Source organism: Corvus cornix, chromosome Z (genome assembly GCF_000738735.6).
Source record: "Corvus cornix cornix isolate S_Up_H32 chromosome Z, ASM73873v5, whole genome shotgun sequence".
Classification (NCBI taxonomy): Eukaryota; Metazoa; Chordata; class Aves; order Passeriformes; family Corvidae; genus Corvus; species Corvus cornix.
Window position 1 is genome coordinate 68,326,712 of NC_046357.1, and position 144,179 is coordinate 68,470,890.

At 37.1% G+C, this 144,179-nt stretch overlaps 1 protein-coding gene across 2 annotated transcripts; it reads right to left on the reverse strand.

Annotated features, from left to right (window-relative positions):
* Positions 1-4,410: 4,410 nt before the first annotated feature.
* Positions 4,411-116,459, reverse strand: MAN2A1 (mannosidase alpha class 2A member 1). Of its 2 annotated transcripts, none has more exons than XM_039566682.1 (22): positions 115,793-116,459; positions 103,762-104,022; positions 93,526-93,670; positions 83,854-84,025; positions 82,033-82,160; positions 80,374-80,547; positions 79,098-79,284; positions 73,723-73,900; positions 69,472-69,674; positions 64,839-65,024; positions 63,366-63,480; positions 60,492-60,559; positions 43,734-43,899; positions 41,681-41,911; positions 41,463-41,585; positions 34,574-34,688; positions 30,848-30,981; positions 29,640-29,781; positions 26,605-26,738; positions 12,399-12,593; positions 7,752-7,862; positions 4,411-7,398 (listed from the first exon to the last, which is right to left on the reverse strand). In XM_039566682.1, exons 1-22 carry the CDS (start codon positions 115,925-115,927, stop codon positions 7,246-7,248), a joined length of 3,456 nt encoding a protein of 1,151 aa, XP_039422616.1. In that variant the 5' UTR covers positions 115,928-116,459; the 3' UTR covers positions 4,411-7,245. The 2 variants fall into 2 exon arrangements, with proteins under 2 accessions (XP_039422616.1, XP_039422617.1); XM_039566683.1 differs by lacking the exon at positions 115,793-116,459 and adding an exon at positions 115,410-115,468.
* Between the last annotated feature and the right edge of the window lie 27,720 nt (positions 116,460-144,179).

Sequence of the window (144,179 nt, forward strand, 5' to 3'; positions counted from 1 at the left end):
AAATTGTCTTCTAGGGCTGTCTGCTTTCTCACTTCTGTTTCTGTCCATGGAGATTTCTTTGTTTATTGCCTGGCTATAAAAATTAATTTAAAAAAATATTCACATTTCTTCTCATTTGATCATACTGACAACCTTGTGTTTTCACAGGTCAACTAAAACTGTATTGATTCTTATTCAGACTGCAACACATACCAAGACAACATCTTTCAGCGAACAAGAAGGAGCCTTCAAACCTGGTTTGAAGCATCATTTAAGACAAGAGAAATCACTTTTTACTATCATAGCTCTGTCATTACCACAAAAATGTTTTCTCTTTGCTCTCTGGATTAGTTTCCATTTACCAGTACCTACTTTTAAAGCCAAATGTAGAACACAAAATTAAACCAAACACTGATGCCAAGTTACTGTGCATCAATGCCAATTGTTAAAAATTCTTTTAATCTCAGTTTTTGACTTGATCCATATGTAAGGCAGCATTAAATTAGTGATTGCTCTCACTTTTAGAGGAACTGTAAACTCGCACCCTGACCACCCACAGTTCCACACCTCCCATCACAACACAGCCAGCACCCTTTCAACCCTGTTCCTCAGTGACCTGCATATCCAAAATAGAGCCTGTCACCACGGTCACAAGGCTTTGGGCACATAATGCTTTAGGCAGTACCACTGTGAAAACACTGTGACTAGAAAGCCCAATTAAACTTGTATTTTTATCACAGTTTGCAATAGAAAATGGAACCGGAATTCTATAGGCATCATGTTGCCAAATTTTAAAAATCATGACAGAGATGACATGGCATTCTCAGAGTCTAGATATGTGTTGGGGGTGGTGAGATGTGGGCTTGCTTGGTGTTTTTAATTTTTTAATTGAAACATGGGAAAATTACAAGGACTGCTGTAAGATTCCACACAGATTTTGATAAAGCCCTGTGGAAAGAGATCTCAGTGCGTCTTCTTTTCTTTAGCTACTGATGTTTACTTAGGTGGTGCTTAGGCCTCTACCAAAATCTCGCTAGGTCAGTGAAACACAGACATTTTATTTCTTGGATTTAGAAGAATGCTCTTGAATCCTATCTTGGAAAAGCTGTTTTGTTCTCCCCAGTTAAATGTATATCATCATCAATGAATGCTTTTCTGCATCAAGGACAGAATACTTTTCCTTCTTGACTAGCACTTAACTTGATTCATTGTTTCATATATTATATATTAAAACCAAAATATCCCATTATCTGGGTAAGAGTTATCAAAAACACTTAGAAAATTTACAGAGATCCATTTCTGATCCACATCTGCAGGAGCTTTAATAGCTACAACTTTCCAAACTATAGGTTTCCATTTTCAGCTACACCTCATGTGTTCTCTCTCAAAAGCTACTAAGAGTTGCTAATCATGTTTTGCATAGACTGTATCTTTAAAAATGAACTTCCACAAACTCAAATTGTAAGGTACCTTCCCTATCAGCCATTACACATTGATTAGCTATATTAAAACCCAATGCAATGTAATTATTATCATCTTGGCTTATCTTTCAAACTCCCAATATTTGATGAATGAAAATTCACAACTCATTTTGTGTATTTGAATACCAGTTAGGCTAATAGGTTGTGGATCCTTCCTTGTGTCAAATCCATTTGAGTAAGTTTGCCTTAGAGTTACGTTTGAGCTTTCACAGATTCTTTCCCATGTCTACTAGCCAAGTCAGCAGATTTCACTTACTAAGATACAAGAAAAAGCAATGGAACTGATTTGGTCACGGTAAAAACAAACAATCCCTTTTGGCATGCAAACCTGAATCCTTTATCTGGTTGAAGGACTTTTACTAACATGCTCTATTAAGAATGTTTGTAACTGCTGCATTCAATCTTTTGACACCATCACTGTCAATCTGAATTGCTTCCATTAAACTCATACTGTTTATTTTAGCTTGTAAAATAAATACTGTTTTAAATAATTCAAAACAAAAGAGAACACAGATAATACTTCTTTTCACTGTCACATGTATTAAAGTGTTTTGTGAAAAAAGGTCATCTTGTGTTTGCAAAGCCGTGTCTTTACACTACTACAAGTGATTCAGACAGCATGGCTCATTTAAGATCTATTTTGTCTTCATTAGGCATTTTAAACTGCAAGACAGGCAATTATTAATTCTGAACATATGCAGGACTTCTGGAAGGTAGGTTACAGGTGAACTTGTGGATGACCAAAAGGTCCTGAAATGAAAAGTATGTTATATCATGAAACTGAGGAAGAGAAAAAGGGATAACAGCACTGAAGCCTGTTCAAGTGGATTTTCAGAAACAAAGATGTGTATTTCTGAGGAGGCAGGCCAGTGATGTGAGGCAGTTTTGGCAAGCAAGTAAGGCATGTGCATCATTTGCATGAACATTGATGTAGACTTAAAATATGTAATTCTTGAACATTCATCACATGTCATGCTCCGGCTGACCCTGCAGGTAGCCCAGCTCCAGCTCTGTTAGTGTGCAATGGGCAGAGCTGGAGGGCTGTGTGGATGCTGGAGCCTACAAATGCCCACACATTTAGCTGCCATGCCAAGAATGGAGAAAGGACAAAGGGAGTAAGTTAAGACAGAAATAAAAATAGACCAGCTATCTAGGGAGACCATGAGACTTTGGAGATCATGATTTGAAAGGAACAAAGGCATGTGCTTTCCTGTATGGTGGATGCATCTGGTGCATAGGAAGTGGCAATGGTGGAGGTAAAACTGAGACTGAAGTCTCCAGTTTACTAATACCCATAACATGAATGATTTTTGTAGACTGTCAAAGGGCATCATATTAACAGGCACTGCATATCAGGAAGAATGTGTTATATGGAAAACCCGAAGCTCTGAAATGTGTAATCAAAAATGTCCTTGCCTTTACAGTCCAAACAGCACGTGTTTATATAAATGATGGATATTTTTAAAAATTTAATTATTTTCTTACTACTCTTAGTGCTATTAAATCACTTGCCTAACGGAAGGGGAGTAATGGAAATCATGCATTCCTGATACTTCACACAAATTCTGTCATACAAGGATTAGGTGATGCAATATGGACTTGAAATATCTATTAGTTCATAAAATATGTATATTGGAAGACTGACAGGTCCACAATTTAATATTTTAATTAACAGACAAATTGGAGACAGACAAACTTTGTGTCAGTAACAGCACTGTCTGAAAAATCCCAATAATTCTCCATTGACCTGAGCTTATTCTAGACAATATATTATTTTTATATGTTCCCTCTTTTAGAAGACAAAATTAATACCTTTGGCTGATTTTTGAAATTCATTATATTATGACAGAGTAGTTATCCTAAAATAAAAAGGGAAAATTACTGAATCTGTGTTTAATATTTTATCACATATATATATATATATATAACTCACTGCAAGTCAAATAACCCTCTAAATCTGAGCAACAGTGTTGCAATCAGTAAAGATGTAGGGAGAGATACAGCATGTTTTTTTTAAAACACAATGGACAGGCATACATCAAATACAGTAAGTATAATTTCATATAGCAAAAGAATACATTACTGTTTACTGGAATTAGTGGAATATGTTTTGTCCATGTGGCCATGCTGATATTAATTGATACCAAAATAGGATGACCTTAAAATGATGAAGGGCTACTGTAAATTGGACCCAGAGCCATTGTCACCTGTTAGATGGTATACACTTTCATCTTTTATCTTGAAACATCAGCTTCAAAATTGTGGGGATTTACTCTGTGTATATGTTTGCTTTTATATTTATAGTTAAGACTCCCCAGACAAACATCAAATAGCCTCAGGCACTGACTGAAATTTATACTTTATTGTCTTTGCAAGTCATTATGCTCAAGCTCCACCAACACTTTGGGAAGCAAACCTGCCAAACATCTATGCCTGTTCAACATGCCCTAAGCAATTACAGAACATTGTATTAGCATTATATATTTTTTTAAAAAGCATTCAGTCTAATTACAGTTGAACTGTTATTCTGACTTGCTATATTCTAATGGTGTGTTTGTTAATTTACAATAACAGCTTCCATTTTATTGCTCCCAAATGCTTCAAAGATAAACATTAATTCAAGTAAAAAAAAAACTCTAGAATTTTAAACCTTCTAATATTTTCTACAAAGTCAGTGCAAGAGTTCCTTTGCAAAAGAGCTGCCCATTTCCTTCCCACACTGTGCAATCTTACATGTTTACATCTCTGAAGTTAGTATCTATCCTCTTTTGTTTGGCAGCTGTGAAATAGCTTGCACCTTTGATCGGGAGTTCATCTCACTACAGATAACTGTTATTCCCAACAGATACTGACGTATGAACTTTTCAAAGAAGTAATCTTTTTTGTTTCTCTCATTTAAATTTTTTTTTAAAAATTTGTTACAGCCAAGGCATTAATGACACTGACCATATCTCACAATAACATTACCTTTTATTAGAGATCTTATTTTACATATCCCCATAAGATATAAAACCTTCCAAGAGAAAATATCAAAAACCTTCAGCTGAAATCAGTTTGTTTCAGACAATATGAGGAAGTAAACCAAAGAAAATTAAGATTAAGGAATGTAAAAAACCCCCAAACCATAAAATCAGAACAGGTACAATTCTGGTTTGGAAAGTAATTACAAGGTTTTAAACTATTTCTTACACAACATTGTCTTTAAAATCATACTGGCAAGGTAAAGATGCTGATTTCTCTTAACCAATAGCTACAAACCCAGCAGCTATAAAAACAGAAAAACCCCAAAATAATACAATTGAATCAGATGGCCAATTCACAGAAATACTGCATAAGAATTCATTGAGACTTGTGGAAAAAAAAACAAACCAAAAATCCAACAAAGGCCCAAATCAATGAAAACACAACCTCATTGACAGCCACATTCTGAACCAATTCAAGCAAATTTTTTTTTGAGACTTTGACGGGAGTTTTGACTTAGTTAAGGATTTCAGGAAAGGATCTTGAATTGAAAGCTGTCATCACACAAACAAAAAGAAGCAAAATAAAGGAACAAGGATTACATCTGCTGGTTAAGGAAAATTCAGGCATCATGATTGTACAGCTGATGATAAAAGTAAAGAACAAATGCTATATGAATAATCTTTCAAAGCAATTCCAAGAGGCAAAATACTTTAAAACTTTATTGCATCAGAATTTTCCTTTTCTGCCTAACAAAACTGAAACAGTATTTTGAATGTTTTGTTGCACAGAACACATAGAAGTCTCTTAAACATTTTAATTCTGAAGAAGCAACAAAATAAATGGTATGAGAAATTTCTGCTGGCAAGCCTACTAAGCTTTGAGTTCCAACAAAAACCGGTATTTTCAAATACTCTTTCTAAGAAAAGTTACAGTACATGTTTATTGCATGAAAACATCCATTAATTGGATCTATCTGATTCTTCCATTTGTGGTTAGTGGTTCCTATATTCTTGATGTAACTTGCACCAGATCCTACTAAGTATTCCCATTATTACAAAACACACAGTAGATTGAATTAAGTAAGAAAATCTACACAGTCTCAACTGAGATCCAACCTGTGACAATGCATGAAATGTAAGTATGACTTCCATTGTCTTTTTAGATAGCCTGTAGCTACATGAAATAATTTCATAGACTTCAATATTTGATATAATTGTTGAACAACAATGATGAAATTAAATACAGAAGGCAATATTAGAGCTAGCACATCTTTTTACCAGTTATGATGACTTTTCATGCATTAGTATTGAGGATAAGCAACAAGGTATGGAAAAGGAAAGCATAAGCAAGACATAGAAGAACAAGCTATGAAAATAAATGAAGACTATAAAATGGGCTCATATGCAAGTGAATGTTTATATATATTAACTGTAAACAGCAGCTCTACTTAGGGAAATACTCACACTTGGATGGCTTAAGTACTAAATATGAACTAATATGGGAAAAAGCAAAATCTCCATTCTTCAGTAACATGAACACTGGCAATATGAGGTTCCAAGTTTGAAAAACGTTGTTTAAAATATAGGCACATGATTCTGAATTAACAGGTCACCACATTCTGTGACATGCAAGCACGTTTTGATGGGTTTGCAAACTATGTCTTGCTTACTATCAACTCTCTGCATCAAGTTGCAATTTTCTTGAAAGCAGCTGAATTTAGCTTCTACAGTTATTCTTTTTTTGTCGGTGTTTCACGTCATGACATCATATTAATACATTCAAATAGTCAAAATGTTCAGAATAAGATAGCACAAACTTGGTGCAGGAGTACATAGATCAGTGTGGCCAGCATTGTCAAACAGGAGATACACAGCTTAAGTATTATATAAACAACCTTTTCCCCAAAAACATTAACATAGACACCAAAATTGTCACAAGACATATCAAAAAATAAGGCACATTTATTTTGATATGGTAATCTTGAAATAGAAAACTCATTTCAGAGAACACTGGTATCTAAATGAGTTTTATAAAAAATCTTGTACTCATGATAATTATGGACATTTCTCATCATGGTAATGTAATAATTGCACATATCCCAGTGTGTCAAGTAACAAAATGGGAGTTTTAACAAACATTTCCATTGCAAAATTACTTTGTAGGTTCACGTTTTCCTATTTACATAACTCAGGTGAATGGTAGAAGTATTAAAATCTACCATCACTTATCACAAGTACTGCAGGCTTTCATTTTACCACAATTAATAATCCCCTTTGTGTTGAATAAATTGAAATTAATTGTGGAATAAATTGAGATTATTGTCATTTATATAAATGATTGCAAATATTTGGACATTAGCTACCACACAGGAACATTTTATTCCATTTTATTTCCAAGCTGCATCAGGACTTCCTACACTGAGTTATTTGTACATAAATTCATCAAGAATCAGGAAAAGAAGGCTGTTTAAAATCTAATCCCCTATTTATGAAAATTAAAACACCAAAAACATCATTAATTAGCATTTAACCTGAGATTTAATCTATTGAGAGGTTAACATCCATAGAAATTTCTTCACTTGTTGCATTAACTGATAATGAGGTTGCTTTTTTTTGGGGAAATAAAAAAACCTGAACAAAAAAAAAGTTGCTTGTAACATGGCTTTCCATTGTGTTGATAAAAAAAAAAAATTATAGGATGCATCTTTTTCTCACAGTATCCAGAAGCTTGAATAACATTGATGTGCTTCTTATTGCACGTGAAACTCAGAGGAGATACAATTGCAGATTCTTCTTCTCTATTTGAGTAGTAAAGACAGATTTCATCTCAGCCGAATCCGGAACGTATTTATCTCCATAGAACTCATATTTATTTCACTTATATTTCTGGCATCTGGAGGTGAATGCATCAAAGATAAAGATGTGGGTGTAAGACTTTCCACTCTGAATTTGCTAAAGAGTTTGTGCACCTTTATCTGGAGGGGAAAAAAAAAAGCAAAAAAAACCACCTACATTTAGAAAAAGTAGTATATAACTTAAAATTGTACAGCTCCTTGCAGGTACCAGCATAGAAATTCTCATGCCAAAGATTTTGAATATTTTTAAGTATCATAGATCAAATACTGTGCACTAATTTAGATCTTTTTAAACAGTATTCATTTGCTACATTTCAGTGTAATTCAATCAGTATATTTAAAATGACTAGAAATGTTTGGATTTGAACTCTTCTTGTTTCTAAACAAAACAGTATTTACTCTTCTGCCTAAAGAAAATCCCAAACCTATTTTAAAAATTTTATCACAAAATTCCTACAGCTTAATAACCATACCTTTCCCTGAGTAGTGGAACAGAGCAGACCCATGTCTCTGTTTGAAAATCTACAATCAAATCCCTTTCTGTGAAGTACCAGAGCAGCTTCATCAGATGGCTTGGTATCTACCTACAAACAAACAATATAAAAGATTGCTCACAGAGTATCAGGAAGGAAGACATTTTAGGACACCAAAAAAATTATCATCATACAGGTATGGAGACATTTACACCTTAAAAAATGTTCAGCCTAGATTGAACTGTCAATGGTTTTTTTAAACACTTTATAAAGCTAAACAGAGAAAGAACTAAATGGCAAAGAGTTGGAACATATAATGTACTACAGAATATATATGTAAATTGTTGAGTTTAAAGCTCAACAGATGCACACGTACAGGTTTGGGACTGAAAAGTAGCTACCATAGTTGTATTAACTGGTTTCCCACAAAAATTAGATGGCAAAACAGAAAGCAAACTAGAAACCATATGTTTACTACAATACTCAATTTTACATATTAAATGGGATTATGCTGAACAAACTTTCATGTTGGGAAACTGCCCTGTATCTCAGCTTAAGGCATACAGAAAACTGTACACTGAAATACCCATATGAAATAAATGTTATGTTTATCTCTAAGACATTCAGTGCTTAATAGATATTAAAGATATTCAGAACCTTAACAGATATTAAGATTAAGCTGCTCCTCATCAGATTTGTGCTCCAGATCCTTCTCCAGCTCCACTGCCCTCCCCTGTGTCAATGTCTTTCTTGTGGCTGCACCCCTACACTCACCGTAGTAACTTATTTACTATGATGCATTACTTTATTTGTTTATTTATTGTTGTTTTACATTCTTCAGCTCTTAATCTTATTATATATATAATAAGAGCATAAAAAAGATGGCTCTCTCCAAAGCCATGCCCGTTCTTCAGGCTATTTTTCTCTTTCTTATTTCTGGTTTACTTGTTCTTATACTGGTGCTTTTTCACAAAAGCGTCTGCCATGAGTTAGTTTCATTTCTGGTACTTTAGAATGTATCTGCTGCTTGAAGAAACCAATACCAACAAGCACTAGCACTCTGTGATGCATTAGCTCCTGAAGGTGTACCAACGAGGTCTTAATCTAACAGACTTTCCACCTAAATTTCTCTTCGTAAAGGAGATCATGGATCAGCTTGTACCAGCTTCTTTGAAACCCAGCATGACAAAGATTCAAAGTACAAAAAATTTATAGTATAAAGTACTCACCCATATAATAAAAAAATTATAAATTTTGTTGGTTTAAGTTCCTCATTTAAAACAGTAAAATTTTACTCAATAGTATCTGGAGTTGAAATGAGATACTTTTTAGTAAAACATTGAATGTTAGAAACTTTGCATAGTTTACAAATCATGAATAAAACTCAGCCTGAAAAGATTCTCTGAACACTAGCTTATAACCACCTAAAATCAACTTTTTGATTAATAAATAGTGCCTACATTCAGCAAAGGAAAACAAGTTTCCAGTATTTACTAGCATTGAGGACTAAAGAAGTTCTTATCCTGTTCACTGGAACAGCAGTACTACTTTCTACATGAATTAAGTTGATAACTGTGATGTGACAGAATTATTTTCCCTCTCCTACTATGAAACACCTGACTTGGTTTTCATTGTCACTGATGTGACAGTGTTGCACTTAAAAGTAGATATTTTTATGCACACAAAATAATACTGTCTGCCTAAACATCAGATTAGTGAAACATTAAAATTCATACTGAAAAAGTCTGACTTCCTATGGGGTAAATTAATGTTAAAAATGACAAGCCAGTAATGGGTATCAACACTTCCTCTAATTCACTTAAATTATCTTTTAGTAATCTGCATAAAAAATGCATGTATGCATTTCAAATGATGGCATGAATATTTCATCTCCCAATATTTTAGAATTAAATATTATCTTAATTAAGATTCAAAAGATTTAAAACAAAAAGGTAACAAACAATTAATGACGCCCTGAGTAAAAGTGTTTTGTTAAGTATAAATATGTAGGATCTAGTACTCCACCTTCCACCATGCACATAGCAACCCTGTGTGAAAAATAAAGCTGTTCCAACCCATTATCAAAGCAGGTGAAAGACAGATTAAGTTGTCACAGCCTCCACATCTACTTTAATTTACCTGTTCTTACATCATCTCTAGGTAGATGAGATTAAATACATTCGAGGCTAATGAATGTCTGACCAAGGATGAACTTAATTTTCATCAAATACACCTTCTAAACATGACCATGCTAACTGCACAAAAACCTGTAATGAACTCCTCAATTTTCAACAAATAACAACATTCTTAACCTTGTAAAACTTCACAGCACTGTTATTCAACAAAAAAATCTCTAAACACTGTGCTATCAAATCTCTAACTAGCTTTCTAAGAAGAGCTGCCAAAGTTTGATTTGATTTTGATCGCTGAGAATTTAAATGCAGCCTCATAGGAAAAAAAATATTGCTAGGTTTTCTCATAACCAGTATCCCAGGGTAATGCTGCTAAAATTTTGATGAGAAAGAAAAATCATTTAAACTCTTTTAAAATTCAATTACTGTGAGCTAATAGACATACACTGAAAAGTTTAGGCAATATGACAAATTTATGTATTTATGCTTAGTATAAAATGACAAATCAACTGTGTTCTAGACCTTAAGTCCCAGTTTATTTAGATCAGGTAAAATATCTGTCAAACTTCTTAAAAGCTGGAGTTCTATTAAGAAAAAAATCTTCAGATGTAATCCTAAGGCATTTGACTTTTCCATCACAAGATCAGATATCTTACAACAGCAACAATATTCTTTCTGATTTCTACATTAAATCTTAACTTTTAAAAAATTTGGTACCCTCTTTTCTGAAATTGTAATGGATTATGGAAAATCAACTTCAACAGCTAAAGCAATGGAGAGGCACAACATTTCTGGAAAAAAATTCATTGTGTCAGGCCAAATTATGGCACCTGTCATTCAAATTCTTGGAAGCAAGAGAAAAGAAGCAGAAAATGAGGAGCGATTTACAGAAATATTTGCAAGGCATAGCATCATTTTTGCTGTGGGGAAGAACACTCTATCTATAATGATAGTGCTCCTATCCTATGACTGTGAAAGCTGCAAGCTTTCACCTTGAAGTGGACATATTAATGCTGCAAGTTCAAGAGCTATCAATCAGTAATCAATGAAACATACAGCTGTGGACAGGGAAGAGATCACAGTCTCAAACAGTCTTATACCAGTTGGGACAGTGGAGCCAGTAGAGTCCAGATAAAATCAGAGAATTCACTTACAAGTAGTAAGACTGAACTCAAAAAGCAGACACTAAGCAAGTCTTTCTTTTCACAGCTTTCATGCCCAGATCCTACAAACAAGGGGATGGATTTACGCCTCAAAACGGGAGAGGAAAGATGTTCATGAATGTCTGCCCCTGAACTTGGTGTGTCAAAGTAAACCTGAATGCTGAGCTGGTTGAAGCAAATGAAAATATTCACAGTGAAGTGTGAAATAATCACTTGACATGAAGGTTTATTTAGTATCAGACTCCTTCCTAACTTTTCAAAGGCACAAGACCCACAAAATCAAGACATTTTCCACTTCGAAATTCAAAATAAGGATCAGTCACAGCTGAAGGAGCTTACACAAGATTGAACTACTTATAGAGAAAGCATGAGAAAGCAAACATTGTTTAAGTTTTAAAATACAGATTAAGATTTAGAATGAAGAACAGATTAAACAGAATATAATCTGATGTTAATGCAGACAAGCTCAGCCATCATGGAGACTCTAGAGGAAAAAGGATAAATAGTTTTATCTAAGTACGACAGAATTAAAAAGGGATTTCACTGTGGTAGCAGCGCTACTGAGTAGCACTGCAATACAACATAAAGTTATCATAATCACATTTTGAAAGGAGCTGAAAAACTGAAAAGAATTTATAGAACAGTTGGCAGGAAAAGAATGCAAAACAAGTTCCAGTCCTTCAGTTCATTAAAGGGAAAATTAAATTCTGGTGGGTACATACCTTTCTTTCCTCAGAAGGAGATAAACACTGAGTACAGAAGAGCCTTTTTTCTTTGAGTTTTTTGTTGGTATTTTGTTTGCTGGTTTTTTTGGTGGTTTTTGGTGGTGGTTAGTTGTTTGGGTTTTGTTTGCTTGTATTGGTTTGGTTTGGGTTTGCCTACCAGAGAATGTTTTCATGGGAACCAATTCTTATGAGATGCTGTTGGAATAACTAAATTAGGTCTTGTAATTAAGCTTAATAATATTTTAACAATAAAATTTGGGTTTACAACTACATCCTTTATTAAAAACACACTCAGAACAAAGTCTAATGGCCTTAAATTTAATTCTTCTAGTAGAGAAAAAAGCTGAGGTATATGAATGTTTCTCTCTTAAACTTTGGGAATTCATTTGAAATGTGCCCTCTCCAGAGACAGAATCCTGCACTATACATACTAATATGTAGTAAAAAAACAAACCCTGCATTTCATGTTAGTCAGACACTGCAGAACTGACAAAAGCTCATAATCACACTGCAGTTTATTGTAGCACGTAAACCCGCCCACAAAGTACTTTACAAGAATAAAATATTTGACTATATTAATAAGCTGTATCATATGTTTCCTCACAAAAACCAGTGGTTTGACCTTACCTTTGCTTGGATTGTTCTCAGATTGACTATATGCATGTCGCAAGGCATGGATGACATCAGTGGAGCAAAAGTATTTATCAGCTCTGGGACACCTGAATCTGCATTAATCGTCATTGGAATTACAGGATGATTTAAGAAAAGAGAAGTCATATGACTAAGAAGTGACGGAAAACTGACTGGTGCCTTCTCTTCCTTCTGCAAAATACAAAAGAATCATTCCAGTTAACATACTATCATGTCTGAATTTTGAAACCCACTTTATACATGATTCCAATAATAACATCGAAAATTTTAATTTCTAGACTGCCCATTCAATTACTCTTGGAAACTTTTGACCATCCACTAATTTTCGTCTATTAATAGGTATACTTTCTGTTTTTATAAACCACTAGTACACTTTCCAAAATTATGATGATACCTAATTTTCAAAATTCCTTGTGTTTCTGTGTTAGCCTCTGATGTTTAAACAATACAGTTTGGAGAAAGAAATAAGCTACTACTTTAGCAAGTTGCTCCTATTTATTCAGTATCTCTTTATATAGGGAGAGGCAGACTCACTCTTGCAGGCCTCCTTTTTCCTATTACTTTCTGACCTGTATTTCTTTCTTCCTCCAACTTACATCTCAAATCCCTCTATTTTAAGTCTATCTCCTTTAAACTATTTGCTGGAAGAAATAGCAGCTAGCATCTTTGTCTTGGTCTGCATTGCAAAAAATTTCTTCCAGAAGTTTTATTTGGATGTCATGCCAGCAAGAACCAAAGGTATTCTATCCCAAGATTTTACAAATTTTGTACTTTCCAAAGTTTTATATTTGCAGTGTTTTCACTTGGCTGCAGAGGCTTCCTTACAAACCTGAGATGACCGAATCTTACGTATTCACAACAACTAGTTAAACCTCCAGAGAACCCAAGAAAAGAAAAGAAAACAAAAGAACTTTAAAAAGGCAATTTCTATTTTAGAATGTCCGTGAAGAGTAGAAATGGGTGAAAACTTCTTTTGCTCTTATTTTTCCCTAGCATACTTAATCAGATAAACCCCTGCTTGTTTACAGTTTAAAAGGTGGTATTTAGTGAAAACTTCGCAGAAAGTTTACTGAAAATATCACAGAATCACCAGGTTGGAAGAGACCTTCAAGATCACCGAGTCCAACCCATGCCCTAAGACCACCTCAACTAAATCATGGCACTGAGTGCCACATCCAATCTTTTTTTAAACACATCCAGGGATGGTGACGACCACCTCCCCAGGCAGACAATTCCAGAACTTTATTACTCTTCCAGTAAAAAACTTTTTCCTAACATCCAACCTAAATTTCCCTTGGTGCAGTTTAAGACCGTGTCCTTTTGTCCTGTCAGTTGTTGCCGGGGAGGAAAGACCAACCCCCACCTGACACCTTTCAGGTAGTTGTAGAGAGTGATAAGGTCACCTCTGAATCTTCTTTTCTCCAGGCTAAACAACCTCAGTCGTTCCTCACAGGGCTTGTGTTCCAAGCCCTTCACCAGCCCTGTTGCCCTCCTTTGGACGCCTTCAAGCGTCTCAACATCCCTCCTGAACTGACGGGCCCAGAACTGGACGTGGTACTCGAGGTGCGGCCTCACCAGTGCCAAGTACAGAGAAGAATGACTTCCCTGGTCTGCTGGCCACACTACTCCTGATACAGGCCAGGATGTCGTTGGCCTTGGCCACCAGGGAACACTCCTGGCTCATGTTCAGCCGGCTGTTGACCAGTACCCCCAGGTCCCTTTCTGCCTGGGCGCTGTCCAGCCACACTGTCCCCAGCCTATAGCGTTGCTGGGGGTTATTGTGGCCAAAATGCAGGACTCGGCTCTTGGACTTGTTAGACTTCATCTTACTGGACTCTGCCCATCTATCCAACCATTCCAGGTCTCTTTGCAGAGCCCTCCCACCTTCCAACAGATCGACACACGCTCCCAGCTTAGTGTCATCTGCAAATTTACTCAGAGTAGACTCAAATACCCTCATCCATGTCATAAAAAAAGATATTATACAAAACTGGCCCCAGCACAGATCCCTGATGGACATCACCAGTGACTGGCCACCAACTGGATGCAGCACTGTTCACCAGCACTCTCTGGGCGCGGCCATCCAAGCCAGTTCTTAACCCAGCAAAGAGTGCACCTGTCCAAGCCATGGGCTGCCAGCTTTTCCAGGAGTTTACTGTGGGGGACAGTGTTAAAGGCCTCGCTGAAGTCCAAACAGACAACATCCACAGTCTTTCCCGCATCCACCAGGCGGGTCACCTGGTCATAAAAGGAGATCAGGTTGGTCAAACACGACCTACCCCTCCTAAACCCGTGCTGGCTGGGTGTGATCCCCTGGCCATCCTGTAGGTGCTGTGTGATGGCACTCAAAAGAAACTTTTCCATAACCTTACCAGGTTCTGAGGTTAGACTGACTGGCCTATAATTTCCAGGATCTTCCTTCCTACCCTTCTTGCGAATGGGATTTACACTGGCCAGCTTCCAGTCATCTGGAACCTCACCAGTGAGCCAGGACTGTTGGTAAACAATGGAGAGCGGCTTCGCAAGCTCATCTGCCAGCTCCCTCATCACCCTGGGATATAGTATCTTACTGATAGATCAAATTTGCATTTTATGATAGGCTGAAAACATGGAAATAAAAAACAAATGGGAGACACTTAAAGCAAAGGGGAGGATTATTTTTCAGCTTATAATGGACAACCATAATAGTAATTTCTGTTTTGTGGTGTGTAGGCATGTATGCATATTTATTTGTACGTCTGCAGTAGCATTAAATACAGCTAACCGTGAAGAAATTGAAAATATTCCACGGCTGAATCAATGCAAGATGGTAATTTCTGGTTTATTCTTGGTGCTTTCTTTAGGAATAACTAACACTTTGCTTCTTTGGTATCTAGTAAGAATTGAGGCTTAGTATTTTTAAGTATCTACTATGACCCCCAAATAATAACAGTGGATCATTGTAGAGGATTGCTCCTCTATGTGTCTCATGGCATTTGTTTATACTGAATTCCATCTACCATTTTATTGCATCTTTAATCAGTCTCAAGTCTTCTAATTCCTCAGTTTAGCTGTGACTTTTTTTTTTTCCATTACCTTGAAAAGTTCGTATCACTGGTAGACATCATTGCCATGATTGTCTTCTTTTCTAATTACAGTATGAGCAAGCTTGTTCTATGTACAGCTTAATCTAAAAGTGTTCCATTCAAGTACCTGCATACATGCTCTATACACAAGGAAAATGTGCATATCCATGTTCTTTCAAAGAAGAATTCATTTTTTCACCCCAAAAGGAACACTGTTCACTCTTGCCATAGAAGTGCTAAAGTCAGTCAAAACATTTAATTGCCATTTATCTTCTCATCTTTCACCTTTTCTCCCCTGTAAAGTAAGTTGACTGCTTGTATCTGAGAACCTAAAATATCTCACAAATCACACATGAATCAGAAAAATAATCTATTCATGCTATTATATTGTTTAAAACAAAATACTGCAGAGAAGCACAGCCTTGAAGGACTGGCAAATGCTAGAACCAGAACTGATCCAGCTTGGCTCATTTTTGCTCCCACTGTGTCTAAATGTAGTATCACAGGCAGGAACATTGTCCTTAAGCATTATCCAGTTTGGAACTAAGATTTAGGTGGAATTTTATGGAATGACAGTCCTTTCTGGATGTTTGCCCCAACAGAAAAAGTGCAGTCACCCACTGAATCTGTATAACAGTAATAGAAATGGAGAGTACAGAAGATGTCAAAAGCTGCCAGAAGACAGCCAGAAGGGAAAAAGGGTTTTGCAAACATGGTGAAGACAATGCTTTCACTCAAGATTGAGAAGGACTCTTCAAAGGCAGATCACAATCATGGAAGGGTTGGAGTATATCTTTCCCTTAAAGTGTAGTGATCCAGAATTTAAACAGAACTCTCTGGAAAGAGAGATGAGAAGTGTTTGCACACACAAACAATGTCATGAGAAAAATAATTACTCTATGCACACCTTCACTACACTGATGGCTTTCAGCAGTACCCTGCTGATGCTGCGTCAGAAGATGTAGTCCCACAGTCTCCATCTAATTAAAGTATTGCTCTCTCCAAAGTGACATTATTTTCTCAATTTCAATGACAGCATTTATCACTCAAAGTGTGAATGGAGCTCCTCTGGCTGCCTTACAAACATTAAGTACTGGCAAGAATCTGATGAATGCCAGATGATGATGTGCTGCCTTAATGAGTTCTAATCAGAGCAAATACTGCCTTTTTAACCATCTTACAGTACATGCATATACAGTTATCCAATTGGAAACAGTGTTGAAACACAACCCTTTGAACAAGTGTGCAATAGACAAAATGGAGCCTCATTTAGGATCTTTCCTTGTCATCACAAGGTGAATAATTCTAAATTTTCAGTTTTGAGGAGACACAAACCATAATCCAGTATAATATTAGCTTACAATTTGCAACAAGTTTTAAGAATAGCCTCATCTATAAAAAGTGCCTTTCTATCAGAAATGAGCTATTTTACTGAAAATCATAAAAATAATTGAAGAGCTTGGGTTGGAAAGGGACTTAAAAGTCATATTGTTCCAACTCCTCTGCCACAGGCAGGAATGCCACCTACCAGACCAGGTTACTCAGGGTCCCATCCAACCTGGCCTTGAACACTTCCAGGGATGGGGCACCCACAACTGCTCTGGGCAACCTCTTCCAGTGCCGCCTTATCCTCTGAGTAAAGGTTTTCTTTCTAATACCCAATCTAATTGACCTTACTTTAAAACTTTCCCCCTTGTCTGAATCACAATCTGCCTGTGTAAAAAGTCACTGCCTCTAAGACTCAGAGGGTTTTCTGGTAAAAGTTTAAATTAAGTAACTAAGGTCCTTAATTAGAGGAGAAAAAATGCTAATTAGACCTTTTAGAAATAATTTAGTAATTGAACAGAAGAAAGAAATGGAAAATTCTGTAGAGAAGAAAGTAAAGCTGAAAGAGTTGATAATTGGACATCAATTTAGCAAATGGAGAACCAATGAACTTTTCAACACAGACAAGTAATCTAAAATTTCCCATCTAAAAGTAAGGAAAGGAAACTGAGGCAGTTTATCAAATCACATTATCTTGACTATTTTCTCCTTCTCAAGACTCTTCTCTGTGATGACAAAGTCACCAAAAAAATTTAGTTGTAACAGTAAACGCCCACTGGCATCCACACTACCTGATCTAGCATGCTAAAATATGGATGCTGAATCAGTGTGTAAGAACAATCAAATAAAATCTGGAAACAGGTACAATTCTGGGCCTACCAAACCAAGGGATGCAGACAAAAATAATCTGATATCAAACAATTTGGATTATTAATGGAAAGAAAAAGTTTCTCATTCTCTCTCATGTTGTGTCAAGAAACAATTTTTATCAACTTTCTCTCTGACAGGTTCAGAAAACCAATGGACAGTACTCTTCAAAGGAGAATGTTTCTGGACTGAAAAATCTAATCTGTGGAGTAAAAACACTTTTCAGAGCATCTTCATTACCAAAGCATATGGAGACAATATTTTTAAATATCTTAATCATACAGCACCTGACAGCAATCAAGAATATGAGTCAAAGAATTCCAAAGACAAATATGGAAAAAAAAAATTGTTTCTTTCTTTTCAATTCAAAGACTGACAATCCATCAACATGTTTGATGAGATGCTGCTTCTATAGGAGAAATTGATTCTGTAATACTGTGCTAGGCTGCTTATAGGTGAGAAACAAACAGCAGACAACATCACTGATGATGTGAATAACAGGTTTACAATACATGACAAAAATAAGTGACAGGTAAGGGTGGATGCCTAAGTTTAAAATGACATACATCTTTCCCCAAATGCAAACAGTTGAATCCTTAACTACAGTGGCTCGCCACTTGTGGAAGATGGAGTCTCTAAGCAGTCATAGAGTGAGAAAATTGCACAATGTTCTATACACACTTTGCCCTAAGGCTCACAGCTTAGCAGAGGAATTCAGGTTTTATTTCAGACTGACACTAGTCAAGTTCATTAAATTGACATCAAGTAGTAAATGGCTTCAACTTAGTAACAGGCTTTGCATGCAAGACTGCCTGGTTGTTATCTCACCAAGTGAAAATCAGATGCATATGCTTTAAATTCATTCAGAGTTGCACACTGTAATACAAAAAGAATAATCAAAGTCTGACAAGTTCTGAAAGTCCTCCAGATATGGATGAATCATTCCCTTTCCTCTGAGACTGATACTTGGAGCTAGATTTTTGCATGCCTGTAATAACTCCTAGTGCTTTTGAGAAGGAAAGAAGAAAGATAATGGGTCTTACACCCCTAATATAACAAATAGCAATTAACCACCAATGTAAATTGGATTAATTCTTCTGAGCTGAATAATTCCTTTTGTGTGCAAGAGTGCAAGGTTAATGTAAGCATCTGTCAAAGGAAACAGTGACCAAGACTTCAAGCAGCTTTGAAAATGGCTGGTGTTTGCAGAGGGAATTTTGTATGGAAATCAAATAAGGTGATAGGAAGATCTCTGTGCAGCAGGATTCAGAACATCTAAGACCTCAAGGTGCACAAGAATCTTCAGCAGAACAATCTTCAGGTAATCTCTGTAAAAAAACCAAGCTTAGACCAATTAGACTTTTAGGAAACCCTGGGTAAATGGCAACCAGGAACAACAGTCACAAATGTGAGTACTGAACAGGCAGATATTCTGGAATCTTAAAAAGACTGTAAACAAGGATACTGATGCCAGATTATTTTCTGCTATACCAGAGCATTTGGCTTTCCTGAAAAGCTGGTGGGCAAAAATACAGATAAATATAAAGATTAGAATTGTTTGTATATACATTTTTGTCTACACTTAAAAATTCGTCAATTATGTTACATTTTTGCACATCAATTTTTTTTTTTTTTCATTAGATTTCAAGTCCTTTAATTGAGAGCCATGACCTGGAGTGCTTAGGGTCTTTTGATAGCTATTGAAGTGACCAGCAAAAGACGACTCATAAGAGCAGAGTAAATCTGATTTCATCTCTTTATCTCAGGGAATGGAAAATTTTCTATCAATTCACTTGGGCATTGTTAAACTGGAAATGCATGTCTGCCACACTCACTGAAAGGGGTTCCTGGAGGCTGATTATAGAAGAAATGAAAATTCTGAGGCACCATAAAATATCCACAGGACTGTGTGTTGGCTCAGTGACCCTAAAAAAGGATTTTCTGTACTGATGCTTAGTTGGGACTAAAACTGCAGATGAAAAAACCTGGGACTGTCGCAGGTAACCAAATCCAGGGAAATCTGGATCCACAGGAGGAATTTTTGCCAGTCTGCTAGAGCCAAATTTGGTAGTCTCCAACAAGAGGCGACTCCTCTCATTCCAGGCTGATAGATAGGAGCCTGCTGTGGTTCTGCTCCTCCAAGACCATGCAGGAGAAAGGCAGAGCATTATTCCTTTAGGCATGCATGGAAAAACATGGCCATCCATACACGTAAGCAGTGACAGCACCTTTGCCAGAACCCACATAAAGCAGAGCACTGAGGTAAAACAAGTAGAACAGACAATCCAAACCTGATTGTGCCCTCCAGCTGACCAGGTATGGAGTTCAAGACCTTCACCTTCTTGACTCACAAGCACTCTCAACAACCACTGATACCTCAGTGTGGACTTTAAGCCCTTAGACCTTAAGTCTTAGGCCTCCTAATGGTTCACCAGCTCAGATTTCACATTCTTCCAGGAGCTGTCCTGTGACCTGTCAGCTTGCAGTTTGCTATTTACAGGCACACACAGAAAATACAGGTCTCGTCAGCAACTGGAAGACAGTTGTACTGGTCCCTCAGTCCAATAGTGTATCTCTCTCTCCAACAGCTGTCACACAGACCTCTTACTCTGCTTGTTTCCTAGTCTTACCTGAAGTTAGCTGATGGCTCACACAGATTCAGAAAAGGTTGGGTACTTGCACGGAAATCAGATTTAATAATCCAGAATGGGCTGTGGTGATCAAGCACTGGATTTCATCAGACCCTTTTATGCTCCTTTTACCCCTGCTTTTCCTACTTGTTATACTCCTCAATTGTTCTCCTTCCCCTCCTGTGCCAGTTCTGCTGAACAACCCACAGCTAGCCTCTTGTTTTTATTAAAAAAAAAAAAAATTAAAAAGTACAGAATTTTCTTACTCTAAGGAAATTTCTGCTGATCCATCTTGTTGGGTTTCACACCAGGAACAATCTAATTTTCTCCCTTTTATGGTCTCAGGAGCAGCTAGTGATCCCCTGCTCCACCTCTCACTGTTCTTTTGGTGACTGCATTTTAATAAAGTTAGTGTTCAATTAGATACCATAACAGAAATCATGTTCTATGAAGAGATCATTTGGGGAACATCTGCTCACTGGTCTATGGAATAGTGCAGATGGTAAAGAAAGTATCTAGTCACCATGATCATAAGCACATCACCACAATTACTAAGACTGATAAATAGGCAGCCATCAATATAGCTGGATGAAAGTGATCAGAAAAGCAGACAGACAGCATGACATGCTTTCCTTGGCAATAAAAGTATTTTATACTTCAATTATAGCCTTTTCTGTCAATTTTATTTCTTCTCTTCTAATTCTTCTTAGAGTGTTTATAATATTTAATAATGGCACAGGAGGAGGGACTTAATGCCTAAATAAATACCCCATGCTAGGCTTGTGGAAGTGACCTGGTGTTAGATTTTCCCAGATGTTTGGCAAGAGTTTATCCTGTTCCCAATGACAGTAGAAAACAGTGATCAGAGATTTTCCGGAGTTCAGTTTTGATGGGGAATTAGTTAAAACAAACTGATGTTAAGGACAGAAACTACACAGTGATATCTGCTAATTTCCAGGCATTGGAAGTCTGGTCCTCATGGAAAATTCTTGCTACTGGTGGAAACTTGAATGTGCAAGGAGATTATTCCAGAAAGTCATTTCATTTGAGAATACAAGAAGAAGAAGGTGGACTTGCACACTTTCTCCCTCCTTTAGGAAGGATTCTGCCCTGCAGTCAGATCTTGCAGGAAGAATTAGGCCTTCCTAGAAGTGGTGATACAGAAAGGTTTAAATTTCAGACCTCAAACTGCACCAGCAGAGATAAGCTCACAAAAGACAATAAAGAGGCCTGCCCTTGTCCTTTGGTGAATTATATAAGATAAAAGTGGAGAGATCAAGGTTGAATACTATGCATAATACTGAGGTAAAATTCTTTCTAACCAGAGTCAGTAGACAGGTACATGCAAATGAAGACAGATAAAACCAAACCAAGGAAAGTAATTCACTGCTGAGATGTACATAATTACAGAAAAAAGAACACAAGAGACATAGCTGTATGTCCAAAGGAAGACAGTCGTCTGTACTACCTACTCAAGCCATGAGTCAGCTACAAGTGGCTGCTGCTGTTACAGGATGAGAATGTTTCATAACACCAACACAGGAATGGAGCTTGCAGACAAAGCAGTCTTTACTTAAAAGCTTTCTGCGACACATCTTTGTCACTGTATCATGAAAAAAATATTTGAAGGAAATTAAGCTGTAAAGTGTCCTGACATAAAAACAATGACAGTGCTTGCCTGAAAGCAGAGAGTATTTGTAGGTAAATAAGAAATGGAAACATTTTTCTTGAGTAGCAAACATGAAGTTCCTGCATAAGAAAACCAGTATAAACTACACAGTAGTAGAAGAAAGAATGAATTAAATGTAGTGTTTTATGCAAAGCTGGGAAGAAGTAACATGTACCTGAATATCTCTTCAAATGAAATACAATAGTAGTGTTCACCCCTTACTAAATATATGTGGTAAGGCTCTAAACAAGATTTTGTGTGAAAGGAAGAGGAAGATGTCTTTTATTTTTCCTTCTGTGGCCACCATAAACCCCGAAAACCGTAACAATTTTGTACATATTTGATAAGTTCACTGTAGCAGTTACAATCAAAAATGATATTAGAGTTTCTGAGCTTGTCACATATGGGCGTGAAAAAGCTTCTAAATGGCAGTAATTAAGCCAATGTCAATTTTCTGCTTTTTTGAAACACCAAGTTAATTATGTTTGTTAAGGTGTGGTTACATGTAGCATAGCAATGCACAGTATAATATATAGCTACAGTGAGAAACATGCACATGCATTAGAAATGAACACACCAATAAGGGGCAAATGCAACACAATAATCAGACAAAAATGGCTGTATCACCAACCATAAATTTTCAGAGAAAGTGTGTACTGATAGAGATTTAGTAAGAAAAAAGTACTTGTACGTGGTGCAAGAAAGGGAGTTCGACTATCTCCCACATATTTGTGATTTTATTAACTGTATTATTTTTCCTCTAAACAACTTCTCCCAAAAGTAACAGCCATTTGAGCCATTGAATCCTGGCTCTCTCTTCAAGCCTAGGCTATAAATCCAGTTATATAAATTAACTAAGTCAAGACAAGGTATGAAATAGGAATCTGAAGAAGAAAGTGTTTGCCTGGCATGGCATCTATTCTTCAGCTACGTCGTTGATGAAAAAATATATTATTACTTCCTATAAATCCTATTTCTTTCACTCCTATATTGATATATCATGCTGGGATTCAGAATATAAAAAGGTATTAATGCTTATTTTTCCAAAACTTACAATAAATCCAAAGTAGTCTATTTTCAAAAAGAACAAAACATTTACTGTTTTGACAAGCATTAATAAACTGTGTTCAGTTTCATTCTCAGCTAAATATTCCCTTCATTTTAAAAATGACATGAATTCAGTTCTTGGTTAACAATCTGAGGAAAAAGAAGACAATATTAGAAGACGATTCAAAGAGATATTCAAGCCAAAAAATGCTTGCAAGGAGAAAATGAACATATAAGCAGAATTAGTTACATCTAGTAGAAGAAAAAGATGTATGTAGAAATTTTATCAAAAATACAGTAAAAACATCCAAGGTCTGAGGAACACAATTATCAATAAATGGGGTGAGTATAATGTAAAGTGAAACAAAATTTGCCCAGCTCTTACTACAAACACAGCTCACTTAACAAACCATACTGTAATTGTAAATAAACCTTTAGTATCCATCTTAGGGAAAAAAAAACCCAAAAACAAACAAACAGAAAATATAAACCCAACCACCTCTCCCCCAAGTCTCTTCCCTCCCCACAAATACAAAACCAAAAAAGCTTCAGCAAAACACATCAACCTGACGTCTTTTGCAGAGGCAGTATCTGAATGCATATTTTTGACTGATTAGACAAGCTAGAATTCAAGAGCCAAAACCCAGGTGGTGTTAGGATTAAGAACATATTAGAATACAGACTGAATATGCCAACAATTATTAAGAATTATTAAGAATTTCACTCTATCCATGCACTGGACATGTGAGTTTCAGACTTCAGGACATGCATGTGGTTTAACTGTCATTACAATTTACTGTTCAGGGTGCAGTTGGGGAAGGAAAAAAGTATTTCAGAGATATAAATTAAAAGAAACTGTTGGTTGATACAGTGATAACAAAAGCTCTCCACAGTAATTTCACCAGTGATGCACAATTATTTTAATTAAAGAACTGCACATCTTACACTTGACATACTTTTATGGGGAAGTTCCATGAAGAGCAGAAAGCATCCTGTTCCTCAGAATTGTTTTTAAGAAAAGATAGAATGAAATCTTTTGGAAAACACATTAGGAAAAGTCTGTAATGGCAAAGATGTCAAATGGTCAAAACTTTCTCCTCCAGTGGCTTTCATGTTTCCTGAAGTCAATAAAATAGGGCTTGACAACAAAATCAGGGTCAGAGTATGAGTCACACCGTAGCTGATTACATATATAAACTGCATATAATTTCACCATAATTTTTTCTGACATGGTTATTTTTAAGCTATTATAACAACTACCTTCTGGGTAACTGGACTAAAAAAAAATATGATTGTATGTGTAATGAAACAGAAAGAGTACTACCCTTACTTTAAAACTGAAACAGTGGCATGAATCAGAAAATATTACTAATGTTCAGGTAAATTTTGAAAAACATAATTCTAGAACATTCTGAATATATGAATGGGGAATTCCAGATACAACACCAGAGAGAAAATGTTTCCTTAAAACCCCTTGCTTGGTTCCTGGGGCTTGTGCATATTGGATCAGTTAGGACAACAAGCACCTCTTGGACTGCGCCTACTCCCCCATAGTTCTGATTCCATTTTCTTCGAAGTCCTTTCAAGAGTGTGAAAGAACCAGTTCCCCTAAAGTCCTCTGCAGCCATTTAAAACCATTATAAGCTCAGCATGAAGAGTTATGGGGAAAGGAAGGTGCTGGAACACAGGTATCCAAAACACCTCAGAAATTTTTGATTGTAGTAGGCAACTGCCCCTTCTCCTTTGAAAGATTCTCAGTAACTTGCACAGAATCTTTCAGATTTGTAGGAGAGATGATTTAAACAAAAAAAGGGAATTACACTGTTATTCTGCTGAGATGATACCTGACTGGTATCACAAACAAATTAACAAACATATGCACAGACACATGTAAATATTTCACTAACTAGGACATTCCAGAGTTGTTTAGGTTGCCTTTACTCTAAGTGAGTAATTGACTCAAAATATTACTTCAAAAGTACTTCAAAATATTTTCCAATGGAGTGTTTTGGTCTGAAGTAGCAGCTGTTCTGAAACTGAACTTGTGGCCAACCCCACTCAAGGGGGGCACTGTACTAGTTTGCAGAGCAACCTCAGTGTGTGTGGACCAGTTTCATTTTAGAAGGAAGTAACCAAGGAGCTCCCCATGAGGTATGGCACTAAACATGCTCTAACCCATCACATCTTAATTATGGTCTGAATGCATGACTAACTTTTTACGTCTGTTCTGACACAAAAATAGACTGCATTGAGCAGGGACTAGAGCGGAAGAGTTCCAGAAGTACCTTTTAGTGAGTTATTTTATGGTTCTACAGAAAACACCAAGACTGCGCACAGTGTCACTGCAAGCACAATGGCACTAACTGATTTGATCCACTGTTGTTTCAAATTATTTTCTAATGTAAACATAGATTTCCATGTCCAGCAATTCTTACTTACCAGCTCCACAGTCTAATTTAATACAACACAAATTACCCTGGGTACTAAGGAATTTTTGGGTGGCAGTACAGATCTCTCTGCGGGTTTCCTCTTGTAAAGAGGGATTAAACTGTGCAGTTCTTGTTGTTGTCACAACCAGACTGCTGCTGAACTCACGTTAGCTTGGGTAGCTGCACATCACACTGATTAATGCAGTTATTATGCAGCGTGCATTATACATGATGAGGAACTAGAAAATCATAATGACATGTACAACCTGAAAAAAAAACCCCACTGTCAATCATTAAATGCTGAAAATTAGCTTTAAGCTTGATATTATCATCCTCTCACAGTGGTTAATGATATCCATTATAAACCAGAATTAATTCCAATTTATCTGCATATTCATTAGCAGCTTGGTATACAACCTCTCATCTTTAGGTATGCAATGATTTTAAAATATACTCAGCACTGTCATCACGTCATACTGCCTCAGTACAAAGATGTACTTCTTATTTTGTCCTTCTTGAAAATGATAAGAAAAAAACAAAGAGAAAATACAAAGAACTGAAAGAAAATTGAGGTTATTCAAAAGACTAAGACACAAACCAGCAAACTGAGATATGTGCAAATAAAAAAATACCCCTACAACAAAATGGTCTCAACTTTCCTAGAATCATAATGAACTGAAAAGGTTTTTATGTCTGGCGTCTAAATATTTCCACTTGAATCTTATTTCCTAGGAAAATTATATTTATAAGAGGTTTTTTCTTTCTACCCATTCAGCTGAAATAATTTGTCAACCTTTGTTTAGACTCAGTTAACATTGTTAAGAAGCAGAACTCACACTAATTAGCAGCTTTTAAAGCTTGTTCAGTAAAAAAGTAATTAAAAAAGAAAAAAGAGACTTCCACAATGGTACACCCACTCGTATGTTGAAGTGTGAGTGAGAAAGTAGATATGGATTTACATGAGGAATAGTGAGAGATGAAGTCTTTACAATCGGATTATGCAAGCAAGAGGACAAAACTCCCTTGGAAGCTACATTTCTTTAGTTCTACAGCTCATGGAATAATTTCTTTACTGAGTTCTTTGCTGCTGCAACAGAAATAAATATTTACATCTTAATTGGCAAAAATAATCCAGACAGTGAATCCTACCACATCTGTTCCACGTCTTCTTTCCAACAGCAGTCGGAAGACATTAGCTGTAATCTTGTTATCTTGAACACCTTGTCCAAGGCCACGGTTGTCATCCTGCATAAGCCGGCGATCCATGATCACTTCCAGCTGACCTGAAAGAGCAACACAAGGATTATACTAGTAACAGGAATATGTAAGGTTCTATTAAACATAAAAAACCTGCCCTAAAATTTAACTTACTCTAAAAAATCATATTATTTCTCTTGAGTTTGGCAGAGTAAGCACTGATCAATATTGTTAGGACTGATTATGAAAAGAGTTAGTGCCACTGGACTGTGGCTGTATATAACCTGCCAAAAAATTTTCACAAGCCCTTCTGCAGAATGTCCATCAATTTTTACTTTCAGAGTCTAAATAAAAGTTTACTATGAAAAATTATTACTTTTAACTACTATTTGCAACAAGGATACTTGGAAGTCAAACATCCAAGATGAGAATCACCCCCAAGTAGCAGCAGCTGTATGGAGAGACCTTCTGTAGAGGAACTGTCTTCACCTTGTACTCCATTCTTTTGTTTCACATTTGAAGTCAGAAGGAAAAATATGTATCAACAGGAGTATATAATTACTCACAATCACTTCTTGTACAGGTAACTTCACTTGTGGGAGTAGGAAAAAACTTCGCACTGCATAAGCACTGAGCATGAAGTTCTGCGTTTATACTGAACTGCAGCATGGCCACTCAAAACAGCTCTTTAAGCATGATGTTAAATCATATATAGCCTGATGGACAATGAAGCTCACATTCTTTTCAAGGGTCTATCTCCAGAAGGAAACCAGATTGGGGCACGTAATTAAGGCTGTTATGTTTTTTGCACACTGAATCTTCAAACAAGTTTACTTGTTTCCTAAATAAAAATGGAAGACCAAAGTACTTGTATCCTGAATAAGAAATTCACAATTTAAGCTTCTAGAAAAGGCTGCTTACTAAGGCTGTCTTTCTTATACTTCAGTGTTCTACAAACACTTACCCAATTTTCTTAAATACTTGTTCTTCCCTTCCCTCAAGTACAAACATATTTTGTTTATCCAGGACAGAAATCAGCTGATAATGAGTAAGAAAAAACTGCTATTTTGAACTCAGGTACTGTTCACATAACTTTCAGATGGTGGGTTATGCCTTGAGACACACCTGTGTCTCAGACACAGGCAGATAGATACTGAGGGTTGCTTGCCTAAACTGTAAGATTTTCAAATTTTCTTCCATGATCCATCCCTCTGAGCTCCTGAAAGACCTTCAGAAAAATGTCATGAAGCATATGATATTCAGCAACCACTGAACCTTCAACTTAATTTTCTGTTCTTTTTTGAGGAATCCAGCATGCCTTCTGGACAAGGTAGACAATTTAGTAATTTAATGGAATATTACTTAATGATAACAAATCAGATTAATTAATTCTCCTTTTTTTCTTAGTGGGACGGAGTAAATATTTGACGTTGGTGTATCTTCAATGACATAATACAGTTTGCCAAAGAGTGACACAGTCAAGAAATCAATGTCATGTCAGGTAGGGGATACATCTGTTGCTCTTCTATTAAACTGGAGTAGGTGAAAAGCCTCTAATGTATTCTGACAGATTTGAAACAAGTGCTCACAGAAGGTCAGTTTCTCCCTGATGCTTAACTGCAAAATGTCCAACAGTGCTAGCCTCAACTTCCCTAATTTGATGGCAGAGAGCGGGACTGTCTGTGGATTTAGATGGTGCATTATTCTGTGACTCAGAGATTAAGATTGTTAAAGAATAAATACAGACACTATTATCAGGTAACAAAGCCTCTGCACACTAATTTAATCTCCAATACCCATTTAATGCGTGCATAACAACACTGGAGGTGTCAGGGTCATTCACAAGATCAGACCAATAGGAACTGGGTTTCCAGCAAGGGGAGGGAAGAAAAAATGTGGTTTGGGTCTTGTATCCAGTAGACTTGGAACAAAAGGCTGGTATTTTCCACTGTGGTTTTATTAAAGCATCACTGTATATGTCAGTGTTAATTCCCTGCCCTAAAGTGAATTAGGTTTGCTAATACTGCCACTAATCCAGCATGGTATTCACCTTTTGTCAGAACACAGTATTTATGACATTTTTCTTAAAACAAACTGGGAAGTAGGCGTTGGTGCAGTTTCTGATGGACTTTTCTGAGTATTCATTCCATTATTTTTTGAAATCATATACATTTAAACTGACAATATATATTACAGCAAGGAATTATACATCTTAAGTTATGAATTATATACCTTATTTTGCCCACTACCTCTAGCTTTATCTCCTCCATTCCAATAGACTGAATAACTGCCCTCTGTTTCCAGTCCTCCAGGCCATTCATCATACCCTTTTCTGCTCCAAGGAGCAAGACTGTGTCTCTTTTGGAATTCTTAATATGAATTGATTTTTCTTGTCAATATATTCAAAGTACTCCATTAAATTTGTGAGGTATGATTTTGTTTCAGAAGTATGTTCACTTGTACCCAGGGTCATATTTATCCTTTATTTCACTAACACTAATCTTCAAAAAAGCTGCTGGTGTTTTTCCTTGACAGGGAAGTTAGGCTATACTGTATATACCTTAAGACTAGTGCTGTCTACACTAAAGCAAACAAAGAGAACAAAAAACATGATCAGCATTCTTCTTAAGTCCTCTGCTACTCTGCTAAAGAATAACCCCTTTAGTTCTGCTACTTCATTCCTGAGTTCCACCAGAGTTCTTGGGTGAAAAATAGCTGGTTCTGACAATTCATTGCTCCTTCTGTCATTTTTGCAATCTTTTTCCTCTGTCTCTAGTTTGAGAGGGATCTTTCATTGAAGATGACAGGATCTCATGTGGGACCAACCTCTTCCTCCTTGCTTAGGGACATATTCTAAAACTTTTCAGAGTTGGAAAAATTTACTTCTCTCTTCAAATGCTTGTAGGTAAGTATGGAAATCTCTGAACGAACTATTTCAGAAAATCATGAAGGAGAGACTTTTATCTTATCTATCATCTTATATTTACCATTTTTCAAGCTTGCAACACCTAGAGACTGAGCTGAATGAAGTGTCAAACGAACACCAACATCTTGGATATAAGCCATGGTAGTCATAGGATAGATATTTGCTTGAAGAGGCAACTTGCTCATCGTCAGTCTGGGCTGGATCTGCATTATGAACACAAACTTCAACAAGGTACATTCTTTTTATGCAATTAAATTTCAAAGACATTTTCAGACATTTATCCCATGTGCTTTGGAAGAACAACCATCATGAAAGCATTCACTCAACTGTATTATTTAGCTTTTTGGGGAGATTTGTGGCTAAAATTACCACTTTGGAAATGGTAACTTCAATGTACTTTTACATCAAAGAATATTAAAAAAAAATGTGAAAGATTCATCAAGAGAATCTACAAAAAGGAATAATCACAGTTATAAAATGAGAGAAAAATTTTTCCCCTCTAGAGAGCAAGCAATGAATAGATTTAAGGTAGCAGAAAAGGAATTGTTGGTTTATAATGGGAACTCATTGAAGTGCTGTTGGAATTCTTGAATGCTACATGACAACTGAGTAGTAGTATTAAAACTATTTTCATGTTTAAATATTCATTGTCTCCAGCAAAATACAGTACTACACAGTAACTGGAAAACCAGTAGTCTTTTACTTAGGACTCATGGTCTCCTGTATTTGCAAAACTATTTTTAGCAAGAAAGGAAGGTAAGGAAGACCAATTTTTCTCTCTTTGTGTGAGCTGCACAGTTCAAATTAAGACAATAGTCCCACTACATTTCCTCAGATGCATTAACAATAGAAAAAGCATAACACATGCAAAATACATCACTTATTTCAAACACAGCAATAAGCAGCTCTTCACCAGATCTGGTCCTTATGTATACTTATCACTGTGTTATCCAATGGCTCTAACGAAATAAACAAAGCGGAGGGAAAGAAGGTATGCGCATATATAAGCAACCACGTGGTGACTTGCTGTATTATAATTCTTACATTAAAAAGCATATAAAGGAATATTCAACAAACTCCTTTAAAGCACACACTTACTTCTTCATCTGGTCTACATAAAATTTTATAACAGATATATTTTTAAAAAGCATTTTTCCTTTTAAATTATTAGTGCAGTTTAACGTGAGAGTTTGTTTAGTATAAGCTCTTTATATTTAGACAGTCAAAACCTGACACCCTAAGCTTTTACAATTAAAAGATGGCAATTACCTGATATCCATTAAGATCAGTATAGAATCTATTTTGACTGTTTATGTCAGATGAAATTCTCATTGCAAGTTCACGGTTATATTCTCCTCTAATGTCCACAATATTGGAAACTTCAAGAGACTGTCCTTCCAAACCTACATGAAAAAGACGCATTTAAAATCTCTAAAAGTGATTGCCACATGTATAAGAATGACTGTGCTCCCAGAACAGAGTGATCTAGTTTTTGTTTTCTGTATATCTAACCAGATATTGGAAGACAGTTCAGTTATGTGACAGATGATAGAGCAGTATTTCTAATTTGGTACAAATTGAACAGACAGTCTGAAAGAGAGCACTGAAGGGGAACAGGAGCAATACATGGCAAGAACCAATGTGGGTTCCAGTACATCAGTAGGAAACAGCATACAACTGTTAAGTGCTGTCTTTAAATAAATATGCTGGAGCAAGACCTGGTCAGTCACTTCTCCCCTTCACTCTTAAGCAGCTGTCACCATTCCCAGACAAGAATGAAGTTACCAGCGTCTTGACAGAACGGTTCAACTGAGCAGGAAACTGTGAGCAGCTGTTTTAACCAAAGGAGCAATAATCTTCCTTAAGGACAGTGAATTAAGAATTTTCACCTAATACAGTCACAAGCAGGACACAAAACTTTGTTGACAGGGAAAGGATTCGTATTTATTAAAAGAAGGATTAGGTGTCTGAAAATTTGGACAAGTTGTTCAGTGAGATTTTTTTTTTCTACAGTGCCTTGTACTGAAAATTACATACCTTTAATAATAACCTGCCCTTTTCAAACAGTTCAAGACACAATCTGGAGTGGAATCATACCATCATTCAGCATCACCACTTCTACCCTTTCTGTAGTCTAATGGGACTAATGATTGTGAAAAGAATTGCACCAAGCAGAACAGAGATACATATTTGTTTCATCTATTTTAAAATCTGAATGCCACCTGCAGAAGTACAGCAACTGTTAAAATGTTAACATTTACCAATGGCTATTAAACTTCAGTGCTAAATGGAAAACATTTGGTTCAGCTAATCACATCTATTTTCCCAAACCTAGTCTGGAAAATGTGGATTTATACGCTCCACTTTTGATGCCCCCAGTCATAGATCTTCCAAATATTTAAAGTACTTTTTCCAAATATTTAAAAGCATGAGTACATTGAAGAAGAATACAGTATTTTAGCTTAGAGTTTCATCATTTTTGTACTACATAATTTGAGATAATACAGAAATACAACTATGAAGAAAATAAAGCATATGAAGCTTCTGATAAAAAGATTCAACAAAATCATGCTAATATCAAAAACAGATGCCAATGTCAGCAGAAGTTAAAAAACACTCAATGGTGAATTACTGAACAGCGTTGTCAACCCAGAGTATCTTCTCCCCAAAATCAAGAGAATTTTAAAGCCAAAAGGGGTAAAAGCTGTTTTTTTCCCCAAAATTGCAGAAGAAGATGTAGGACTTGGAAGTACTATCCAACAGCTGGGTTAGCCACACAATCAGGCTTGCTGCCCCTTGGCAAGCAGGCAAGTTACAACAGGAGATCAGGTCCTTACTTGAAATCAAAACACATTTATACACATGCACATATTGATTTTTTTCCACATGATTTGTTACTGTATATATCTAGTATCTAGACTTCAAAATATCTTATTATAATTGACATAATGCTTTATAAATAACTTCCCTTACAAAGCCAAGGAAATAGACCTCAGCAAAACAATGATGCAAAGCTATCAAATTTTAAACTTGAGAATGAACACTTAAAGAAATTGAAATAAAAACACACCAAAAAGCAAACAGACAATATATAATCTATATTTTGCATCATTTTTCCTTGTCAAAGCTAGAAGCATGGTACAGGACTTACACGTGTACATATTACATATGTAATGGTGTAAGTATTGAAACATCATGATGAATTAAAAATTGTCAGAAAAGCCAAAGGAAAAAAGTAGACAGTACACTCACAAGAAAAGATAAAGTTAAGTGTTAGGAATTGGCAATTAAGTGATTTTCACTGACAACACATTTTCTGGTAACTGTGAAAGGGAAGTGAAATACTTCTAGTAGGCATTTAGTAGCGAATTAAACAAAAAGGAGTACTACAGAAAAATCTACTTTACAATAACAGCCTCACCCTAACAACCAAAAAACAGGCTTTTTAGGGTCTTTCCCTCCCCTTCACTACAATAAATATCCACCTATATAAGTTCCCTCCTTGCTGAGAATTTTGATTTACTGAAACTCACACAGAAATGTAACTTTCTTTCCACATTCTTGGCAACCTGGTACCTCTTGACCTCAAGGTACCTTTTTTCCTCTAAGCTGATTTTACATACTTGTCACTTAAAACCAAGAAACCATAATCTTAAATATGAGTCATGTTTCCTTAGGATCTTCAACAACAAATTACTATGCAAACTCTTGGTTTGTGTTTCTAAGGAGTGTGAGCTAATGTTTGATCCAGAATTACTTTATCAGCTGGCAACTGAACTCTGATCAGCTTTTGGCATATGTATAAACTCCAGCAACTTCGAACTTCAATGTACATGTCACAAAAATGAGGCATCCGAATCAATTTTAGTTCTTTAGTTCTAGAGTGAAATACAGTAGAAGTAAAATGAAACAAAAAACCCCCCAGAAATCAAACAGATGATGTCAATACTACTTTTGAAACCTAAAAGAAAGAATGAAAAGCACAAGGAAGACTTTGAAAGTACTTACAACTTCCCTTTTTTTTTTTTGAAGTTGTTTAGGAAAAATAATTAAATTTGATAAATAAGACTTTAAAAAATATGCAGAAAATTTGACTCCTACAGTAAAGTTTCTAATACAAAACATGTCAGTTCCTTCAGCTAAAAACATTAACCAGTCCTTCTTTATTTCAGAATTCCAGTAGACACAAATAATAAATAACTGAAAATGTATGTTGCTAAACCACAGAAAGATACACTTACGCATGTTAATTCAAGTTTCCATGGGAAAATAATTGTATAGAATTGCACCATGATTTCCTCCTTCTTTTACATTTTTCAGTGGCCAATTTTATCTAGTTTGGAAGGGTAGAAAATTTCCAAAATGACTGTTTACCAAGAATTTCCTTGGAAATCAGTAGCTGAACAGTAAAGAAACAAAAACCTGAAAGCCTTACTGAAGAAAACAAGGGAAAACTGGTATGATGTTATTTCCTAAGAAACAAAAAGTTGATGTGCGGTGCTGGTGCCTCTCAACAGACACAGCCAACTCTGTCACAAGCTCTTCCAAGCAGATAAAGGACATACAAAGGAAGGTCATAAACAACTAAAGCCTGGAGTTGTGATGTAAACTAGACTTCTCTAGTTTAAGGCCATTAATATATATTGTACATCCATCAGTCAATGTGAAACTACGAAAGAAACTATGTTTTTACCTTACCTTCAAGATATTTCTATTTTTTGTCTGATTTTCAAAATGTACCGCTATTTACAGCATCCAGATGAGTCAGTAAAGTCTGGAGAGATATCTCTAACAAATCTGTTAAGTACACCAGCTTAATAACTAGCATGATACTCAGAGAGAAATCACAGTGCACTGGAGTCAATACAACTTCAGTCTCATGACCTCTGCACTAGTGCAGACAGAACTGCATTTAAACATTCAAAAGGCAGGTAGGATCCAAACCATAGTGATGTAAAATAACTGTCGAGAGAGACAGAATTTCACAACTCTTACCCTGGACTTTATACAGCCGCATGGTATGTGTCATGTGGTGAAAAAAACAAACAACTTCTGAGAAAATCTTTCCATGAGTAACTCTTATGACAGGTGGGTCTGTAAAAATATAAGGCTACAAAAATAAAACAGAAAGTCAGAGTAAGTATTTTGGAAGTTTTGCCTAAATGTAGTGCCAATAAATCAAAGCATTTAATAAATATTAAAATAGCATTTTATTTTTTTAAACCATTCCAGATCTAAAAACCTGAAGATTAAAAAATTACTCCTAATCTGAAATTCAGCAACTTCTCTTCAGAGTCTCACATTTTCTTTAGGTAAAATTAGGTTAAGTCTCATTACATATCTCACAAGTATTTTATGAGGATTAATGGATACAAGGTCTACAGACAAGCACATGAATGCATTGATACTGCATCTGGATTGAGCCCTTTTGCAAGAAAAATTTTAACTGCTAACCAGGAATTAAATACTGTAGTGTCATAATTTGTGGCAGGTGGTTTAACTACCTCTGTCAGTGGTACATTGTATAAGGAAAGCCTCCCCTACTCTGCCTTGTGGATCAATTTCCATATCCTTTTGAAAGTAGAAGAGAAAGCTTTTTCTTCATCAGAAACAGCTACTGCCAGTAGGAGGTCTCTGGAATGCAGGGTAAGGCTGGGAATCCTTACAAAAAGCCAACAAGGACAGTGGCTTACTACTCATGGTTCCCACAGAATAGGACAAATTTTGCAAATCAAAAGTCAAACCAAAGAGATGAAGAAAATTATTTTTCCATGTAGTCACAGCATTTAGAGTCTTGGCTAGGCAAACGACAACTTTTTTTTAAAACACAGTAGATCCCAAACTAAACTATGTGCACTAGCTGGAAATAAATGGATGGCTGTAAAGGTAAAAATGAATTAAATATTGACAATGTACAAGCCAAAAATGAAAACACAACACACGCAATTACTTCAATAGGGAAACAACTGTAAATAAAGACTTCACTCAAAAAAACCCCACCACAAATGCTTGAAAAACAGGTTATTCAGAGGGATGTAGGCAAAAAGCTCTCAGAGGGTGGCTGTCTTACTTCTGTATATAGCACGGCCATAAGGACAGAGCACGGTCTTTCTTGAAGCAATGACACCAAAGATCAAATATATCTTGAGGAAGAGCAGAGATCAAACTTACAAACATACAGAAAAAAACATACTAGAGAAGAACAAGTACAGGTAAATATCCAACATTCTTTGAAATATAATTGTATGTATATTTAGAGGGAAGATTTCAAGAAGTATTGTATAATAGAAAAAACTGAAAGAGACTTTCAAGGGCTAAAAGCCTGCCTTTTCTATTCACATACTTATTCTTAGAGCTTCAAAATACTGCTTAATAAAAGCTGTGCCAGAGTTCCAAGAGGCAACTCTGCAGTTATCAACTACAGGAATTTTGTATACAGGATTTTGGAAGAAAAATCACATCTACTTACACCTTGATAAGATTGTTTGGTTTAGGGACACAGAGCTTTTTCCTACTGAAAATCTTATCCAGTTAATCAATAGAAAACCTCAAAAGAGTGTTTTAGACTTCTTGACAGTCTACAAGAAAAAACAATGGAATACTTCCATAGGGTCTCATCTTGTCAATAGGACAGACAAGTGTTATCTATTACGCAAAACCCATTTGCTAGGTGAGAAATACAGCAGAAATATGGTATTCAGGGGGCACATAAGCCCAATGAACTAATATGCTGAGATAAAAGAAATTTGAAGACCAGATCTCAAGTTAGAACCTCTTATTTCCATGAAGAACTGACAATATCCGTAACTGTAGACTGAATTCTCCCCTTCTGGCAGAAGAGATTCTTATTTGCTTTTCTATCACACATAGGTAGAGAAGACAAACTCATTTAACCTGTGACTACATGGCTTCTAAAAGTTAAAAATCCCACAGGGGAACTGGATGACCGACCAAATGGTGGAATAATCAAACCCTTCAAAATCCTCCCTGCAGGGTACAGCAACATGAAGGTACTCAAGCTAGCAAAGACAGACTGAAACAGCACCTAAAGGAACTCTCAGAAAATGAACTGAGAAACCTGAGGCCATCAGGACAAACAAATTACCTGTGAACCAGGAGAACGTTACTTGCACAGACAGCAGACTGCCAAATATATTCTGTTATCAAAGTAACACAGAGCTTACAGTCTGCGGTAGTTCATACGAGTATTTCCTGCTGGGCTCTCACTAGAGCTAGCCAGCAAAATGGAGAGATGCTGGATGAGTAACACAGGAAGGTAAAAAGCTGTGCACTTATTAGAAAAAAATTACCTGAAGTAATTTCAAAAACCAAAAATTAAAAAAAAAAAAACCAACAAAAAACAAACCAAACACTTGGAAGAACTCTTTTCCGTTGTGTTTTTTAGTACAAAATACAAGTGCGATATTGACAACAGCTATTAAAATACACAGAAAGCTGAAATGAGATGGATATATCTGCTGTCAGATTCTGGGATATTGCCATAAACATTAAGTTCACACACCTGAGCCTCCAGGCTGCACATGTAGCCAGATCAGCTCTTCTTCTGAAGATAAAGGCAATCACACAGACTGTTCTGAACGAAACAGAAATATGAGCTGATGAAAAAGGAACTTTTATTTTGAAGATATTGCCTGAAACTAATCAATTTTTTAAAAACAGTAATTGGTGATTTTGCTAGCACATGCATTGAGTTTGCAAGCCTCCAATTCAGACACAGTGCTAGGAAAGGCACAAAAGAGGAAGGCGGCTTACAAAAGCAGATGCTATAATGTAGTCTTGGAGATCAGACAAGTTCTTTCTGATAGAAAGAGTGGCAATATGATGTATACTCAAGTTCTCACGGATGACTGATATTCCCTGATTGTTGAGCAAGCAAGAAAAATGAAGTAAAAGTATGGTAGTGATAGAACAGGGAAGCCTTCTAATTGATTTAGTACTTAGAAAAGCACACTAATCCTAGAAAGTGATTTGTTGATAGTTACCAGGAGAAATACCAAGAGCTCAGAACGTATAAAAAGATAACTGCCCAGGTTTGCCACAGCAAAAATTTCAATCAACCAGGCTTTTAAGCAGGAAAACATCTTTATGCATTGAACTTGCAATTGTTCTAGTATCATTGTAAAGATCCTTGGTGAGATGCACAGGTTTGTGAAATGATCCTGGTCCTGGATCTGAACTACAAAAGTTCCAGTTTTCACATCTTTTGATGTGAAAGTCTAGGGCAATGTGGAAAGAACAAACAATGATAGAGATATTTGGAAAACTGATTTGACAAAGTCCTGGTCTCAATTCAGTATTAAGTCTGCTTTGAAAACAAGCATGGACTAAAGGACCTTCCAGCATGAAGTAATCTGTGATTATTCACACCTTGAATTGGAATAAAAATATGCTGGTCTCATATCCAATGGTTAAGCTGAAGACTCCACTTTCTAAAGAGTTAAAATAAATAGCTGCTGTAATATTTGTTCCACTCAAATCCACTGGAATGAATTCCATTGTAAAAGATCCAGCAGCCTGCTGAGGCAGTTTTTGTTGAGCCTGGAAATCAGTATTTTTCAGAAACGGGACAACAGAACTATGGATCAAAGGGTTCAGAAATCATCTTTCTGTACTCATATTCAAGAGAAATAAGACAACCTTCCTTTGGAAAAAAAGTGGGCAAGAAGGTTGGAGAGAAGCTAGCAAGGAATTTTAAGGGAGTATACTTGGAGCAAAATAATACCTCATGGATCCCTAGGGTATATTAAAATACTTAACATCAAAACAGGTGCCAAAGGATGGACATAACTGGAGATATACCTTCACCAAAATATTTACTGGCTTGTACAGAAGATGGCATGGCATATTGCAGCCTGGAGGCATGAAGAATGGGCAATAAGCTTCTTCCCTTGTAGACAAGTAAAGCACTCCTAACCATTTTAGTGTGGCCAGAAAACTTCTGGTAGTGCAGCACACTGTTGGTCTGGATGCCAAAAAAACTACGCCCAGGGGAAAGTTTTCAACCACAGATTAAATGCTCTGGATATGTCTGAGATTTAAAAAAAAGACCTCAAGACAAAGCCTACAGGAAAAGGTGTTTTTCAATAGCAGATTGCCTCTTATTTGGCAGGGTTTGAGATTAGACTGAGTTAATATCATGTATTTTAGCTCTAGCACTAGAGATCCTGCAAGAGGGGAAAAAAAAAAAATCTGTTTTCTTCCACATTCTGTTAGCATATAAGTACCTATGGGAACTAGTACATACACAGAATCACAGAACCAGCTCCCTGAGGGAGAATCAGAATTTCCTTTGGGTGTACCAAAACCCATCACTTTGATAGTGAAAAAAATTATTTGTAAAACAAAAATCAACTACTCACATTGATCCCACAAACACTAAGCATCTGATGCTTTGGAAAAAACTGCTTTGCTCTATTCCCTATTGATAACCAAGCAGGGCTAGTAAGAAGTCATCACATATTGACTTGTCTTGAATACACAAAAGAAAATACAGACATTTAACTGTTTCAAAGTTTATTGAATACTGTGGGGTTTTTTCCACAGATCTACAAAAATACGAGTTGGCCATCCTTCACAAAATCACAGGAGACAAAAACATGTTTTCTCTTCATGAACAGGACACTTTTGTTTGTATTTGTTGCAAGGCCCAAGGAAACCCTTTCCTTCCAAATTTTGGTAATGCTGTCAATCAGTTACACTGCACTGCCATTTAAAAAAGTTAAGATGCTGCCTTTTCCCTGGTACCTTGCTTTTTCCTCTGACTTTGCAGAAAATACAAAGGCATGGTAGGAGGGCTGTCCTATCTCTCTAGACCTGCAGGATGGAGGACCTGCTCTGCACCTCTGTTCTGGACTTTGCACTGTTGTAGTTTAGCCCTGTGGCCAGACAGATGATTAAACCAGACGAAGAAAAATAATTTCTGAGTATTTCAGAACTGAAAATAAAGTAACCAAAAGATTTATCAGATGACAAAATTAATCAACTAACAAGGGCAAAGAAAACATATAACTCTACTGCTACCAAAGGAAAATAGTCCAACATAAAAAGCAATTATTCTTTGCAAATTTTGCTGTAATACATAGGGTAAGGGAGGTAAGGAAAAAACCAAAACAACAAAACACCTAGCCAGAAATCAAGAAAACTGCCTGCCATTTATCCTATTGCCAGTTCACACAAGGACTTAGAAAGTTAGTCAATCCACATCAGACTAAGAACCCTGAACAGATGGCATTTCTTTTAAGACAGAAAACGTTAGTTCAAATTGCTTTAGAAACTACTATAGAATTACATTGTTATTCCCAGTGGGACAACTTAATTAGTGTTATTAAAATGCAAGCCAAATGAGCCTTATGGTGAAGCATAATATTAATGAGGCAGAATTTTCAGAAGTATCACAATTTCATTTTTATTGTATAAAACATTACAAAAATTGAACACCACCCTTTTAATCTTAACTTAAAATGTAGTTTAATTTCATTTTTCTTTTCTAAGTGTGCTTGCAGACATGTGACAGACTTTTTCTGTTTAAGCCATATCATTTTGCTACCTCAATTCATCCAGATTATTTTAATAAACCAAATAACTTAAAGGTGTAGTTAAAATTACATAACTGCTAGATTTAGTGATTATTTTTATAAGCAAAAGATGAATCAGAATATAAAATGAAATTAGTTAAAGTGTGACCACGCAGTTAATGAAAGGTAAAATTTAAAAACTGTAAGTGATATTGTTCCAGTATCCACAGATAAAAACTCAACAAAATATATGAAATGACATATAAAATGAAGAGTAAGGGAACCATGATGAACATATCTGAAATAAACAATTATGGGACTAAATATACTAAATAGTTGAAAACTGTCAACTCACAGACCTCAAAAGGTATGCTACTAGGAAAGACTGCTAAAAGAAAAGAAAACTCTTCTGTCCCTTCCAGACTGATTTACACACATAAGGGGAAAAAAAGAAAAAGAAAAGAAGAAGAAAGAAAGCCAAACACCCCTCCCTCCCGCCAAAAATTAGAATGATTACTCTTGCATATTTCCTAAAATGGTAAGCATAGAACTCATATTTGCATGCAACTTAGGTTTTCACAAGAGAAATTCAGAAGAAATATGCTGCCAACTAGCTAGCTTCATAAATGTTCATTATTTTATCTTTTGCCTTCTGAAATATCACCCTTCCGGTTCCAAAAGAGGTATGGTAGGCTCCGTATGGTAATTAAGTCACTGCAAGAATGCTGCCATTTCCCAATTTCCAATCTGAAAACTAATAGGAGTATGCTGTTGCTCTCCAGTAATTACACAGCTAAAAATACAGATAACCCTGGAGAACTAAATCAGAACAGTTCCTTGCTACTCTGTCTTTATATACACCAATTGGGACTCAGTATCTTAATTACTATAATAAACTAAATACTCTAATATCAGCTTAAAAAGTAGCTCTGAACCAGAAGCAACTCATTCACAATTAAAAAAATATATTAAAAACCAGAAAAGTGAAGAAGTAGAAATTCATCAGTATGTCCTACACATTTTCACCATAGAAAGTGAAAATGAACTTATTTAATTGATAATGAATGGTCACATCTCACTGGATTTCTTGCAAGGATCACATCTTAAGTTTTTTTTGGAATCATAAATATTCTCTAGATTTTCACATTTTCAAATTTTTACCGTGTTTTTACTCTGATGTAGGGTTAGGAAGTATGAACTTCTGCCAATCATTTCAGTAACTGATGTCATTATGTCTAGCTACACAGCTTTTATTTCAGTTTTGGGGACAACTAGCTCTTCCAATCTGTATTTGCCAAACACTTCAAGTTACTTCAAGATAAGAATCTCTTTGCAAACAGAAGGTTTACCTTGGCATCTCCATCTGGTAAGAAGAGATAAGCTCCACTTTTATCTCGGTTACTGGTAGTTCCATACCAAGCAAACTCCACCTTCATTTGATGGTTTTTACCATCTTCTTTGGTATTAATTTTCTAAAAGGACAGAGATTCATGTTAGGTTTCCATAAAGAAGCACAAAAGTTCTCAAAAAAGTAAAATATAGTGTTTTGAAATAAAATATAACATACCTCCAGTAATCCAGACATTCCAGAAAACCACAGTTTCATGTATGCATTTTCTAAGATTATATTATCCACAGAATTCTGCATCTCTTTTATCTTGAAAACTCTGTCTGGCTTCTCCTGTCTGCTATTTCTTACATATATGTTATAGTCAGCTAAAACTGCTTCTGAACTCTCATCCTCCAAAAGCTGGTAAACTCCAATCCCAAGAGGTGGTAGATGTGCCACAAAAGAGATCTGTTGGGAGCAAATAAGTAGTCATTACTAAAAATAGCAAAATATCAACTTTTTATACTGAATTTATGTTCAGAGTAACTCCCTTTGCTTGAATAATTTTAGGATGGCTGAGTGCTCCTTTAGTCCGGAAATAAATACAAAGAATTATCAAACAAAAATATCTGCATCAGTAATTTGCTTAGCATCAAGATTACCATTACATTAATGCAATAATAATTTTGAATCTTGTTAAGAATGTTAGCTGTGGTGTGCAGTTCTGATATATCTGCTTTTCATTGAAGATGCATGTGTACTGGATCAAGTGCACACAGACTCTACTTATCACTTCCGTTTGAAATTTAAATTCAAAAATGTATGAATTTAAATAACTAAGTATAAAGCAAGTGTCTCATTTTTAGTCTCTGGTTTTTTTAGGATCTATAATCTGCACAGAAGAGTAGTATGCAAGGTACATCTCCAAAGCAATTTGTTTAGAATTTGAGGTCCAGATAAGTCATTTCATTTCCTCTTCTTCAGGCAATAAGTATACTAATTATTGTGCTGATTTTGGCTGGAATAAACTTAAATTTCTTCAGAGTAGCACATATGGTGCTTGGTTTCAGTACTAACCACATTGATAACACAGGTATGTTTCAGCCACAGCTGAGCAGGGCTTATGCAGCATCAGGGCCCTTTCTGCTGCTGCACCAGGAACGAGGCCGGGGCTGCACAAGGAGCTGGGAGGGGACACAGCCAGGACAGCTGACCCCAACTGACAAAAGGGATATTCCAAAGCATGGGACATCATGCTCAGCAATAAAAACTGTGAGAAGAAAAAGGAAGAGGGCATGTTTGGGGAAATGGGGTTTGTCTTTCCAAGTCACTGTCCCATGTGATGGAGCCACACTCTGATGGGGATGACTGAGCACTTGCCCAGCCTTGGGACACAGTGAATGAATTCCTTGTTTTGCTCTTCTTGTGTGCACAGCTTCAGCTTCACCCACGAGCTTTCTCACCATTACCCATCCAACTTTTTCCTCCACCCCACTGAGTCAGTGAACAAGCAGGTGTGTGGAGTTGAGCTGCTTAACAGGGTTTACCCACAATAATTATCCCTTTGGAACACAATTGAGAGACAGTTACTGAATTCTCTTCACAGAAATATTATCCTGAATGAAGTTCCTACATCAAAAGGAATCAAAACATAAGCCTGAAAGCAATACAATTATTACTATTACAATAATACACTATTACTATATCATTAAAAATGTAACAAAATAAGTTTCTGATCATTGAGGACAATCTTCTATAATGATGTACAACTCAAAAATTCTCAGCAGTTTTGTTTCAAACAAAACCAGGAGGTGACCTTGAAGATACCTGTCCAGCTCGAGTATTTGGAAAGGAAGAAAACACCTGAATGTAAATGCTTAAGTCATTGCACTTACAAGACATTCCAGCTGGAGTGCTTGAGAACACACAGGCTTGTGTGAACTGTGACTCTGTGTACAGACTAGCACTTGAAGGAAGAAGAAGCTTGAGAAAGTTAGGGAAAAAGACACACATCTAGTACTTTCCAGTCATGCAGCTGAAACAGATCCTTTAAATGTCATAAATGATATCACAAAAGTTTATCAGTTTAAGACATATTAATGCTAAACACAAGTATGTTGATTTTTAAGGGGTTTTTGTTTTTTTTTCTTTTTTACTTAAAATGACTGAATTAACAGTACTGTCTACAGAGAATACAACATATAAAATACGCTTTCCATTTTCTTCAACTATGAAGCTACAGTATCTGTCAAAAACCATATTTTAATGCTTTTTATTTAAAGTAGGGTACCTGATAAGCTTCATGTGATACTGTAGTTGCTCCATCCCAAACAGCACTAATTTGGACAGTAACAGGTTTTCCCAAAGGAGACAATAATTTAACTCTGGCTGAATTCACATTGACTGAAACCACTGAAAATCGCTCTTGTTCTGTAGGATTATATATCAAAAGGTATCTGAAAAAAATATATTTACTAAATTATCTTTTGGCAACCAAGTTTCCTCCTTCAGGTTAATGTTACTGCACATAAATTTTACATACAGAGGATTAAAATTATGTTAGAACAACAGGAACATACCACAACAAATAGATATACAAAACATAACCAAGAAACAATGGATATTTAATATCAGTTGTTTGCAGATCTTTGTTTCTTAATGCTATTATTTCTCCAAGAAATTTTGAAAATTCCTTACAAAATATACAACTACTTCCCATCATCCCTGCTACAGAATTACTATTAACAATTGCAAGCACAGTCAAGATACTTAAGGGCATTTTAAATGTATTTTTCAGGTTGAACTATTAAATTCTCATCCAAATTTGTTTTTTTTTTTTAACATAGCTTAGAAAAAATGAATTAACAAAACTGGCTGTACATATATATATATATATATATATGAATTATATATATATATGAATTATATATGTTCACTAAAGGAGCTAGTTTCTCTCTCCTATAAGGGAAAGTACAAAATTATTTAAATTATAATTTACCAGCATTTACTACGGCAACTGTTTGCGTATCTTCTTAATAGGTAAATATGGAATAACTATTTTTTTACATAGTCTTATGCCTTTTCTTCCATTTGAAAACAGATTATGCTATTAACCAAAAGAATCAGCCCTGAGCTGAACGGACTGACTTTATTAGCCTATATATTTTTTTATTATTACAGGTTCATGTATTGTAAGGTATAGAAAAACAAAATTATACTAGAACATCTCTGGCTCGTGCATCTGTGGGACAATCATTATACTTCATGTCTTTTCATTGACAAGCTAAAAGAATGCAGTATTTACAACTGTTCTCTGAAGTCTCCCTCTGTTCGTGTCATCCTTTTAAAAAGTCTTTTACAACAAAAATTGTTCTTGCCAAAATTTCTGATATCTTCTTAACTATATACAGCAGAACCAATACTCTATCTCCAACCTCCTTAACCCTCCCCACTGTAAAACAGTTTACTTCCTCATGGGATCTGATTTTTCATCAGTTTCCATGAGATCCATTTCTTATCAAATCACTCCTTCCGCATTTTTGCTAAGTAGGTTCTCCTCGTTCTCTGCCCTGTGTCTTCTATGCAGATTCTTCAGGGGTTTGTCCATGGTTTTATTTATTTTGCTTTCACATCTTAAACCTCAAATTCAATTATCCCTTTCACAGATCAAACCATTTCACTTAGAACTGTCTCTGTCCACCCGATCTACAAATCTCATTTGGAATCCTAAGCAGGCCATCATTTCCCCCTTATCTTTTTTCTGGCTTCCTTTTTTTGCCTGCATCAAACTTGGCTAGTAAACTACCCAGCACTTCACTGCTACCCTAGTACCTCACAATCAGCAGGAAATAAAAGGTCAACTCCAATTTCTCATTAGTTGAATAAACAAAATCAGAGGTTTTATTAGCTTTTTATATCAAGAACCTTTGGATTACTTGCCATACATCAAATGAGCTTTCCATAAAAATTATTTTCCTTTTAACTCTAAATTCCTGTGAAGTACTGTTTGAATCATGACTTCTAAGCATACCAATAATTTTCAATGTATATTTGTGATCACAACCAAAAATGCTTTGGGATACTCTCTTTTGCCCCATTTCATGCTGAAGACTCCTAGATTGCTAGACAGTATAATAGTTAACCACATTCTGGGTCAGCTTTCAGAGTCTTTAAGAACTTGTGCAAGAATTTCTGAGAACCTCCCCTAGACTTGGGTAGGGCATTTTATACTTCTGCTTATATGGAGCTGTCTTCTTTCAGGGTAAGACTTAATTTAAATGTTTTGGTTAACCTTTTGGTTTAATGTTTTGGTGTTTTTGTTGCTTTGTTGGGTTTTTTTTAAATAACATTAGTGGAAACAAAACCTAGCTATACCAACCCTGCTCTCAGTCTCGACCCATTACAAATCAGGAAGAATAAAGAAATTATATTAAATAAACTTTTTTTAAGAACTCCTCATATACTGTGATAACAGAGTGTTAAGAACTCTGTCAGAAACAATATGGATTAACAGATAATTGAACACCAAAGCTCAAAATAAATCCTCATTCTCATCCATCAACAGAACACCATGTCTTCTTGGTTTTTTTTCTTTTTATACAATTGAATTCCTCAATTCTTATGCCTCCAAGTAAAAGGAGACCTTATGTATATAATAATTTTTCACTAATGCTACACTCCCTCATTAAATTTAAATTACCTGCCAAGCAAAGAACATATTAGTGCAAAAAATATTTCCAGGAACTTTGTTCACCTTCCCATAGATACAAACATATTTCACAGCTTTGATTAGTCTCATGACAAATTTACCTAACAAAAGACCTTAGGAACTGCCATATTATTATTATACTTCATCAGGCTACTTATTTAAAATTTGTATTTGGATTAAACAAATCTCTTGTTGTACTAAAATATATAATTTTTTTAACTTCTCAAATCAAGGTATTTTTAGTTCATTATGTGTGTGTAGAGTAGTAAGATAGTCAGAGGAATCTAGCAATGATAGGTCACATTTTCAGCACTACAAATGCAGGAATTTTGACTAGATAGTAACATTTTGTTTTGACATATTATTTCATGAAGACTGTAGTATTTATACAAAGTAAGATGTAATTCTTGTGCATATACAAAAGCACTGACTAATGTAATTAAATCACATTACTTCTGAAGTGCCATTCAACTCCCACCCTTAAATAACATCCCACCATAAAAATTGTAGATTTTATTTGAAAAAAAAAAGAGCTTCACCTCATTTAAGCTGTATCATTGCAAAGAATGCCATGCAAAAAGCTAAGTACAATTGCTTAATGCACTGTGGTTGCATTACACAGAGTAGCAACGTGATAATACTGAAAGGTTTTCTATTCCTTATTTTAAGGCAAAATCATGAACATTACAATCTTTCAGAAGCAGCAAGCAAATATTTTCTTTTCATTATTCAGGTCACTGGTCTTTGGCAACAGCACCAAGAAAACTATTAAAGATTACATCTTTCATCCAGTTAAAGAGTGAAGGGTTTTAATGCTTATTGGTAAAATTCATATGAAAAATTTTATCTGTAATATTTTACTTTAGAGGCACCATTATGGCCAAGAGTCAGCCATAATTTCTTCCATTTATTCAAGAAAACTAAGAATCCTAAAACTATGTTAATATAAACTGTATTGATACAAAAACCATGACAAAACCACTCACAGGGAGACAACGTATTTCACCTCTGAACTGGAGCAGGAGTTAACTGCTCTCAGCCCATCAAAAAATGAGAAATTACTGCAGATTTGAGCTCTTAATCCTAAATTGGATGCATCACAAATATTTGCAGTTTTAGAAAAGCAATTCCTGACACCTCATTTTCAGACACTTTTGGAAAGTTACACCTTGAATTATTTTACTCCATACTTTTTTGGGTATTCAAGCATCAAATATTTTGACCAGTCTTTCCTTCAAGACTTAACTTGTTGTGGAACATTTTCAGCAAGAGCTGGAACATGCCTCACTTCCCCCTACTCCCCCTTCTTATTTCAAATACTTTCATTATTCAATTAAGAAAACATGTCAACTGCTGTAGTTTTATTTACGAACAGAAATATGAATAAAGACAATTTAGATCTCTAAGAACTTTAATCTCTGCCTCCTAAAAGAATATTGTTTCTTAAACAGAAGAGCTTCAGTATTTCAAAAGATCTCTGTTTTCTTTTTCTTCAGTGTGAAGAATATGGGCATATATATTGATACACACATTTACTGCTAACACCTGCAACACAATTACCATAATTACCACTTCCTTTTGAAGTTCATTCTTGCTTCCATCACAAGGGGTTGCATTCAACTAACATGAGAAACCACAACTCACTACTAGTAAATGTCAGAGCATCATCAGTGACAAAGGTTTATCCAAAGACAACCTCTTCAAGGCACTGGGATTCACAGTTCAAGACAATACCTTTCATTGCTCGGCGGAGTAACTGTATTCAAATTCACTTGGAGAACCAATTCCTTGAGGAACTCCAGCTTGGACTGATCAATTTTACTAAAATTTCTCCAGCAAACCTTCTGAGACCTATTGGTGCATTTCCCATTATAAATGGTTTCATCAGTGTCAGTTCTCTGGACACACATGCACAATTTTAATGCAAAGGTACACGAACAAGACCTTCAAAGCTGATTAGTTTCTTTCACTCTTCTCCTATAGAGGCTAAGGTAAAAACTACCTAAATGGTGAAAAAAAAATGCAGCAAGTACGCCCCAAACTGATAAAAGGTAAAAGCCATGAAGCCAAATCATATACTGTATCAATGGTCTTCCACTGAAGAACAAAAAAGAACAAACAGATGCACATAAGTTCTGAAAACATCAAGGGAGGAGTAATGAAAACAGATTAAAATGCCTTAAGCTATAGAGAAAAGGAATTGAAGTAACTCTACATATGTTAAAAGCAGAAAAACTGGTGGGTTAGAAACCACAATTCAGCTAGAAATGTATTCTGAGTTCTTGACTGTTGATGGACTTTGATAGACTAAGACTTTAGAATTGTAAACAAAACTGTAATCCTCTAAAACAAAAAATCATCTCACTGGGTGATAAAGATAGAATTAAAACTTTTTCACATCTTAAAATTGCAAGAAAAAATCACTTTGAAAGATGGGAGAAGAGTCAGTAGGTAGTAACGCTTAATTACTGAACACTGATGTATATGAGGTAGAAACAAACTAGGGCTTAATATTTAAACTTCATAAAGCACTGCTTGCCATGGCAGCTTCCAAAAATATCATTAAAAAATCTAAACTACCTGACCTCTGATGTATGCTGGAAGTTTAACAAAAAAACCCCAAAAAGTCCAAGGAAACTAGGATCCTAAGAAACTGCCACAAATTGCCATTACACAGGTGCATGTCTTCGGGGATGGAAGCACATGGAAGGAAAAGAACCAAGACCATCTATTTAAACCAGTCATTTATCTGTGCATTGTGCAAATATGTACAACCTCCCCCGAAGAAAAGACTTCCGTGATTCTTGCACGGAAGGCCAAGAAACCACCTAGATACTTATTTTCCTCTTTTTTTTAATACAGACTAAAACCAAGGAACTTGAGCACAAAAATGACTCTCCTGTTTTTAAAATGCTCTCTCCTTGCTGTAGAGGGCTGTGGGGAAAAACTTGGGAATAAAACCTAACCATAACAACTCCTTTTTCTTAAGAAGGAAAACTCTATTGAATACTTACTCAACTGCTAGGTTAAAAAAAAAAAATTATGTCAAGTTACTTGGCTCTTTTCAAAATTCTTACGGTCCTGCACATAAGAGTCAAGGCCTCCTCAGTCAAAAGTATGAATAACATGACATTTTAAGTACAGGTCCCCTCCTCCATTTTGTATGCTTTTCTACTACGAATTACTAAAGATGATCTATAAAATATAATTATAGAGCCTATAAAATAATTGTTCTGAAAATAAATATATACAATCTTCAGGATATTTTCTGTTCACAGTGCTCCTCTGGTTATACAGAAATTAGACATTTTCCAATATCTCAATCCATGGTCTGTTCTTAATATTCCTTTAGGAACAAGACTCATCAAAAGCCAACTGTGCAGGCTCATGATTGTGACACTGTCCTTGGCAGCAGATTAATGCTTTTTTCCTACAGCTCTTCTATCAGTTACTAAATTGGGCTTCAGAAACTGCATTTCACAGCATTTCAAGACACTTCTCAGTTCTATTCAAAATTAATTTTGTAAGAAAGTTAGGCAACAGAGAAAGTTTTGGACAAAGTTATTCAAACCCCCATGCATGAAAATCTTGTGACCAATGTCCTACACTTTCTGAAGGTATTTGAGTCTGATTTATGCTCATTTCAAAGAAAAACTTGACTCTGCAGGTATTTAAAACTATCTTTATGTCCCCCTCTGTGAAATGAATATTTATTTCTCAAATGTAAAATATCCTCATGATTTCACCCAAATTATACTTCTTCTATTATATGTTATTGTAAATACTGAATTCTAAGTCTCCGTATACCTTGAACTACTATCAGTGACATCTGATCCACAACATTCTTTCAATAGTGGCAAACTCTACTAAAAAAAAGAAGGAAACGAAAAGTATCAAAATCAATTTGTCTAAATTAATTTTGAGATAAAACCCCATAAGCTCCTGAGGAATTACTTAACGTATTTTGGAACAGATATGCATGGATACTTGCTCAATAATACAAAAATAATTTTCTTCCTAGTTCATATTTCAAAAGGGAACAAAATCAGCAATACCCATTAGATGTATCAGAGGTTTTTGTGAGTTTTTTTCCAGAAGGGAAAATACACTTCCAACATTACATCATACCAACTAATATACAGAAATCTGATATTAGGGATGTAAGATATTTCTTTTAGAAGCAGAACTTCTGGAGCATGAGGAGAGGGAGGGGTGTAGAGAGACAAAGGGAAAATGCAGGATTTTCCAGTACAGATAGGAAATATCTTGACCCTTTGCATTCCTACAGAAAACTGATCTGTTGCTACTAATCTACACAGTTAGTAGTAGTAGCTACCACACTGCTCCCCACATCCAAAACTCGCCTTACCTACAGTAATATTAATATTAATAATATCACCAAAAAAAGACCTCCACAACCTCCCCAGACATCATGCTGGAAACATTTAATGCATAAAACAGTTAAAACATCCAGCACTCAGACAATCTTTTATCAAAAGTGATACAAAAGCACTCCAGCTTTTACAGCACATCTGCCAAGTGACAAAATATCATTTGTCAGAGAAAAAAACCTTTTTGTCCTGAACAGAAAATTCCATGTGCCTGTACAAGAAACAGAACATAAATTGCTGTGCTTGTTCACAACAAATGTAAGCAGAGATGTTCTCTCACTAGAGCAACCAATTCTTATATAAACATCAGGCAGCCTTTCAGATCACTGGAAGGTCTTACATGCCTTAAACCAGTCCACTTTTCTGTTTTATTCCACCTGGTCAAACAGAAGTCTACGTACAAAACAGACTATAACCTTAGTCATGTCAGGTACTACAAAAGCCCCCATTTTGCTATGACTCCCATGAGTAAATTGAAGAGAGAAAGAAAAATCTAGATATTAACAAATTCCCCAGTGCACTGGAAGGTTGCTATAGCTTGACCCCTTAAACAAAATGAGAAATCAGTAGAGCAAACTTTGAAAAATGCTGCAAACACTGTTCTTGAAAAAGTCCAAAACTGATGATACTGTTCTGCAGCTCAAGCACCAGTTTTTCTAATATACAATTAAAATTTTAATTACATTTCCTCCAATTATATCTTCCTTTTTTCCACTGCATGTTTAATATGACTCTTTGTAACAAACCTGTATGCATTTATAGATTTATGTTCCTTATTATCAGTCTTTTCAAACTAAACAGACTTAGTGCCCTTGTTTTCCTATTAACCCTTTCCAGGGTCTTACCCCATATTTCCAAGAGCAAAATTGTCTTTGACACCATACAAGCAACTCCCTTAATTTCATCTTCTGGCATATCTAGTCTTCTTCTGCTTCACTAATGTCCATTTGGTGAGTCCACACAATATTTTCCCATGTGATGTGCAATACTTCCACTTGCCTGCTTCTTTGACTATGAAATAAAGTCTCCAGTTCACCAAGACAGTTTTAAATACTAACCCTATATAGAGTGGCTGTTGGCAGTATGACGTCAAACTTTATAATCTATTTACATTCTACTCTGTTAGCATGACAGATAGAAAACAGCTTGTGACTTTATTATCTGACCTAAAGAATTCCTTGCTTGTTTCTTGGCCTCACTTTGCACAAAAAAAATTCCACCCTACTCAGATTGATACCAAAGGATATAATTTGAATACTATGTGATATCCAACATTTACCAATGAACATTTACCAATGAACATTTAGAAAACAGCTAGGCAACCAGCAAGTCTGTCCATTAACAGAGAGAAGGTAGCACAAAGTTAAGGTCAAAGCAACAAATGAAACTACAGTGAAATTGTGGTTTAAATTGAATCAACATGCCTAATGATATTAAAATAGTTTCAAAAATTGCTAGAGATGTAACATACCTTCTCCAAGATACAGTGGATACTGAAAGCATTAGCATTCATAACTATGCAATCCTAGACATTTAATTAAATTGAGAAGTCTTTTGTTTATGATTAGGACCTACACACTCAGAGGTAGTGTCAGATGTAAACACAAAATCTGGGGCAGTAGGAATATGGGTGGTTTATTAAAAATCAAGATAAACAATCAGTTTTCTATTAAATCAGAGAAAAGCAGGTTCTTCCCCAAAAGATGACGCCAATACCTTTGCTCAAGAGGCTTTTAACTGACTGGATAAAGTCTAAGGATATTTATCAGCTTACCTAAGCAGATAAAATAAATAATGCTAATATGTTCCTCTACATCACATCCAGAGAAGCTTCTTATAAATTCATCAATACTGTCACAGATGTAACAAGGAAAAAAAAATCAATTTACATCAAAGCAGCAAATTATAATCCAATTCAACTGTTCATTCTAGAGTAGAATATTAACTCAAATATATATAATAAAATATTATCATACATGAAGAAATAGTAGGATGTTTTCCTCTTCTTAAATAAGACATCTTTTGCAGCTTATGAATAATACCCTGCATAACAGTTAGTAGGATGGTAATCTCAACCTCAAATTACAAGCACGCAACATAAATTTGTGTTGCTTTCATAAGGTGTAAAAGGGTGGAAACAGAATCTATTATCCAGGGATCAGCTTTTCATTATACCATCTAATTGGTGACATCAAGAAATAAAGAGATACTATCAAGAAATAAGTAAATTCACAAGAATCTACTTCAGTAGAGTTGTGACTAACGCAATATAATGCCATGATTATAACAGTATTTGAAAAGGAAGTTAAATGTATAGTTTAGAAATAGAGCTATGCGAAAATTACATATTATTTCTAGGAGCAGTAATGTCTGAAATAAAAATGTCTAACATACAAATAAATAAGACCAGTGATCCTGTGCTTAAAAAGAGTTCCATAATCTTAGTTTGACATTTCAGAATCACTGCAGGATTACCCTACCTAATGACAAACCCAAATCTGAATTTTAGACTCCTTAATAAAGGTGAGAATCTTTATAATATCCATTGCTCATGCAAAAGGTGCAGAATGAGGCAGACAATAGGCACATAATCCATCCCTTCATTCTCACAGGAAACAGGACTTTTGTGTGGCTCTCTCAAGAACAAACCATGGAACACCCTCAAGAAAAAAACACAGACACCGACACAGCAAGAACTGTATATTTTAAGAACACACACACAAAAAAAAATCAACATCAACCTAGGACAAAACTTTTAAATGTTATGTACCTACTACATATGCCAGATACACATACTTCCTATGATTTAGATGGATTGTAGTGGCACACATATCCTAATGTGGAGCACATAACTACTCTCCAATTAAGGATAAAAGGATTAAGTCCAAAGGCACTATTTTAAATTTTTCTTTTACCACAAAGTTGTGAGATGTTCTGAGGTCCAAGATGGGCTTGAAGCCCCCTGACTTTTTCAGGATCAGGAAGTACCTTCACTAAAATCCTTTCCTTGTTCCTCTTGTAGTGCAGGCTTTATAAATCTGCATTTAGAAGGGAAAAAAAATCTGGTTCAGAAGAGCAGAAAGACTTTTAAGTATTCCATATCACTTCAGTCTGTGCCTTGAGAGCCTTGGACTAACTACAATATTGCCTCAAAGTAACTCCAGTAAAAAGGCTGAAGGGGCAAGTGCCTGGAAAAAAAAGAAATAATACACAAATGCACTAATATACTGAAAATATGTATATTCTACTTCCAAAGCTGCTTCAACACGTGCATGCATACGATGCAGATCTTTCAGCTGTATTCAAGTATTCACTACCATATTCCTTCATAACAATCACTTTCTGTTTTTTGAAAACAAATGGAGGGTTTTTCCCTTCCCCTACAGTATGTTTATTTCACCTGTTCCTTCTGTATTTCATGATACTTCCACTACAGTGTTCTCAGAGGAAACCAGAAATTTCTTGTAAGACCTCATTTTCATATTTTATTTTATTTTGATGTTGTCATTTTTTACAGCAACTGAAGCATCCAACACCTTCACTATCTGACTGTACTGGTACTGCAAACCCCAACAAAAGATTTTGCTATACTGTGCATTGAAATGAAAAGACTAAATTTGTGCAATTTAGAAAAACTGCAAAGATTCTACAAATGCTACAAACTGAACTTATTTACTGTTTTAATTTTGCAATGGCAGTTTCAAAGACAGTAAACAAAAACATTTAGAAGAGACTGTCATTGGCTCATCCACAGTACGACAGACCAAAAACTGAAAAAAAGTTTGATGTTTAAGAATATTTATACACTGAAAAATAATCTTTAAAAGTTTGAAATTTAACAACTTTTAGAATAACTTGAATTCAGAAGCATAGCATTCAAAAACTGAGATTTGAAAACTAAAAATTAATTCCACAAAAAGCTTTGAAGTACAATTAATTGCAAATGAAAGCTGCTTTTTTCTTCTTCTTAATGAAAATTTATCATAACTCCAAAAATGTACCACAGTTCAGTTTTAAAGCCCTTAAACAAAAACAGGCATTCATCTCTTAGCTTCTTTGTTTTGTTTTCAGACTTCACAGATAAACTTTTAAAGAGATGTCAACTACCGTGCCTAGAGTCAGTTCTCAGATAAGCCTGCATGTAGTATATTTTTTAAATGTCTTTTTAATACAAAAAGTAGAAAACTCAGAGAGAAAATACAGAAACCTCTGAAAAACTGTTATGACCTTACACAAAAAGTGAGAATAAAGAGAGCAAGGTGCTGTGAAACTCTTCCATACCCCTCACTTCCTGTCCCATTAGACATTGTCAATGGAGAGTTTGCAGGGTTTGGTCATAAAGATAGCTGCACAGCTAAGTTCCACCTAAAAAACAGAATGAATGTATCATGCTTTTTGTTCATTTTGAAGTCACCACTTTTACCAGAATGATTTTTACTGAAATACTTATTTCAAGTTCACATTTAGTGATGTTTCAAGATTCAGACATCTGAGTTATCCTGTGTCAACCAAGTATTTCATTGCCTCTGCAACAGCTCTTCCATCATGAAAACCAAGGAGAATGTTTTTAAAATATCCAATCAATTCAGTCAAAATGACCTTGAGTTTACTACAAACAGAACATGCTCATGGCAGTTACAGGTCACATGAAATCTAGTAAATTGATCAGGCAGCTGAACACGGAGATTAACACTTTAAAGTAATTTTCAAAAAACCATTAGGCTGTATTCAACCTAAGCAGCCAGGGTATTGGAAACTAAAATGCAGGCTCTTCATGTATCACCTCCAAAGTGTTTTCTAATTTTTTACCTACTTGCACTTCTGGGTGCTTAATAGAAGTGCTAATTAAGGGTTGTTTCTTAATAAAAGCAGTGAGTGTTAAGGCTTGACTGAATGACTATTCATCCTGTCCACCTCTCTGAAAGATACTAATACAGAGGTTTCACTTAACGACACAAGGCTGTGCATATTGCAATCACTATTTCATCCAATAAAAACTTAAAACTATTGGTTTGGTTAGAGTTTATTTGTTCGCTTACTTTTTCAAGATCTATTTTCTTCTCTGGGGAACAGGTGTGCATATTAACAATGTATGAATTACCACAAATTTTTATGAACGCATCTTAAATGTTACGGTATTCTTTCCTGTTTTCTTTAAACTTGTTTTTTTTCTTCATTGACAATTGAAAATACCTTTGTTTCAACTGTCTTTTTTTCCCAGTTATTTTAGAGTATAACTAGGAATACATATGCCTCTGAAGTCATGCAAGCATAAAAGGCAATTCACATGTGTATTATTAAAATGTCAAATGCTCTTGGGAGGGTCCTCTCCTTGTAACTACATTGGACAACAGTTTTGATAGATTGTACCAAAATGGGCGACATAGGTCTAAAGGGGGAAAAAAAAAGGAAACAAAAACACATCACCAAAGCTAAAGTTGCCAAATAAAGATAATTACCCTGATCCAGTCACTTTCTAAGCTCACAAAGACACAGTTATGGCATGTGACTAACAAAGTTTCCATCTCAGACAAGTTATCCTTGCTGTAGTCATCCAACCAAATACAATAACATACACACTGCTCTGTCAAGAATTTTTGACCTTTGTACATTATTCTCTATCACACATTAAAGTTAGCAATATAGCTTTAACTTCTACATTATAGTGCTGTGTTGAGAAAGCAGTGAATATAACCTGCCAAGTGAATTTCTGAAAAGACTAGCAACTTGAAAAATTATAGAGGTACACTGGGATTTTCTTTCTCAAAAAATACCACAAATTTTTTGACTTAATGGGATAAACACAACTTATGCCAAAACTCTATTAAATACAACCTTATGCCAAAACCTGCATGGATAACAAGGTAAGGATAAAAGCCTAGAATATTTTGCATCCTCTATTTGAAAAAAGGAAACTTTCTTTTATAAGGCAGATATCACTAAACTGCTTTGACAGATCTTTGGAGAAATAATTGATTACAGTGTATCCTCCTATAATTAATACCCTGAGCGACCTAAGTATTTCAGCTAGTGGAAATAGTGTCTGCTAAGCTATAAAACTGGCCCGATAAGGAGGTTATCATACAATATTTTTCCTCTAAGATTGGCTGACAAAAGTTATTTGCGGGAAAATTATGAGAATAGTTGGTTTAGCACTAAAAATAATCCTAAATTAATGATTTTTAAAAAAATTTCAGTGCCATAGTATCTTCAGTTCAGATAGGATGCCTTATACCATGCTTGTAGAGTGCAGTGGAGCTCAGTAGTGAAACTGCCCAGCTGGGTACATGAAGGTTCAGGAGTTAGAACAAAAATGGGGGGTGGGGGGGGCAGGGAAGTAAAACCTAATTGCCATTGTTAGGCCTTTTCACTCAGGTTCGCCATATTGTGCCAAACAAGACCACTACAACATCCAAGCTGGGGCAGTCAATCCAGTCATTTCGTCATGTATCATGCTCCCCTGCAATGGTGTCTCCAGAAAACAGCACAGACAGAAATAGCTGGAAAACCATTCCCCTCGCAGTGTGACCTTCATCTGCTGCTGACAGCCTAAACTGCGTGACAAGAGGTTCAAACACATCCCCCATCCACCAAGCCCAGTGAGTGCAAATCTTTTGCCATTCACGAACTATGACCTCTGGCAGGCTGTTCCTAAAAATCTATTATTATATTAAAGGGCTGGGCACTCACAGAGTACGAAGCAGCATCCAATTTATCAGCACACTCAACAAGCTTTGTTTCCAAGACATGCAGTAATTTTAAACTTCAGAACAAGACTGAAGTAGTTCCATATCTAGTTGGATATTATCTTGTGAAAGCTTCATTTTTCAGCTGAAAGTAATAATTTTTTAAAAACCATGCAATGTCATTTATCAGTTAAAAGACATTTAGTGTAATTAAAGACTCCATAATTTCAGTATTCAAAAGCCTGATCATAAGACCACTTAGTCATCCTGAGGTGGCGGAGTCAAAGTTAAGATCTAAAATACCCTGTATACCTATTTCATCAAAATTAACACATTATTTTTAAAATAAAACTATGGATTCATAAAAATATCACAACAGCACTACAGAGCAAGATGCTCAGGTGGGGGCAGAAACAATACCGAACAGGTTACATGTGGCACCTGCTTAAAAGCAGTTTGAAAGCTACTTCTCAACTACACAACAATATGGAGGTACTTCATACTAGAACAATAATTACTGAGAGATAGATCTTTTCCTGCTTTCCTTTTTTTTTCCACATAATCGAGTTGTGGTAGCTCTCCTGTACAGTCTGTCAGATCAGTTTTCACTACTGACTACAAATTTCACGAGCATTGAAGAGAACACTTAACTAAAAAAAGTTAAAAACTAAAAAGGAAGGATGGATGAAAGTGGCAAAAAGCCCATTACTAACTATGTTCCTGTAGAAAACCAGTTATATTTGCAATCAGTAAAATAAGGAAAAAAAGAAAAAAAAAAAAAGATTGAGATTTAAAAAGCCATTATGAGCTTCCCATCAGCAGTGTCACTCTAAACTCACAGGTGATATGAACCACATTTAGAGAAGAATAACCAAGTTACAACACAGATATTTTTTTTAAATTCTGACATGGAAATGCAAAAATACAAAAAGCTAAATAGACAATCAAAGAAAAGTAACACCTTGCCAGTTACACTGATTTAATTTCTATGCCATATAATGATAAATTAGAACACACTAAAAGAAAGAAATCTAGGGATTTGATTAGAGACAGGTGAATAATAAAGACTATTAAGAACAGAAGATAAGCAAATAACAAAGTTCTGGTGAAGATCAGAATTTAAAATCTGCTGATGCCCCAAAATTTTAAATGGAAAAAACCAGTTTCTCTCTTATAAGCTTTAAAGTTTGAAATTTAAGCATAGTAATTCTTAATAATAGATTTACTGAGTTGATTTTAAGCTTCTACTGAAATTAACATTTTTAATGTAATGCTACTAGAAAACTCAGATGCATTCATAATAATCACATACTAGATTTAACCAGTAGTTACTGCGTCAGCTTACAGACCATTTTTCCCAATGGTAATAAAGTTAGTGCAGATTCAGACTACAACCACACATAAATGTAGAGAAGACTAAGCTCATTTTTATAAGCAAAACCAGCTTAAAAAACAGATATTCAAATGAAAATTTTAACAACAAAAGAAACATGAAGTAGTGTCCGCTTAAGCATTACTTTCAAAGTGTTTCCAAAAAAGGATGTAAAAAAATAAACAGGGTTTAGTCAGTAATATCAATATTCTCTTACAATCTTTCTTTGCCCTTTTTGTCTGATTTTTCCTGTCTTCATTCTTTTTGCCACATTTCTGACTGCAGTCTTTGGAACTGCACCTTATATGAACCACACCTTATATGACTGTATGGTATCTTCACAATACCAGACAACATAAAGCGAGCAATTTTCTACTAGTACTATCTTCTTAGTAAGTTAAGACCACTTTAGAAAGTAGCAACAATAGTCTGCTAGAATAATATTAATGGTAATGTCATGTATATCTATTTAATGTACAAGTAAGAGGGGAAAAAAAAAAAAGGCCAATGTCTAATTAATACCAAATAGGGAAAAACTTAGCATATTATGCAGAGACAAAAGTGGAACACCGTATGCAAACAAAAGGTATATTAAGGGATGAAAGGGGCACAGGGAAAATTTCAACAGCTAACTTAGGTGAGGGAAAAAAAGGCAATAAAGCTATCCTCAAATGGCAAAGAAAGTCTGCATCATAACTTGCCTCCAACTAAGTGCTCATATACTACATACACAACCTGCTTCCAGGGAAGAAACCTGAGGAGATGATTTTGAAAAGCTAAAATATTTTAGTTAAATAAATAGGCACCTGAGTTCTTGGCCATTTTGGACAAGTTTAAAAGAATCTATTAGCATCTATATAGCACTCCAATAAGAGAGTAGAAGTCCTATTATAAAAAAATAGCACGCTCCAGAGAAAAGCAGACATATAGACACATTATGTACATTTAGTGCTGGAGGACTGACGACAGCTTTCCCCAAAAGCTCACAAAAAACTAAAGTTCACTCACTTTTTCAAAGACTTTAATAATATTTTTTTCAACAGTTAGTTGGCTGAATAGTTGGACACCTTCATGAATTAGGCAAGTAAGTCTTATTAGCTTGCCACTTGCTAGAACTAGAGAAATCAAATACTAACATCAGCAAAAATAGCATTCGCTGCTTTTAAAATTAATCTTAAATCTTCTGTTCCGTAAGCAAATACCTAGTATTATTTGTGTTACACATACAGTAGCTCTCATACCCATATATCTTATTCACTTTATTTGGATCAGTCACTTTCAATGAATGTGTACACTATTTCAGGTGGGATACTGAGTGTTCATGGGGATACGAGGATGCCATTTTCAACTGAATACTCTACAACTACATATAAGTAAAAAAGTAACTCCTCTTAATACAATGGAAAGTTGGAGTTAAGAGAGAACAATGACCTAGTTTATCTTCTACTTGATTTTTAAAGACAATTCCAGTATTTATAAATTGTGATTTTCAGGCTTATAAAAACTTAGTATTTTGCTCACAGAGTTCATTAAAGCACCTGCAATTCTGCTTAATTAGAATCTTCTATTGCTTCTCTCAAGCATAATCTATCTAGTATTACAATGCTGTAAGACCATACAGAAACAGAATACTTACTTCAGCTGTGGTATGAGAAATGCCTATAGTTTTAACATGCTGTGTCCACTTTCAATTAGACATAATAATATCAGCATAATCTCCCAGACTAATTTTTTTAATTGTCTTTTTTTTAAAAACTTATAGCTCTATTTTGAGTGAAAATTTTTAAAAAAAGAAAAAAAAGGAAATGGCATAAAAACTACTTAACAGGTAGTGAAAACACATACATTGCTAAAAGAATCCCGGACACTGAATAATATATAAATTGTTTACCTTGGTTGCAATGTCAGCTTTATAACTGTCTTGCGTGGCAAAGAATCTTGAGAAGCTTGAATATCATCCTACAAGAGAACATCTTTGAATTTGCTTTTGAATACACTTCAATGGATAATTTATGAGCTTTGCCTATTATATGTGTTTTGTGAAGTACAAAACCACGTTAACAACACAAACCAAAGCTTATTTTAGCACATTACTGAGGATGACAAACCACAAAATTTAATAAACTAAGTCCTTCACACTGACAAAAGGAAGAGGCTCACTTTGACCAATTCACTGGGAAATATTTGTTTTTATTAAAGATCTTATTAGATTCCATTATCAAATTATCACGCCTGTGTTTTCATTTTTGCATACAAGACTTTATCATCACCAACTTCCTTCAAATTTTGCGAATACTTATCACATATTTTTATTAACTTTCTCCTGCTATAAATTTACTCTGAAACACTACACTCCTGTGCACTTATCACAAGGATTCACTGTGTGGTCTCCTGTGAGCTCTCATTGTTACCGTATATTGTACACAGAGAAAAGTTTCAAAAAACATAATCTGAGGTGTGTTGTGGTGTGGTACAGGGCTCACTTCCACTGAGGAAAGGTAGAGACAAGACATTGCTGTCACTGTTGCATTAGTCCAAGAGAACAGACAAACTGCTTATTCACAGTGCATTCCTGTCAGTTCACACAATGGTGACCAGTTTAGACTTTGAAAGTGCGGAGTTCTCAGTTCCTCAAAACTTCCTCAACATCATGTTTTTCAAATCCAGCAATTGTCACTTACATTAAAATTTTCTTTCTGCACTGAAAGAACTAAGACTTAAGTACAGGAATGGTGTAATGGTTGTACAGCTTTACTTTTACAGTTTAAATCTCATCCATGATCCAACCAAAGTTGGGCCATTCTGGGATCTTTAAGTTTCTTCTATTTCTCAGTGTATTGCCTCCCAAGAGATTTTTTGTTTGTTTACTAGTGTAGAGTTTGTAAAACTTAACACACAAAGTATTCAGTTACCAACTGAATAAACATGATGCTTTCGTGTGTAACTAATAATTAAGAAGAATAGAAAAAGTGCAGGCAGTGTCATTCTGGAATCCTTCAATAGTGTCTTATTCCTGACTTTCTTCTTTCTGCCTCCAAGAAAGGAAACTTTTCCCTGGTTGTACCTGCTGCCTGCTGGAATGCTGCTGCAATGGTCTTGTGTTCTGGTCCTCTAAGTGTTTTTTACTTCTTCACACCTCAAAAACAACAGCCACTTTCAATCTTGGAGTCTTCATCGTTTGTCTTTCTCAACCCTCTTGATATTCATTCTGAATGCCCATCTCTGAGCAATTCTTAAAGTCAGCTTCCATCAGCCACCAAAACACCACAGTCTGTACTCCAAAAGGAATGCCTTTGAACTTTCAACTTGCTCAAGGTTTGCAAAGGTGTTTTGTAAGTATCCTGAAGTTCTCCTGTAGCAGTCTACAAATCCCATATTAAAAAGCGTTTGTTGCTACATTCAGTGCACAGCAGATACTAGATTAATGATATGCTGCAGATATTGTTTAGCATACAGATAAATCTTAATCTACTTTTGTAATCACCTATTTTTTTGTTTTACATAGACACAATAAATTCATTGAAATAAGAACTTCCTTTTTAATTTCTGCTTTCACAGTGGTCATAATAGCTTCTTGAATTAGTATGCTCCTAGGCAATATACAGTTTAAACAGCAATTAGTACTTCTACAATGCAGTGGTATTAATCCAGACTGATAAAGAACAGGAACATTAGTAAAATGTAACATTGCAATGTCTTCCAATGTAATTCAGAGCAGGAGTAAAAACTTCATCCTATGAATGCCTTCAAAATATTCCTACTTTATGAAAGTGCACACTCATTTTCCAAAGAGGAGAAAAATTATATATTTGTGACACACATGCACATAGCATACATATGCAGCATACATATATATTTGCATAAAAGTCATAAAAAGTATGGAAAACTATTTTAACTTTTTTTTTTTTTAATGTATACATGTGACTGGAAGAGTAATTCACTTGGGACAACTAAACCAGCAGAAAATATGTCATGTTTATTATGTCAGAAGTGTGAGGTAATCATATAATAAAGACTGTCTTAACCCTACTGTGTTTATGCACAAAGAAATTAAAGCATCTCATTTTGTCAGTCTTCAAGATAAATGCATTGATGCAGTCTTCCTAAAAATTCCTAGCTATCACAGAAGAGGACTTCTGTTCAGAGAGTGAAGAAACTAAGAATTCTGAAAGGAAGCAATATTAGCAAGTGTGTTTCTTCAAGGTGTTCTTCCTGTAAAATAGGTCTCAAAATGATACCTGAGGATTCATTGATGACTTTATCATCCATTTCATTGAATACTCCTGTTTCGAATAATTTCATCAAAGGAAAAAGATCACAAGGTATTGTCTAGACCTAATCTTGCAAACTAAAGCTAGGCCTCTGTGAGAGAAGGAAATTTTCTTCTTCCCATATTTCTTAAGTTACAAGTGAAGTCAAATTACAGGACCGCATACTGTTATATATTCAATTACATGTATGCCACTTAAGTCACCAACAAATTTATGCCCACAAGGAAATTAGAACACCTGCTTTTACTAGGTCATTCACAAAGGGGAATAAAATAAGTCCTTTTAGCTGTGTGGGCTTTTTTCAGCATCAACTGCTGACATGTTCAGTTTTTACTTTCTAATATCTTGAGCTAATATGAAGAGTGATAAGTAGTAGATTTCTGAGAAGGCATTAGCTGCAAATTCAGTTCTGATGTTTCTCAGGCCACTGAAACTGTATTCAAAAGACATAGCTCATATTTCATTTTTGGAAAAAATCAAGGAAGATAGCTCACCATCTTCAGGAATGGAGTTGCTGTGTCGTAATTATAAGCACTTTTGTCCTTTAAGATAAGAATATGAGCACAGTCAATTATCACTTTCTTCAAGTTCATTATTGAATGGAAAAGCCTGTTAAAACATTTAAAATCTTAGTTAGTTTTCAATTTTTTTTATTCAATGTGGTAATATCAAAATGTAAAAACATTAAAGAACTCAAAAATATGAGCTGCAGATAAGTAAATAATTTTTTTAACATCAGTATTTTATGAAATTAAGAACAGTAAGTTGCAACGGGTGACCAGCCTGAAAAATGCAGATGTATCTGAGTTATATTCTTGTCTTGCATACTGAAAATAAGGTACATCTCCTCCTGTCTGCTATGCTACAAAAGGAGTATCCTCAGAATACCAAGTACTTTGTCAAAGTGTTAACCTTAGTAAAGTTTGCAATTTGTATATTTGATTTTCAGTTTCTATAGTGGAGACAAGCCTGAAACACTGGGCACAAAGTCAAGATTGTGTTTACACAGGATTAAGAGAAAATCAGAAACAAGAAGAATATAAACTGTAAACCATATAAACTACCAAGATGTCCACTGTTACAATTCACACAATGTTTACAAATTTCTAAATACAGAGAGCTGGATAATTTTATTTGTAAAGTGAAAGAAACCTTTATTTTACTCTCTCCTAACCAAGTGAATTGTGAATACCTATGACATAGTAGATTAAAACCATGGAATTTAAAAACACTTGTCATGAAATAGTTTAAAACAAGAAGGAGTATTTAAGATGCATTTAAAAAAATTACTTATTTAGTGAACATGCTGTACCATCAGTCTACCTTCATCATCTCAATTAATCAAATTTACTAGTTCTTAACTTTTCAATACGTATTATTTTTCTGAAGAAACCCAAAATTAAAGCATGTGCATACACAGACATCCACATATCATGCAATGTTCTTCAAAAAAATTATATGAAGCAGCTAGCAGAATAATTTCTCAATACTGAGAAATATACCCCCCAGCTGAAACAATAAGCAATGACAGACAAGCAGAAGATTGTCAACATGAAAAAGATTTCTGACATTTAAGAAAGGAAGACCACAGAGGGTGTGGGATTTTCCAAGGAATATACGCTTAAATTAGCACATCTTTGATCATGGCTTAGGACAGACAAATATAAAAAGTTCTCCTATATGGCAGTTACTGAAAAAAAATTTCTCTTATTAAGGAAATCTCAGTAATGTGTCTACCTTTTGAAATACCAAAATTTTGTTTGGACATCAAATTCTTACACAAAGAGTTAAAAAATATTTCATAAATGAAGAGCATGGGTAATCAAATCCACTTCTCATGCAGAGCACCACTACACTATCAGTGGAGTACGTTGCTATATCAAATCTGTATGTTGGAAATAAACACTTCCGTTCTAAAAATGCAAAAGGAAGTTAAGATTTAAGTTTATGTATTTATAATAAATTACCTGGTGCCATAATCCACAACCACCCAATCTTTGGCTGTTCCTGTAATAGCATCATGATGCTGGAAGAGTCCGAGGTTCCTCCTAGCTTCTGTCAGCAATTTATAGTTATCCACAGAAGGAAATACACTCATCTTCTCAGATTTACTGGACTGTACTAAAGCCAAGGAGTAGAGAATTTCAGCTGCCCTGGAATTGCAGAGAATAATCAAGTATTTATATAGGGTTAACATGTAAAAAGCAATACACATTTGATCTAAAGAATAAACTGCAAATAGTTCCATAAGCTCTTTAAACCTTGTTCTTATGCATTTTAGCCTGTTTCTATCTTCACACGGTAGCTATCTGCAAGACTTCTGTGATGGAAGATGGACTTTTAAAATAAAAATATAACAGTGCAAACTGAAATACACACTCATAAATGTGTGAAGGATACAGATCTGGTCTTAAAAATCCCACAGTACGGGTAGAGTGCCTTATAAGAAACATACAATTCCCATTTCAAAAAGCAAATTATTAATCAAATAAAATTGTTTTAAATGAATATATTAAACTGTACCCTGTCCAATATCTATTCTGCCATTTGCACTTAATGCAAACTAAATTCTTCTAAGGGCTTAGAGCACCTCGTGCACCTGCTCTATACATTCACCTGAACGGGAAGAACACTGGATTCCAAAACCCTTATGTCGAACAGAATGCAGAGCCTTCCTCTTCTACATCTGTTGCAAAAGCCTAGCACTAGAATATTACCACTAGATTCTTACTTTTTTTTATGAGAATCTAAATTTATTTTACAAAAAATATCCCCATAATTGCCAGTTATTATGGATATTTGACTAACAGAAATGCCTGCATAAATTCTGGGAAAACATCTGTTAACTTTTTTCTTATCTTCTTTCCCTAAAATGTTACAGTTCTATTTTTGCAAGTCTGAAAATTGTCAGATTCTTTTTCAAAATTTATTAGAGGTTAATGAACACTTCTCAACTATTTGAAGCAACAAAGATGATACAGGTTAATGCCACAAAAAACAAAGAAATCACAACAACTTATTTTCTTGTAATGCTAACTTCTAGGCATGCAAGTAATAAATTTTAAAAAAAGAAGGAAAATAAGTTGACTCTTTAATTTACCCAAGTTCCCAGTGAGGGCATATGTTCAATTTTAAAATAGGTACAACAAAAAAATTTAAAAAAAACCCTTTTATCAGACTATGCATGGTATTAATTGTTAACATGAAAAATTCCTTTGGATTCAGTTTTCTCCTCATCTTTATGCAACACATAGGTGACAGTTCTTTAAAAACTGCAAGTACCACATACCCAACTACACAGAAACGTGCACTGTATATGTAACAGACTAAACTATTTTCATATTGTCAATATTTCATGAACAGGATGAGATTTTGCTCTTGCAGTTTAGGTAACTGCTCAGAAGCTACATACAAAATCAAGGTGTTTAAAAGTTACAATTCTTGTATTTAATTACTAGTGCTAGATTAACCTTAATCACTGTAATTTTAATGTTGCTTAGCGCAAATTCCTACTTCTGTGCATCCCTCCTTCTTTGTCCTATTGCAGCTTTGTGGATACAATATTGCTGTTAGCAAGAATTTTTCCCGCTCTTTTCTAAGTCCGTGAGAGACTCTTCTCTCTCACAGAAGATATTGCAGAGTTTTGTAAACCATGAACACCTGCAACCTTGAAAAGTCTTGTTTATGGTACAGTAGAAAAATATTTTGACAATGGATGTTTTAGGATTTTGGCCAATCACCCCCAAGGGGTGGCTGATCCTTTGACCAATTAGACTATGAAGAAAAAGTCTATAAAAGAGTTTGTAAAATAATTAAATAAATCAATTTTGCTGCACAGTTCCTGCCTGCTGGTTCTTCTCTCCTCCTCTCTACGTCTGTGGGACATGGTGATATCGACAGTGGAAATACAGCTTAATTTGAAAGAAAAATGAAAATATTTTAGTTGAAAAAAAGACATCAGATGTTCATTCATCTAGTGAATAAACCCTGTCTAAAAACACTTTACCTTTTTTAAAAAAATTGAGTTAGCCACTAAACACTGACCTAACTGTACCTATTATTTTAGTCCTTAAAATAAGGTGAGATTTCCTTCCCCACAACTAACATTAATTTAATTTTCTTTTTTATTAATAGGGATGTCTCTCAGATGCAGAGTTTTCCTTTCATGTCTCAATATTTTTCTAAACACTAAAATGGTTCAATGGTCAAAGATGAAAGACACTCAGAAATACATCATGGTATTAGAAAACACTTCAGCTTTTAGGTAAACATCTAATGCCTTTCCATGAAAGCTGTATAAAGCCTTGGTTTTCTCACCTCTGTTTCAAATTACTGCAGATGACCTGAAATAGTTTTTACAAATTTACCTCTTCATTGTAATTTGTAGTATCTGTCCTGGATAGGACACTGCAAGTATACCAAAATTTGCTTCACCGATTTGTCAATGCCTACACTAGCTTACAGTTAAGTCCAGTTTATGTTTAACTTAAATAAATAATTTATCCAAGAGATTTTGAACTCTCAAGATGTAGTATTTTCTATCCATCTGTATGGTTAGAAGTATCACTGTAGTATTCATTGTCTAAATTACTTCACCAATTCTTTTTGCAGATTTACTGTAATTTTTCCCTGTTTACATCAGTAACTAATAAAACCACAGATTGTGTCCCTATCTTGTCCCAAACCATGCTGTTGTTCTTTCTATCTTTTCGTCACATTATATAAACTTCTGGTCCATATTTTATCACCCTTTAAACCACTTCAATCCACCCATCTCTCACTTAAAATTAAAAAGTCAATAATGTCTCAAATCACTGTCAATCTCCATTATAAAATCCTTACGTTTTCTTAACAGTTCTTTACTACCCAAACCCAAACAAACCTTTTTTCAAACAGGAAAAACCTTAAACAAACAAACCCTTTTCTTGCTTAAATGGTTAGTTTTCATATTAGGTCCTGAGGCTGAACACTGGCTTTTAAGTAACAGTGAAGTGCTACTTAATTCTGGTTCTGCTGGAACTTAAAAATATTCATCCTTGGTAAAGAACACATACACATGTGTTGTATGAACCTTCTGTTGTATGAACCTTCTGTTCATGACTCCTTCCCTCACAAACATAGACATACCCCATATACATGGATATATGTTAGCTCAAAAATATTACGGAAATAATTATCACGAGTTCGAGGATTAAATATGATCCTACTGAATTTCCTTTCCTTTAAAGAAATGAAAAATAAAAGACAAAACCCCTACACCTGCTGTTCTCATAGCTATTGTGACATTGGTGAAGATTCTCACAGTTTCTGAAAACAAAACTGACAAAAAACCTGATATTAGAACAATGAGAACATATTTATACATTTTTTCCTTACACGTTATTTACAAAGGATAATGAAAAATTAAAAACCTCCCAGGTACTTTTTTAAACTATACTTTGTTTTAATACCTAAGAACATTGACAGTTTGGTGTTTCTCCAGAGATTCTATACCCAAACCTTTTTCAGAAGTTAAACGCAACTGAAATGAAGGAATCTCTTTAACAATGTAAAGTTGTAAACAGTACAAACAAATTCATATGAAGTTTCTGCAATCTATGTAATAAAAACCAGAAAAATGACAATTAAGTAACCACACCTAAAAATATTAAAAAAATAGACTATGATGAAGCTGAAGGAAATGCTTGGTGCATTTTAAGACACAGAAAGGAAATTAATCAAAACTATGAAAAAACAATTATCTGGATAATCCAATTTATAAGAACATTATCTGTCCTGCTCTTCCTGTTCTCTTGTACATCTTGTCTTCTCCAACAGCAGTATTAAACAACTCTGTTTTCACTGAAAATTAAAGATTCCTATGATGAATCATCCACTTTACCACAGTAAAAACCAGATTCCTTGGAAGAAATAGAACAGGTTCTGCTAGATAGTTTCTGTTCTGAAAGGTACTTGTATCTCCCTCCAAAACACTACTTTCCAAGCTCGCAAAATGCTGCTTTCCACACCTCTCTTGCTCATTCCACTACTGCAGCATCCATTACAGCAAAAAATTGTAATCCTTAAGGAAGGCAATACATGAAATGTTCAGGGTTTACATCATATCCATCTGCCTTAGATTTCTTTCTGGAGCTTTAAAACACAGTTAAATCATCTTATCTTATGTCTGGTACAAGAGGGAACCACTTAAATACTCCATTACCGAAATTCAGCAACTATTTTTTTCTTTAAAGATGCAGACAGTTTTCAGAAGAACAGTAGTCTGAGATCACTTGTTACACAATATTCCTGGCTATTGCTCAGCTTCCTCTAAGAACCTTTGTAAAATTCACATCTTTGTACTTCTCTCTAAAAAAGTTCACAGTATAGCCATAATCCCTTATTGTTTTGATCATATGTGTGCCTTTTGTTTTTGCTGTTAAACTGCCTTTGTCTCAGTTCACGAGTTCTGTAGCTTTGACTCTTCCAATTCTCCAAGATCCTGCTGGTGGGGGAATGAGCAAGGGGCTGCCTGGGGTTAAATCACAACAAATACTTACACATTCATCTCTCCTGTGTGCCAAGAAACACGTTATGAATGTACTGGATGGCAGTATTTACCGTATGTAGGACTCCAAGACTCTGTCCAGGCGTTTATAGAAGGGTCGTGATGTAAAGTACCCACTCCAGTAATGATGATCTCTGTCTGCATAGGTGAAGAAGTCTCCACTTAAAACAGGAAAAAATGAATTGCTGCTCTTTTCACCCAAATTGCTTTCTTTGCGCAGAGCTTCAAAGTAATCAGATAAAGTTCCAAACTGGGCCTGAATTAAAATTAGAATTACTGTAATAAAGTTCCATTTTCATTATGCAGAAATACAAAGAGAATGAATATGCTTGGTTCCATATACATTTCAGAAACATGCCACTCTTCCAGCAGATTTATAGCAGAAAACCTATCCCAAAAATCTTTGAAGTTTCACTGCACACTTTTCAGACAAACTGGATAGCATTTCAAAACTCAATACAAGAAGTACTTTCAAAAAAGCATTTCAACTCAGTACAAGAAAGAGATGGATCTGTTGGAGCATGTCCAGAGAAGAGTCACAAAAATGATCAGAGAAACACCTTCCCTATGAGGAAAAGCTGAGAGAGGTTGTGGTTGTTCAGCCTGGAGTGGAGAAGGCTCTGGGGAGACCTTACAGCAGCCTTTCAATAAAGGAGCCTTACAAGAAAGATGGGGACAGGCTTTTTAGTCAGACCTCTTGTGCTAAAAAAAGAGGTAATAATTTTAAACTAAACCAGGGTAGATTTGCACTAGGTATAAAGGCAACTTTTAATATGAGGGTGGTGATACACTCAAGGTGCCCACAGAGGTTGTGGATGGCCCATCTCTGGAAACATCCAAGGCTGGATTGGATGGGACTCTGGGCAATCTGGTCTAATTGAAGATGTCTCTGCTCATTGGAGGGCAGTTGGATGAGACAGCTTTAAAGGTCCCCTCCAACCAAAACCATTCTACAAATGATGAAATATGATTTTTTTTTAAAGATATAAATATAAATATAAATATGAATATAAATAATATGTATTTATAAATATTTATAAATATTTATGAATATAAAATAACATCTAAATGTCAAGAAGTAAGTGAAGCATTGTTTCATGTCTTACAAGTAAGTCTCTTATACACAAGCTAAATAATACCTCAATATTACCCAAGTAGCTGTCTGGACTAAATAAGAAATACAGTGTAATGTAACAAAAGCATAGTTCTCCTAATCCTGTCTTTTCAAAATTAACTCTCTTGTGCTCCAGATCTTGCTTAACGAAGATGACTAGTGATCAAAACAAAATTAGCATTTCCTTTCAGAAGCTGGTCCTTTTAACTCTGTACAAAGAAATTGCAGTTAGAGATGTAACATGTGGGAGTAAAAAATAAATTCATTATCTTCTGGTCATTTTTAAAAATGCTAAGATATTGTAATAGCAGATCTTTACCGGGTAGGTCAAAAATGGTATCCTCAAGCTTTAGGGGCACAACAAAAAAAAAGAAAAAATAAATGATTGATACCAATGTTGTTAGTATTAAGAAATGTTGTTAAAGAAGGCATAAATGGCAAACTGGATTTTGAATGAAAGTGAAAAAAAAAAGGAAGCTGGAACAGAAGATCACATTACTTTACCAGGAGTATCCTCACCTTAAGTTATAATGATAATATCAAGTACCTTTGTTTGCTATTACTATTATTATTTTTAACAATAAGCATACAATGAGCATGCTACAATTTACAGCATCAAAAACAAGTTTTAGTAAAAATCTTTCAAAAGTGACTTGGAATATAAGGACTATCAGACTATCACTGTGACAACAAAATTAAACTTTTTAATCATTTAAAAAACCCCAAACACTTTCACTTCAAAGTCATTCAGATCATCCAAGTATTTGTTAGGTGGATACAATACGGTAACTTGCCACTTTAAATGGCAGTAAAGCAGAGAAAGATAAATATTGCCCCTGAAATCCCACCATTAGTAAACCTTGCCTTATTTCTAGGCATACTTGGTCTTTTCCCTCACTATCATAGGGACCTACAAGTAGAAAACAAAAACCAAAAACAATACACCAAGAGAAAACACAGAGATGATCTCACTTCTGCATTGAATCAGAGGAGTAGAACCTCACCAGTGGAAGCATCAAAATCAGGTGAATGGAACAGTGAAATAGCCTGGTTGACTCTTCTATTGGCATACAAAAAGACTCAGCTTAATTTATATATAATAGATGCAAAGGAGATCTCTGAATGGGAGATTGAATTCCTCAAGAGCAAAATAGGTATGTTTTACAGTGCTGTACCACATACTTTTAGATCAGAATAGTGGCTGGCAGGAGAATCTCAATGGTAAAAGACATATCCACTAGATAAACATCACAAAGAGCTGTCTGAAAGAGTAAATCTCTCTTCAGATCAGAAAGGCAGAGTAGGCACTCCCTTGTGTAAGCAGTAATATACCAGGCATCTCAGCACTTCAGGAAGAAATGTGAACTCTTCCTTTATGTAATCTAAGTTCTTACATAGCTGAGCGTGTCCTGTTACTTGCCTGTGGAGGTACATTCCACTAGGGAAAGTGCAGAAGAGTGTGGAAGTTCTCCATCTAAGCTCAAATTTTCAAGAATAAATGACATCAGTTTCAAACAAAACAAATAATCAAACCAAACCAGAAAAACAAACAGACCAAAAAATACCCCATCAGACAGGCAACAAATAAGAAAGAAAAAAAGAACAACAAAAACAGAGAGAGAAAAACCTAAGTATCTGAATAAAATGAAAAGGAGAAATGCTCTGATGCTGACAATGCTCCAGCTGATCAAAAATATCCTAGGTATGAAGTGGTAGACAAAGAGGATTTTGTATCTTTTTGTGTGGGTATTAAAAACCAGAAAAAGGGCTGGATACTTCTGTGAGGGAACCAAGGGTTAATGCAATTCCAGATGGGCACACCTAGCCTAATGAAGTGGACTGATAGAATCCTTGACAATGGGCTGAACAGAACCTTTCCAAAAAGGAACTTTCAGATGTCTCAGGACAGCACTGGTCCTTGAAGAATGACTTCAGACTTACAGCCTTCAGTTTTTGCCCCACAAAATCATCCAGCCCTGGTTAGCCATAACTACAGAAAATATGTTGCTGTTAGTATCCAAAGAGTACCAAAGTGTATACCTGTACAGTATATGCATTTTTGACAGAAATAAAGCAAGTGATAGCAGCAATCTTAAGTTTTAAAAGATGGGCTTTAGACTTAAAAAAATTTGAAGAGCCCTCTCCAGGTGTATCTCCGTCCACTAAGACGTAGTGGTCCTTCACCATACATCATGTCGCCTACATCCAATAGGAAACACATAAAATCCAGTTTTCAGATAAGATATAATCCCAAGAAATCATCTTGGCAGAACACAAGCACAGAACTCAGCAGAAAGTAATAACATACTATAGGCACTAGTCAAATGCACAGCTGGAAGAATCAGGGAAGGTCTCAGAAAAGATAAGGAAAAACAGATGCATGCACAAACCACACGAAAGATACCAGACCAGGTTTTTATAAAAACCCGAATGTGAAAGCAGCAACAGTGCACTCTCAGGTGACACTCAAAAAACCCAAGGTTGTGGTCCCCCATTTGTTACTGTCATGTCGAAAGATGATGAAAAGTTGTCTGAATACAGAGAACATCTATAGTACAAGTCTCTAGGGCCATCAGCTTACACATTAGAGCATATGAATGTGTGTTTTAACTCTCACACATAAATGCTGATTTGAAGTGGTACCTCATCTGATAACTGTGTTAGTATACTCAGTCCTTTTGTAGCCAGGTCAGTCTCAGATTTTACCACATGTGCCAGCAATGGCACCTCTTAAGACTTTTTGGTTTGTTTTGGGATGTAAAACCAAGAGGACTCAAATAAAGCAGCAAAATTTTCTTGAACTTCTAGTAAGAAAATACAATAGTTTTAAGTAACAAATCTTGTGAGTCGTAAGTAACAATACCTGAAGCCTGTGAAAACAAACAGGAGCACTAAGAAAACAATTAAAAACCTAATAGCTGCTCTCCAAATTAATCTGGTTTGGAAACTATCTATAGTTTTCAAGCCGGTATTATTAATAGCAAAGGTTTTGTTTTGCGGGGAGAGAAGGTAGTAAAGGAAAAAAAAAAGTGAGCAAGCTACCAAGACACATCAATCTATTGCTAAATAATATATTAAGTCTTGCAGTTGCAAAAACTGAACCTAACAACAATTTCTTTTTTCCGTGAAGAATATCAGAATTTTGGGAAATACTGTTTTCTCCACAAACCAGAAAATGTGTTGTAGTTACCTTAACATGCCACTCAGGACGAGAATTCATATAATCAAACAACTTCTGATAATTCTGGTACTGCTGATCCCATTCTGAGCTCTCAGCATAGCGGAAATCATCCCCAAGTGGAGCCAACAGGACTTTCGTACGGAAAAGTTTTGACTTCTTCCTGTATTGATCTAATATAATCCAAGCCCTTGAGGAGAGAAAAAGAGAAGAGCAATTATTAGGAAGACAGAGGGAAAAAAGTCAGCATTTGGCAAAACAATTCTTAGATACCAAGTTGTGCATTAGGATGACCCTAAACAAGACATACTAAACTCCATTATCCCATTTTGTAACAAAAAGCTGGATGCAATTCTCCCTACTGGGACACCATATTCAACCTACTACTGTTGCAAACACCATGCTAATTAAATCCTTCAATAAGCTTATCAAGCTTCATCTCAAGCAGTAGGGCAGTCTGGACCAATTTGTGCCTGTGCCAAAACTAACCTACAGTTCAAATCATGTTTACCTGCTTTATATTTAGATAACAATCCTAATCCTCTCCAGCTCCTATTTACAATAATAAGCAAGCTCTTCTCATCCCCTCTGGTACCTTCCTTTGATACTTTGCTTCATGTCTTCATGTCCTTGACAGAAAAACTGCCCATAAATTAATCTCTGAGGAACTCCAGCCTTGTAAATAAAACAAGTAATTCAGGAGGAAGTTTGCTGCTAAAAATCACTGTTCTCCATTCAGCCAGTTTCTTATGTGCCTTAGAGCCATCCCTCTTGAATCTTTGAGTCCTGAAAAATTAAATCCACTGCTTTTATGCTTTTGGCCTTAAAAAACCCCAAACAACTCGGAAACAAAATACTCACATGTGCACACATAGAAGAAAGCTGCAGAATTATCCTTCGGCACCTACTAATTCTAGGATGGGTAAACTATCAGTTCCACAAAAGCAATATATTAAGAATCACAAGTCTGATATCTAGGTTATTGAAAAAGTCCATTTTCAACCCTCCCCCTTCAAGTCACAATTATTATCAGCATCTTCAGATGCTGATACCCTCTAATTAAAATTATGTAAATAATTCCCATAGGAAATATAAACCATAGTAACATATTTAAGAAAACAGAAATACAAATTTCAAGGCTTTAAAGACAAAAGAGCAGAAAATTCAGATTCTAATGAGGTTTTTTTGTTTCTTCATGTCTTTTTAATAGACGATCTAGCAAAATCACCTTGCAACTCACACTCTTGAAGAACTGCTATATAAACATTTATGCAAAATTCTAGTCCATTATATTTGAACCCCCTTTTCCTTTGAACCGCATGTCAGGGTTTACTTATTTATCAGATTGCAAAAGTACTGTGTAAACACAAGGTCTGACTGTATTCTGGAGGGAGAACGGGGCCACAACATTAACTTTAGCTAAGGATCCACAAAGTTCTAATGAGACTACAATTTACCCAACCAGTGGCTATCATTACCCTGCCCCCTGTCTATTACTGGATTTATAGTGCAGATTACCAATCAATACTTTCCATGATTTCAACAGGTTGTAAGATTTAAATACAAAAGCTTCCTCACCACACAGCTACCAGAACAGCAGCCACAACACAAGACTTGGCAATGCTTCTTTCTAGGGAGCCAGTCTAACTCAAATTTTCCACATATAGGCTATGGTTAAAAACATACTTTAGTGTTGAGTCTCTTGAAAAATACAGGTTACAGTTAACAGGATATTTGACTCTGACATCTCTCTTCAAAGTCCTTCTCTGGTTTCTTTCCAAACATCCTGTGAAATTTGTAAGTATTGCTGCTCTCCATTTCTTAAAGTACTGATAACTGTGGGATTATTCTATGTTTTTAAGGGGATGGCAAGATCTTCCTCCATTCCAAACCACTTTCAATTGCAAAAACACTGAAGAACATCAATTCAGGTATATCCTTCTAAGTTTCTCTCAAATAACTTCCTAAATCATTAATTCATATAGGAATGTGAAAGTGCCAGCAGAAAGCCCCAGACAGAGCATGGTGAAGAAAAAAAAAACACCTCTGGAGGAAAAAAAAGATTCCAGTGACTGTCATCAATATTTTCCCATTATTGTTCCCCAGTGAAACAGAATTAGATACATTTTGATATGTTTATCCTGCCTATCTGAATGAAAATCTGAAAACGAAGCAGGAGATCAGACATGACAAACCTTTTGTTTTCAAGTTTTCAGACTATCACTGAATGCTTGAGACCTTTCACAAATAAAGAAAACCTTTTTGTACCAGAACTGTCTTCTTTTAATGCAAGACCAAGTATTTGAGTAAATACATATCAAAACAATAAACATGGCTGGTTTTACCCCTTTCTATGTTAAAGGAAGAGGAGCTACAACCACCTGAAGTAGGCAATCACAAACATTAACCCCCAATGCCATCTGGCAGTGTAATTCTGAACACAAATTGCATGTTGTACAATGTGACCATAAGGAGAAAAAAGCTGAAGGGCAAAACTGGGCTCTTGAACAGTAGCTGGTGAAGAGGAAAGTCCTTTCTCTACTGCTTCTCTGAAGCACATAACTTGCAGTACAGATTCTCTCCTATTTCCATGCTTCAGAGAGAAACAAACTGTGCTTCTGCTAACAACTCATTTCCATTCAAGGTAAAAAAAACCTCAACAACCCAGGAAAAAAACCCCCAATACAACAGCTGTTTTTTCTTCCTAGTGCAAAAAGCTTCAGCATTCAAACATATGGATAAGGATGCAGCTTCAAATCAGGGCAAGTGCAAGGGTAGTCTTTATAACCTAAGGTGTTATGAAGTGTAATTAAACAAGTACAGGTTTTCAATTAGGTTGCTGCTTCATTCCTTCTTACCAAGTCACAACTTATGTGGCAAGGCAATGAAAAATCCAACAACTACTAGTCTGAAGTTTTCAACTCAGCATCTCTTTAATGCATATATAAGGCCCTAATAGTATAGAAATCAAAAGCAACAGTCCCAGCTGAGTATTCAAGATCTGGGTTTTATTAATTTTGTTGTAGCTTTGGCATTGAAGAAAGGTCAGCAATCTAAACCTAGTCTCCAAATTAATCAACTTTTTTCAAATTCATGAATCTTCTGTATTTTTTAGTCTTAAAGCAATCAGAGATAAGAGGTAGATTAATTAGTCTGCTGCAAACCTGTAACCTTGGAAAACTTATGATACAAAGATAGATTTTTCAGTTCTGGAACTCATACATCTCATCATAACAATTGTAAAACATGTTATTACAGAGGTCAGATCAACAAACTTTTTGGTTGTCTACAATATTCCAACTTTTCATAAAACACACATAGTGTTTTAGCATTCTCCATCAAAACACTACTTCCTGCATTATAGTGGATTTATTTGAAACTAGACACTAGAAGTGTAGTTCCAGTGTTCCAAATGTAAATAATCCAGGCTTCTAACTCAAACACCATGTGTTAGTTTTACTTTTCCCAGAGGTATCATACAGCATACTGCTGTTTCAACTCCCTGTTAGACATCAAAACTGCTTTTATCTAAAAAAGCTGATGCAAAATATTAAGTTTCAGAGACCATACTGAGATGATAATCACTTTAACTTGATCATATGTTCACTACATACCTGCCCCCATTTATCTTATTCTGTAATATGCTTTGACATGTGAAAACCCATTTCTTTTACAAGATCTAATTTAGATTTTAATGCAAAGGTTGCATCTAGAAAGCACAAGAATTAAGGATAATTAAAAATCAAGACCCTTAAAAAGACTATTCCAAGCAGATACTCTACATTTTATTTACAGCCTCTATGTTTCAGGTATTTGTTAAACAAGCTGTTGCTCTTCTGCAAATATTTGTCTCAGCTAATTGAGATATATTGTCAAGATTTTTTTTTTTACAACTTTGATTTAATGACATATGAGCTTTCCTTCACATTCAATAGGCACTGGGTGTGTCATATTTTTTCTACTTTTCTGCTGTCACCATCATCTTTCATTTCTCTGCTTCAAAAAAACCCCACTTTTTCCTATCATCATACCAATTCCTACCTTTAAATACAGCAATTGTAATGTATTGTGTTTAATTTTGGTTTTATCTTCAGTAATATTTTGTAATTGAATTTTGTTCAAGTGAAGTTTTCATGACGCTTGTCAAAATTTATACTCTGAGAAAAGCAATGCATACTTGACATGTAGACAAGCAGTGCATCATCATCACATCATCACTTTAAAACTTCAGCATCAAGGTCCAAAAAGTCACCCTTAATACATTTGTTATGCTCAGCAATTTGCACAAACTGTAAACAGCTACCTCAACTTTTAACTCTGGAAACCTGGTATAGTTTGAAGCCTGAAGATAGCAACAGGACCATAGAACACAACCATTTTCTGGAAAAACCTTTGGTAGCTTAACTTACTTCCCTTTCTTTTCTCTTTTTTCCTTTTTTTCTTCCTTTACTCTCCCTCCCCAGCTCCCCACCTCCACCCTCTGCACCCGTCACCCAAAAATGAGAAGCAGTTTTGTAGGAGTGTAAATTTGATTCTTAACTGTGGCAAAACTCTGTGTTTCTACTTGAAAACTAGAACTGAGGTTAATAGGAATTTCCACCCTGGGCACAAAGGAACAGGTATTTCCACCCTGGAGACAAAGAAATAGGAATCAGATTAACTTACGGCTTGCACTTCACAAAACTTAGGCCACAGATTGCCAAGTTTTTCAAGGATATACCACAGGAAATATACCACTGTTTGTAGTTACAGCACACATCACGCTGCCCCAAAATGATCCACTTGCAGGGAACTTGCAGTGTTCATAAAATTCACAAAAAACACAGTAAACCAGTAACATGACTACAACCAGATGACTGTGTTCTGACTGTCATTCAGACACTGACTCATGTGTCACGAATAGAAAATTTTTAAAAGTGCCCTTTCCTTAACTACAACTTTTCCTCTAATTTCACTGACAGTTATGTTACCAACTTAGCAGCAAACACCAGGTTATGCAATAGGTATTGTTTAGCCATAACAAGCTTCTTTTAAAATCTTTTACTGGTTTTGGCTGGGGTAGAGTCACAGTGGGCAGTATGGGGCTGTGATCTGTGTTTGCTCTGCTGACAGGGTTGACAACAGAGAGATGATTTTGTTATTTCTGAGCAGGGCTTGCACAGCGCCAAGGCCTCTCCTGCATCTGAACCCATGAGTTTTCTCATTTTACTCTTCTGATTCTGTTCCCCACCCCACTATGGGGACAGTGAGCTGAGTGGAGCTGAGCTGCTCACTGGGGTTGAACCACAGCAGAACTAAATTCACCAAGCTATGCCAGATGTCATCTTTGACCAGCATAATTACATTTTTCTAAAGTTATTTCCTTGAGGAGTATGTAAAAACTGTACCTGTGTTGAACATTTCCAGCATGAATAGCTTCTGGTGGAACTCTCCAAGGACAACTTACTCTTCCTCCAGGAAGCCGTTTGAAATCAAACTGGCAGCAGATTTTCGGATCTGGGCCGCAAGTATGAGGAATATCATAGCTATAGAAAGGCATCATATGACAAAGAATATCCGTACTGGATCCCAAATCTGGAATAAAATAGAGTAAAACTTTAAAATAAGTCCTCTCAGATTTGTCAAAAGTAAATCACTCCCATACATACCTGCCAAGAATCAGTCCAAGAATTGCACTGGAAAAATACCACATCAAGACAATTTCTTATTTTGAATATCCATAACTTGAATCTACCTTATATGTATATATATATATACATATATATATATATGTATGTATATATATATATGTATATATATATACATATATATGTACATATATGTATATATATATACACATGTATGTATATATATATACATATATATATATATGTGTGTATATATATATACCTTATATGTATAAAGAGGGTAAAAAAAGAGATACAGTCAAGATTGGAATGTTCTAGTCAAGCACCAGGTGATTGGGAAAGACAGGGACAAATGTTAGGTGTGTTTTACCCAGGTAAACCTCGTGATTTTTAGAATTTTTGAGGTAATAAAACACATATTTTATACTGCGAGTGGATTAAAACAACTATTGAAAAAACCCAAACATCAAAACAAAACCAAAAAGAAAACAAAGCAAAAGCCAATCACCCTGCTGTCACTGCCTCATTAGCACAATATTTGAATTAGTTGTAATGTTCCTTCTCCTACACTATATTTCCACATAGTAGGAAATAAAGGAGTAGGAGGAAGAAAAAAAGTAAAAAACAAGTAAAGGAATTTTTCACCCTTTTTACTTTTCTTGTGTACACTTGCAAGGAGTATGAGAGGATGGAAAAAACAAGAGAAGGTAAAAGCAAAAATGAAAGTGAAAAGAAAGGAAGATCAGAGGAACAATAGCAACAATATTGTTTTTACATTTAGCGCCTTTCCTAATGCACAGATATTCTCATTCCACTTTCTGTTATTCAAAGAGGAAAAAAAAAAGGAAAAAAATCTGCTAAATTTAAGCTAGATGAAAGGCTTTTTTTAAACAGGATTGCAATTTAAAGTTTTCATGTCTAGACTAACTCTGCTAAATCTCCTCTGTAAATATTTCCATAGTACTTATTCGAGTTCTCTTCATATTTTACCTGTGTAAATTAACAAAATAAATTGACATAAAGGAAGAGCATATACCCCAGTTCTGTCTCCAAAAAAATTCTAGTGTCTTTTGTGTTGCAAAATGTTTTTTAACTGAATAATGAACTCTCTGCACAAGCATATTGGAAAATCCTGTGCGCTTCAGAAGGTAGGCCATTGTTGGTGAATGCCCAAATGGATCAACTGCCCATCCAGACTTTGGTTTTACTCCTGTTGACAAAAGAAAAAAGAAAAAAGGAAAGAAAGTTTTACTTTTCACTCCAAGAAAATCATTCCAATAATTCAAATCAGAGCACTAAAGATAACATTTCCAAGATTATATACCCAGTTAGGTATTAAACCTCCTGCAGAACCCTGGAATTAACAAACTAGAATTAAACCATTAAACAAACAAACAAAAAAACCAAATATCTTATAAACAAGGCATTCTAACAAAATAAAAAACTTTAAAATAGTACTCCTTGTTGCTATGCTGTTTCAATTTTGCATCAAACATCTTTATTTGGAATCATTAATTAAATACATATCTTCTTTCACTTAAAGTAGTTTACAGACGGTACAATAGGAAAAGAAAGTTGAAAGAAAATGAATGGATGTGGATGGATTAATGAGGTAGCTTGTTGATATTTCACTGTTATTTAAATAAGGTTAATCTTTTTTGGCTTCAGAACTAAATTTTCTTTTGATTTATTAGTTTGTTGATCAATAGAATCATGTTGATTAATACTCTTTTCACTGAACTTCATGCTAGTAAATAAAGAAGCTACATCTGATTCGTTTTTAATTAATCAACATGGTTCCTTTGGCACTTTTTACTGTCTTTCCAAAAAAAAACCACAGTAAAGAATGCATTACCCTTTCATTAGGTCTTCCTTCCCCCTCCAATTATGTCAAGCTGTGTTTATGGAAATTGCAATCTAAGAAAAACAGTGAAACAGCTTTCCAAAATAATTTCAGTTAATTGGATGAAATAATCTCAATTTATTATTAAAATCACTGTACAAATATTTTCTATATAAAAAAGTTTCTCTCTTCTTACGGAACTAAACAAAAGAACATCCCAAAGCCAGCAAAACAGTTCAGCCAATGTAACTGCAATCAGTAATTCCCAATTCTAACATTACATTGGGTTTAGGCTTTATACTACTACTGTACTACTACTATACTATACTACTACTACTACTACTACTGCTGCTGCTGCTACAACTAAATTTTGTAATTTTTTTAAAGCCTTATAAAAGAGAAGCTAATGAATTCAGAGCCCACAGAATTGATCCAAACACATGAAAGAAATATCAACTTTTAAGTAATTTTAAGAATTTCATCATAATTTTTAAAAGACAGAAAGGGCAATTGAAGACGATTTGTGATACCAAACATGGGATCTAAAATTCAGCATGATCTAGTGTTAATATTCGGTTATTCCAATATAATACGCATGTCTTACATTGACCAAGACAAAATGCTATGACATAAAATAGTTCAAATACACTTTGTCCAGAAACTTCTATCTGCAAAGAGGAATGGCAAATACTAGACTTCATCCTACAGCTTCCTTTAAACGGTGTGATTTAGTGTTTCAGAAAAGCAGAGTAAAGAGAGCGCCTTCTAAGCATCTCAGAAATTTAAAAAAAAAATTATTTTCCTATCGACTTCTTGTATTAACATAGTTAAATCTTAGATCAATGTACATACCAAGGTTCTTTCCTAGCCACTGGTGTCCTTCTATCAGTTGGTCAATTAAAGAAAAATAATGAGCAGAAGCTTCATCAGGCATGACCCATCCTCCTGTTACTATTTCAAATTGTCCATCTTTTATTAACCTGAAAAATACATAAATCATATTCAGAATCTTCCATATGAAAACACACTCTTAAAATCAATTTCTGTATAATCAACAGGCATTTTCCAGCAATTTGATGCCAAAATCTAAATTGTTTGTGCTACTTCCATCACTGGACTATATTTCTTTAATCAAACAGGGAAAAAATGAAGTGTTGAACAGTGAAGTTTTTAACGCCCTTATGCAAGGAAAACTAGCTCTACTGCATGTGCCACATTAGATTTTTTTTAAATTAGGAAGAAGGCTGTTTCCTGCATAGATTACAAAAATAAAAATGTATGTGCCACAGTACTGAAGGCCAGCTGACCAAGATGCCTAGACACTGCACATTTCAAGAGCTGCTAATATCTCCCCATCTTTGATCTAATATTCTTTTTAGAGTTTTAGGGAGCTGATAGATCTTCGAAGTTTACTGTATCTACAAAGGCTTCAGAACATCTCACTCATTAAAATGCCTTCTTGAAAAAGGTCACAGGATGGCCCAGTCTCTCTATTGTCAGTGAACATAAAGATGATGATCCCAGCATCAGGTTGTCCCTACAGTTTCAGCACTTATGTTGTATACAACAGCATAGAAGTGCTTAATGAATTCAAGAAAAAAATACAGTGAACTCATCAAAACTTAGTCCCATCACAGATGATACCCATAAGAGTAACAAAAAAGCATGCAACAAAAATAATCTCAAGTGTAGCTTCTCCAAGTCTTACAGCAGCTTAACCAATACCTGATTCCCCTGAAGAGAAGACACAGTTCCTTAGTGATTCTCATTTACTGTTTACTGCGTTCCCAGGGTTATTTTTAATGTCACAAAACCACACAGCTGTGCTGTAATACTCAACCACTGCACATAAATTTTTAAACAAGTAGTTTTTTACCTAGATTCCAAGATTTCCACCTTTACCTAACCTTTGCAGCTGTGATCTCACAGACTTAATGCATACTGCAACACCCGCATCTTGAAGAGGGGCATGAGAAGGAGGCCATCACAAGGATGAAATAACAACTGTTGGATCCTGTCTTAAAGCCAAGTAAAAATAAGAAAAAAATATCCCTGCTTTTTGAAAACCCCAAACAAGATCCTTACTTCAAGTTTATCCAAGCAGCCTCCTTCCTTGTCTCAATGGCTAGGTAAACCTTTTACTTCTATATTCCATTTTGACTTGTGATTTTAAAAATTACTAAGAAGAGCAAGGGTGTAAAGTACATACTACTTTACCATTAAAGCAGCTGCATGTTTATAAAAAACATTTGTATTTAAACACAAAAAATCCTTACAAATTTTTATGCAAACAGAAATCTGATAAAATCTTCATATGTATCATAACAAGGAAAAAATACCATATGTAAACAGCTACTAGGAAAGGTTGTATTTATTTAGTTGCAAATACCTTAGTGTGACTTCAAATAAAGATCATAATCACTATCCATTACAGTTTGAATGACATGGTTGTACATAGAAACTTTTAGTCAAATTTTTAGGCAACTCAGTAATTTGTCTTCACTTCTCTATTTTGCAACTGGGAGAAAACTAAACCAAGCCCAAAAAGTCAGAACTCAAGCAGCCAATTATTCTAGCAATTCTGCATCACAGGTGAAATCTCAAGTTTACAGTGTAGTCAAACACACAAAGTCTCAACACAAGATACATGGAAGAAAAATTCAGTATTCAAACCTTTTAACAGCATCTTTTTTTTGGCTATCTATTCCATCCCACCATTTTGAAAAGTAAGAAATCTCGGACCATATAAATTTCCTTCGGTTGTCTTCTTGCAGTTTTATAACCATGTTATTTAAAATATGCTGTGTCTGATCTCTGAAGTAATCATCAAAAGTCTTCAGCCAACCTAGGAAAAAGAAAATATGAAATAAAGCCTCTTTAGAGAACTGGCTTCTTAGTCTCTTCAGAGAACAGTCTCAGAGAGAACTGGCTCCTTCTCACACGCCAGAAAAAAGCTAAGTAAAGACTGTTCTTAAAAAGCTGAACTTTACGTGCCACGGACAGCTTGAAGTGCTAAACTTTCAAGGAGTTTCTTTTTACAAAATTTACAAGTTTTATTTCCTAAATGTATAAATATATGGAAATTAATAGGCTTTCCACTTTCTAGTTTTTCTATGCTGTGCATAGTAGAAAGTTTGATCAACAGAATACATGGATGCAAATAACTGCGCATCAGTGAGATGCAAAGGAAAAAGAAATTTTAACCACATTTTCAGACTTCACAATCTTACATAAAATTTTTTAGCCTTTCCATAATACCTTGCATGAGAGAGTACATACATCTTTCTTCCCAGAATCTGTAACTTTAACTGAAAAAATTAAATCTGCTTACTACTTACTGTAAAGTGCTATATTCCTGCTCCTACCAGCTTTTGTCATGTATGCACATTATAAGATTTTGTGAAAGCTTCCACACCATGAAGACTGCACTCCAGACAAATATTATACTAGTAATTCCACTCTGATTTACCAGTTAAGTTCTCCAGAGCCACTACCATTATAATAGTGCCAGTCTGCTTATAGGATACAGGATTAGGCTGTCATGGAATGAAATCACATTGTTTCAAGGAAGTTACATAAATGCAGAAACTTTTACCACTAAAAAATAATTTTCAAGTTTAATTCAAAAATAACTTTATAATTAAATAAAGTCTGACTATTGACTCAGAAAGGATATATTATACTTCATTTTAGGGATAAAAAACCTCAAACATTCATCTTAGGTAGATGCAGAGCTACTGTTTTTAATCTGCAAAATAAGAAATAAAATCATAACACTCCAGAGGAAAAGTTCTAGGTCATTCTATTTTTTCTTTTACAAATGTTTAGCACCTAGAAGACTCATCACCTGTAATACAAGTTTCTCTACAGATAGACAAGTGGGGTCTAATCTATCTTAAAGGGGGAAAATACGTTTTGTCAGGGCAGTTAATATGAAGGCTTAAAGCGTAAAATTAAAATATACTTTCTTTAGAGGAATGGAAATAGCTTAATACAAAAAAAAAAAGTTGTCAGTAAATTACTATTATGCAATCATTTCATAAAGACTGAAAACAAATTTGATGAATAATCTGAATATGTAATAAAATTTTTTTCTGACCTCTTCCCATTTCAACCTGGGTTGTATTTTTTTTAATAGAAGCTTCCACTCAAAGAATTGAGATCACATAGACAATTATTCTTTCCCAATTCTCATTTACTTTTCAACAAATCAAAGGAGTATTTTACTGATAATTACATTTAAAATATCCATATGTATTAGACTGCCAGTTTATAGCTTTATATCAAGAAATTTCTTCTGCAAGAGACAGTATCATCCTAGCACACAACTAAAGGAGGATAAATTAAAAACATCCTATGATTTTCCTGTACAGCAATATATCATCATCATAAACTATTTCAAAGTCTTTTTATATTGCAGCAATAAAAGCAAATTTACACTAGTCTTCTGAAACATTCTTAAAAATGTTAAGAAAACAGGCTAACTAAAACATCAAGCTAAATGTCAAAGCAGCTGACAAAAGAATACAATATGATGTAGGAAGTGTTATAATGAAAGATTGTTTTGTTTTAACATACTCAGTTCATTACGCTGAGGAAGAGTGTAACATACTGAACTGTTAACAGTGTGTTAACAGAGTTAACACACTGAACTGAACACACTTCAGAGAGTACTAGGAAGTTTTTACAGGTATTCACAGACTTAGCTGCAAGCCAACAGAAAGCCCTCTGAAATGTAATTACCATACATCTATTTATTTATAAATAGAACAGCATATTCTGCATTGGAAAGGGCCTATAATGATCACCTAGTTCAACTGCCTGACCACTTCTTGGTTGACCAAAAAAAAATGTTAAGAGCATTAGCCAACTGCCTCTGAAACACCCTCCCCAGGAAGCTGCAGGGAGCAGTGAGGTCACCCCTCAGCCTCCTTTTCTCCAAACTGGACAAACCCAGACTCCTCAGCAGCTCCTCACAGGACAGACCTTCTGCCAGCTCTGCTGCCCTTCTCTGGGTGTGTCCCAGTGCCTTCACATGCTTCCTAAGGTGTGGTGCACTAAACCCAATGACTTACAGAGACTCTTCAATTTTGCACGGAGTCACACAATAAAATTTTTTTTTAAATTAAAAAAAAAGAAGCTGAACAACAAAATAATGGATAAATCAATTTACAGTTGCTGGCTAGAGTATTATTTCACACTTCAGTCCTTAATACAACATAAGAATCTACAACTTGTGTTTATCCACAAACTAAAAATTTGTTCCCAGGCTGAAAGAAAAAGGTTTACCAGTGTATTTCCAATACGAAACTTTCAGTACAAAGACAGTTTACACAAAAATTGCAATAGTTCAGAGCTGCAATTACCAAGACTAAATATGATATTAACAGCAAAATAACACTTGTTGGTTTAAATGTACATAAAGCCCTTTGTCAACATAAAAGTCACAGGAACACAGAATCACTGAGGTTGTAAAAGACCTCTGAGATTATTGAGTCCAACCTCTGAGTAACCATCACCTTATAAATCAGACCATGACAGTGAGTGCCATGTACAGTTTTTCTTTTAAAAACTCCAGGGATGGTGACTCCACCATTCCAATGTTTAACAATCCTGTAAACAGGAGAAGAAAATAGTACTGTTTTTCATGTCATTATGCTAGGCTTGACATAATATATATTGAGGACTTAGCCGGATACTTTCATTTTCTGCCAGCCTGTGTGATAACGGAGGGCACACACTGCTGAGCTGCTTGCCTTTTCATTCCCTCTCTCATCCTTGTCCTCAAAAGTGTGGAAAGTTGCTATCATCCCCCACCTCCATGAGATTTATCATCGTTATGCAGCTGTTTGTTTTTTTGATTTTTTTCCCCACTCTAATGTAAATTTACTTGGCTTGACAGCATATTCCAAGCATCATGTCTGAATATCAATGCAACTCATTGCTCTACAAAAAATCCTGAAACATTTAATTAACTGATTTGCCACTATTCCTGTCTACACTTTCAAGTTCAAATTCCTTCTTGAAGCTCTATCAGGTCCTTGCACTAGAGAAAGGCAGTCTTGTGTTTTAACATGGTTGACACAGATGTAGAGATAAAGCGAAGGTTTCAGGACAAAATCAGAAATTGACAAATTAGCATTATTCAAAAAGTAACTTTATTAAGCAAAAGCACTTAACAATTTGATCATGACAAGAATCACAAATCCATTCCTAGCAAAAATATTCAGGTACTGCTTACATACACCTGCAAGACTGCAGGAGTGGTTTTTTACATCTGCATTTCTTTTGCCTCTTGGGTGAAAATTAACTGTTGAAATAAAACAGAATAGGCTTTTCAATTGCTTACTTCCACAAGTCACCCTTCAAAGTTTAAGAGGAAATGAGCCTTTAAAAAAATGTCTTGTTTCTGATGAAGTCTGTTTTAACAAAGAGGCAGATCTCATGAATGTCTGAAATACTACACGAGTAATATACTAGATTAATGCATTTTTGATAGAAGTATGCATCTCTGATTTATTTTTCAGGAGATCATAATTAATTTCACTGAGTCCAAAATTCACACATCGGTGATGTTTCTCACAACACAAGAAACTTGAGTAATTTATTAATATTATGGCAGTATTAAATAAAACCATTAAATTTCAGCTAGCACTATACAGCTTTCCAGAAAATAACAGTATTCTCTTCACAAATATATTAGTGGAACTTCAGTTCTTTGATCTTTAAAATGTATACCCAAGTTAGTAAAAATTATCGGTAATTTTTAATTTTTTTTTTTTTCATTTATGCTTGATTCTCAACTTACTAGTTCCTGTAAGACAACACAGTTAAGTGACTGTTTTGATAGCTAAGTAAAAAAGTATCATAAACTGAGAGGATGTCCTTGTTCTTAATTACATCCAAGCTCCACATAGTGCAACAGTAAAAGGTTTTCATAAAACCGAAAAAAAAAAGGACAGATAGGTATGACTTCTTACCTTCAAAAGAAGAGCTCTATAGAACTTAAGCACAGTGTGTGTGTTTAATTGACCATACACAGGCACACAACAATGACAATAATGCAAATACTAGGAATAAGTCCAAAAGCTAAGTTTTAACTTACATTTTAGTAAGCATGATCACACACGAAAATAATTTGGCGTTAGCTCCTTTGTAGAATCAGCAATTAAAAAAAAACCCCTCATTTTAAAGCAGAGAATACGCACATCAATTTTTTCTAAAATTTAGAAGTACTGCATCATCATTCTGATGATGTAAAAAACAGAACAGACATACAAGTTAATATTTTATAGATGATTCCGACATAACACTTCTGTGCTAATTTCACCAAAAAGTATCTTTTCAACAAAGATGAATGGCTCACAGCCAAGACTGTGAAACAAAACTTGGAAAACCTGATGGTAAGGCTATTCAAATTAAAACTAAAAGCTGCCTAAGATTGGTTTTTCTTTTTGTTTTACATAGTCAAATCAGAGAAAGACAGAAAGTCCCCTGAAACATCCCTATGTTAAAGCATTCATTCTGATTCCGAAGAAATTAAATAGATGAGCTTCTTGTTCCTGCAAAATATGTACCAAACTAAAATAATTTAGGTAGAAGCAGATACACCAAAATTAAAGAAGCATGACAATGTATTTACTTTTCCAACAGCATACCTTAACTTGTAAAATATCTCTGCTCAAGTAGCACAAGAATAATTTTATTTATCAGGCTTAATTTCATAAGCATAACTAAAAACTTGAATGATTGCACATTTCACAAAGAGTAAAATCTGCCGTGATCAGTGAGGTACCACCAAAATTATAATTAGACTTCTTACATTTTAAGTCCTATGCTAGAGCTACTTTTGCTTTTGCACATATCAAATCTGCTGCCATCATAGCTAAAATGGAAAGGAAATTTCTACTGATGAGCAGTCAAAAGTGTCCTTTCTGTAACAGTCCTGTCAATTTTCAAAGGAACTGCACCTCCTCTGCAAACACAGAAATATTGAGAAACAAGCCAGGAATAAAACTCTAATTTCCCTCATTCAGGTATGTCAAGAAAAACTTGTGAATTGCCCATTTCTAGTATTTTGGTGGGTCAGACAAAGTCTAAGCAATCTGTGTTCCAAATGTGTCAGGAAAACTAAGAAGTCACCTGAAAAACATATCCAGACCCTGTCAACAGAAAACATACATGAAACTCCATGGTGGATTAACAGCACCAAACTTTTACAGTTAAGTTTTCTTATATTTTAACACTGTTACCTTCATAGGTCTATATAGGTTTCCTCCTGAGAAATGGAGACTGTCTTAAATAATAAAAGGTGGTTAATGTGAATGGTAGCAAGGTAAAGTTACCAATGTTATAGGTAATTAATGAAATGTTAAAAAGTAGAGTTTAGTCCTGACCTATCTGCCCATACACTTCCATGTGGGTGGAGAGGCAAGAGAAAAATCTACTTTGGTCACTTTCCATTCCACTAAGGTGCTGCTCATACTAGGTCTGTAACCACCACATTCAGCAATTAAATACTCGGATCTGGTATACACATATATTTAGAAAGCTCACAAGTCTCAATTCGTAAATAATTGAATAGGAAGTCATTACCAAAATCATCACAGAGCAATAGATGCTAGAGGTGTCTTTGCACCTCTCAGGTCAGATCTGAACCTCATCTTTCAAGTCCAGCTGTGCTGTTTGACAATCTCACAGTCCCCAAGCAGAGTTCTCCCCTCTGCATTTCACCTGCCTCCTCCACTTCAGGCAGCCACAAGAAACTGCAGTTGAAGAAGGTGAGAGCCAACATATGGGCTCTGCCAGCACAGAGTATGTGCTTGCTCCCTAATCTGCTCCTGACAGAACTGCTACCTATCTGATGGCTACAATTTCACACAACTGAACTTCTCTCCATGGCTTAAGATTAATCTCTACTGGGTGAGTCCTCCCAAAATCAGACATGCTACTGACTTGCTCAAATTTTTATCAGCTGCCAGCAATGAAAGACAATTGTGCCACCACTGATCCAAAGTCTGAAGGGGGCCCACTCTCAACCCTTGTTTCCCAAAATGGGTAAACACATTAACTACTGCAGGGAGAAGCACAAAACCCCCGAGTTTGCAGGTCATGGTTAAATTCATGCAGAAGCAGTTAACCCAGATTTAGCATCACAAAGTGTTTCAGAGCACCAGCACATTCAGTCATCCCTCCAAAACAGAAGGTGGAACCTAAACCCACCACCTTCCCTACGGATTGTGTTTCATAGATTCACAGAATGGCTTGGATTGGAAAGGACCATCCAGTTCCTAGCCCCACACCATGGGCAGGGATGCCACCCCCTAGACAAGGTTGTTTAAAGGCCATTTCTTTGCCTTTGAAGTACATACCCTCACTAGCATAACTGGTTATATGAAAGTTAAAGAGAAAGTAGCCTCAGATGAGAAAACATAAAATCTAATCAGAATTTAAAGCTTCTGCAGCTAATATAGTTATACCTTTACTGATCCCATTTCTTGGTAAATATCTTTCACATACATTGTTACACTGTACAGTCATGATGACTTAAGCTTTTTTCTGAGAAGGCATTTCCTTTGCACAATGCTTTTAGTCCTCTGTGGGAAAGGAACAATGTAACCATTAGTTATACAATAGATTTCAGATGTTACAGATATATTTTCCTTCTTTCAAGTGCTTGTTAATATGCAATTTCCTACTGCAGAAAATTCCACAGAAATGTCCTTAAAAAGCAGTACCAAGTCACGAGATTTCTGTAACACTCTTTGCAAAAGCAAACAGTAACCAGTCTCACACAACCACCTTTGGTGAAGGAACAGTTTACTTTTACCAGAGTGCTATCTCAGTTTAAGTCTACTGAATATCATCTGAGAAGCTTGAACAAGCTGAGAAATATTTAGATTGTATGCAAGAGGAGATACAGATTTCATCATTTTAGTTGCTGTTGGTGAAAGACAGGTATCATTTTATTGTAAAGGCATGAAGGACTTACATACTAAGAATGAAGACTTAGAAACAAAAACCAGACGCCAGCAAGAAAGCCAGCTCTCAAAGGTGAATGACAATAGCATTAAGACTTCAGGCAAGCCCTTGCAAACAACATATTCAGGAAAAATGCTGCAGCAGAATGATGGGAGACAGCTCTTGTAACTTCAGACTTTTTCAAGCCCAGTCATTCAAGGCACAGTCACAGGGAGGACTTCTCTCAGAGATGAAAGAACAAGTACCTTACTATAGATTTAAAGATTTAATTCATGACTCCCTGCAAGACAAATGTAATAAATGCTTGTAAAAATCCATTTCTGAATCTATGCTCACTATAGCCTACATCCCTATGTTTGGAAGAGGGCCAGAGCACTGCTTGAAAGGGCAAAATAGAATCAGATTAAACTTCCTTAAATGGAGCTCTCAGGTATACCAAGAGGCATCACTCATACGTAAAATTAAAAAATAAACACATGGTTAACATACTTCCTAGGTTAAGAGGAAATTCCGACTGAAAAAGTAAAGGAAATTCCATGATTGATAACACAGGAAGTCAAACAGAAAAAGATATTGGTGAAGCTACCTCTGGTTATTGAGTAGTATTTACACTTTATCTGTCTTAGAGGTCTAGTAACTTCAGTTACTCACAAACTTCTTTGGAGGGGTTGGGAGGATGGCTGGTTTCGGTTGCATTTTTTTTCCTTTGGATATGGACCAAGGCCAATTGAATGAGGTTCAACAAGGTAAAATGTCGGGTCCTGCCCTTGGGTCATGACAACCCCATACAGCGCTACAGGCTGGGGACAGAGTGCCTGGAGAGCTGCCCAGTGGAAACCTGGGGGTGTTGGTCAACAGCAGCTGAACACAAGCCAGCTGTGCCCAGGAAGGCCAAGGGCACCTGGCCTGTGTCAGCAATAGTGGGGCAGCAGGAGCAGGGCAGTGACCGTCCCCCTGTGCTGGGCACTGCTGAGGTCACACCTCGAGTGCTGTGTCCAGTTCTGGGCCCCTCAGTTCAGGAAGGTCATTGAGGGGCTGGACCGTGTCCAGAGAAGGGAACAAAGTTGGAGAAGGGTCTGGAGCACAAATCTGATGAGGACTCTGGGTGCCTTTAGCCTGGAGAAAAAGAGACTCGGGGGCACCTTATCACTACAAGAGGAGGTTGTAGCCAGGTGGGGATCAGGCTCTTCACCCATGCAACAAGTTTCAGTACAAGAAGAAACTGCTTCAAGCTGTGCCAGGACAGGTTTAGATGGGATATTAGGAAAAATGTCTTCCATGAAAGAGTGCTTGAACATTGAATTGGGCTGCCCAGAAAAGTGCAAGTGTTCATAAAAGCAGGTGGATATGAGGCTTAGGGACATGGTTTGGTGGTGAACACAGTGGTGCTAGATTAATGATTGGACTTGATTTTCTTATAGGCCTTCTTTAGATAGGCAGATATAAGTTTACACTGTGATTATTTGCTCTGAATATTTTTACCATATCTGTACTAATTTAGCTGTCATAACTGGACAATATAATTCCACATTCCAGTGTGCATTTTCTTGATATTGCTAGATACGTGCAAATAAAAGCCATTTATGTTCAAACTACCATACCTTCACTCAGATCCACAGTACTTCAAATAACAAATTAAATTTTAGAGAGATATACAGTAGTAAAATTCAGTATCACTGGAATTGTGGCTTTTTACAACAGCCAGTGCTACCAGCCTCTCAGTATACATGTACCAGGACTACAGTGCAGCAGTATAATTCACTGCTTTTTGGTAAATTTTACCAAAAAGTCATTCCAAAATTAAGGAACACTTCTCCATTTTGTTTATTACAGTTGGGTGTACCCACTTGGGTGGAAATGAAATAACATGGGCATAACTAGATTTCTGTTTAAATCTAGACTTTTCATTATCCTGCTATTGGTTGGGGGTGTGCACAAAACAGTGAAGAAAGTGTCAAAAACTTCAGATTTGCCATTGTCACATCTTCTAAAAACACATCTCTTTAGCACAGGCTAAGGGTTAAATATCTATGACAGTCAAAAAAATCAAAACAAGAATTTACGGTATTTAATGCATCAATGAATAAACTGAATGGGTTACCAGAAATTCATGTTACTTTCCAATTTCAACACTGAAGTTCTGCTCCAGTTAATAAATTCAGTAGACATACAACTTGGATCATAACAGTTGCCATTGGAAGTCAAGGGCACTTGAATTATACATCTGTTTAACTGCCTTGCTAGACTTAAATCTAACATATTAACTGGTATGCTTCAAAAAAACCCAAATCTTAACAGAAATGGCAATGCATTTCTTAATCCAAAAGCCTTTAGATCCTCAAATCAATACAGTTAAAATATTACCTGGATCATTATGTGAGTGAGGCACAACAAAAACTTGAAGTGGTTCGCTGTCCCATTCATTTTCATTGTATGTGATATCAAATCCTTGTTTCCAAACGCCACCATCTGGATTATCGAAAGGAAGAATATCATAGACATCCAGCATCTAAAAAAGAAAAATTAAAGGAATATAAAACACGAACTCACAGAAACAGTTCTGCTATTAAAAAACAAAGCTGTTTTCACCTCAAATGGATCAGCTCGTTCATTACAGAGGGAGAGATGACGAGCCAAATGAATAGAAAACTGACAAATGAGAGCAAGTTTCAAATCACACTAGGACACCCAAGACACAGCTGGCAGGAAGAAGAGCATTTGGCCAGCTCTGTTCTGAGGAAACTGACATTGATTAGATAAACAGCAGGATTTAAGCTTAAGTCAAAAAAATTACAGCAGCTCACAATGGCATTGGGCAGGAGGGTATGAAGAGGATTATACAGAATTGCACAGTACACTAAACAGCGGAATGCAGGAAATGAAGAAAATAAACTGAGCAAGAAGGAATGACAACATGAGAGATATCAAGGCAAATGGCAAACTCACAAAAAGGAACTGAAAGAAGCTATCAAGAAAAAATGTTGATAACGGTAGTCAACTGCTATAACAAAGCTTCTTGTACATTTCCTGTTGCCCAGTACACTAATTGTACAAGGAAGGACATATTTCACTTCTCAATGCAAATAAAAAGGATACAGATAAATAAAGCAACTATAGAATTACTGTAACAAGCTCCTATGAAACTTAGGGAACACCCTACAGCTTCAAAGAGAGGCTATTAATAGGAGATTCAAGGAATTTTTTTTGGTAATGCTCTGGTTTGTTTTTAAGAAAGAAAACAAGATACGAACAGGAATTGACATCAGACAAGCCAATTCCTGACACCCTAGTTTAATAACTAAACTTCAATCAATTCCAAACCCATGTTAGAATACAATTGTATACTTGACAAACTTTCTACAAAACCCAATTCATCTACACAAAAAAAGGACCACTATAGCAGTCATTTGCTACTTGAACACCACAAGAGTTAAAACTTCCCAGTGGTAAGATGCTTTCTGTCCTGCTAGGAAAACCTAAAAAAAACTACAGACATCTGTAACAAATATCTGACTAAAGAAATTAAGGCCTTGCAATTGTTGACTTTCGCATCCACCCAGCTGATCTCTCATTTTTCCTCATCAACAGAACAGGGGGAGAAATATAAAATATTATGGGTGAAGATAATAACAATTTCCATCACAGAAAAAAAAAGACCTGACTTCGGGAACATTAACTTAATCTGTGGCCAATTAAAACAGAGTTGGATAGTGAGAGATCAGTCCATAATGTTTCCTCTCTGTCATTCTCTGCTTCTCCAATTTTTTGCCTGCCCCAGCATGGGGACCCTTCCACAAGCCACAGCACTTCAGGAACTCCTCTAGTGTGGATCTACCATGGGCTCCAGTTGCTCCTGAAAATATATACCTGCTCTGGCATGAGGTCCTCCACCAGTTTCAGGGAAAAACTTACTCCACTGTGGTTTTCCCCACCTGCTCTAGTGACTAGAATACCTTCTCTGCTTCCTCCATCAAGGACCATGGTGTTCACAGGACTGTTTCTCCCCCTTTTTTAGCCTTATACCACACTGACAGGCAGCATTTTACCTTCCTAAAACCAATTCTGCCAGAAGTACTACCACTCTTTGCTGGTGGAGGCTGAATCCTGTGGTGGGTTTGGAGCTGTGTCTGGCACAGGGCAGGACTGGCCTCTCCTCACAGATACTGGAGCCCCTCACTGCCAACACCTAGACATCTGCCAGAGCATTCCACCCTCACCTCTGTTAAACACTTAAGAACAGTCAATAAAATACATATTCATCACATAGTCTTCACAAACTTCACTTACATTTACAAAAAACTTTTCCCACACTAAGACACTGAGAAAGTGGATATTTTTACACACACCCACATACAAGGTAGATCTCCACTCCTTGTCCTTTCACCTCATAAGAACAACAAAAGAATCCCCACAGTTACTTCACTCTGGAAATGTTCAGTCCAAGTTTTGGCCATTGCCACTCCCCATCTCTTAATCCTCAAGACCCAGATTTGGGTGCCTAAAGGAAGAGGAGTGGGTTAACCTTGGAGGGGTTGGAATCTGACAGCCAGAAAAGGTCAATCCACCACAGGCCTTTAGCTTAAGATATAAAGGGAACTAAGTAAGGTAAGAAGGGAATAAAACCCAGTAATCCTACATCCAGCAGAGCCTCAGCTGGGCCTGCAATGTGCACTGGATAACTACAACATGTGAGAGATTCCATGTACACCAAACATCTATGGCCTGTATGAGATGATCCTGTCACATCACTGCTCCCCTAGGATTGCTTCAATCTTTGCACAATATTAATTAGTGGAAAACAAAGGTGCAATACTTGAAGATCTGTGCATTCTGTACTGTCAGCTTGAAGGGCCCAAATAAGGGTTTTGCTTAAGTTTGTTAGCCTAATAGCATATTTTCTAAATATGCTATTGGGCTAATTTATATATTAGATAAAGAATAAATAATATATATTATATAATAGATAATATAGATAGTCTTTTATTATTGCATATTTTCTAAATACGGTATTTTCTAAAATCTGAGTTTGAAGAACTGTATTTTTTCTCTGCAATGCAATGTTCTGAGGAAAATGTAATTCATACTTTGTCAATTTGCCAGTGAACAATGAATGGCCTTAATACTGATAAACTCTTTGGACATTTCAACCATGAAAACATTATTTGATTAAAAAGTAGTAATTCATGGAATTCCACACATTCCTGTGAGTTTTTCTTATGGATGGAGTCAGCATTTAACAAGCAACTTTCTGCAGTCTGAAGGATACTAATTTTTACAGTACTAAACATAACATTCATAATTTTTTTCCCTGACATCTACAACTTCACAGCTATTTCAAACCACGCTGATATGACTACGAGCTCAAGAGACAGAAACTGCAATTCAGGAAATAGGTCTTGGAATCCTTATCAACAGTTGTCTGATATAACTGCTTCGATGACATGACCCATCTTCTAGAGACATTTGCTGCCTTGCAAAGGCCTGAATCATGCATATCATAGAGGAACTGTTGAAGCTTGTCCAACTTAATGGCTACTATCCCTTGTTGTCCTTCCATGTGGGTATCAGTGAAACTCTCAGAGGCAACCCAGACTGCACCAAAACTGACTGCAGAATTCTGCAGGTAATTGAGGTCACAGGTGGTGTCCTCTTCTATCCACCAGTGAGGGGGGTAAGAGTGTGAGAGGAGGACACTGGTAGTATAGATCAATAAATAGCTTCAGAATTGGTGTTTGGAGTTCTCTGACCCTGTTTTCATATCTCTGTCTGCTTGGGAGAGATGAGATCCAGCTAAGGGCATCAGAGGTACCTTTGCCAGGGAGATGGCTGACCTGTTAAGGACAGCTTGTGGCTGAGAATAAAAGGGGACAGAGAGAGTCAGCAGCAGCCCTGTGAGGGAGTAGTGGGCAGGAATGATGTGACATGGAAGGGTTTAAAAAATATGTAATATAATAAATCAATAAAATTGGGTCACCTCCAACATTTTTTGATAAGCAAGGAAGAACCTACAAGGCACAATCACAAAGAAATCCCCAAAATCCTTCCTGGTAAAATAGCATGTTGGGGTGCCTCTCTGACAGCTTCCTGGCCTGTATCAGAGACAATGTGGCCAGCAGAACCAGGGAAGTGATTGTCCCTCTGTACTGAGCACTGGTGAGGCACCTCAAATCCTGCATCCAGTTTTGGGCCCCTCACTGCAAGAAGGACATTGAGGTGCTGGAGTGTGTCTGGAGAAGGGAGAGGATTTGGGAAAGGGTCTGGAGCACAGGTATGATGAGGAGCACCTGAGGAAGCTGGGGGTGTTTAGCCTGGAGAAAAGGAGGCTCTGGGGGGACCTTATTGCTCTCTACAGCTCCTTGACAGGAGGGTGCAGCCAGGTCTGGGTCTGGTTCTGTTCCCAGGTAACAGCAGCAGGACAAGAGGAAACAGCCTCAAGCTGTGACATAGGATGTTTAGATTGGATATTAGGAAAAAATTCATCATGGAAGGAGTGGTCGAGCACTGGCACAGGCTGCCCACAGAAAGGGTGGAATCACCACCCCTGGAAGTGTGGAAGTGTACAGAAAAGCATGTGGATATGGAGCTTAGGGACATGGTTTAGTGATGAACACAGCACTGCCATATTAATGATTGCACTTGATTTTCCTGGATTCTATGGATGAGAAGCCAACAGAGAACTTATGGACAAGGACTAAGAAGCAGGCCAGTATGGGTGACAGTGTAGTGGATGTCTGCAAACAGGTTCTCTGATCAGGGATAACAAGTAGAGGAGGCTCTCCACAGACATTTGCAGGGCCTGGTCCTCATGGGGAGCTTCAATGACCCTCTGTTGTGCACAAGGGACAATACAGCCAGGCATAAGTCATCCAGAAGGTTCCCGGAGCATGGCAGTGGCATATTCCTAATCCAAGGGACCAAGAAGGCAGTGAGGAGAGGTGCTCTGCTGGACCTCTTGCTTGTCATGAGTGCCCTCATCTCATCAGGGCTGTGAAGCTCAATGGCAGCATTGGCTGCAGTGACCATAAGACTGTAGAGTTCAGGACCCTGAGAAGAGGGAGGGGGACAAAATACAAAACCACAACCCTGGACTTCAGAAGCACAGGCTCTGGATGCTTTGCTGTCAAGATCCCACAGCATAAGGCCCTGGGATGGAATAGGGGCCCAAGAAAACTGGTTAATACCTCCTCTGGTAATAAGGATCACCTCCTCCAAGTGGAGGAAGTCCATCCCAACAAGTAGGAATTCAGGCAGAAATGCCAGGAGGCCTACACAGATGAACAAGGAGCTCCTGGCAAAATTCAGACACAAAAAAGAAGCCTACAGAGGATGAAGGCAGAGACAGGAAATGGAAGAGTGGGGTGGATTGACCCTAGCTGGGTATGAGGTACTCACCAATGCCACTCTGTCAGTCTCCTCTAAAAGTGGGCAGGGGAGAGAAAATATAATTAAAGGCTCACAAGTCATGATTAGGGGAAGGAGAAATCGCTTACTGATTACCATCATGGGCAAACCAGACTTGACTTAGGGAAATTAGCTGAATTTATTACTAATCAAAACCAGAGTACAATAATGAGAAGTAAAACAAATCTTAAAAACACCTTTCCCCCACCCTTCCCTGCTTCCCAGGATTAACTTTATTCTCAGTTCTCTACCTTCTTGCTTCAGTGGTGCAAGGAGATGGGGAAGAAGGGTTATGGTCAGTTCATCACATGTTTTTTCTCTGTCCACTTCCTTGGCAGGGAGGAGTCCTTCCCCTGCTGCAGTGTGGAACTCCTCCCATGGGAGACAGTTCCCCATTGACTGCTCCAACGTAAGTCCTTCCCATGAACTGCTCTAACAAGGGTGCCTTTCCACAGGCAGTGCTTCAGGAACAGCCTGCCCCAGCTTGGGTTCCCCACAGAGTCACAAGTCCTTCCAGGAAATCTGCTCCAGTGTGGGTTCCTCTCTCCACAGGGCCTCAGGTCCTGCCAGGAGCCTGTTCCAGCATGGGCTTCCCATGGCATCACAGCCTTTTTTGGGCATCCTCCTGCTCCAGCTGGGATCCTGCATGCGCTGCAGGTGGATCTCTGCAACCCCATGGATCTCCATGGGCTGTGGGGACACAGGGGCTTCACCATGGGCTGCACCACGGGCTGCAAGGGAATCTCAGCTCTGGCACCTGAAGCACCTCCTGCTCCTCCTTCTCCACTGACCCGGGTGTCTGCAGAGCTGTTCCTCTCACATATTTTCACTCATCTCTTTTCTGGCCACAATTACTTCTATACAGTGTCTTTGTTTTCCCTTGTCTTAAATCTGTTATCCCAGTGGTGTTACTACCATGTGATTGCCCCAGCTTTGGCCAGAGGTGGATCCATCTCGGAGCCACCTGGCACTGGCTGTCAGACATGGGGGAAACTTCCAGCAGTGTCTCGAAGAGGAGGTATAGCCCCCACTCCTATAGCCCCCACCCCCAGAAAATCCTGGTCAAGCAAATCTAATACAGGGAGGAATACAGAAACACTGTCCGAGCACCCAGTGATAAAGTTAGGAAAGCTAAAGGACAAATGGTGGGATTGAATCCAGCCAGGAATGTCAAAGGCATCGAGAAGGGCTTCTTTAAGCAGACAAGTGACAAAAGGAAGGCCAGGATCTACTGCTGAATGAGAGAGGGGACCTGGTGACACAGGACATGGGAAAGGCTGAGGTACTGAACACCGTCCTTACTGAACACCCAGTCCTTACGAGCAAGATCAGCCTTCAGGGATCCCAGGTCTCATAAAGGAGGGGAGAGAACTGGACTGAGGAAGATGTCCTTCTTGAAACAGGGCCAGCTCAGGGACTACTTGAACTAATTGGACATATCCAAGTCCATGGGACCTGATGGGACGCACCCACGAGTTCTGGCTGTTGTCACTGTAAGGTCACCCTTTAAGAACCTTTGAATGATCATGGTGATTAGGAGAAGTGCCCAAAGACTGGAGGAAAGCAACGTCACTCCTATCTTCAAGAACGGCAAGAAGGAGCACCCAGGAAAATAAAGGCAGAGAGAGTGCAGAGATGGTCGAGCCACTCTCTTTCCAGTGTTGCCCAGAGACAGGATCAGAGGCAATGGGTACACACTGAAGGTTCCTCCTGAATATCATGAAAAGCTTTTTCCCTGTGAGGGTGACTGAGCACTGGCACAGGTTGCCCAGGGAGGCAGTGCAATCACCACCCTTGGAGATACTGAAAAGTCACCTGGACATGATCCTGGACACCTGACTCTTGGTGGCCCTGCTTGAGCAGGTGGCTGGACCAGATGACATCCAGAGGTCCCTGCCAACCTCAACCATTCAGCCATTTTGTGATTCAAACATTAATCAGAAGCAGTTAAAAAAAAGCCAAAGAAAAAAAAACCCAAAACCTTCCCCTGTGATAAAAAAAAGCCAGACCAGGCTGAAAACCTTACACTTATGAAAAGACATCCAAAAAACAGAAGTTAAATCTTTTTTATCTTTCATACAACACCATCCTCAACAGGAATTGTGTAAAGGATTAATTACAAATTGCATCATCACTCAAACAAGTTACACGACTGAAAGTGATTAATAAGTTCCAAGCCCCTAGTTAGCAAAAACAAAAAGAAGTTAAAGAAAAGTATTTCATGGATGTATTTCAGTTTCACGTCTGAGTATAACATACTGATACGATAAGAAAGGACTCTGTAAAAACAGTAGACAGATAGAAATTCAAAAAGGATGCTGCCTCTCTTCATTATGGCTGCTTCAGAAGACAGCCATGTTGCTACAAGCTTTTCATTAAAACATCAGAAAGGTTATCAGCTGTGTTTTTTCTACATGGTTTTATTCTTCCTCTATACTGAAGGAGTCAAACTGCTGAAATTATGTAAATCTCATGAAAACATCATAACATCCTAACAGCGAATACTAAACTACTGCTCAGTAGAAATAAAAGCATAGATTGTGCCTCTTCAAGCCATCTTTTTAAAGAGTGATTCATGTCTCATTTTCAAAAAGAGTAACATTACTAAGCCTAATCTTAGATGCTTCAGTAGTTGAAATGGACAAGACAGGAGACACCTCAGTGTATTATTTAAAAGACCTTCCAGCTCAGCATGATGGCTATTGAGAATTCCATCTTCTCTGAGCACAAATGCCAGATACTTCCTGAAATCCTAAACTGAAAAAGTATCAGGTCATATCCATATTTAATCCAGTTGTCTTCATTTTTGTGGGTTTATTACCTGTCTATTATTTATCTTTTGGAAAAAAGTACACATTAGTCTTTTACTTGACTTAAATTATAGCATTCTCAAGTCAGTCTTATTTTCTGTGTCCAGCTCTATTACAGTTTTCTACCTACTAGAACACTGTTCAACATCAACAATTTCTTGATTTATAATTAGTCCATGAAAAAATATTCTTTAGCTGTCCCATCTGAGAATCTTTTGATCTCATATTGTTAGCAACTTGCTTTTTTCTGTTTTATGTAAACACATGTCTTTGAGTACCAAATCCAGCAATATTTCTCACTGAACCATCACAAAGTTTTTAAATCTATATTTGAATGCATTTTTACAATGGTTTCTCCATTATGGGAGACTATAATAAATTTCCATGATTTATTCAGTGAAGACTCTTTTACCTTCACTCTGTAAAGTTATTTTTTATTCAAATACTTAATCTCACCTATATTAGCTCTTACTACTTTGTAGGCTCTCAGCCACCCAAGGACAAACATGGGAAAAGTAATGTAAAAATCTGTGGGTTTAACTTAATGTTTACAAACAGCAGCAATTAACATGTTTATTTCTTTCAAAAACTGCTCAAAATTATGATTGAAAACGTCTCAAATAAATTAACTGAGCACGCAGAATACATCAGGGTGTGTAAAGTATTAAATAGTAAAACTGTACTGAAATACAGTGATTTAGATCAGCTCGTAATGTGGTGCTAGAGGAATTCTGCTGAAGTCAAGGTCTTAGATTCCATAACTGAAATGCAGCTCAGACTCACAGGATTGGAAACTAACTGTATACAGAAGCAATATTAAAGTGACTTAATGATGATGGTGAATAACCTGCTGAACAGACGGTACTAACGAAATGGCACAGAGAACATTAAAGCCCTCCCTCCCTGTGCAAGGAAGAAAGGAAAATGTGAGTAGGGGAACAGTATGCTTGCTTCTTATGAACATGCAAATGTACTTAAAAGTAAAGAGAATTATCCAAAACCAATTTAGTTACAACAGCCTCCCATTAGGTAGGTAGTAGGTGCATTGGGTGATAGGAGATGTATGTTCTGACATTCTGCAAGTGTGAAAAAAAAACAAAGAGCAGTTTTAGAAAGTATATTTTACCTTCCATTCGTAACAGGTTAACATGCCCAAGAATTTAAGACAACATATTTTATCTCAAAATTAATTTACTGGAACTTATTTTTAATGCACATAAAAATGCGCATCACCTAACATGGTAACAGATTGTACAACAAATAACTTGTTAATAATCCACTAACTTGAAAGCCTGTAACCACAGGTCCAGATGTTTCACTTCCCTGCCCAGAAGTCTTAAGGCATATGAGAAACATGAAGAGATGTTCAGATATTGCCTTTAAAAAGTCTCCTTTCTCTATAAAAGACATTGAGGTGGTGCCTATCCCTGAAGAGTTTAAAGGCATTAAGCACGATACATCAGAGGTTGCAATTGTTCTAATATGTGTACTTATTCTTCTGAAGTCCGCTGTCTTTCTCCTGCAATAGAAATACTTTAAATTCTAAAACGAGAAAGCTGGACTGCAAAATTTAATCTTTGCTTTAGAGTACTATGAATATTTATAGTACTCCCACAAGACTCACAAAAACAGTACAGATCACAAACTTCACAGAGTATTCTCAGTGCTCCTGAATCACTCCATTAAAACTGAATATATAAGAGTCCATGAACTCACAAGCATCACCAGAAAGCAAAATAAATTCAACTTGAAGTGTTTGACTTTAAAAACTTCAAAACTTCAACCTCCCCAGTTCATGCCAACCAGTCAACATGGTATATGTTCCTCCTTTCTGATCAAAGCGCCTATACGAACTGGAGGCACAGGAATGCTGAAATACAGAAATGACATTCAAAAGGGAACACAGGACCCAAGATATTTTTTAAATTACTAATTCTTGAACATTCTTTACCTCCCCATCAAACCTCATCGACACATATGTCCCTAAAAGTAAAATATATTTAAACCAAGATTATCCACTATTCGCAGTTTATTTTTCATCAGTTTTAGAACAGTTTGGGGAAACTCAAAGAGACTCTCAAACAAATTATTTCCAAAGAACTGATGGGACAATAATCACTATATTTTGTTCAGATTTTTGAAAAAACTTCTAAGCTTTTGTTTCTTTAAGCCAAATGTTGGCTCTTCATAATCATTATTCAATTTCCAGAGAATTTTAAAAAAGGTATAAAGGAACACTTTCACAACATCTATTAAACACAGCAATCACTTCAACAATTCTATTATGTCTTAGTACCAAGCTTTTAGCAGCAACTTGACATTTTCAGAATTAAATACAAAGTGACAGCTAGGACTCCAGCACAATAAGAGAGAAAAACATACGGCTTACCTGTACATCTGAACTGTGACTTCCACTTTTTGAAGCAAACAAACAATCCTCAGAATCAACTGTGAACAAAACTGAAGCAGAAGGGAACAGCTCAGAAACAGACCCTTGACTGAAGTTTATAGCTTCTGGATTTTTTTGACCATCCTTTACTGATTCACTCAGATTGATCACAGAATCGCGTATGTTTGAAATAATCTCATTATTTTCTGCCAACAGGCGTTCTAGATGATCTATTTTTTCTTGCAATATTGAAAGCTGGCCCTAGGGGAGAGGAAAAAAAAAAGTAAGGTGCAATTACTTCTCAGAAAAATTCTTGATAGACTGGAAAAGCCCAACAACAACAAAAAAATCAGTTTCACAATAGTATGTGGTCACACAGAAAATTCAAATATATCTTTATTTCATATTTTACATAAAGACAAACTAATAAGGTATTGACCCAACACACAGAACTTCCTCTTTCCAGTACAAGAGAAAATAGCAAGAGACATTTTTCCTCTATGAACTTGAATTCACAGCACAAGATTTAATCAATGATAGGAAGATACGCTTTAAAGTCACACAGTATCAAGCAGCAATTATCTCTAATTCAACTTTTTTCACATCTTCCATAGATTTGCAAAAATCTGATCTTCTCATTTATCAGAACATCAAAGCGATTTTTTACAAGTCAGTCACATCGTGATGGGATTAAGAGGATATTGTAAACATTTCAGGTTTTTCCCATACATTTAAAATAGCTCAATAAATACCACTTTTTCTGATTTTCAGTGGAAGTCGGAGACAAATTAACAAAAGCACTGTACGGGGGTAAAAGATCCTTAACAGCCTGATCGTAGGAATAATCTATACAATTGCACCATTACAACCATCAAGAAAATCCTGAAAAAGAGAGATCAAGCTAATGGCATTTTCAGTCAGAAGGTCATCTCCAACTGCCAAACAACAGGATTTGCAGACATTCTAGAGAGCTCCACAAGAGGAAGGCTGCAGAACATCAATGTGAATTGAAAAAAGTAGACTCATCTCCCAGAGCAACTGGGAAGGAAGAGACAGATCCCACAAAGCAATTTCATAGCATCTAATCACTGTATTGTTGGAATGAAGGAGGGACCCCAGCCCTCCTCAAAGGGCACCTCAAAATGCTACTGCCCTCTCATGTACTAGCCACTCCTTCCAAATCATTTGAGGTATGGTTTTTATCAGGCATGAATGTGCTGGCTTTTACAAACTCACAAAAGGCCAGATTATTTAACGTGATCTTAGGGATACTTCCTCATAACAGTAATTTCTTTGTTTCCTCAAAATGACTTCAATGTAACAAGAAGTGACAAGAGAACAAAAAAACCAGTCACTTCCTATTATTAAAGTTGAGTTCAGATTCCAAAATATACAATGTATGATTAGATATTTTTGCAAGCAGCTGTCATAATAGCCAAACCTGCTGCAGTTTCAGGCATCTGCATTTTACTATTACATTCAACACAAATACCATTGAATCAGGAGACAGCTACTCTGTGACTTATGGTTTTAATGACTTTTTCCTAGCACCACTGCCTTATTTTCTTCGGACTACAGTATAATATTAGAAACAACATCTATACATGACACTTTTTTCCCTTTTGACAGTAATACATTTGAAATATTTGCATTTTCCTTTTCAGCAACTGTAGTTTGCAAAGGATTAGGTCTCCTTTCTAAATTGATGTGTACAATTTTTAAATTCTCTTGACTTTGAGAAGCCTGCAGGAATAAAAAAATACCCAAACCAAACAGAAACCAAACCCTTACCAAGAGCTACCTATCAGTTTTTTGGATTCTAAACTGTCATTACTATAAGTCTACCTTTATGAAAGTTCTTTGTAATTTTGCAGACAATATGTTTTAGTACTTCTTTAAATCTATTGGTTTGTCTCCACATTTTATGGGCTGAGCGAAGTGCTGATCCACTGCTTGTTGTTTGTTTCCGTTTCTTAATTGATACATCCTGAAAACAGTAACAGGTTCTAAAATGCAACACAGGCAGACAGCTATTGCTGCTTCCCAAAAGGACAAATACATATTTTGACAACAGAACCAGATTAAGCTAATTGAGATGTAGGGCCAACATCCTAGAATCCCAACAGTTTAATGATAAATGCTAGAAACTTTTAAAATTGAGGAACTGAAAACAAGAAGAAATCAATATGCAGATGATGGGATACTGGAAAGAAAAAAAAAATAAACAGACTGTAGTCCCATGCCCCCTGGTGGCACAAAAGAAACAGACAGACTAAAATCTTTAAAATGCTACATTAAAGATACTGTGTGTACATTTCTATACAAAATTAGTGTTTTCCCTTGCAATATCTGTGATGCTTCGAAAGTAGGAAAGGTTTCTCTACACAGCGTCTCATAGCCTATTGTGCTACTCAATCTAAAAATAACATATATAAAACAATACTTGATAGAGGCTTTACAGGCTGCTCAACAGAAGCTCTGATCTTCAGATTCCTAGGAAGTTACAATACAGCTGCCATCCATATAAATCATTCCCTGCCTCACTGCACTCCCTGCCTGACTACACTTCAAAGTTACCACGTGTGCAAGCAGTTAAAGCACTGTTCACACCTACCCCACCACTATGGACACTGTTTCTACAACTATAAAACCAGACAACTGTTTAAAATTTATATTCTCATTCATGTATGTTGTAGAAGTATTTTACGTCTTCTTACCAAAAACAGTTTTATATTGCTTAGCAATAGCCTGCCAACTGCCTGGTCACAGAATGCACCACCGACCTGGTTTATATCGTCTAGCTAATTATATGCTCTCCAGGACAATAACACACACAGTGGAAAACAAACAAACAAACAAACAAAAAAAACCCTCATAAAATAAGTGTTTAGATTGATCCTTCCACTGGCATATACTGCCAGTTTCTAGAAGACAGATATAAACTTCCTCCAAATTTGGAGGTCATGTCATATTTCATATCTTTAGGACATACCTTTCATTTAACTTATTATACTTTAAACCTTGAAAAATCTGTAACAAGTTCTACCAGTTTACCATTTACTATGTGACAAAGAATTTTTCTTTGTAAACCAAGTTCCTTGCATACAAATTGCAATTTGTTACTAGACGACCTTTAAACACCAATGACTTCATATGCTGCTACGTACAACCAGCAATAATTTTTAAGCTGCAAGGTTCCAGCCTACCTAGGACACTGGTTTTCAGAAGTCTGTAAAAGTATGTTACTTTAACTTTGAAGGTAATTCTTCTGTCATTTGGAGAAAGAAATCCTTACAAAGACCTCCCATTGTGGAACCTAACAGAGGACATTAATACAGAAAATCCTTTCTTTTGTAGAGACTGTGAGATACATCATGCTTCTAAAGCATTTACACATGCAATGTGCTAAATCAACTTGAATGCAAAACATGAATATGTTAACAACATGTAATCAATAACCAAGTTAAAACTGCAGGAAATCAAATTTTTGAGATCATCAAAATATTTTCTCTTTTTGTTGTGAAATGTCTAATCCATGAAACTTAAGATAAACAACAGTGTCTCAGACTAGAAATGGATCCCAGTTTTCATTCAGTATGAAAATAATTCATGTCAGGAATCCATTCTCAAGACAAAAATTTCACATGGATACAAATTATGCAAAAGCTAGGTATATTTTCATTGCACATTCACCTTTTCTTCTTATTAAATAGATACTGCCTGTTCAACAGTAAAATGATTTGAAAACATGAGCTGAATATGGAAAACACTGCAGCTCTTCAAAACAATTAATTTAACACATGAAAATAAATTCAGTTTCAAAATTTTTAAAGGAAGGCAACTGACTTACTTCAAATGTCAAGGCCAAACAGTACCAAACTGAAGTTACTCTCAAGCTGTTTTATCTTATTAATTGCAAGCCACAGACCAGAAAAACAGATTAGAAGCATGTTACAGGGGACACTAAAGAGGTCTAATTAAAAGATAAAACACAGGGATCCTCTCCATTACTAAAACCATACTCCAACAGTATTTGTTTTAAATTAAGTTTTCAATTTTTCCACGCATTTAAGGGTGAGCAGGGAGATTTTTTTAACTTTTTTTAATCTGAGCAGAGATATACCAACTTAACCGTACCCAATTCTATGTGAAATGCTGCATTCTGCATGGCTTTGTAGATCTTGAACGACAAAACTTTACTAGCTGAACATGTGAGCAGAACTATCTCTGACTTCACAGCATCAAGTCTTCTTAGAAAATAAGCAACCTTCATCCAAGACTTTGAGAAATGTCTAACTGCACAGAAAAATGGAGATACACTAAGTATATCTTAGTACAAGAGAATAGCATTCAAGGATGCTCTGTTAATCTACATACTTTTTTTAACATAGAGAAACTAGAAGTAGTCTATGCAACCAGTTAAAAAGTTTGCAACAACTTTGGTGTCAGATTTCTTTTTTCATTTCTCTCTGTCTTTATATATTCACAAGTATGTAAATAAAGACCTTACTAAAAAGCAAGAAAGTCAATCCTCCTGTTACTTCACAGCAAAGGAAGCACTTCTACAAGAAGCACAAAGTGCCAACAAATCCACTGAAAGTAGCTACAGCTGCACTGGTAGAATGGCATCACATGAGCAGCACACCTGTTCACCACTCCTGTGCTTACACAGGGTTGGCCTTAACCAACAAAATTTTCTCATGTGAAGGCAACACAGACCCGCACACCTTCCTCCCACTTGGAACAAGTGTCCACACCTGTTAGATGCCCTGAGAAACCTGCCACTATCACCACATGAATCAGCTACATAAACAGCTCCTTATGCTTCAGTCACTCTGAACCCTTCAGCAGTTTTCATGCCCCAAATACTCCAGAGCAGTCTGCTTTCCCACTGCCCTCTGCTTGTCCTTCTCTGTTCGCTTCTGACACCAGCCTGATCTGGAGCAAGGACTCTCCAGAAAGGAGCACAGTGACACCCAACACAAGGAGGGAAGCCCAGTAACACAGTGGGAGAGCAACGTGTTTTATTCTGAGGAAGTAGAGAGTGTTCAGTTTCTCCTATCTAAACACTGTACATTGTGGAAAATATGCTAGTTGGAACTTTCATTTCCTGAGTGAACACACACTCCTTCTCTAAATGCAGTGGCTTTCAACAGGCCACTAGTGATCACTTCATCAGGAAAAAGACAGCTAGCTCAAATAATTGAAGAGAGAGTATGACAGGCCCACAGATGAGGATATCTCATAGGAACAGACAGGCAGAGGAAAATCCAGATTAGAGACTTCTGATGTTATGTCAGCTGGAATTTGGTTACTTGCATCCAGACTCAGCCAGCAACCACCGAGTGCTTGGTTTGAAACAAGCCAGAGCCCATTCCCTTTCTCACCCACATGAAACAACAGGAGACCACAAAGGAGCTGTCAGTGTCCTGCGTTAGAGGCTCTGGTGTACCAAAGATCTGCGGTGAAGAAAGCGGAGCACCACAATGGACGTAGCTCTCCGAAGGATGTGGAATTCAAGGTCACTGCCTATCCACATTCACTACAGTAAGCAGTGAGGAAACTGGACTCGAAGTCTCATTTTCTGGCTGCACTGAACAGCAGTCATCATAACAGTTTTCTGCACTGGTCTTGCCAGTGATTATATCCAGGTACATCTCTAGAAATCACATGCTATCTTTTTCAAAATCTTGATATAAACTCTGATGAGATGCCAGCTTATCAAGATGGTAAGACCAGGATGCATTCTCTGTTCTCTATCAGAGCAGTGAAGAGAACATACCAAATACACAATTAAATGGTCACCTCCTGCACAGAAAAAAAAAAGCAGTTACAAGTCAAAAATGCAACCCAGTGTACCATCAAAGCTTAATATTTGATCACACTGTTTCAGCATGCATTCTCTTTGCAAGGGAGGATACAGAACAAAAAACAAGCATACAATGTTTCAGTTAAAAGGACAAATCAAGGTTTAAAGGCTTTACTGATCCATACAGAGGGCTTATGCATATTTGTGACAATGAAAATAACATAAGTAACCTTGTTAGTAATTTCCTACCTTTAAAATACTATTCTAAAAAAGCTCACTTTACAGAGACACTGGAATTCTTCTGAATTAAATAACTACAAAAGTCTGTTCTCTTAAAAGAATCACAAAGTTCTAATCCAAAGATGCAACAACAAATAGATTTTAAGAAGCTGATGGACTTCCACATTTTGTTTTATCACCAGAGGCAGCAATAACAAGAATGTTTAATGTACTATTACAGTAGACTTATGTTTCATGCCATTTAGAGAGACAAATAAAAGGCATGCTGTCAGGGACTAGTTTTGACACCACCATCACTGACCTGAAGGCAAGGAGAATAAACTGAATATTTCCAGATTTCTAAGTCAATTAAACTAAAAAATGTCCACTGCTACTGTGACTGATCCATTTTGTGTTCATCTCCTTTTTGATCCTCCTCCCTACCCTATGCTGAATCTTTATTTAAATGTCTAGCAGTACAAAAGTGAAGCATGGCTTATCTGCCACTAAGAGTAAGAACTTTAATAATGGTTATTTTCATTCAAACAAGTCAAAACTTAAAATAATGTATCAGACAAAGAAAAGCTCAAGTAAGAACTAGAAAACCTCTCTTCGTTTAGTTGATACAGTTAAGTTAGGCAATGACTCTTGGTAGCAGAAGGATGTGCTCAATTAGAGTTACTGTTTTGTAGAATATATATTCTGTAAAATACATTTTGCTCAACATTTCGCACCAGATTTAAAGACTGTAATTGAAGGAGGCTAATAGCTTCTGCTTGACTGCTGCTTAGACAGAACTTTACACAAAATGTGCAAGCAACAAAAACAAATACGCTCTGTGAACACTAGGAAAATAAAGAATTGGTACTGACCTGTAATTATGTTCACAAAGACAGCTGCTCCTGCTTTGCAAAGTACTAGAAGCTCAGCAGAAATAATCCTAAATTTTCATTATTTGCACTCAAGATCATTTCCATGATATTCAAAGGCTTTTAGACTGTGAACTTACTAAGTGTTGTTAATAGGAATTTGTTTGTTTGTTTTTAAATAAGTCAACATGTTTCAAATCCAGAAAAATTGATTCCTTCTGTGGATTTCTTCACTCAACACTTGATCTCCTCTGATGTAAAACTCCTAAGAATGCTAGTAAAAGTCACTGCGCCCAGTTTTTCAGTGCTCAGAGGTCAAAAAAAGAGTACTTTGAAATGATGCACAACCTTAACTATCACTATTCACATTTTAGAGTGACAAACAAAGATTTCATAAATACCTGACTATGCTGCTTCCAATACTTCTACAAAGCTAAGTCCGGTTCCTTGTTATATAACAAAGGTCATAAAGCTCCCAAATGAGCTCATGAAAACACACCAGTTACTAAGAACATGGAGCATCAAAACGTGTTTTTATATTCCATGTGAGCCATTGATTTCAGCTACTTCACTGTGGCAATGTATATAGCAAAGCTTCAGCTGGAAAAGGTATTTATAGTGTATCTGTGGAGCATGGTACCTATCAAGCATGAGCCCAGTGGAGACTCAGGGCTGACTGAAGGCAGAGCTTCCTTACAGTAGGGGAAGTGATACCTCTGCAGAACCCCAGAATAAAGTTCATAGGGTGCCTTTGTTCAACACACAGATCAGAGAACTCTGGTGTTTCTGCCATGTACTTGGTCCTAATTTCCTGCCACTACTGCTCCACCCAACTGTGATTCCTATTTTGGCCAGGTGGAGCTACTGTCAAATTGGCAAACTCAGATGAAATAACACTCCATACAGGAACAATCACCACTTGTGATATTTATCCTGGAGCATCTGATGCATTGTGTAAGCATGAATACAACAACAAGCTTCTGCAGTACTAACTGCCAGGACACTTAATGATTTGCTGAAGGACACAGGAACCAAAAAAGAAACCAAAAAAAATCAAGTCAGCTACTTATAGAGGAACTGTACTTGATCACCTCCCTTTGATTCAGTGCAATCAGTGAGTTCATAAAAGCAGTTAACAGACATGAGATGAGAGTATGCTTCAAATAATGGTGGTCAAAGAGGGAGGTGGGGAAGAAAACACAGAGAGATCTTATTCAAATAACAGTTGTTTAGGAAAAGTAAAATGGTAAGCATGGACGTTGCTGTTTGTTTCTGCTTTGCCTTTTAATAAAGTTTAAAGAAAATAACAAAACCAAAATAAAGTATCTCTTGGAGCTGGTCCATTTATCCACAGAATCAGAGCAGGCTTGACTTCCACAACTGTATTTTCAGAAACAACCTTTCACACAGTGCAGAGATATTGTCCCATAAAAGCTAAACCAAGCCATGTGAAAAAGTGGTTAGAGGAAAAAGCTCAAGTTCAAAGCATTACCTGCCAGGTAGTGACAGAGTATGATTCAATGTGATGTCATTTCCCCTTGCTTAGCCATAAAATTCACTAAGAATTATCTTTCAATGTAAGACTACATAAAGGGCATATATTTCTAATGCAAGATAAAATTACAAACAAACCCTCCACTTTTTTTTTTTTTTTTTTAATTGGACTTTTAATATGCACCATGCATGCTTAGGTGAAACCCTAGAAACCAAATAAACACTCCACAACCTTCTGTAAATGAACAGATTTTATGGATCTGTTATAAGTGATAGTAAAGTTAGTTGAGAAAGCCATTAGGCTAACTATTTTTATTCTTCTATATGAGTCCACAATCCAGAATAGGTTCATATGGGTTTATCAGGATCTGGTATTCATCTGTAGACAATAACACAAGTTTTTCAAGATAAGCTGCTTATGGATGTCTTTTCAGACATGATCTGAATGTAGCTTTCACTCAGTAGTTATCAATTTAGCCCACACATCACTCATACATCACACTTGCTACACAGGCAATGTCATAGGACTAAGCACCACTTTGAACCTTTCTCCACTCTGCAGTCACACATGATTTCTGAGAGAATATTGTATTATTGCTAACAAAACCAACATACTCAACCCTTTCCCCACTATATTGTACTAGAAGAATCTTACACAATGATCTGTACTGACAACTGGTACAATAATAACCTAAAAATTCACCTAAGGCTCTCCCTGCACCTTGAGCTCATCTCTGCACAATGTTGTAACATGTAACCCTAGCATGGATAAGTGTGGCAAACACTCACAGTGAAACTGACTATTGATGCCAGCTTTTGCAACACAAACACCAAAAAAGACACAAAGTCAATGCTGTGTCCCAAGCCTGACCATGAGTTCTGTTTAGTACCACAGTGAATAAATATTTGTACCACAGCATTTAAATATTTGGTTAAAAAGCACAGAAAGATATCTGTCTATGGATATTCATCCATCTTGGGAGATCTTGCCCAAAAATTTTTCTGCAGGACACTTCAGTTGGTGTCCTGAACTCTCAAACTAGTGAGCAAGTTCTGTAAGGGCAGCTCTTCATTACACCGGCCTACACTGAGAAGCCTAAGAGAAGACTGAGTCTGATGCAAGCTACCTTGAGACCAGGCAAAGAGAAGGCATCTTGCTTTGGAAAAAATGTAGAAATGAAAATGGAGCAGCAGTTCTAATAACTTATTTTACTACTGGCACTAGGTATCATGACACTCTAGGTGAATGCAGCTCAACAGGCACTACCACCTGAAAAATCCCATCTCGAGTTCAGACAGAATACCTAAATAGCAAATGCTTATAAGCTAAACAGGGGACTGCTTCCAAAAGTACCCACTTCTCTTCTCTGAGCTAACTGTAAGCCACGTAGGTCAGAAAGAACAAACTAATCAATGTGCAACTTCCGGGACATGAAAGGTGACGTGTGCTGTTAACCAGAGCTGCACAGAGGAACAGCAAAGCACGTTGCCAAAACAGAGAGGTATGAAGTGAATCAAATCAGTAACATCTGAAGGAAAAAAAAAAGTCTCAATTCCTTTTTCTAAGCTAAAAAATTCTGGCCTTTGTAATCAAAAAAAGAGAATGCATTATTAAATCTACTCTCTGCTGCCATAGTTTTTTACAAACAAAAACAGCCTGAAGGTTTTACATCTGTGGCTAGTTTCATTTACAGTACTTTGAGCTCTGGCAACACTGCACTAACACAAACAAATTTTGTCAGCTGAGATAGTAGTATTAAAGTGTTTCTCTCACATATTTCTGGAGGCTTCTATTCCACTCTTCATCTTTTGCATTTATTTGAAACTGATGTTAAAAAACTCTGAAAGCATTTGCTAGGTGTCAGAGGTTTCACAGCTGTAACAAAGTGAAACATTTCTATCATAGGCATAGCAAAAGGAAATGACAAAATAATATTAATTTCATCTCAAAAGATAAAGCATTAAGAAACGAAAAGGTAACTGTTTCACCCAAAGAAAGAACAAGTGAGAGGCAGAAGTTTCTCCAGTGAGAATCAGAAGCCTCAAAGAAATCTAGACATGTAAAAGGCAAAAAGAGTAAATAGCGACAGACTGTTCTAGAAGACCAAGGGGAGGGAGGAGGATGAAAGGAGAAACGTTTGTCTCTAGCTGACTACACCACCTAGAAGGAAGAGGCCTGAAAACAGATTAAGTACCAAACCCATGCTCACAAGAGGTAAGACCATGTTACACATCCAGCCGGGATTACACTGTAGGACAGGAACTTCAACTGCAAGACACTGACAATGGAAGACAAAACACATCTAATAAATCCTTGTTCACTCAACTATTTCAACCCAAAATCTAACACTAAAAATAGAAAACAACACCCATGGATGAGATTTCCTGTTACATACTTCACCTGTATTAAACTCAGCTAGTTGAATAATGACACATTAACTCATTTCCTCACATAAGATACTGACCATATCCCCAAAGCAGCACTTGTACTCAGCTTTTACAAAAGCCGCATGTGGCTTTACTGTCCTGCTGGAGTTACACATTGAACAGACACAGCTGCTGTAGCCAGCCTTGTCTTGTTCCTCTTCTCCTCCTCCTCTTGTTCTCTTCCTTCCTGCAAAAACTAAAGGCTGACCTCTGAACTGTAACTTGAAAGAATAAAGGCAGAACAGATCTGCTCTATTTCTTTACATTTAAGTCGAGGCTTCTGTCTTTACCGCTAAAAAAATGATATCAATTATTACTTTTGCACTGAACGAAACAAGAGTGGTTCTAACAGAGAGATAATTGTTACTTTTAAACTAAGCCTTCAGAGTTCTTTTATTCACTTGAAGTCTCACTCCAATACTAAAATATACTTTCATTCAGTCTGTTAAAAAAAAATTAAAATAAGTACCAAGTAGTGCAAGCAGAAACAGGTTATAACTTTGTATTCTACGTGGTGGGGTTTTGCTGGGGTTTTGTGTCTGTAAGAACACACAGCTGTGGATAGGCAGCAGTATTCTGCCGTTCTGCACAGCAAACCACGTCCTCTCTGAAATACATATTTCTTCTCATGGGCAAACATTTCTTATTAGAACACAACCACGACACACAGCTTTTAAACTTCTCTGCCACGCAGCCAACACAGGAAAGCGAAGAACTGAAGAACTGCGTCGTTTAACCATGCGGAGCAGTCGGGTCAGCCAGTCACGGCACCAAAGCACGGTTCAGCGGAAAGGAAAGCAGCCACCAAGTCAGCATTTCCCTAAACCTACCTGTTGTTGACACGGCTGAGGTCCCGAGTTCTCAGCTCTCCCCGTCCTGCCCGCGCACGCCCCGCACCCCGCTCCGCGACCGGAGAGCCGCCCGCGGAGCCGCCGCAGCGCGGCCCCGTCCCGTCCCGCCCGGGCGACCCCCGCCAGACCCCGCGCCCGGGCTGTGCCCGCTCTCGCCGCAGCCCCGCGCCGGGCCGGCACCAGCGCCGCCCGCAGGCGGCCCCGCTCGGCCCCCGCCCCGCCGGCCCCGCAGCCGCCGCGCCTCGTCCCCGCCGCGTCTCGGCGCTCCGGCACCCCCGGCAGCGGCGGGGGGACGGTGGTGGCGGCACCGCCGCCTGCCCCTCCACCTCCGCCCGCCGCGCCCCGGCCGCCGCCCCACTCACCTTGGGGAAGGTGCCCTCCCGCCGGGGGCTCTTCGGATGGTCGAAGTGGCCGCGGTCCAGCATCAGGTACAGGGAGAAGATCACCACGCAAAAGACCGCGCTGCCGAACACCGTGAACTGCCGGCTCAGCTTCATCTCCGCCGCTGCCGGGCCGGCGCCGCCGCCGCCGCGCTGCTCCCGCCGCGGCCGGCGCACCCGGGCCCCTCTCGCCGCCCCGCGATCGGAGGCGAAAGTTCTCCCGCCGCGGCGGGGACCGCAGGCGCCGCCGCCCCCGGAGCGGGGCGGCCCAAATCCTTCTCCGGAGAAGTGCGAGAAGTTGCCCCCCGCACCCCCTTCCCCCGCCCGCCGCGCCGGGGCCGAGACCCGTGTCGAGACCCCGCCGGCGCGGCTGAGAGGCGAGCCGAGAGTTTCCCGGAGCGGATCGAGTTCGCGGGCAGGAGAGAGCCCAGCGGGGAAGTGGCGGCAGCAGCACCGCCGGGCCGACCAAGCGGCGCTGCTCCCTGCTCCCTTCCTCCTACTCCTCCTCAGGCCGCCTCAGCAGCCGCTCCGCTCCCCTTCGTTGCCCGCACGCGGCGCCGGAGTCTGGCACCTCCTCCCCCGGCCGAAGCGCTGCTGCCGCCGCCGGAGCGCCCGGGGCCGCAGCGCACAAGCCCCGCGCCGAGAGAGCCCCCGCCCGCCAGTGCCGGCCCCGCCGCCGCCGGAGCGCCGCGTCACGGGCGCGACTCCGCCCCCGCCGGCCCGTACCGCCCCGGCGTTCGAGACCCGGGGCGAGCCGCGGCCGCCGCCCTTCTGCTCTCCGCGAGCGGGGGCAGTCCTGCTGTCCGCCCCCGGTGCGGCGGGGCCCGTCGGGAGCTGCCCCGCGGCCGCTCGGAGGCGCCGCGCACCGATGTCCCCGCTGCTGCCGCCTCCGCCCCGTCGGCGGTCGGTGTGTGGCAGCCTCCGCCGTGGGAAGTGAGGAGGCTGGAGGAGGAAGCGAGAGGAAGGGAGGGAGGGCTGCTTGGGGACACCGCCGTCCTGCCCGCGCCTCGAGGCAGCAGGGGACTGGAGGAGAGGGAATGCAGGGCGGGGGGAGACCTCCGGTACCGAATGACCCTGGCATCCGCGTTGTTCAGCAAAGCCCCGTCCGCCCTTCTGTGGGGACCCTGTTGCCCGCTAACACCATTAGGCACGTTTGTGAGCCGCTGCAAGCTCCAGCTTGGGTCAGGCTTTTCTACGCATGAAGGAGTACAATGTTACACGGTGCTTTCATGCGACGTACCGCATGTTCCTGCAGGAATGGGTCACAGCTGAAACAGGCCGGTTCAGGGACGGCCACTCAGGTTGTACCCTCCGTTTGGTAGCTTTTAGCTCCTAATTCTTACAGCTTTAATCTGCTCGCTCTGAAAACGTTCATGCCTGATGTCTGCTCGTGCCCAATATTTCGAGGAAGTACTTAAGATGCATTGGCTGCCACTGGGGATTAGGCACATCCTGGGAACATGTTCTACCATTGCGTGTGCTTCTTTTTTAATGACTATCATTGACACATACACCTATGCCTTAAAGTCAGGACATATGTGTTAGAACCACTATTTATTGTCTTTTGCCAAGAATATCATCCCCTTCCCACCCTGCCTCTTCCCTGCCCCACAGTTGTTAAAACTGTAATAGTACTCAAAAACTTGGCCAATCGATTTCAGTAGATCTTTGCAGGAGCCAAGAAGCTTGTATCATTGCTAAGTTTCCCCATGTTTGAAACTTTTTCTGGTATCTTAGAGAACATACTTCAAAGTTTGATTATTCATAATTTCTCCTTCCATTTCTCCCACTGGACAAAAATTTGAAATGTTGGATTCCATATTTGAAGAGCAGTAAGGACTGCTTCAGTCACTGAGTAGAAATGTTAAGAGCTACTGTAGTTGCTGAGGGAAGGGGAACCTCAGTCCATCCAGCTCTTACTGTTTTGATACCAGGGCCAGCAAGAGGTTCTCCGGGCCTGGAGATGTATCTCAGGTCAGCAAGAAAGCACCTCAAGGGCAGCACAAAGGAATTCCAGCCACTCTGGCCTGTAAGTCAGCTTCTGGTGGTGGGGAGGGCAATTTCAATGCCTCTGTGCACACTAGTGTCTTGTCCTGTTGAAATGCGTGTAACTCCACCTGGGAGTTGAGGAGCCAACCAAAGGCTTATCGGTCAGGATTAAAGGGAGGGCAGGGGCAGGTGGCATTACTGTGGGATTCTGCAACAGGCTGCCTCACCAGGGAGACCAAGGACATGAGTACCCCCACAGACAGAGAGGAGCAGCCTCATGGTCACAAGCCCTAGTCCTCAAAGGGGACTTCAACCAGCCCAACATCTGTTGGAGGAACAACACAGCCGAGCACAGGCAATTCAGGAGGTTCCTGGAATGCCTTGATGAATACTTCTTTCTCCAAGTCATAGATGAGCCAGTGAGGAGAAGTGCTATGGTGGACCTTATTCTCACCGACGAGAAGAGGGCTTGTGGGGAATGTGAAGCTCAAGGGCTGCAGTAACTCTGAAATAGTAGAGTTCAAGATGCTTGGGGCAATGAGGAGGGAGCACAGCAAGTTCACCGCCACGGATTTCAGGAGAGCTGACTTGGCCTGTTCAGGGGAGCGCTTCTTAGAGTATCATGGGATAAAGCCCTGGAGAGGGGCACAAGGAAGCGGGTTAATAGTCATGGACTACCTCTTCCAAGCTCAAAAGCAGTGCATTCCGACAAAAAGGAAGTCGGGCAAAACCACAGATGACCTGCATGGATGAACAAGGAGCTTCTGGAAACTCAAATACTAAAAGGAAGCCTATAGAGGATGGAAGTAAAGACAGGTATTCTGGGAGAAGTACAGAGCACTAGTCTGCGTACTCAGGTATCTGTTAGGGAAGATAAAGCACCAATAGTATTAAATTTAGCCAGGGACATCAAGAGCAAAAAGAAAAGGTTCTATAGGTATATCAGTGGTAAAAGAAAGAATAGAGAACATGTGGGGCCTCTCCAGAAGAATATAGGAGGTTACCTGGGACATGGAGAAAGTTGAGGTACTTTATGACTTTTTTGCTTCAGTCTTTATTGGCAAGTGACTTCAGCCTCCCTGCCTAAGTCACAGAAGACAAAGGCAGGGATAGGTAAAATAAATAACCCTCCACTGCAGTGATGCCATGAAGATTTTTGCCTTTTATACCCCTGTTATACCTTTATACAACTTCTGTATTCTTGGTGCTTTTTGCCTACATTCTTGGACTTGTTTGTCAAGCTAAGAGACTAAACATTTTAGAAGCTTTGTAGTTAGGGATCAGTGTGCCCCAGACCCCAAGGTCCTCTCCAGAACACATTTTGTAAACCAAGATAGAACCATCCAGGGGAAGGTTCCTTGTGGAGAGGGGCTCACTTGAGCCTCACATTGGGGAATCTTTGACAGATATGCTAATTAGTAAAACCTATAATGTTATACTCGATGTTGGGGGGGACTCACACACTGACACACATACTCGGGTGGGGTGCATCTCGATGCATATGACCTGGACGTGTGCACCTAAGGATCCTTAAAATAAATACCAAGGTAAAATCCCTTCTCCCCTTCTAACCGTGTATGGCTCTTGATTTTAAGACCAGGAAAAGGCATCAGTAGGAGATCAGATTCAAGAACATCTAAGCAAACTGAAGGCGTACAATTCCATGGGTTCTGATAAAATGCATCCACAGGTCCTGAGGGAACTGGTGGAGGAAGAGGCTAACCCATGTATTTGAGAAATTGTGATGGTCAGGTGGCGTTCCCATGAGTGGAAAAGGGGAAATATCAACCTTATTTTTAAAAGGGATAAGAAGGAAGACCCAGGGAACTACAGGCCAGTCAGTCTCACCTCAGCACCCAACAAGATCACGGAGCAGACCCTTCTCAAAACTATGGCAAGGCACACAGAAAACAAGGAGATGATTGACAGCAAACATGTCTTCACTGAGGGCAAATTGTGCCTGAGAAATGTGGCAGCCTTCTACAATGGGGTTACAGCACTGGTGAGTAGCGGAAGAGGAAATGATGTAATTTACCTGGATTTTGGCAAAGCATTGGATACTCTCCCAGATGGCTCTCCTTGTCTCTAAACTGGAGAAGCATGGATTAGATGGTGGGGCCACTCACTGAATAAGGAATTGTCTGGATGGTTGCACTTAAAGGGTTTGTGGTCAATGGTTCAATATCCAGGTGGAGACCTGGTGGTCATCAGGGGCTGTTGCTGGGACCAGCACTGTTAAACATCTTTGTCAGTGTCATGGACAGTGGGATCAGAGCACCCTCTGCAAGTTTACTGATGACACCAAGCTATGTGGTGTAGTGGACTCGTTGGAGGGAGGGGATGTCACCCAAAGGGACCTCGACAGGCCTGAGAGGGGCCTGTGTGAACCCCACAAAGTTCAGCAGGGCCAAGTGCAAGGTCCTGCACGTGGGTCAGGGCAATCCCAAGTACAAACACAGGATGGGCAGAGAATGGATTGAGAGCAGCTCTGGGAAGAAGGACTTGGGGGTGCTGGTGGATGAGAAGCTTGTCATAACCCAGCAATGTGAGCTTGCAGCCCAGAAAGCCAAACATGTCCTGGCCTGCATCAAAAGTGTAGCCAGAAGGTCTAGGGTGGTGATTTTTCCCCTGTGCTCAGCTATCATGGGAGCTCACCTGAGGCATTCAGTGCTGGGACTCCCGACATAAGGGGAGATCCCATATGGATCTTCTGGAGCTGTCAAGGGACAGCCGTGAAGGTGGTCAGAGGGCTGGAAATCTCTCCTATGAAGATGGGCTGAGGTAGCTGGGGGTGTTGAGCCTGCAGAGGAGAAGGCTCCAGGGAGATTTCATAGCACCTTCCAGTACCTACAGGGGGGCTACAGCAGAGCTGGAGAGGGACTTTTCACAAGGTCATGTAATGATAGGACAAGGGGGCATGGCTTTAGACTGAAAGAGTGTACCACAGAGGGACATTCATTATCAGGTGGCTAAGAGAACAAATGTCACATCCACAGGCCTTTTGAACTCTTCCAGACAGGCAATTCCACCACTTCCCTGGACAGCATGTTCTGATACCTACAGCCCTTTCAGGTAAGAAATTTGTATCCAATCTGAACCTCCTCTGGCACAACTGAGGCTGTTTTTTCTTGTCCCGTCCCTTGCCAGGGAGTTGTAAAGAGAGATAAGGTCCTCTCTGAGCCTCCTTTTCTCCAGGCTAAACACCCCCAGCTGCCTCAGCTGCTCCTCATTAGACTTGTGCTCCAGGCCCTTCATCAGTTCCTTTGCCTTTGTGCTGGCTCCTTCCTGTCCTACTTTGCTTTTTTCACCAGTGCTAAGCATGCATATTCTTAGGATTCAGATTGATACAAATAGACAAAGGGAGGGACAGTTAGTTTCATTTTAGTTTCATTTTCTTAAGAAATTCGGCTTGTCTGAGCATACACGCCTTTTTCGTTTTCTACTTCAGTAGCTTTTCAAGTTCTGGATGCAATAACCTACATTTGACAAAGATGTAATATTAAAAGCACTTAATTTTCATGTTTCCTCAATGTCAGATCAATCACTTTTATTTAAATACAAATGAAAAATCAACCAGGAAATGGTTTAGCAGTGCCTCATTGCCTACTATTAGTATCATGCTGCAGTGCTTGCCAGTCTTTGCATTTATCGAATGTGTAAGGCTCCAGACTGCAAAAATCAATCCACTTTCCAAGCAGTCAGGTCATTCTTCTCTAAAATATTAGGAACTAGTGAAGGAAAATAAGACATTGCTTTCACCTACATTGAATTTATTTGCTTGTTTTTTGTATATAACTTAATGTTAAATGCTCACGGCTTAAGAATTAGACTGCATTGACCTAGTGTAGATTTTGAAACATTTTGATATGTATTGATCTTGAAACACTATATAACAGTGGAGTATCAGGCAATTAGCTAAGCCTCTTACATTTTCAGAGCTGAACTGCTGCAGAGATTTGATTTTTATAAGATACTTGTACATATATATATGTACATATATATATATATATATGTATATTCTCTTGCATACAGAACTGGCATCCAGCTGCATTTAGGGTGCATTGTTTTAAATATATGTTTAGTTTATGTCTTTGTTTAACCATACATCATTTAGAAAGAGAAAAGTGATGTGGTGCTTCTCTTTTAAAATCAGAATGTTGAAATCTTATGTCTGCAGGAAGTTAACACAGAAGTCGACAATCAATTACCTCTGTTATCCTGGAAGTCTAAGTATCTCAATCATTATATTAATCTATTGTAGATGGCACTAAACTGCAAAAGCATAGAATAAAACAGTGCAGAATGCATGTCCATGAAGATTCACAAATCTCTCTTTCAAACCCATGGAAGACCTTTGTTTTTCTACAACCAGTCCTGGCCATACTTATCAGTCCATTCAGAACTGTATCATCCCCCTCACCAAGTGCTGACACCTTTCCCAAGCTTTTTCATGAACCATATGTCTTAACCTGTGTAAAGGATGTTTTCCTTGAGCACTGAAATAATTTTTCCTAATGCATGGCCAGCTTGCCCACCAACTGTAGAAAAGCCCTTTTCAGTTGGAAAACTTTGAACGGAATTGTCCTGCCTAAATCTTAGATGAGTCAAAATATCTGGATTCCAGGGTGCAGAGAGCTCCACAACATGTGTTAATTTACTAAGCATGGCATGACAAAAATCAAGAAGTCGCCTTCAAAGATCTTAGAAGTAAGATGTGACAAGCCACAAGTTGTTAAGTCTGGCTGAATGTGTGTTATGAAAGCTTCCTGAAGTTATTACAGACTAATAATATGCCATTCTATAACAAGGAATGCTCAAATCAAAATGTTAAATACCAAAAAGCAAAAAAAATTTTATTGGACAAGGCTGTTCATTCACGATGAATCTCATCATTATGCAATGTATCAATGTATTTTTACAAAGCAAAAGAATGCTTGCTTTGTTTGCTGAATACTACTGGATATGTGGTCTCTATTTGTACACTCAGTCCTGTCTTTAACTTTTTGGCCATTCCCTTAAAAAAGGAGAATAAATACACAAGAAAAAAATGAACAGTGTATCTGCTATACATGCATTTTATTCTCAAAATAAAAGCTATTTCAGCACAAAGCATAGATGAAGCACAGAGAAGCTACTGTAAACAGTGCAGCACTGGCTCTAGGAGTAAAGCATAGGCTGAGCTAAGGAAAGAAATTCTGAATGTTTTGGGGGGGCTCCTTCATAGTTGTTCAGTTCTTAAGAAATACGGTCATCAGTGCTATTATGCAATACTAGAGTTGCACCCACAAAAAAGATGTAGTCAGTTTTCTGCATCTCTAAATACCCCAAAAGTACTAAGTTCCATCTCTAGAAAGCATAACAGGAGGGAAGTATTTAATTAAAGATAGAGGATATAGCATTATCATGATTATTCTCAGAATTATCCACAACTGGGAAACTATTCTGGAAACTGCAAATACGTAAGTGCAGCTATAGTCTAAGGAGAATAAAGCAACAACAAATGGGTGGGGATAAAATTCTGCATTAGCAACATCAAAGCAAAGAACAATGTCTCAGAAATGTCATACGAAGTTAGATAGAAATATCCGTTTAGTTTTCTAATTAACTAATATTGATGAATATTTTTAAAAAGCAACAAAAGTGCTCATTAGGGCAGCAACCATTATACTTTTTTTAAAAGCCACTTTCAAGTATAAAATTAGTAATATCTACTTCAGAAACTCTATTTTGTCATTGTTAAGTCTAGTAACAGAAATAAGTGTCAACCAAACTTAGCTTATGTTTTGCTGTGATATATTTGTTTAAAATACAGTCTTGATCGTCTGACTTAGCCTCTAAAGCACAAAAAATTGATCAAATATCAGTCACCTACATTAAAGATTAAATGTGTTAGAGACATATTTTGCTCTTTTTCAGCATTTAACTTGGGTTTAAAAAGCGCTAATTATTATGGAACATCATTACTGCTCTCATGGATGTTTTGAATCCACAAGTTTGAAATTGTGTGTTCTAAGAAAAAAGCCAAACATATCCACAACTCTCTCTCATGTTGTGCAGCAATGGCCCAAGCAGCCAGGATGGTCCAGGAATACATTTGACAGTGAATATTGTACCATGTTTTGAAGTGATGCCTTGGAGTGTATGTGAGTATATGGGAATGTGCTATTTCATGACCCACCTTAATAGAAAATAACTGTTCATTACTACAGAATTCCTAGATCTTTATTTGAAGAGATAATTAACTGTAACTTCAAATGCAAACAGCCCTAAGATAATGTTAGATGTTCCTAACATTTTGGTATACAAACTAATTAAATCACAGCATACATACAAACATACATTTCCTGGAATAATGTTGACAATATGGAACAAAATTTGCATATGTCTATTGTTGCTTCCTGCCTATTGAAAGTAAAGCTTCAAATTGTAGAAAAAAAGTGTGGTGTATTTTCAGATTACATTCTGGTTATTATTTGTTCCGTTAATCTCTTTTCATTTCAACTGAAGATTACATTGTGAAAAGAATATTACAAATCAACTTTACCTTTTGTGAAATACCTTTTACTCTTTGTCCATACAGTTGTGTATGGACAAAAAGCTTGTGAAAAATTGTCGTTAATATGTGAGGTCTATACAAGACAACCAAAAAAACCCATTCTATAGGCAGCCCAACTATAAAGAAATGATATTATTAGAAGGAAAAGACAAACAAAAATGGACAAAAATCCCCAAACATCATGGCAGATTCTAGTAGCTATAGTTCTTCTGACCAATCTAATCCTTCTTGTCTTCCTAAGTTACCCTAAAAATACTTAAAATGTCTAGCTTTTATGATGCTGTCACATGTATCTCACAAACGTGCTAAAGATTAATTCTAGCTAAACCACTAGAAATGTTCACTAAGCAAAGTGATAAACAGCATATCCCCCCCTTCCCCAGCACCACCTACAGAAGAAGAGGTTTCTACACTGCTGCTCCAGGCTGTTTAGGGTTGAAGGAGGTATTGGCAGCCTTACTGCTGATTAGCTGGTTGAGATTTCAACAGAACCTTCTGCAGTAAATGTGTGCATTTGTGTGTGCACTACAAAGTAGTGAATACCTGAAAAATAATATAGAAAAATAACGTACTTTATCAAGATGAGGATACCATAATATATTATAAAACAGAGAGAATGCCCATTACTGTGTCGAATACCTTGGAACTTCCTCCCACCAGCCCGTTTTTGAGTATAAACTGATTTGTCATATATCCAACCCTGGTAGCAGGGAGATAGATGACCTGCTAAGGGCTTATGGGCAGCAGTGCCCGTGTGCAAGGACTCTGGAGGATGCTGAGGTGTTACCTTAAAAAGAAACAAAACCCCCAAACCAACAACTACTTTACAGTCTGGAACATGTTGCAACAAGCTTGTATGACCCTTGCAGTACATGACCTATAGTATAGGAATGCATAACACTTGGTTGCATTACTCCACTATTTCGTCACAATTTAGAAAGAAAAAAAGGAGAAAGATTCCAGCATTATTTATGCAGTTCTGGTAAAGATGGCCCCACAATTCCTTTGGGAGATGCACGATGTCACACGGTGTCCCACAGTTACAGCGTTTTAGAGGTCTAGTTTGAAAGCCAAAAAGGAAATGTAGGAGGAGAAAGAGTGGCTGTTCTGTTGACAGCAGAACAAGTAAGGCATAGTTTCCTATCATTTTGATCCTTCTTCTTTGATTTCAAGTAATTTAATAAAGGATAGGCACCATCTTTCACAGTGGTGGCATTTATTAGCCTATTTTTCCCTTGGGAAAAGATACATTTAAGTAAGTTAACTAATAATGTTAAGCTAACTGTGAAACTTCTCCAGCAGAAGGGCATGAATCAGATGTCTGTCTTCTATCTGATTGTCCATTTTTATTAATTCTGCAGGACCACAACTTATTTATCATTGTTTTTCTGTAACATGTGATTGATATTTGCTAGTGGTTTTAAAAGTCCTAGAAGAGACAGCAGACATTAGTGTTCTTATTACTGAGTTTTATTTTTCCTCATTAAATAAGGAACAGTGCTGAGATTTTGGAGAAAATATCGTCCTCTGTCATGTAAAGATTTAGTAAGTGTAGTGTCCTTCACCACCTCAGCAGAGAATATTGGAAACTAGTACTCATAAAAATGTGTGCTATCAAGTACTGCAACTATCCTCAACTCAAGTAGTCCTCAGATTATTGTGAAATGACATTAAGCAAGAATCACTAAGTAGTTATGATAACATCCTGACATTGTATCTTCACTTTTCTTCTAGTGATGTTGCCTTTCTTCAGCCAGTGATTTACTGGCACATTAGCTCTTTCATCTCTTTCTTTCTGTTGTGAGGAAAAATACGTCAACAAAGCGGAGGAAATTTTCTCCCATTCTCCTCTCTGCTAGAGGCAGTGGGGAGAGGATTGACTTCTACAGCTTTTTTCTTCACAGCATGCAGACTTCATCACAAGCAATCACATACTTGTCAACGTGACCATAGCTCCTCCTTGACCACCTTGCCAGTGTCAGCAAGGTACAAAAATGTTGGCGCTCCTTGTGGTGGTAACAAGTAATACAGGTGTCTGATCTGCACACAGAAATTCACATTGTATCATTTTGTTCTTGCGTTTGTAAGAAATTGGTATAATTTTCTGGCTCATTTTTGTCATCACAGGACGAAGCCATTCAAATCTCTTCACTGAAGTCACATGCTGAAGGTACGAATCTTTGATTTCATAACTATTAGGACCACAGTCTCCCTTTCAGAGAGGAAGTCAGTTTTGAGGTTTCTCTGTTGGTTTTGTGTTTCATAGTTTTCTTTATTTGGTTGCTAGAAGCCACCAGCAGAAACTTTGAAACCTTAAGAGACAGAGAAAACAGACATGAAAAAGCTCGTCCTTAAAGCAGTGTAACAACTGAAAAGGAGCAGATGAGAAAGAGTATATAGATCAGGTAGACTGGGAACCCAGAGAAAGGTGGAACAACTGAATGACAGAGATTTAAAATTATCAAGCATGGGCTCAGAACTTTGTAATGAAGAAAAGTAAATTAAGACATTTTTATGAGGAGCTTGTCAAGTGCTTTAATGACATGATGCTCATACAAGAGCATGGCTTTTGTGGTAAAGGTCTTGAAGGCCCTGCTCTGTGTACTGGCAAATGAGACTTCAGACAGGTGCTAGAAAATTCTGGGTGGTGCAGTGTTTCTTGTAGTTTAAGCCTGCTCTACTCTCAGGAAACCTTTAAACCCTTTGCTGCCCTTCAGGTGAAGCTTTATTTTGATGCATATCAAGTGGATAAGAAATTATTTAATTATATACTAATAATGAGAGAACGTACCTTTAATAACTTCTGCACTACTTACAACCTTGAATGAGAATACTTTGGATGGTATTGAAGGTTTGTGACAGAATTACAGATTAAGATAATATTCACACTTACACATTTGAACTGTAGAGCAAAAACACCGAGACTGAATTATGGTGTTCTATAGAATATTTTTCTGCTTCCAGTTTCAGCAAAATTGTGCATATTATGAACTGTGGCTATTGCTTTATATTTGACGTGTAGCTAATTGATGTCCAATAATTAAAACTACCATCTCTTTGCCATTGATGATATTCTTTGATGTTAAGAAACTGAACACATAACTTGATGAAAATATATGGCAATTTTTAAGATAATAATAATAATACAAATAATTAATCTATTATTTCTAACAGCTTTATATTATGTACATTACACAGCAGGCTATTCACTTATTAATGTGAGTATTTTGTAGTAATAGAATTAGTGAAAGTTCTAGAATTTAACTTTGAAATTAAATCAAAACTCTTATTAAGACTTAAAGCAGATTTAAACTTACTTTAGTTACACAAACACTTATCTAGAAGATGAAAACTGCTCTGAAGTTACTAAATCAGGTGACTTTGGTTTCTGCTTTAAGAAACCATAAATGATCTGTTACTCTCTTTTACTTAATAGTATAGCAGTAATCTTCTGTGGAGGAAAGAGGGCAGTTGTGGCAATTGGTGAATATTTTTTATATTTAGGATAATGGAGACTAGTGAGTCTGGACTTCAAACCAGACCTAGAAGGAAGAACATCTCTTTTTAGTTTCATCACAAATGGTTTGTTAGGGGTACTGCCTCAAAACAGTTTCTTAGGTGGGAAAGGATAAGTTTATTCGAGAACTGTTCAGCTGAGGCAGCAAACTTCTGGCTAGATAATATGTTTCTCAATGGAGTAATTCTCTTTCCCTGTATTTTAAGACAGCCTTCTTTCTTGTTGTGTGTTTTGTTTCTACTGCTGCTTACACTAACCAGCATGTTAACTGATATTCAAGAGTTAGCCCTTCCACTTTCACATAATTTCAGAAGAATGATAATTGGCGTTTACTGAGTCACCGCTCAGGCAATTCAGGACTTTAATGGTACAGTTTAAGTTCACCTTATTTGTCATGAATTGCACGTCTCCTGAATTCACATCACCTGCCTCGTGCTGCAGCATTTGAGGTCATGATGTTGCATGGGCAGTGCAACCAGGCAACCAATGAAGCCGATACCTAAGGAAACAAAAAATAATTTGTTTTGAGCCAGCTGAGTTTCTGAATCCAACTGTCCCTTTGGTTGCAGAAATGTGCTGGCAGAAGCAAAAGACCATAGGTTTGTATTGGTTTAAGATGAGTGTTAAAAAACCTCTTTTGTTTAAGTGGCAAATAAAGGTACATTTACTATTTACTTACAGTTTTAACCCAGGGATGCAGTAATATGAATTTTACGTGTGTCTGGATTGCATGTAAGAATCAAACATGCAATACTGAAATTCATTACCAGGCCCAAATTTCTGCGGCTAATGAAAAGCTACCAATAATTCTTTGAATGTATCCTGCCTCTGCAGAGGTTTTGGGACAACTTCTCCAGGACCAAAGAGGAAAGCAATGTGAATTTTGAACTCAAACTGTCGTAATGGATAAACACAGCATTATCTTTTCTGGAGTCGTATCATTTCTTTGAAAGAAATACAATATATTGGACAGCATCCACAATAATTTGAAGGAAGCTGAGTGACTTATCGGACAACAAAATTGTTCTGATCACTCAGGATTGTTTTACTCATACAGTTTATAAATCATCTGTCTAACTATCCAAAAGGTATATAACTTCATGAAACTGAATGAAATTAGATAATCTATGTTAAAACAACTTGAGTTGTTAGCAAAAATAGAGTAAAAGAACATATACTTCAACAGGTAATAACTACTGACAATTAGAAAGCTATACATTCAAATACAGGTTAAACAGCTTTACCAGTAATTTCCTTAGTGAGGATAATGGCAAATGTAGCAGAAGGGGATATCAACAAGTAGAAAAACAAAGTATAAATAGATAAGTAGATTACCAGTAATTTTAAAAATAATTAATTTATTGTTACTCTGTGTGGAGTTTTTCTGGACCTGTCTTTGCTTGGTAAGACTGTATGTCATAGTTATGTTGCATTTCTACAGTGAATTATTTTAAATGTGTAAACTTGCAGCTTGTCTATGACTAAAACAAAGCAAAACCAAGTATTTACTTATCATGGTTGGCGCGCTTGCCCAAAACCTCAGCAGAATTATAGATTAGGGTATCGAAATGATATTTCCTAGTGTTTACCATTGGCCTGATCATTACTTCAAAGATTTATCAATGGCACTTGGCTTCTTTTATCACAATCTGCCTGTATGCATAAAGTTCTCTACATAATTCTCATTCATTTACCAGTGAATATAAACCTGCTCCTCCAAAAAAAAAAAAAAGAGCTCTGTTAGTATATTTGCATTTATGCAGTGCCTAAGCAGACAGAGAATGACATCACAGTTTAAACAGTTCTCCTAAAGCAAGCCAACAATAGAGCTCTTCCAGAAAAAGAAACTTTACAATGTTTTAATTCTTCTTCATGGAGCAAAGCACGATGGATCGCCTGGCTGTCAAATCCCAGCACATTCTTCTGAAAATGTTGCTTACTCACATTTACGCTGTTATGTGCTGAGGGAAAAATCTCCTAGTTCTTTAAAACACTGATATTGTATATACATATTGTATCAGCAATAGTGTGGATGTTTTTGTTGGAATGGGAGGTAGGGAAGCCCAGAGGTTCAGGAGGACAAGGTCCATGCCAACTAAAGAGAAATTAAATGCACCATATTTACCAAAATTACAGAGCATAAACATAAGCCTGAATATACCTATTCACACATGCTTTTTCAGGTATTCGTCACTAACATGTTAAACTGGAAACCTGATGCCTTCCTGATAGCAATAATGGGCAGCAATCTGATCTGAATTGAGAGAGAGGTCCTTAAAATGGTGCCTGCGGGAGAAAATGTTAAAGCTGTTAATGCAAATGATGTTGAGAGCAAGAGCTAAATGCTTGGAAATGTGTCTGGATACAGTAAGAAAAGGAATTTGAGTGGATGTGATGCAGAAGTGGCTGCTTCATGAATATAGACAGCTTATTTTCTCCAAAATCCTTTCTCCACCTTCTTCTCAAAATGATAGCTGCTTGTACTTTTTTGTTGGAACCCGGACACTTATTTTCATGATAACTTGGTGCTTGATAGCAGTCAAAAAATGAGATATATTTTGGAGAGATGTTTGCTAAGTAGTTATGTTATGTTATACTGTAAAACTGAGTAGGAAAGACTGATCTTCAGCACTCAGAGAGATCTTGCATCTTTCATTGCAAAAGACTTACGTGTCAAGAGTGCACTATTGATCAAAATATCAGCAGGCTTGCAGCACAGCAGCCACTTGACAATACAGAAAAAAATTACTTCTGTCCATGTAATGTAAATCTCTTTGTCAGGCTTTCAGTCTTCCTAGAAGTATACCTATAATCTCACTCCAGCAGAAAATAATAAGAACTTCTATGAATAAACTTACTGTCAGTCACAATTATGCTCTGCATGGACCATTGAATGTCAGACAGCATTCTGGCAGAAGCCAGCCTTCTATATCTTGATAACCTGACCAAACTGTGCAAGAAATAAAGGCTAGCCTTTAAGCCTGAACAACTGATGGGTGCTCATGCTGGTTCCACTGCAGCTTTGTCTGGGCGCTGCCTTTGCATCAGAAGCATAGGAGCAGCAGCCGCTGTCCTGGGGTCCTGTTCGGGCTCTCAGCTGCCCAGTCATGACTGCTGAAATGATCGTCCTGCAGCTTTACTCATGTCTTCCCCACATGCTCTCAGAACCTGCCTTGCAGTATTGAAGTGGTAGGATTACTGGCAGCTAACCTCTGTGCTGGGCATGACTTTGATTGGGCTTTCACTTCTTTGTGTTAGTCTTTTATAAATACAGTCCTTACTTCCAGTTTTTGCATTAGCCTAGTCAGAGCAATTCCTGTGACAGCCCACTTTTTAAGTAATAATTTCTAGACAATTCTATTCAAAAAAAGAAGAAAAAAAGTATTTTCTTTGTACTAAGACACACAGAGATATTGAAATTTTCTAAAGCAATTATTTCTTTTCACACTGCATGATTTCATGTTCTGTCAAACCACACTTTTAAATCTTACTGTGACCACTTAGCAACATATTGGCATATCTCAGGTTGCTCAAAGTCAGCAGGCAAATTGAACATCTCACTATCAGCCTTGGAGCTAGAATGTCCTCTGGATCTCACAAATGTTATGAAATGCGATCCTGCCACAATATCATGAGGGATATTTTCTGTAATAATCACTGTCCTAGGCATAAGGCATTTTTAGCTTGCCTTCTGTCTTACAAAGGTGCACACCACAACCTGCAGAGCTGGGTGATAGCCTCTGAAAATGCTGATTTTCTTCCTGATGCTGTCATTCTGCAAAAGAAAAGTAGCTTCCACCCTCTCAATATATATTAGATAGTTCCACCAATATAATGAATATAGCATTCACGTTAGTAGCAGCAAGTCATGTTTAGAAAGAAAAATGGCACTAAAAAGAGTAAAACCAGACAGATTTCTTGGAATTTTGCCCAAGTGCTCTGGCAGATTTTGTGGTGCTGTGCTATACAATATGCCAAGTCTGAAATACAGGGAAAAGACAATCCACAGGATACTGCATCACGTGTTCTCGTATGAGCTACAAGGATGCCTGCACCCAAAGCCATATATCCTTTGTTATAGTCTTTTTCTACCTGCTCTGATTATACCTTATTAGAATACCTGGACTGGCTTCACTGTGTCTGCTGATAAAACCTCATAGACTGTAGACAAGCATTGCTTAGACTGAAGTAGATGTGTATGATCCAAGCAGCAATGGAAAATTACCTCTCTCAGACAAAGAATATGATTCTTTTATATTCTTTCCACTTTACATCAGCATTAAAAATCAGCTGACAGAAGGGGAAAGATGAAACTGATAGGTTATTGATAATTTTCCTTAATTTTTTTATTTGCTTTGCAGTAGTCATTCTGGGAGCAAGACAGATAAATCACACTATCTGATGAACCTAAACATTTGGTAAGTTTGCCCTGATAAAAATCCCTCTGTGAAAAGCAAATGTATTTTTCTATTTATTTTATTTCAATGTTTAAGGAAGCTATAGAGATGTATGCATTAGCATAACTGTCTTTCTATAAGGTTAGTGTCCTGAATCAGCAAAAGTGTCATTTGAGGAAATTGATACAGTAAGTACGAATGCACTGTCTTTTAAGGTTTGAAGAGGCTGTAGAAATAGATGACTGTTCAGAAACAACAATCAACTATACCTGTGCCTTCACTCTAACAGAGTTATTCAGTAATGATATTAAACTCTTGCATTCTGAATTTTGAAAACTAAGCTGTGCTTCAAAGGTCAGCAGAAAAGGCACTGTCTTGCAATTCAGACCTTATGATGTGATCCAGAAGCACTAACTTTATAACATGATAAATAATACCTTAGCATACTGCATTGACCTGTGTTACTTGTGTATGTTTTCTAGCTTGTGCTTAACGATTTTACTTTATCTTGATCATCTGTTTTTCTTTTTTGTTCAGTCATCAAGTTCCATTTATCAAGAGAGTAGATAATAAAGAAGGGCCCATTCAGTACTGTCTATGTAAGCTGGACTTCCACAGACAGATGTCGAAGAGGTATAACCCTCCATCAGATCTCAAAAGTCTGAAGTAAATAAACAGGTATTTGAGTAGCTGATCCACAACACAGAAATCTGCTACTTGCCTTCTGTTTTAATCCTGTTGACTGAATAATGAAGTGGAAACAAGGAAGGATTTAGCTGAGGTTTTGTTTGAACTACATTCTTGCTAGCAGTAGTTGTACTGTTGTTTGTGATGAATACATTTCATTCACACAGAATTTGTTATGGGTAATAAAAAATGGATAGATAGAATTAATTTTAACTATTAATTTAAAATTTTGAAGGACTAATTTTTTCTGTTGTTTTTTTATGTGTCCATATCATCATGCATTCATAGAATAAGCTCTCTCATTTTTTGAAATGCATGACATAACTTATTATATCTAAACACCCATGATTTAGAAGAAAATCAATAACATCAAACTGGATACTAAAGGTTTGAATTTCTTTGATTTTACCAGAGTAAGCTTCTTGTATACACCATCATTGGCAGTGCTGGCTGTAGTAGTTTGGCCAGCTTGAGCCACTCAGACCATTTCCAGGGTCCTTTTCAACATCAGTCCTAGGAGAATGTGACCAGCAACTCACTCATGCAGGTCTCCTACAGAAATTAGCATTAAAAAAAGGACAATATAAATGTTCTTTTTTTTGTTTGTTTGTTTGTTTGTTTTTTGTTGTTGTTTTTTTTTTGTTTGTTTGTTTGTTTGGTTTTTTTGCCACCTTAGAAGTCAGTTCTGTCAAATCTATCTCCACGGCCACATTTGGTTTTTTTGGGTTTTTTTTTTCCCAGAGTCTGGTTCCAAATCCAAAGAAGTGCATGGAAATTTTTCAGAGGAACTTTTGTTAAGTCATTTATTCCATTTGTTGCCTAATTCTCTTCTCTCTTTAGCTGTGCCCTACTTTAGCACTAAACAAGACATGAGTTATGTAGGCCAAGTCAGGCATCTATCATGTATATAATAAGAGTTTCAGTTCTGGTTAGGCCTATTCTTTCCTAATAGGAAAGAGAAGTATTTTCTAAAGTGAGTGGAAGAATGATGGAGCAGTGCTTATTGAACAACACGAGGTACATACAATTAGGATAAATCCAGTTAGGACTGCATAAATGCTGATGCTTAACACTTTCTTTTCTCTATCAGCAGCTTAACATAATTTCTGTGGGCTGCAGCAAAAGCAATAATTGCTATACCTATAGTTCTCATAAATGTTACAATACTATGCAATGTGTTGAAGACAGCAAAATACAATTAAATCTTCCTTAAATGGTAACCATACAAAAACAACAATATATCCTAGAAATCATAGAAATTGATTAGGCTTATGATCCAAGTCTCTCAGGTATGTGACTTCCTCTTCAGATGAGGAAAAGAGGGTCGTCATGAAGGAAGGTTCCTTGGACAGGCAGGCACTGATTTCCCGCTATTCTCTGGAGGTCAGGTGCTTCTCCACCCAGAACCCTGTGGTCAGATTTAGCCTTTGTTTTATTCAAGATTTGCACTTGATTTCTTTCCCCTTTTATGTACAGATCTCATTCTAAAACCGTGTTTTAAAATAGCCCTAGCTAATCCACTCTGTATTTTCTTAAGTGTATTAGCAATCTAAAGTATGTCAAAATAACATAATGTTCTGAGGCTCAGAGTTCTTTCATATCCCTTGATACCATTCAGTATCAAATTGGATTTATCTTGCCTTTTTCCCTTGGACATGTCCAGTAATTTTAGGAACATTTCCCAAAAGCTGGATTCTGTAGTCTGTGGTAATAAACTTCTATTATTTTTTCTGGCACAGATTTGGCATATTTCTATTGGCATATTTCACTTTCTGAATAATTCACTGGCATAACTGAGTAACTTCCAGGGAACATTTCCTTTCAGAATTGCATCTGAGACCATACCATTTTGGCATTTTTGACTGTCTTCACATTCCTTCTGTGATTTCACACCATGCAGGCTGTGCTTTAGCACCTTTGCGTTTATAGTCCACTGAAAAGCAGTCACTTTCTCAAAAACATGTATGTCAAAAGCTGTAGGCCACAGAATTACATGTGAAGGTAGTCCTTTTTATCCCTGAGAAGCTAGGCCAGGATTAAGGCTATTCAGCTCTAATTCCTCCTGTTTACCAAGAAGTTTCCAGTTAAGTGGAAGTGGTGGATTTTCAGAGCATGTATTGACCCAAAAAAGAAAAAGGGAACTCCAGGTGGCTTATGTCTAGGTCCAGGATCAGGACTGTGTATCCATTACAAATCAGCATAAGTATCTGCACTAAGCTGTGCTAAACTGGATCTTCAGAGGGAAGTACTTCATGGTCTCCCAAATGATGAGCAAGGCCTGGAAATCAAGAGATTGTCATTTAGGAGTCTTTTCTCCTACTCCAAGGTACCATCTTCCAGTGAGATCACGAAAGCAATGGATGGAGGCTGCTGCCATTGTTGTCAATACCAAAAGACTCAGTGGTGAATTCCAGTCCAGGAGCTCCCTCAAATCAAAGAAAAGCAGGTCTTCAGAAGTGAGATTCTGAGAGATTTTCTTCTCATGCCTCCCACAGCAACTAGAGCAGCCAAAAGCACCAGCTGCTGAAAGATAGCTCCTAAGCTGAGCTAGACCACACCTGACACCACACCTCATCTGGCACAATTAACTTGTCTATCAAATAAGAATGACCCTGGCAAGCATTTCATGTGCCACACACTCAATGATCCAGTCCTCCTCTGGTCTGGCCCCTCCCAACAGATGGCATGGTAGCACTCCTGGAGAGTGACACCGGATATTCCATCCGTAGCACAAGGTTCCTCTCTTGCATACACCTCTGAAAGTGACTCAGATCTGACAGGTAAAAAACAAATTAGAAATGTTTTCTGTTTAACATGGTGTGTAGAAATGTATTCAGTGCAGCAGTTTTCTCTCTCTATAACCCCTTTTAACTTCACAATATTTTTTTAACTCAGGCTCAAGGCTACTGCATACAAAACCAGCATCTTTCTCAGCCTCCCTCTCCACTCCAAAGCTGCTTCCCACATCCCCAACCTCTGTCTCACCTTCCAGACAGCCCTATGAGGTGGTCTGAATGGTGCAAAATCATCAGGAATGATGCAAGTCAGCACACCTCTATTTTTTCTCAAACCACGTTCCGCTTTGCAGCCATCATCTAGCAGCACCATTTAGATTTTTGGGTCGTATCATGGTAAGCAAATGAGCACAGGGAGGCTCCCATGGCTCCAGCCACCCTTTCCCTGCTGCCTTTGCCCCACTGCCTCCCTTCCTGCAGCCTTGGCAGCAGCCTGTCCGCATCAGGCACATGTCAGTCAAAAAGCATGGCCCAGAATAGTTCCTGTGCTGGGAATTACTCGGATAGTCTTGGATCATCCCATCCTTACACTGACCTTATAGGGTCAGTGCTGCTGCATGTTCCTGAGGGATGTGATACAACTTGACCTCTTCCATAAACCTCTTCTTGCAAGTGCAAGAAGACCACCAGTATTAGTGTGCAGCAGCTGCCGGCTGTTCACTATTGAAGCTTAAAATTTTTAATTTGACTTTTATATAAATTTTTATGCCCTTTTCCTTTATTTTCTGGTTTAAATTAGAATATATGTTGCTTGACGATTAATTTATAGAGTAAAATAAAATAAACATGTCAAATATTTATTTAAGTACTTTTGTTTCAATATTGGACATGTTCAGTTTATTTTATTTCATAAATGAATGTTCAAATAAAATAAAATACAATAAAAATGTCATATCTATTGAAAATTTTATGGTAAAGAAAATTTAAATTGTATGGTAAAAAAAAGTATAAAAAATGAAAATTAGTAAAATCAGTTATCATGAAATGAACATCCCCTTGAATTAAACTTTCTATTTTACCAGCCACATGTATTATTGTTTTTCAAATTCAAGAAGGATATCTGCAAATTCTTAAAATGTCCTCTTATTTTATTATTATTTTATGAGAAAGTGGCACCAAGCATTCAATTTGGATTCTTCCCCTTCTATACTAAACCTCACACTATCTCTCACAAAAGCATTTTTTTTTTTTTATTTAAAAGTGTTTTGAATTTCAAAATGTATCCTTGTTCCCTTCTTTTAACGTTTCTGATGAACCTGTAAAGATATTTTCTCAACATGTTTCTCCCCATTTCCTTCAATATGAATAAAGCTGCCAATGCATTAAGGTCCAATGGTCACATCACAAAGCATTCTGTCCTGGAGTTTCTTGCAGATCCATTCTATACATGTTTGCCTGTTCATCTTTTTTTTTGTAGACAATTCGTCCGTCCCACAAGCAAATACCCAAAACCTGTGATAGGTCACCATGTAGCAAGTCTGGAGGTCTTAGTTAAATTGTGCATTCAGGCAAAATCTTAAGTTATAAAAGAACACTTCAGCTAGATTTACATGACTCTGAACCCCTGCCACAGCAAATCTGTGTTCTGGACTCCTATGTACATCTAATAAAATCAGTGTGCATGGTGAAGCTAATCAAGCTGAAATGTATTCTGAAAAATGTATCCAGATGAAAAACCCTTTTGCAAAGGCTTGCCCTTCCACGTCTCTCTTATTGTTTATTTCTGTCTGTCACTATTGCAAGTTCATCCATCACCTGCACTGGCCCCATGGAAAGTCCCCAGTTGTTCCGTATGGGTGGGGGGATGTTCCCCCAGGACAGGCCCACCCCAGGGCATCAGGCACCTCCCTGCTGCAGCTACTCCCGCAGTTTCAGGCAGTCTGGTTGGTCTATAAATATTACTCTCTTCTCTGAGGATGAAAAGCAATTTTCCTGAATTTTCTGCACCATGTAGAAGACTTAAAAGCTTGTGTGCTCCTTTCCTGTGGAGTTACAGCCAATTCCCTTAGAGATGGTGTGCTGGGTCAGTTATTTTTCAGGATGAGGTCAAAGAATGCACTGGCCCTACACACATTATTCACCAAAAGCTGCGCACTTCCAGTTTGCTGTCCAGCATCAGAAAGCTGGCAGATAAAATGGGATGGGTGCTTTCTTTCCTGACTTTACCACTATCTTTTGAAGTAGACAAATACACAAATTAAATCTCCTTGAGATTTTGAGTGTGCTTCAGGCATAGTATCAGTCAGGAAATGGGAATTTCTTGATCTTTATATAATGTAAGTCTTACGTTGTCAATACTATTCATTATGTTTTACACCAGGGAGGGAGGGAGGGAGCAACAGATAGAAGTAAACTATCCTGATGCTGGCCAAAAAAAATGGAAATCCCCATGGAATGGTTAGAAAGATGGAGCAGTCAGTCTGACTACATAACTGCAAAGATACATACAGAAAACACAAAGATAGCAAAGAAAACTCTTGAGATTTTTTTCTTTCTTTTAGAAAAGATTCATTTGGTTTTGCTTCTATATTTCTCCAAAGATCATTCATTTCCTATCTTGACTATTTTTAACACATTTCACTGTATTTAAATAAACCAAAATATCCCAGAATGTCTTCCATTAACACCAGAAAAAGATAAAAGGCCTCACTGTAGTTTCTTCAAATAATTAAAATATGGCAGAGCTGAATTTAAAAGTAATTAATTACAACTAATATTTTTAAGTGTTGGCCTGGTAATAAACTAAAAGCAGAACAACTTGAATGCATTATTTTAATGAAACTAAGCTTATATTCTATTTGTTTAAATCCCTGCCACTCTTCCAATTAATTTAAATAGCACTGATTGACAGAGAACATTTCTTTTATTGAAACTATATAAGTTAGAAAGTATTAAAATATTTTCTCTATATGAGCAGCGAGGAGATACGAAGGATAGACTGCACATTTCTTTCACAGATGAAAAGAAATGGGTCAAATGTTTTGTTTTACTCGACATTTTAAATACGACTTGCAAACAGCCCAGCAGGAGTACTAATACTTGACTCCTTTGCACTAGAAAGGGTCTATTTTTCATCGGGAAGTGCAGCATTGTGGTGTGTTCTCTTATGCTGTGCGACACCCATCTTGTTTGGTGCACAGAGAATCCTGCCCAGGGAAGCTGAAGAAGGGTTTAGGAGCACAGCTATCCTCTGTGGCCTGGGGCAGTGGGATGTGTTTCCAGGCTGCAGGGTTTCTCCTCCACACCCCACCTGCTGCCAGCTCTCAGCCTCCTGCGACGCCAACTCAGTTACCTAAACTGCAGGAAAACAAGCGAAAACTTTGCTGCTGGGCTGGTGAGTTGAGGCATTCTGGGCTTTCTGAGGCCAGAGCCTGAACAAGGGAGGGACAGCCTGTGTCTGGGAAAATGAACATGGGACTCAAGGGCAGGAGGAGACAGAGGAAGCAGAGGAATTCTTTCAAGTCTCTTGGCTTTGCTGTGGGAGACAGAAACCGGCTAAATGGCAGCTGCATTTCCTTATGTTTGTTAAACAAATGCGCTGCCCTTAGACCTTCTTTGTCACTGAAAGTCGCACATATAAATCAAACATTCTTTACTAGGTCTTTAGTAGTTGGTGCGGGTGCATATGTTATGAACAGCAAAGCGAGACCTGCTTCATGTCTAGGATTCCTAAGAGCTACAATATAAACAGCAACCATTGCCAGGCACAATGGATTTTGCTGCCAAACATACAGCTTATAGAATCATGAGTGGCACAGAAATTCTGATGAGGAAACTAGAAATAGTCCTTTCTTTTGTTAGATCAAGCTATTTAATCGTCTTTGAGGGACCAAGGCCTTCATGCTGGTTTGAGAGCAAGCCAATCTCTTGGTGTTGCTGGAAGAGATTGCACAGTTTCAAATGAATCTGGAAATTTGTTTAATGGGTAAAAGAAAACACAATGGGTAACTGAGATCTTAAACCTGATGTTTTCTGTTCATACATCATTTTCAGTCTCATTTGTGAGAGGTGATTTTGACTTCCGTTCCCTATATGTTTTCAGAAGAACTGAAGAGATTGAAAGTAAGCATGTAAAATTGCAAAAGTACAGTCTTAATTGCCATCAATTTCACTTAAATTGTCTGTTTGTTCCAAATTCTGAAGCTTGTATGACTTTAGCCCAAAGAAACTATGATTGTTTCTAGTGGCCCATTTCATTATCTTACACTTTTCCCTGCTAAACTGAATGAGCTACTTTATCAGCCTCCAAGCCTTATCCAATCCAATAATTTTCAAATGGTTGTCTCTCTCTTCTATTTACCGGTCCAGTCCAATTTAGCATTATCAGCAAATTTATGTACGTTTGAAATTACATACTCCCTTCAAGGTCATTTATGTCCACAAAGAAACCTGCAATAAAAGAATATTAATGAGACAGAATAAAAGCAATTAAATTAACTCGCAGCTGAAATGTACCTTGCACCTCCTGTGAAACAGAAGCACTACACGGTACTTTATAAAGCTGCTCAGGTAGCACCTTGTGGTGATTAATTAAGAAAGGCATATGGTACATTTCAGTCTTGTTTGTGATTTTCCTTCTCTTTATTGCTTTCTTTCATGACCTTTTGCCTAGCTTTAGTAATGCAATAATGAATTAATGTCCTTCCCTGGTTGGTTTTGAAGTAAGAATGCCTGTGGAATGCAACTTATTCCTGTGTGCTTGCCTTTGGGAGGACCTGATTATGTAACTCTTGTGCAATGCCATCGAAAGCTTCAATTTTCAAAAAACCTACTGTATCCACCTCCTCAGTGCATTTCTTTCCTTGTTCCTGCATGGTAGACCTGAAAGGGAAAAGGAGTGCAAATTGGCTGAGCTGCAGGGAGAAATGGTCAATATGAAAGGATTTTCAGGGAGATAAATTTTATTAAAGATGGATATTTTTGCCTACTCTGTGGTGTGCCACCATGTTCAGGGAGCATCTTGAATAATGGATCCCAAACTGAGCCACGTTTCTATGGAAAAATAAGGTTTCTATGCAATGGACAGAAGTTCAGAGAAACAGATGTAATGCTTCATTCCTGAAATGACTGGCCTGTTTGGGCTGCAGGTGTCTTACTCCTTTTTGGCTACTTATAAAAAAATAAGTGGTTATGTGTTGAAAAATTTTTCACTGAGAATAAACTTTACTCCTAAATGTCTTCCCTTCAAAGTAGTCTTTACAGACTTCCTTTTAGAACAAATGTAAAAAAAAAAAAAAGAAAAACCAGTGGATTCAACTGTCCACCTTTCGATTCTTCGAATTTTTTTACTTGTTTCTGATACTGTGACAATGAACTTCTAAACATACTGCCTTGTGCCCAGTGGCCCCCAGCAGCTCCCTTCACTTCTGCACCCACCTGCAAGTTGGGAAACCCTTCCCCATCCTCAGCAAGCTCAGACTCCATGCTGCCCACCAAAGATCCTGTCAAGCACACGAGGGGTGCCCAGCCCAGCTCTGCTGCCTGCAGACAGCCTCAGTGCCTCTCTCCAAAGACAACATGGACCTCTCTTTCCTCCTGCACCATCTCTTTAATACAATTTCTTCTACCTTTCTGTGTTGCATTATGGTTTTTCCTGAATATGATGCTGTTCTGAAGAATGGAATAAAATGCATTTGTGAAATAAGGACAGATTTTTTTCACTAAATCAGCAAATTAAAGAGTTCAAACACAACAGTGAGACATCGTTGTTTTCCCCCCCCCTCAGGAATTCATAATGAATGTTCATCAATAAATTATAGTGCTATAAAACCTTCCAATTATTTTCCTTTGGTTTTCCATAGCATTAAAAGCACGGTGCACACAAATTCCATGAGGTTGCCCCCACAGAAAAATAAAAAAGTGAGTATGATGATTTGGCTTGATCTTTCCCCTCTCTCTGGAAGGTGCACAGAAGAGACAATATAAGCCTTAAAGTTCAGGGGATACAAAACACCCTGAATTAGCTGATCAAGAGTACAAAAATAATAAGATAATTTGAATCAGTCAGTGTGTGCATAAGGTATAGCACTCCTTCCTAAGTGGCCCTTAGATAATCTTAAAGAATAAAGATTAGAAAACAGAAGCAATCTCCTGGCAACTTGTGGCCAGAAGCCATGTAGTGTTTTATGATTGCAAAACATATTTTTCATATTTTTGATAAAATACCAAACAATCTTAAATTTTTTTTCCTAAGCATTATAGCTGTCTTTTCTGGAAATAAAGGCACATGTTTTCAATTATTATTTTTATAGTCTTCCTCTATTTATACAATGAGTCTCATTCTGGTTTTTTTCCCCCGTTCTACAGTTGGATCCTAAAGTACTTTAAAAACTCAATTGCTTTATAAGACATAAATGAAAAAATGCAAGGATTGTCAGAATAATTTTTTTTACCTCTTTGTTACTAAAATTGTGCTAGTGCTTGCATGGAGTCCAGTATTTTTTCAATTCAAATGACCTTACATCCCAGGACAGTTTTAAATTTGCATTTACAATGTTTCTCTTATTGCACAGAAGCAGCATGAAAGGTAGTAAGGCACTTAATTTGTGTATGATCCTCTTAAAAAATGTAGTCCGCATATTAGCACTGTGTAGCAGAGTTCTCAGATATTTGAAAATTATCTGCCTTTATTTCTTACACTTTCTCCTGTCATGCACTTAAAAATACCTCATATTCATATTTTAATTCAATAACTGTTGCTTCAAGATAGTCACTAAATAGATGTGCAATAAACATTAACCTATGCAACAATTTTCTTCTGTACTCTCCAGTTACTCAAATTATTCACATTGATTTTTTAAATTATTCAGCTTGTTCTTATATGCAGTAATTTGTTGAATCAATTTAGGTTTAATTTTCTATTACAGTCCCATAAATCTTCTATGTGCTGCTATGCCTTAGTGATATTGACTCTGAGTAAACAATTCAGGGTCTTCAGACATTTTTCAACATTCATCACATTAAGCATGTTCAAAATTTTCACCTCAGATTCTTATTTCTGAGACCTGAAATATAGGCAATAACCTATTTAGGACTCAAAGTATTTCTTTCATTTCAAATATTGATGCAAGTGATTTAGGCATCTAGAAAAAGTGAGAGAAAATTAAACTCTTGTTCTCAGTATATCGCATGCCATGATTCTCATTTCTGCACACTCAATTTCCTCCCTCTTACTAGAAAAACAGTGAGAAAGATTTTTCTTTTAATCTTTCTAATTGTTGAACACATTCATCTTGATGGTTTGCAACAATCAAGAAGAGAATATTTTGATCCCAAAGTACAATCTATTCCCTGATCCCTTTAATTTCAGGCAGTTTGCTCTTCCCTGGAAGGTCACCACATTTTTCCATTGGTTGGATAATGCTGCCCTGTGCAAAGCTTTGTGAGGACAGAAGTAGCATTCTTCACAGGCTAATAGAGTCAAAAGAGCTCCAAATTTGTGTATTCTGACTGTTGATAGCTGTAGTCTGTAGGTGCTGAATACACACTTGCATGAGAAGAAAGATATTTCCGTACATTCTTGTTACTTAGGGAGGCAGCTGTGGGAATGCCTGGAGTCTGACCACAGGACTGCCTGCATGTACAGGAAGAGACTTTAAACTGTGAAAACAGACTGTGCTGTCTAAACCATCTTCTCTGAGAACACCATGAGCTGGACGGTCAGTGGAATCCATCCCACTGTTTACAACAGTGAATGCCTCCTTTTTTCACCAAGCCTGAGCCCTGACTCCTGCAAAGTGTGCAAAGTGAGAAAAAAGTACATTTTTCTGACCACAAATGAGTCTTCTTGGCTACAGCCTGGCAAACATCTGAACATTTAATTTCCATTTTTTTCTCAAGTTCTTACTTTTCTACTTCAAAGCTACTGCTTTCTTTGAAGCGCATGGAATATCAGCAGTCTTAAAACATAGCTGTGTATGAATTCTTAGGAAAAAAATATGATCTTTTGCATAGTTTAACACTACTTCTGAGTTCACAGACAGACAAAACCTAATCAGCAGTTTTGATGGCTCAAGGAAGATAAGACTTCTTCCTAATTTTATCTTGAGTTTGACTGCTGAGTAAAGACAAGCACTGACTGAAGCCCATAAAGAATTCATAAGCATATTAAGAAAAAGATGATTATAAGCTTCCTTTTTGGTTCTTCTCTTTCTAAATGAGAATTTAAGATTCTCCAAATGTCGTGTAAACAGTAGGTAAGTGACCTCCATATACTGCACTCTGCTGAACTATATATCCCAAATTTCTGTCTGTAGAAACTCAAAAGTCCTATCCATGTGAAGATGGGAGGTTTGATACAGTTTGGTTTTATGTATTTATTTATATTTCTGAAAACAATAAATATTTAGATCGAACCACAAGTACATCTAAGTGTTAGAAATTTTTCTAATCACTTCTGAACTCATGAAGATTTTTGTTCTGCACAATA

Coding starts and splice junctions, on each gene's coding strand:
- MAN2A1 (XM_039566682.1), bottom strand. CDS start 115,927: ATGAAGCTGAGCCGGCAGTTCACGGTGTTCGGCAGCGCGGTCTTTTGC. Junction 73,901..79,097: donor GCTGGAAATGTTCAACACAG/GTACAGTTTTTA, acceptor TCTCTCCTCAAG/GGCTTGGATTATATTAGATC. Junction 43,900..60,491: donor AAGCTGACATTGCAACCAAG/GTAAACAATTTA, acceptor TATTTTTTTCAG/ATACCTTTTGATATATAATC.